Source organism: Chiloscyllium punctatum, chromosome 6 (genome assembly GCF_047496795.1).
Source record: "Chiloscyllium punctatum isolate Juve2018m chromosome 6, sChiPun1.3, whole genome shotgun sequence".
NCBI lineage: Eukaryota > Metazoa > Chordata > Chondrichthyes > Orectolobiformes > Hemiscylliidae > Chiloscyllium > Chiloscyllium punctatum.
In genome coordinates this window covers 103,257,771-103,401,949 of record NC_092744.1, presented here as the reverse complement: position 1 = coordinate 103,401,949, position 144,179 = coordinate 103,257,771, and positions in this window count along the sequence as shown.

Sequence of the window (144,179 nt, the reverse complement as noted above, 5' to 3'; positions counted from 1 at the left end):
ACACGTGTTCTCACACACACACACGTGTTCTCTCACACACACACGTTTTCTCACACACACACACGTGTTCTCACACACACACGTGTTCACACACACACACACCTGTTCACGCACACACACATGTTCACACACACACACCTGTTCACACACACACACGTGTTCACACACACACACGTTCACACACACACACGTGTTCACACACACACACGTGTTCACACACACACGTGTTCTCACACACACACGCGTGTTCTCACACGCACATGTTCTCACACACGTGTTCTCACACACACACACACGTGTTCTCTCACACACACACCTGTTCACACACACACACACCTGTTCACACACACACACCTGTTCACACACACACGTGTTCACACACACACACACGAGTTCACACACACACACCTGTTCACACACACACGCGTGTACTCACACACACACACCTGTTCACACACACACACCTGTTCACACACACACGTATTCACACACACACCTGTTCACACACACACGTTCACATACACACACGTGTTCACACACACACCTGTTCACACACACACGTTCACATACACACAGGTGTTCACACACACTCACGTGTTCACACACACACACACGTGTTCACACACACACACGTTCACACACACACACCTGTTCACACACACACACGTGTTCTCACACACACATGCGTGTTCACACACACACATGTTCTCACACACACACACGTGTTCACACACAGACACACACAACTGTTCACGCACACACACCTGTTCACACACACACACGTGTTCACACACACACGTGTTCACACACACACACGTTCTTACACACACACGCGTTCACACACACACATGTTCAAACAAACACACCTGTTCACACACACACACCTGTTCACACACAGACACACACACACATGTTCACACACACACACGTGTTCACACACAAACACATGTGTTCACACACACACACACGTGGTCTCACACACACACACACGTGTTCTCACACACACATGTGTTCACACACACACATGTGTTCACACACACACGTGTTCACACACACACACGTGTTCACACACACACACCTGTTCACACACACCTGTTCACACACACACGTTCACATACACACACGTGTTCACACACACACACACACGTTCACACACACACACGTTCACACACACACACCTGTTCACACACACACCTGTTCACACGCACACACACGGGTTCACACGCACACACGTGTTCACACACACACGTGTTCACACACGCACACACACGTGGTCTCACACACACACACACCTGTTCACACACACACGTGTTCTCACACGTGTTCTCACACACACACGTGTTCTCATACCCACGTGTTCACACACACACGTGTTCTCACACACACACATGTTTTCTCACACACACACACACGTGTTCTCACACACACATGTTCTCACACACACACACGTGTTGTCACACAGACACACACACCTGTTCACGCACACACACCTGTTCACACACACACATGTTCACCAACACACACGTGTTCACACACACACACGGGTTCACACACACACACGGGTTCACACACACACACGTGTTCACACACACACGTGTTCACACACGCACACACACGTGGTCTCACACACACACACACGTGTTCTCACACACACATGTTCTCACACACACACACGTGTTCACACACAGACACACACAACTGTTCACGCACACACACCTGTTCACACACACACACGTGTTCACACACACACGTGTTCACACACACACACGTTCTTACACACACACGCGTTCACACACACACATGTTCAAACAAACACACCTGTTCACACACACACACCTGTTCACACACAGACACACACACACATGTTCACACACACACACGTGTTCACACACAAACACATGTGTTCACACACACACACACGTGGTCTCACACACACACACACGTGTTCTCACACACACATGTGTTCACACACACACATGTGTTCACACACACACGTGTTCACACACACACACGTGTTCACACACACACACCTGTTCACACACACCTGTTCACACACACACGTTCACATACACACACGTGTTCACACACACACACACACGTTCACACACACACACGTTCACACACACACACCTGTTCACACACACACCAGTTCACACGCACACACAAGTGTTCACACACACACGTGTTCACACACACCTGTTCACACACACACATGTTCACACACACACCTGTTCACACACACACCTGTTCACACACACACACGTGTTCTGACACACACATGCGTGTTCTCACACACACACACACCTGTTCACACACACACACCTGTTCACACACACACACGTGTTCTCACACACACACGTGTTCACACACACATGTTCTCACACACACACGTGTTCACACACAGACACACACACCTGTTCACGCACACACACCTGTTCACACACACACACACATGTTCACCAACACACACGTGTTCACACACACACACGTGTTCTCACACACACACGTGGTCTCACACACACACACACGTGTTCTCACACACACGCACACCTGTTCACACACACACACAGCTGTTCACACACACACCTGTTCACACACACACGTGTTCTCACACACACGTGTTCTCACACACACGAGTTCTCACACACACACGTGTTCTCACACACACACACACGTTTTCTCACACACACACACATGTTCTCACACACACACACGTGTTCACACACACACACCTGTTCACACACACACACGTGTTCACACACACACACGCGTTCACACACACACACGTGTTCACACACACACGCGTTCACACACACACACGTGTTCACACACACACACACATGTTCACACACATACCTGTTCACACACACACACACACGTGTTCACACACACACACGCGTTCACACACACACACGTGTTCACACACACACACGTGTCCACACACACACGTGTTCTCACACACACACGTGTTCTCACACACACACGCGTGTTCTCACACACACATGTTCTCACACACACACGTGTTCTCACACACACACACACACACACGTGTTCACACACACACACACACGTGTTCTCACACACACACACGTGTTCACACACAGACACACACACCTGTTCACGCACACACACCTGTTCACACACAGACACGTGTTCACACACACACGTGTTCACATACACACACGTTCTCACACACACACACACGTTCACACACACACACGTGTTCAAACAAACACACCTGTTCACACACACACACCTGTTCACACACAGACACACACACACGTGTTTACACACACACGTGTTCACACACAAACACATGTGTTCACACACACACGTGTTCACACACACACACGTGTTCACACACACACACGTTTTCTCTCACACACACACGTGTTCTCACACACAGATGTGTTCTCACACACACACACGAGTTCTCACACACACGTGTTCTCACACACACACGTGTTCTCACACACACACGTTTTCTCACACACACACACGTGTTCTCACACACACACACGTGTTCACATACACACACATGTGTTCACACACAGACACACACACCTGTTCACGCACACACACCTGTTCACACACACTCACCTATTCACACACACACGTGTTCACACACACACACGTGTTCACACACACACACGTGTTCACACACACACACACGTGTTCACACACACACACACACGTGTTCACACACACACACACGTTCACACACACACACTTGTTCACGTACACACACACGTGTTCACACACACACCTGTTCACAATCAGACACACACACACCTGTTAACACACACACCTGTTCACACACACACACCTGTTCACACACACACACGTGTGTTCTCACACACACACGTGTTCACACACACACACCTGTTCACACACACACACGTTCACATTCACACACGTGTTCACACACACACGTTCACACACACACACACGTTCACACACACCCACACACACCTGTTCACACACACACCTGTTCACACACACACACCTGTTCACACACACACGTGTTCACACACACACACCTGTTCACACGCACACACACGCGTTCACACACACACACACGTGTTCACACACACACACGTGTTCGCACACACACCTGTTCACACACACACACGTGTTCACACACACACACCTGTTCACACACACACACCTGTTCACACACACACACGCGTGTTCTCACACACACATGTTCTCACACACACACGTTTTCTCACAAAGACACACACACCTGTTCACGCACACACACCTGTTCACACACACACACACATGTTCACCAACACACACATGTTCACACACACACACGTGTTCACACACACACGTGTTCAAATACACACACAAGTGTTCACACACACACACGTGTTCACACACACACGTTCACACACACACACGTGTTCACACACACACAACTGTTCACACACACACCTGTTCACACACACACCTGTTCACACACACACATGTTCACACACCCACCTGTTCACACACACACACCTGTTCACACACACTCACACCTGTTCACATACACACACGTGTTCTCACACACAAATGTGTTCACACACACACATGTGTTCACACACACACGTGTTCACACACACACACACGTGTTCACACACACCTGTTCACACACACACGTTCACATACACACACGTGTTCACACACACACATACGTTCACCAACACACACGTGTTCACACACACACACGGGTTCACACACACACACGTGTTCACACACACACACGTGTTTACACACGCACACACACGTGGTCTCACACACACACACGTGTTCACACACACACACACCTGTTCACACACACACACACCTGTTCACACACACACACACCTGTTCACACACACACACGTGTTCTCACACACACACGTGTTCTCACACACACGTGTTCTCGCACACACACACATGTTCTCACACACACACACACACGTTTTCTCACACACACACACGTGTTCTCACACACACACACGTGTTCACACACACACACCTGTTCATGCACACACACATGTTCACACACACACACCTGTTCACACACACCCGTGTTCACACACACACACACGTTCACACACACACACACGTGTTCACACACACACGCGCGCGTTCACACACACACGTGTTCTCACACACACACGCGTGTTCTCACACACACATGTTCTCACACACACACGTATTCTCACGCACACACACGTTTTCTGAAACACACACACATGTTCTCACACACACACACGTGTTCACACACAGACACACACACCTGTTCACGCACACACACCTGTTCAAACACACACACACGTGTTCACACACACACATGTGTTCACACACACACACACGTTCACACACACACACACGTTCACACACACACACACGTGATCACACAAACACACCAGTTCACACACACACCTGTTCACACACACACACACGTTCACACACACACGTGTTGACACACACACTCACGTGTTCACACACACACACCTGTTCATGCACACACACATGTTCACACACACACACCTGTTCACACACACACACACGTGTTCACACACACGCGTTCACACACACACACGTGTTCACACACACACACGTGTTCTCACACACGTGTTCTCACACACACACGCGTGTTCTCACACACACATGTTCTCACACACACACGTGTTCTCACACAGACACACACACCTGTTGACGCACACACACCTGTTCACACACACACACACGTGTTCACTAACACACACGTGTTCACACACACACATGTGTTCACACACACACACGTGTTCACACACACACACGTGTTCACACACACACACACGTTCACACACACACACGTTCACACACACCCACACACACCTGTTCACACACACACACCTGTTCACACACACACACCTGTTCACACACACACGTGTTCACACACACACACACACCTGTTCACACGCACACACACGTGTTCACACACACACAAGTGTTCACACACACAAACGTGTTCACACACACACCTGTTCACACACACGTGTTCACACACACACCTGTTCAATTACACACCTGTTCACACACACACACGTGTTCTCACACACACGCGCGTGTTCTCACACACACACCTGTTCACACACACACGTGTTTTCACACACACACGTGTTCTCACACACACATGTTCTCACACACACACGTGTTCTCACACAGACACACACACCTGTTTACGCACACACACCTGTTCACACGCACACACACACATGTTCACCAACACACACGTGTTCACACACACACACGGGTTCACACGCACACACGTGTTCACACACACACGTGTTCACACACGCACACACACGTGGTCTCACACACACACACACCTGTTCACACACACACGTGTTCACACACACCAGTTCACACACACAGCTGTTCGCACACACACACACACACCTGTTCACACACACACACCTGTTCACACACACACGTATTCACACACACACCTGTTCACACACACACGTTCACATACACACACGTGTTCACACACACACAAGTTCACACACACACACCTGTTCACACACACCCACACACACCTGTTCACACACACACGTGTTCACACACACACACACGTGTTAACACACATACACACACGTGTTAACACACATACACACACGTGTTCACACACACACACCTGTTCACACACACACACACATGTTCTCACACACACACACACGTGTTCACACACACACATGTTCACACACACACCTGTTCACACACACACACATGTTCACACACACGTGTTCACACACACACATGTTCACTCACACACACACGTGTTCACACACACACCCTTATTCACACACACACGTTCACACACACACACGTGTTCACACACACACATCTGTTCACACACACACCTGTTCACACACACACCTGTTCACACACACACACATGTTCACACACACACGTGTTCACACACACACGTGTTCACACACACACACCTGTTCACACACACTCACACCTGTTCACATACACACACACGTGTTCTCACACACACACAAACGTGTTCTCACACACACACCTGTTCACACACACACACACCTGTTCTCACACACACACCTGTTCACACACACACACGTGTTCTCACACACACACACGTGTTCTCACACACACGTGTTCTCACACACACACACGTGTTCTCACACACACGTGTTCTCGCACACACACACGTGTTCTCACACACACACACGTGTTCTCACACACGTGGTCTCACACACACACACATGTTCTCACACACACACACCTGTTTACACACACACACCTGTTCACACACATACACCTGTTCACACACACACACGTGTTCTCGCACGTGTTCTCACACACACACGTGTTCTTACACACACGTGTTCACACACACACACACGTGTTCTCACACACACACACGTTTTCTCACACACACACACACGTGTTCTCACACACACACGTGTTCACACACACACACCTGTTCACGCACACACACGTGTTCACACACACACGTGTTCACACACGCACACACACGTGTTCTCACACACACGCGTGTTCTCACACACACATGTTCTCACATACACGTGTTCTCACACAGACACACACACCTGTTCACGCACACACACCTGTTCACACACACACGTATTCACACACACACCTGTTCACACACACGTTCACATACACACACGTGTTCACACACACACACGTTCACACACACACCTGTTCACACACACCCACACACACCTGTTCACACACACACACGTGTTCACACACACACACACGTGTTAACACACATACACACACGTGTTCACACACACACACCTGTTCACACACACACACATGTTCTCACACACACACACACGTGTTCACACACACACACATGTTCACACACACACCTGTTCACACACACACACCTGTTCACGCACACACCTGTTCACATACACACACCTGTTCACACACACACGTATTCACACACACACCTGTTCACACACACGTTCACATACACACACGTGTTCACACACACACACGTTCACACACACAGACCTGTTCACACACACCCACACACACCTGTTCACACACACACACGTGTTCACACACACACACACGTGTTAACACACATACACACACGTGTTCACACACACACACCTGTTCACACACACACACATGTTCTCACACACACACACACGTGTTCACACACACACACATGTTCACACACACACCTGTTCACACACACACACACACGTGTTCACACACACACACCTGTTCACACACACACACCTGTTCACACACACACACGTGTTCTCACACACACACGCGTGTTCTCACACACACATGTTCTCACACAGACACACGTGTTCTCACACAGACACACACTTGTTCACGCACACACACCTGTTCACACACACACACATGTTCACACACACGTGTTCACACACACACATGTTCACTCACACACACACGTGTTCACACACACACCCTTATTCACACGCACACGTTCACACACACACACGTGTTCACACACACACACATCTGTTCACACACACACCTGTTCACACACACACCTGTTCACACACACACACACATGTTCACACACACACACCTGTTCACACACACACGTGTTCACACACAAACACGTGTTCTCACACACGTGGTCTCACACACGCACACATATTCTCACACACACACACATGTTTACACACACACACCTGTTCACACACACACCTGTTCACACACACACACGTGTTCTCACACGTGTTCTCACACACACACGAATTCTCACACACGTGTTCACACACACACACGTGTTCACACACACACACGTTTTCTGACACACACACACACGTGTTCTCACACACACGTGTTCACACACACACACCTGTTCACGCACACACACGTGTTCACACACACACGTGTTCACACACGCACACACACGTGTTCTCACACACACGCGTGTTCTCACACACACGTGTTCTCACACAGACACACACACCTGTTCACGCACACACACCTGTTCACACACACACACACGTGTTCACCAACACACACGTGTTCACACACACGCATGTGTTCACACACACACATGTGTTCACACACACAAGTGTTCACACACACACGTGTTCACACACACACCTGTTCACACACACACGTTCACATACACACACGTGTTCACACACACACACACACGTTCACACACACACACGTGTTCACACACACACACACTTGTTCACACACACACACGTTCACACACACACACTTGTTCACATGCACACACACGTGTTCACACACACACCTGTTCACATACAGACACACACACCTGTTCACACACACACACCTGTTCACACACACACACCTGTTCACACACACACACCTGTTCACATACAAAGACACCTGTCCACACACACACGAGTCCACACACACGTGTTCACACACACCAGTTCACACACACAGCTGTTCGCACACACACACACACGTGTTCACACACACACACACCTGTTCACACACACACACCTGTTCACACACACACGTATTCACACACACACCTGTTCACACACACACGTTCACATACACACACGTGTTCACACACACACACGTTCACACACACACACCTGTTCACACACACCCACACACACCTGTTCACACACACACGTGTTCACACACACACACACGTGTTAACACACATACACACACGTGTTAACACACATACACACACGTGTTCACACACACACACCTGTTCACACACACACACACATGTTCTCACACACACACACGTGTTCACACACACACATGTTCACACACACACCTGTTCACACACACACACATGTTCACACACACGTGTTCACACACACACATGTTCACTCACACACACACGTGTTCACACACACACCCTTATTCACACACACACGTTCACACACACACACGTGTTCACACACACACATCTGTTCACACACACACCTGTTCACACACACACACATGTTCACACACACACGTGTTCACACACACACGTGTTCACACACACACACCTGTTCACACACACTCACACCTGTTCACATACACACACACGTGTTCTCACACACACACACACGTGTTCTCACACACACACCTGTTCACACACACACACACCTGTTCTCACACACACACCTGTTCACACACACACACGTGTTCTCACACACACACACGTGTTCTCACACACACGTGTTCTCACACACACACACGTGTTCTCACACACACGTGTTCTCGCACACACACACGTGTTCTCACACACACACACGTGTTCTCACACACGTGGTCTCACACACACACACATGTTCTCACACACACACACCTGTTTACACACACACACCTGTTCACACACATACACCTGTTCACACACACACACGTGTTCTCGCACGTGTTCTCACACACACACGTGTTCTTACACACACGTGTTCACACACACACGTGTTCTCACACACACACACGTTTTCTCACACACACACACACGTGTTCTCACACACACACGTGTTCACACACACACACCTGTTCACGCACACACACGTGTTCACACACACACGTGTTCACACACGCACACACACGTGTTCTCACACACACGCGTGTTCTCACACACACATGTTCTCACATACACGTGTTCTCACACAGACACACACACCTGTTCACGCACACACACCTGTTCACACACACACGTGTTCACCAACACACACGTGTTCACACACACGCATGTGTTCACACACACACATGTGTTCACACACACAAGTGTTCACACACACACGTGTTCACACACACACCTGTTCACACACACACGTTCACATACACACACGTGTTCACACACACACACACGTTCACACACACACACACACACGTTCACACACACACGTGTTCACACACACCCACACACACCTGTTCACACACACACACCTGTTCACACACACACGTGTTCACACACACACACACCTGTTCACACGCACACACACGTGTTCACACACACACAAGTGTTCACACACACACATGTGTTCACACACACACCTGTTCACACACACACACCTGTTCACACACACACACCTGTTCACACACACACACACGTGTTCTCACACACACGCGCGTTTTCTCACACACACACACCTGTTCAGACACACACGTGTTCTCACACACACACACACGTGTTCTCACTCACATGTTCTCACACACACACGTGTTCTCACACAGACACACACACCTGTTCACGCACACACACCTGTTCACACACACACACATGTTTACCAACACACACGTGTTCACACACACACACGGGTTCACACACACACACACACGTGTTCATACACACACATGTTCACACACGCACACACACGTGGTCTCACACACACACACAAGTGTTCTCACACACACACACCTGTTCACACACACACACCTGTTCACACACACACGTGTTCTCACATGTGTTCTCACACACACACGTGTTCTCACGCACACGTGTTCTCACACACACACACGTGTTCTCTCACACACACACGTTTTCTCACACACACACACGTGTTCTCACACACACACGTGTTCACACACACACACACCTGTTCACGCACACACACATGTTCACACACACACACCTGTTCACACACACACACGTGTTCACACACACACACGTTCACACACACACACGTGTTCACACACACACACGTGTTCACACACACACGTGTTCTCACACACACACGCGTGTTCTCACACGCACATTTTCTCACACACGTGTTCTCACACACACACACACGTGTTCTCTCACACACACACCTGTTCACACACACACACACCTGTTCACACACACACACCTGTTCACACACACACGTGTTCACACACACACACACGAGTTCACACACACACACCTGTTCACACACACACGCGTGTACTCACACACACACACCTGTTCACACACACACACCTGTTCACACACACACGTATTCACACACACACCTGTTCACACACACACGTTCACATACACACACGTGTTCACACACACACCTGTTCACACACACACGTTCACATACACACAGGTGTTCACACACACTCACGTGTTCACACACACACACACACGTGTTCACACACACACACGTTCACACACACACACCTGTTCACACACACACACGTGTTCTCACACACACATGCGTGTTCACACACACACATGTTCTCACACACACACACGTGTTCTCACACACACACCTGTTCACACACACACACCTGTTCACGCACACACGTATTCACACACACACCTGTTCACACACACACGTTCACACACACACACGTTCACACACACACATCTGTTCACACACACCCACACACACCTGTTCACACACACACGTGTTCACACACACACACACACACGTGTTAACACACATACACACACGTGTTCACACACACACCTGTTCACACACACACACATGTTCTCACACACACACACACGTGTTCACACACACACATGTTCACACACACATACCTGTTCTCACACACACACACGTGTTCTCACACACACACGCGTGTTCTCACACACACATGTTCTCACACACACACGTGTTCTTACACAGGCACACACTTGTTCACGCACACACACCTGTTCACACACACACACATGTTCACACACACGTGTTCACACACACACATGTTCACTCACACACACACGTGTTCACACACACACCCTTATTCACACACACACGTTCACACACACACACGTGTTCACACACACACATCTGTTCACACACACACCTGTTCACACACACACCTGTTCACACACACACACATGTTCACACACACACACCTGTTCACACACACACGTGTTCACACACACACACACCTGTTCACACACACTCACACCTGCTCACATACACACACACGTGTTCTCACACACACATACACGTGTTCTCACACACACACCTGTTCACACACACACACACCTGTTCTCACACACACACCTGTTCACACACACTCACGTGTTCTCACACACACACACGTGTTCTCACACACACGCGTTCTCTCACACACACACGTGTTCTCACACACACGTGTTCTCACACACTCACACGTGTTCTCACACACGTGGTCACACACACACATGTTCTCACACACACACACCTGTTTACACACACACACCTGTTCACACACACACACCTGTTCACACACACTCGTGTTCTCGCACGTGTTCTCACACACACACGTGTTCTCACACACACGTGTTCACACACACACACGTGTTCTCACACACACACACGTTTTCTCACACACACACACACGTGTTCTCACACACACGTGTTCACACACACACACCTGTTCACGCACACACACGTGTTCACACACGCACACACACGTGTTCTCACACACACGCGTGTTCTCACACACACATGTTCTCACACACACGTGTTCTCACACAGACACACACACCTGTTCACGCACACACACCTGTTCACACACACACACGTGTTCACCAACACACACGTGTTCACACACACGCATGTGTTCACACACACACATGTGTTCACACACACAAGTGTTCACACACACACGTGTTCACACACACACCTGTTCACACACACACATTCACAAACACACACGTGTTCACACACACACACACGTTCACACACACACACACGTTCACACACACACGTGTTCACACACACCCACACACACCTGTTCACACACACACACCTGTTCACACACACACGTGTTCACACACACACACCTCTTCACACGCACACACACGTCTTCACACACACACAAGTGTTCACACACACACATGTGTTCACACACACACCTGTTCACACACACACACCTGTCCACACACACACGTGTTCACACACACACGTGTTCACACACACACCTGTTCACACACACACACGTGTTCACGCACACACACCTGTTCACACACACACGTGTTCACACATACACAGCTGTTCACGCACACGTGTTTACACACACACACCTGTTCACACACACACGTTCACATACACACACACGTGTTCACACACACACACACATGTGTGCACACAAAAACACACACACACGTTCACACACAAATGGTCACACACACGCACGCACACACGTGTTCACACACACGCACACACACACGTGTCAACACACACACACACGTGTTCACACACACACACACGGGTTCACACACAGACACACACACACGTGTCAACACACACACACACGTGTTCACACACACACACACACACGGGTTCACACACAGACACACACACCTGTTCTCACACACACACACGTGTTCACACAAACACATCTGTTCACACACAGACCTGTTCACACACAGAAACACACACACGTTCACACACACACACGTGTTCACACACACACGTGTTCACACACACCAGTTCACACACACAGCTGTTCGCACACACACACACACGTGTTCACACACACACACACCTGTTCACACACACACACCTGTTCACACACACACGTATTCACACACACACCTGTTCACACACACACGTTCACATACACACACGTGTTCACACACACACACGTTCACACACACACACCTGTTCACACACACCCACACACACGTGTTCACACACACACGTGTTCACACACACACACACGTGTTAACACACATACACACACGTGTTAAAACACATACACACACGTGTTCACACACACACACCTGTTCACACACACACACACATGTTCTCACACACACACACACGTGTTCACACACACACATGTTCACACACACACCTGTTCACACACACACACATGTTCACACACACGTGTTCACACACACACATGTTCACTCACACACACACGTGTTCACACACACACCCTTATTCACACACACACGTTCACACACACACACGTGTTCACACACACACATCTGTTCACACACACACCTGTTCACACACACACCTGTTCACACACACACACATGTTCACACACACACGTGTTCACACACACACGTGTTCACACACACACACCTGTTCACACACACTCACACCTGTTCACATACACACACACGTGTTCTCACACACACACACACGTGTTCTCACACACACACCTGTTCACACACACACACACCTGTTCTCACACACACACCTGTTCACACACACACACGTGTTCTCACACACACACACGTGTTCTCACACACACGTGTTCTCACACACACACACGTGTTCTCACACACACGTGTTCTCGCACACACACACGTGTTCTCACACACACACACGTGTTCTCACACACGTGGTCTCACACACACACACATGTTCTCACACACACACACCTGTTTACACACACACACCTGTTCACACACATACACCTGTTCACACACACACACGTGTTCTCGCACGTGTTCTCACACACACACGTGTTCTTACACACACGTGTTCACACACACACACACGTGTTCTCACACACACACACGTTTTCTCACACACACACACACGTGTTCTCACACACACACGTGTTCACACACACACACCTGTTCACGCACACACACGTGTTCACACACACACGTGTTCACACACGCACACACACGTGTTCTCACACACACGCGTGTTCTCACACACACATGTTCTCACATACACGTGTTCTCACACAGACACACACACCTGTTCACGCACACACACCTGTTCACACACACACGTGTTCACCAACACACACGTGTTCACACACACGCATGTGTTCACACACACACATGTGTTCACACACACAAGTGTTCACACACACACGTGTTCACACACACACCTGTTCACACACACACGTTCACATACACACACGTGTTCACACACACACACGTTCACACACACACACACACACGTTCACACACACACGTGTTCACACACACCCACACACACCTGTTCACACACACACACCTGTTCACACACACACGTGTTCACACACACACACACCTGTTCACACGCACACACACGTGTTCACACACACACAAGTGTTCACACACACACATGTGTTCACACACACACCTGTTCACACACACACACCTGTTCACACACACACACGTGTTCTCACACACACGCGCGTTTTCTCACACACACACACCTGTTCAGACACACACGTGTTCTCACACACACACACACGTGTTCTCACTCACATGTTCTCACACACACACGTGTTCTCACACAGACACACACACCTGTTCACGCACACACACCTGTTCACACACACACACATGTTTACCAACACACACGTGTTCACACACACACACGGGTTCACACACACACACACACGTGTTCATACACACACGTGTTCACACACGCACACACACGTGGTCTCACACACACACACACGTGTTCTCACACACACACACCTGTTCACACACACACACCTGTTCACACACACACGTGTTCTCACATGTGTTCTCACACACACACGTGTTCTCACGCACACGTGTTCTCACACACACACACGTGTTCTCTCACACACACACGTTTTCTCACACACACACACGTGTTCTCACACACACACGTGTTCACACACACACACACCTGTTCACGCACACACACATGTTCACACACACACACCTGTTCACACACACACACGTGTTCACACACACACACGTTCACACACACACACGTGTTCACACACACACACGTGTTCACACACACACGTGTTCTCACACACACACGCGTGTTCTCACACGCACATGTTCTCACACACGTGTTCTCACACACACACACACGTGTTCTCTCACACACACACCTGTTCACACACACACACACCTGTTCACACACACACACCTGTTCACACACACACGTGTTCACACACACACACACGAGTTCACACACACACACCTGTTCACACACACACGCGTGTACTCACACACACACACCTGTTCACACACACACACCTGTTCACACACACACGTATTCACACACACACCTGTTCACACACACACGTTCACATACACACACGTGTTCACACACACACACCTGTTCACACACACACGTTCACATACACACAGGTGTTCACACACACTCACGTGTTCACACACACACACACACACGTGTTCACACACACACACGTTCACACACACACACCTGTTCACACACACACACGTGTTCTCACACACACATGCGTGTTCACACACACACATGTTCTCACACACACACACGTGTTCTCACACACACACACCTGTTCACACACACACACCTGTTCACGCACACACGTATTCACACACACACCTGTTCACACACACACGTTCACATACACACACGTGTTCACACACACACACGTTCACACACACACATCTGTTCACACACACCCACACACACCTGTTCACACACACACGTGTTCACACACACACACACACACACGTGTTAACACACATACACACACGTGTTCACACACACACCTGTTCACACACACACACATGTTCTCACACACACACACACGTGTTCACACACACACATGTTCACACACACATACCTGTTCTCACACACACACACGTGTTCTCACACACACACGCGTGTTCTCACACACACATGTTCTCACACACACACGTGTTCTTACACAGGCACACACTTGTTCACGCACACACACCTGTTCACACACACACACATGTTCACACACACGTGTTCACACACACACATGTTCACTCACACACACACGTGTTCACACACACACCCTTATTCACACACACACGTTCACACACACACACGTGTTCACACACACACATCTGTTCACACACACACCTGTTCACACACACACCTGTTCACACACACACACATGTTCACACACACACACCTGTTCACACACACACGTGTTCACACACACACACACACCTGTTCACACACACTCACACCTGCTCACATACACACACACGTGTTCTCACACACACACACACGTGTTCTCACACACACACCTGTTCACACACACACACACCTGTTCTCACACACACACCTGTTCACACACACTCACGTGTTCTCACACACACACACGTGTTCTCACACACACGCGTTCTCTCACACACACACGTGTTCTCACACACACGTGTTCTCACACACACACGTGTTCTCACACACGTGGTCACACACACACACACACATGTTCTCACACACACACACCTGTTTACACACACACACCTGTTCACACACACACACCTGTTCACACACACTCGTGTTCTCGCACGTGTTCTCACACACACACGTGTTCTCACACACACGTGTTCACACACACACACGTGTTCTCACACACACACGTTTTCTCACACACACACACGTGTTCTCACACACACGTGTTCACACACACACACCTGTTCACGCACACACACGTGTTCACACACGCACACACACGTGTTCTCACACACACGCGTGTTCTCACACACACATGTTCTCACACACACGTGTTCTCACACAGACACACACACCTGTTCACGCACACACACCTGTTCACACACACACACACGTGTTCACCAACACACACGTGTTCACACACACGCATGTGTTCACACACACACATGTGTTCACACACACAAGTGTTCACACACACACGTGTTCACACACACACCTGTTCACACACACACATTCACAAACACACACGTGTTCACACACACACACGTTCACACACACACACACGTTCACACACACACGTGTTCACACACACCCACACACACCTGTTCACACACACACACCTGTTCACACACACACGTGTTCACACACACACACCTCTTCACACGCACACACACGTCTTCACACACACACAAGTGTTCACACACACACATGTGTTCACACACACACCTGTTCACACACACACACCTGTCCACACACACACGTGTTCACACACACACGTGTTCACACACACACCTGTTCACACACACACACACGTGTTCACGCACACACACCTGTTCACACACACACGTGTTCACACATACACAGCTGTTCACGCACACGTGTTTACACACACACACCTGTTCACACACACACGTTCACATACACACACACGTGTTCACACACACACACACATGTGTGCACACAAAAACACACACACACGTTCACACACACACATGTTCACACACACGCACGCACACACGTGTTCACACACACGCACACACACACGTGTCAACACACACACACACGTGTTCACACACACACACACGGGTTCACACACAGACACACACACACGTGTCAACACACACACACACGTGTTCACACACACACACACACACGGGTTCACACACAGACACACACACCTGTTCTCACACACACACACGTGTTCACACAAACACATCTGTTCACACACAGACCTGTTCACACACAGAAACACACACACGTTCACACACACACACGTGTTCACACACACACGTGTTCACACACACCAGTTCACACACACAGCTGTTCGCACACACACACACACGTGTTCACACACACACACACCTGTTCACACACACACACCTGTTCACACACACACGTATTCACACACACACCTGTTCACACACACACGTTCACATACACACACGTGTTCACACACACACACGTTCACACACACACACCTGTTCACACACACCCACACACACCTGTTCACACACACACGTGTTCACACACACACACACGTGTTAACACACATACACACACGTGTTAACACACATACACACACGTGTTCACACACACACACCTGTTCACACACACACACACATGTTCTCACACACACACACACGTGTTCACACACACACGTGTTCACACACACACATGTTCACTCACACACACACGTGTTCACACACACACCCTTATTCACACACACACGTTCACACACACACACGTGTTCACACACACACATCTGTTCACACACACACCTGTTCACACACACACCTGTTCACACACACACACATGTTCACACACACACGTGTTCACACACACACGTGTTCACACACACACACCTGTTCACACACACTCACACCTGTTCACATACACACACACGTGTTCTCACACACACACACACGTGTTCTCACACACACACCTGTTCACACACACACACCTGTTCTCACACACACACCTGTTCACACACACACACGTGTTCTCACACACACACACGTGTTCTCACACACACACACGTGTTCTCACACACACGTGTTCTCGCACACACACACGTGTTCTCACACACACACACGTGTTCTCACACACGTGGTCTCACACACACACACATGTTCTCACACACACACACCTGTTTACACACACACACCTGTTCACACACATACACCTGTTCACACACACACACGTGTTCTCGCACGTGTTCTCACACACACACGTGTTCTTACACACACGTGTTCACACACACACACACGTGTTCTCACACACACACACGTTTTCTCACACACACACACACGTGTTCTCACACACACACGTGTTCACACACACACACCTGTTCACGCACACACACGTGTTCACACACACACGTGTTCACACACGCACACACACGTGTTCTCACACACACGCGTGTTCTCACACACACATGTTCTCACATACACGTGTTCTCACACAGACACACACACCTGTTCACGCACACACACCTGTTCACACACACACGTGTTCACCAACACACACGTGTTCACACACACGCATGTGTTCACACACACACATGTGTTCACACACACAAGTGTTCACACACACACGTGTTCACACACACACCTGTTCACACACACACGTTCACATACACACACGTGTTCACACACACACACACGTTCACACACACACACACACGTTCACACACACACGTGTTCACACACACCCACACACACCTGTTCACACACACACACCTGTTCACACACACACGTGTTCACACACACACACACCTGTTCACACGCACACACACGTGTTCACACACACACAAGTGTTCACACACACACATGTGTTCACACACACACCTGTTCACACACACACACCTGTTCACACACACACACCTGTTCACACACACACACACGTGTTCTCACACACACGCGCGTTTTCTCACACACACACACCTGTTCAGACACACACGTGTTCTCACACACACACACACGTGTTCTCACTCACATGTTCTCACACACACACGTGTTCTCACACAGACACACACACCTGTTCACGCACACACACCTGTTCACACACACACACATGTTTACCAACACACACGTGTTCACACACACACACGGGTTCACACACACACACACACGTGTTCATACACACACGTGTTCACACACGCACACACGTGGTCTCACACACACACACACGTGTTCTCACACACACACACCTGTTCACACACACACACCTGTTCACACACACACGTGTTCTCACATGTGTTCTCACACACACACGTGTTCTCACGCACACGTGTTCTCACACACACACACGTGTTCTCTCACACACACACGTTTTCTCACACACACACACGTGTTCTCACACACACACGTGTTCACACACACACACACCTGTTCACGCACACACACATGTTCACACACACACACCTGTTCACACACACACACGTGTTCACACACACACACGTTCACACACACACACGTGTTCACACACACACACGTGTTCACACACACACGTGTTCTCACACACACACGCGTGTTCTCACACGCACATGTTCTCACACACGTGTTCTCACACACACACACACGTGTTCTCTCACACACACACCTGTTCACACACACACACACCTGTTCACACACACACACCTGTTCACACACACACGTGTTCACACACACACACACGAGTTCACACACACACACCTGTTCACACACACACGCGTGTACTCACACACACACACCTGTTCACACACACACACCTGTTCACACACACACGTATTCACACACACACCTGTTCACACACACACGTTCACATACACACACGTGTTCACACACACACCTGTTCACACACACACGTTCACATACACACAGGTGTTCACACACACTCACGTGTTCACACACACACACACACGTGTTCACACACACACACGTTCACACACACACACCTGTTCACACACACACGTGTTCTCACACACACATGCGTGTTCACACACACACATGTTCTCACACACACACGTGTTCTCACACACACACACCTGTTCACACACACACACCTGTTCACGCACACACGTATTCACACACACACCTGTTCACACACACACGTTCACATACACACACGTGTTCACACACACACACGTTCACACACACACATCTGTTCACACACACCCACACACACCTGTTCACACACACACGTGTTCACACACACACACACACACGTGTTAACACACATACACACACGTGTTCACACACACACCTGTTCACACACACACACATGTTCTCACACACACACACACGTGTTCACACACACACATGTTCACACACACATACCTGTTCTCACACACACACACGTGTTCTCACACACACACGCGTGTTCTCACACACACATGTTCTCACACACACACGTGTTCTTACACAGGCACACACTTGTTCACGCACACACACCTGTTCACACACACACACATGTTCACACACACGTGTTCACACACACACATGTTCACTCACACACACACGTGTTCACACACACACCCTTATTCACACACACACGTTCACACACACACACGTGTTCACACACACACATCTGTTCACACACACACCTGTTCACACACACACCTGTTCACACACACACACATGTTCACACACACACACCTGTTCACACACACACGTGTTCACACACACACACACCTGTTCACACACACTCACACCTGCTCACATACACACACACGTGTTCTCACACACACACACACGTGTTCTCACACACACACCTGTTCACACACACACACACCTGTTCTCACACACACACCTGTTCACACACACTCACGTGTTCTCACACACACACACGTGTTCTCACACACACGCGTTCTCTCACACACACACGTGTTCTCACACACACGTGTTCTCACACACACACACGTGTTCTCACACACGTGGTCACACACACACACACATGTTCTCACACACACACACCTGTTTACACACACACACCTGTTCACACACACACACCTGTTCACACACACTCGTGTTCTCGCACGTGTTCTCACACACACACGTGTTCTCACACACACGTGTTCACACACACACACGTGTTCTCACACACACACACGTTTTCTCACACACACACACGTGTTCTCACACACACGTGTTCACACACACACACCTGTTCACGCACACACACGTGTTCACACACGCACACACACGTGTTCTCACACACACGCGTGTTCTCACACACACATGTTCTCACACACACGTGTTCTCACACAGACACACACACCTGTTCACGCACACACACCTGTTCACACACACACACACGTGTTCACCAACACACACGTGTTCACACACACGCATGTGTTCACACACACACATGTGTTCACACACACAAGTGTTCACACACACACGTGTTCACACACACACCTGTTCACACACACACATTCACAAACACACACGTGTTCACACACACACACACGTTCACACACACACACACGTTCACACACACACGTGTTCACACACACCCACACACACCTGTTCACACACACACACCTGTTCACACACACACGTGTTCACACACACACACCTCTTCACACGCACACACACGTCTTCACACACACACAAGTGTTCACACACACACATGTGTTCACACACACACCTGTTCACACACACACACCTGTCCACACACACACGTGTTCACACACACACGTGTTCACACACACACCTGTTCACACACACACACACGTGTTCACGCACACACACCTGTTCACACACACACGTGTTCACACATACACAGCTGTTCACGCACACGTGTTTACACACACACACCTGTTCACACACACACGTTCACATACACACACACGTGTTCACACACACACACACATGTGTGCACACAAAAACACACACACACGTTCACACACACACATGTTCACACACACGCACGCACACACGTGTTCACACACACGCACACACACACGTGTCAACACACACACACACGTGTTCACACACACACACACGGGTTCACACACAGACACACACACACGTGTCAACACACACACACACGTGTTCACACACACACACACACGGGTTCACACACAGACACACACACCTGTTCTCACACACACACACGTGTTCACACAAACACATCTGTTCACACACAGACCTGTTCACACACAGAAACACACACACGTTCACACACACACACGTGTTCACACACACACGTGTTCACACACACACACGTTCACACACACACGTGTCTACACACACACACGTGTTCTCACACACACACACGTGTTCTCACACACGTGTTCTCACACACACAAGTGTTCACACACACACCTGTTCACACACACGTGTTCACACACACACACACCTGTTCACACACACACCTGTTCACACACCCACACGTGTTCTCACACACAGGCGCGTTTTCTCACACACACACACCTGTTCACACACACACACACGTGTTCTCACACACACACGCGTGTTGTCACACACATGTTCTCACACACACACACACGTGTTCTCACACAGACACACACACCTGTTCACGCACACAAACCTGTTCACACACACACACACATGTTCACCAACACACACGTGTTCACACACACACACGGGTTCACACACACACGTGTTCATACACACACGTGTTCACACACGCACACACACGTGGTCTCACACACACACACACGTTCACATACACATACGTGTTCACACACACACACACACACACACGTTCACACACACACACGTGTTCACACACACACACACTTGTTCACACACACACACGTTCACACACACACTTGTTCACATACACACACACGTGTTCACACACACACCTGTTCACACACACACACACACCTGTTCACACACACACACCTGTTCACACACACACGTGTTCACACACACACACACACGAGTTCACACACACACACGTGTTCACACACACACAGGCGTTCACACACAATCACGTGTTCACACACACACACACACGTGTACACACACACACACCTGTTCACACACACACACATGTTCTCACACACACACACGTGTTCACACACACATGTTCACACACACACACCTGTTCACACACACACACGTGTTCTCACACACACACGCGTGTTCTCACACACACATGTTCTCACACACACACGTGTTCTTACACAGGCACACACTTGTTCACGCACACACACCTGTTCACACACACACACATGTTCACACACACGTGTTCACACACACACATGTTCACTCACACACACACGTGTTCACACACACACACCTGTTCACACACACACACGTGTTCACACACACACACACGTTCACACACACACACGTGTTCACACACACACACGTGTTCACACACACACGTGTTCTCACACACACACGCGTGTTCTCACACACACATGTTATCACACACGTGTTCTCACACACACACACACGTGTTCTCTCACACACACACCTGTTCACACACACACACCAGTTCACACACACACACCTGTTCACACACACACGTGTTCACACACACACACACACGAGTTCACACACACACACGTGTTCACACACACACAGGCGTTCACACACACTCACGTGTTCACACACACACACACACGTGTTCACACACACACACGTTCACACACACACACCTGTTCACACACACACACGTGTTCTCACACACACATGCGTGTTCACACACACACATGTTCTCACACACACACACGTGTTCTCACACACACACACCTGTTCACACACACACACCTGTTCACGCACACACGTATTCACACACACACCTGTTCACACACACACGTTCACATACACACACGTGTTCACACACACACACGTTCACACACACACATCTGTTCACACACACCCACACACACCTGTTCACACACACACGTGTTCACACACACACACACACGTGTTAACACACATACACACACGTGTTCACACACACACCTGTTCACACACACACACATGTTCTCACACACACACACACGTGTTCACACACACACATGTTCACACACACATACCTGTTCACACACACACACACGTGTTCTCACACACACACGCGTGTTCTCACACACACATGTTCTCACACACACACGTGTTCTTACACAAGCACACACTTGTTCACGCACACACACCTGTTCACACACACACACATGTTCACACACACGTGTTCACACACACACATGTTCACTCACACACACACGTGTTCACACACACACACCCTTATTCACACACACACGTTCACACACACACACGTGTTCACACACACACATCTGTTCACACACACACCTGTTCACACACACACCTGTTCACACACACACACCTGTTCACACACACACACATGTTCTCACACACACACACGTGTTCACACACACACATGTTCACACAGACATACCTGTTCACACACACACACACGTGTTCTCACACACACACGCGTGTTCTCACACACACATGTTCTCACACACACACGTGTTCTTACACAAGCACACACTTGTTCACGCACACACACCTGTTCACACACACACATGTTCACACACACGTGTTCACACACACACATGTTCACTCACACACACACGTGTTCACATACACACACCCTTATTCACACACACACGTTCACACACACACACGTGTTCACACACACACATCTGTTCACACACACACCTGTTCACACACACACCTGTTCACACACACACACATGTTCACACACACACGTGTTCACACACACACGTGTTCACACACACACACCTGTTCACTCACACTCACACCTGTTCACATACACACACACGTGTTCTCACACACACACGCGTGTTCTCACACACACACCTGTTCACACACACACACACCTGCTCTCACACACACACCTGTTCACACACACACACGTGTTCTCACACACACACGTGTTCTCACACACACGTGTTCTCACACACACACACGTGTTCTCACACACACGTGTTCTCGCACACACACACGTGTTCTCACACACACACACGTGTTCTCACACACGTGGTCTCACACACACACACATGTTCTCACACACACACACCTGTTTACACACACACACCTGTTCACACACATACACCTGTTCACACACACACACGTGTTCTCGCACGTGTTCTCACACACACACGTGTTCTCACACACACGTGTTCACACACACACACACACGTGTTCTCACACACACACACGTTTTCTCACACACACACACGTGTTCTCACACACACACGTGTTCACACACACACACCTGTTCACACACACTCACACCTGTTCACATACACACACACGTGTTCTCACACACACACACGTGTTCTCACACACACACCTGTTCACACACACACCTGCTCTCACACACACACCTGTTCACACACACACACGTGTTCTCACACACACACGTGTTCTCACACACACGTGTTCTCACACACACACTCGTGTTCTCACACACACGTGTTCTCGCACACACACACGTGTTCTCACACACACACGTGTTCACACACACACACACCTGTTCACGCACACACACGTGTTCACACACACACGTGTTCACACACGCACACACACGTGTTCTCACACACACGCGTGTTCTCACACACACATGTTCTCACACACGCGTGTTCTCACACAGACACACACACCTGTTAACGCACACACACCTGTTCACACACACACACACACGTGTTCACCAACACACACGTGTTCACACACACGCATGTGTTCACACACACACATGTGTTCACACACACAAGTGTTCACACACACACGTGTTCACACACACACCTGTTCACACACACACGTTCACAAACACACACGTGTTCACACACACACACACGTTCACACACACACACACGTTCACACACACACGTGTTCACACACACCCACACACACCTGTTCACACACACACACACCTGTTCACACACACACGTGTTCACACACACACACCTCTTCACACGCACACACACGTCTTCACACACACACAAGTGTTCACACACACACATGTGTTCACACACACACCTGTTCACACACACACACCTGTCCACACACACACGTGTTCACACACACACGTGTTCACACACACACCTGTTCACACACACACACACGTGTTCACGCACACACACCTGTTCACACACACACGTGTTCACACATACACAGCTGTTCACGCACACGTGTTTACACACACACACACCTGTTCACACACACACGTTCACATACACACACACGTGTTCACACACACACACACATGTGTGCACACAAAAACACACACACACGTTCACACACACACACATGTTCACACACACGCATGCACACACGTGTTCACACACACGCACACACACACGTGTCAACACACACACACACGTGTTCACACACACACACACGGGTTCACACACAGACACACACACACGTGTCAACACACACACACACGTGTTCACACACACACACACGGGTTCACACACAGACACACACACCTGTTCTCACACACACACACGTGTTCACACAAACACATCTGTTCACACACAGACCTGTTCACACACAGAAACACACACACGTTCACACACACACACGTGTTCTCACACACACACACGTGTTCTCACACACACGTGTTCTCACACACGTGTTCTCACACACACACACGTGTTCTCTCACACACACACCTGTTCTCACACACACACACGTGTTCTCACACACGTGGTCTCACACACACACACATGTTCTCACACACACACACCTGTTTACACACACACACCTGTTCACACACATACACCTGTTCACACACACACACGTGTTCTCGCACGTGTTCTCACACACACACGTGTTCTTACACACACGTGTTCACACACACACACACGTGTTCTCACACACACACACGTTTTCTCACACACACACACACGTGTTCTCACACACACACGTGTTCACACACACACACCTGTTCACGCACACACACGTGTTCACACACACACGTGTTCACATACGCACACACACGTGTTCTCACACACACGCGTGTTCTCACACACACATGTTCTCACATACACGTGTTCTCACACAGACACACACACCTGTTCACGCACACACACCTGTTCACACACACACGTGTTCACCAACACACACGTGTTCACACACACGCATGTGTTCACACACACACATGTGTTCACACACACAAGTGTTCACACACACACGTGTTCACACACACACCTGTTCACACACACACGTTCACATACACACACGTGTTCACACACACACACACGTTCACACACACACACACACACGTTCACACACACACGTGTTCACACACACCCACACACACCTGTTCACACACACACACCTGTTCACACACACACGTGTTCACACACACACACACCTGTTCACACGCACACACACGTGTTCACACACACACAAGTGTTCACACACACACATGTGTTCACACACACACCTGTTCACACACACACACCTGTTCACACACACACACCTGTTCACACACACACACGTGTTCTCACACACACGCGCGTTTTCTCACACACACACACCTGTTCAGACACACACGTGTTCTCACACACACACACACGTGTTCTCACTCACATGTTCTCACACACACACGTGTTCTCACACAGACACACACACCTGTTCACGCACACACACCTGTTCACACACACACACATGTTTACCAACACACACGTGTTCACACACACACACGGGTTCACACACACACACACACGTGTTCATACACACACGTGTTCACACACGCACACACACGTGGTCTCACACACACACACACGTGTTCTCACACACACACACCTGTTCACACACACACACCTGTTCACACACACACGTGTTCTCACATGTGTTCTCACACACACACGTGTTCTCACGCACACGTGTTCTCACACACACACACGTGTTCTCTCACACACACACGTTTTCTCACACACACACACGTGTTCTCACACACACACGTGTTCACACACACACACACCTGTTCACGCACACACACATGTTCACACACACACACCTGTTCACACACACACACGTGTTCACACACACACACGTTCACACACACACACGTGTTCACACACACACACGTGTTCACACACACACGTGTTCTCACACACACACGCGTGTTCTCACACGCACATGTTCTCACACACGTGTTCTCACACACACACACACGTGTTCTCTCACACACACACCTGTTCACACACACACACACCTGTTCACACACACACACCTGTTCACACACACACGTGTTCACACACACACACACGAGTTCACACACACACACCTGTTCACACACACACGCGTGTACTCACACACACACACCTGTTCACACACACACACCTGTTCACACACACACGTATTCACACACACACCTGTTCACACACACACGTTCACATACACACACGTGTTCACACACACACCTGTTCACACACACACGTTCACATACACACAGGTGTTCACACACACTCACGTGTTCACACACACACACACACACGTGTTCACACACACACACGTTCACACACACACACCTGTTCACACACACACACGTGTTCTCACACACACATGCGTGTTCACACACACACATGTTCTCACACACACACACGTGTTCTCACACACACACACCTGTTCACACACACACACCTGTTCACGCACACACGTATTCACACACACACCTGTTCACACACACACGTTCACATACACACACGTGTTCACACACACACACGTTCACACACACACATCTGTTCACACACACCCACACACACCTGTTCACACACACACGTGTTCACACACACACACACACACACACACGTGTTAACACACATACACACACGTGTTCACACACACACCTGTTCACACACACACACATGTTCTCACACACACACACACACGTGTTCACACACACACATGTTCACACACACATACCTGTTCTCACACACACACACGTGTTCTCACACACACACGCGTGTTCTCACACACACATGTTCTCACACACACACGTGTTCTTACACAGGCACACACTTGTTCACGCACACACACCTGTTCACACACACACACATGTTCACACACACGTGTTCACACACACACATGTTCACTCACACACACACGTGTTCACACACACACCCTTATTCACACACACACGTTCACACACACACACGTGTTCACACACACACATCTGTTCACACACACACCTGTTCACACACACACCTCTTCACACGCACACACACGTCTTCACACACACACAAGTGTTCACACACACACATGTGTTCACACACACACCTGTTCACACACACACACCTGTCCACACACACACGTGTTCACACACACACGTGTTCACACACACACCTGTTCACACACACACACACGTGTTCACGCACACACACCTGTTCACACACACACGTGTTCACACATACACAGCTGTTCACGCACACGTGTTTACACACACACACCTGTTCACACACACACGTTCACATACACACACACGTGTTCACACACACACACACATGTGTGCACACAAAAACACACACACACGTTCACACACACACATGTTCACACACACGCACGCACACACGTGTTCACACACACGCACACACACACGTGTCAACACACACACACACGTGTTCACACACACACACACGGGTTCACACACAGACACACACACACGTGTCAACACACACACACACGTGTTCACACACACACACACACACGGGTTCACACACAGACACACACACCTGTTCTCACACACACACACGTGTTCACACAAACACATCTGTTCACACACAGACCTGTTCACACACAGAAACACACACACGTTCACACACACACACGTGTTCACACACACACGTGTTCACACACACACACGTTCACACACACACGTGTCTACACACACACACGTGTTCTCACACACACACACGTGTTCTCACACACGTGTTCTCACACACACAAGTGTTCACACACACACCTGTTCACACACACGTGTTCACACACACACACACCTGTTCACACACACACCTGTTCACACACCCACACGTGTTCTCACACACAGGCGCGTTTTCTCACACACACACACCTGTTCACACACACACACACGTGTTCTCACACACACACGCGTGTTGTCACACACATGTTCTCACACACACACACACGTGTTCTCACACAGACACACACACCTGTTCACACACACACACGTGTTCTCACACACACATGCGTGTTCACACACACACATGTTCACACACACACACGCGTGTTCTCACACACACACACCTGTTCACACACACACACCTGTTCACACACACACGTATTCACACACACACCTGTTCACACACACGTTCACATACACACACGTGTTCACACACACACACGTTCACACACACACATCTGTTCACACACACCCACACACACCTGTTCACACACACACGTGTTCACACACACACACACACGTGTTAACACACATACACACACGTGTTCACACACACACACCTGTTCACACACACACACATGTTCTCACACACACACACACGTGTTCACACACACACATGTTCACACACACACACCTGTTCACACACACACACGTGTTCTCACACACACACGCGTGTTCTCACACACACATGTTCTCACACACACATGTGTTCTTACACAGGCACACACTTGTTCACGCACACACACCTGTTCACACAAACACACGTGTTCTCAAACACACATGTTCACACACACACACATGTTCACACACACACACGTGTTCACACACACACACCTGTTCACACACACTCACACCTGCTCACATACACACACACGTGTTCTCACACACACACACACGTGTTCTCACACACACACCTGTTCACACACACACACACCTGTTCTCACACACACACCTGTTCACACACACTCACGTGTTCTCACACACACACACGTGTTCTCACACACACGCGTTCTCACACACACACACGTGTTCTCACACACACGTGTTCTCACACACACACACGTGTTCTCACACACACACACACGTGTTCTCACACACGTGGTCACACACACACACCTGTTCACACACACACACCTGTTCACACACACACGTATTCACACACACACCTGTTCACACACACACGTTCACATACACACACGTGTTCACACACACACACGTTCACACACACACATCTGTTCACACACACCCACACACACCTGTTCACACACACACGTGTTCACACACACACACACGTGTTAACACACATACACACACGTGTTCACACACACACACCTGTTCACACACACACACATGTTCTCACACACACACACACGTGTTCACACACACATGTTCACACACACACACCTGTTCACACACACACACGTGTTTCACACACACACACGTGTTCTCACACACACATGTTCTCACACACACACGTGTTCTTACACAGGCACACACTTGTTCACGCACACACACCTGTTCACACACACACATGTTCACACACACGTGTTCACACACACACATGTTCACTCACACACACACGTGTTCACACACACACCTGTTCACACACACACACGTGTTCACACACACACACACGTTCACACACACACACGTGTTCACACACACACACGTGTTCACACACACACGTGTTCTCACACACACACGCGTGTTCTCACACACACATGTTATCACACGTGTTCTCACACACACACACGTGTTCTCTCACACACACACCTGTTCACACACACACACCTGTTCACACACACACACCTGTTCACACACACACGTGTTCACACACACACACACACGAGTTCACACACACAGTGTTCACACACACACAGGCGTTCACACACACTCACGTGTTCACACACACACACACGTGTTCACACACACACACGTTCACACACACACACACCTGTTCACACACACACACGTGTTCTCACACACACATGCGTGTTCACACACACACACATGTTCTCACACACACACACGTGTTCTCACACACACACACCTGTTCACACACACACACCTGTTCACGCACACACGTATTCACACACACACCTGTTCACACACACACGTTCACATACACACACGTGTCACACACACACACGTTCACACACACACATCTGTTCACACACACCCACACACACCTGTTCACACACACACGTGTTCACACACACACACACGTGTTAACACACATACACACACGTGTTCACACACACACCTGTTCACACACACACATGTTCTCACACACACACACACGTGTTCACACACACACATGTTCACACACACATACCTGTTCACACACACACACACGTGTTCTCACACACACACGCGTGTTCTCACACACACATGTTCTCACACACACACGTGTTCTTACACAGGCACACACTTGTTCACGCACACACACCTGTTCACACACACACACATGTTCACACACACGTGTTCACACACACACATGTTCACTCACACACACACGTGTTCACACACACACACCCTTATTCACACACACACGTTCACACACACACACGTGTTCACACACACACATCTGTTCACACACACACCTGTTCACACACACACCTGTTCACACACACACACATGTTCACACACACACACCTGTTCACACACACACGTGTTCACACACACACACACCTGCTCACATACACACACACGTGTTCTCACACACACACACACGTGTTCTCACACACACACCTGTTCACACACACACACACCTGTTCTCACACACACACCTGTTCACACACACTCACGTGTTCTCACACACACACACGTGTTCTCACACACACGCGTTCTCACACACACACGTGTTCTCACACACACGTGTTCTCACACACACACACGTGTTCTCACACACGTGGTCACACACACACACATGTTCTCACACACACACACCTGTTTACACACACACACCTGTTCACACACACACACCTGTTCACACACACACGTGTTCTCGCACGTGTTCTCACACACACACGTGTTCTCACACACACATGTTCACACACACACACGTGTTCTCACACACTCACACGTTTTCTCACACACACCCACGTGTTCTCACACACACACGTGTTCACACACACACACCTGTTCACGCACACACACGTGTTCACACACACACGTGTTCACACACGCACACACACGTGTTCTCACACACACGCGTGTTCTCACACACACATGTTCTCACACACGCGTGTTCTCACACAGACACACACACCTGTTCACGCACACACACCTGTTCACACACACACACACGTGTTCACCAACACACACGTGTTCACACACACGCATGTGTTCACACACACACATGTGTTCACACACACAAGTGTTCACACACACACGTGTTCACACACACACCTGTTCACACACACACATTCACAAACACACACGTGTTCACACACACACACACGTTCACACACACACACACGTTCACACACACACGTGTTCACACACACCCACACACACCTGTTCACACACACACACACCTGTTCACACACACACGTGTTCACACACACACACCTCTTCACACGCACACACACGTCTTCACACACACACAAGTGTTCACACACACACATGTGTTCACACACACACCTGTTCACACACACACACCTGTCCACACACACACGTGTTCACACACACACGTGTTCACACACACACCTGTTCACACACACACACACGTGTTCACGCACACACACCTGTTCACACACACACGTGTTCACACATACACAGCTGTTCACGCACACGTGTTTACACACACACACACCTGTTCACACACACACGTTCACATACACACACACGTGTTCACACACACACACACATGTGTGCACACAAAAACACACACACACGTTCACACACACACACATGTTCACACACACGCATGCACACACGTGTTCACACACACGCACACACACACGTGTCAACACACACACACACGTGTTCACACACACACACACGGGTTCACACACAGACACACACACACGTGTCAACACACACACACACGTGTTCACACACACACACACGGGTTCACACACAGACACACACACCTGTTCTCACACACACACACGTGTTCACACAAACACATCTGTTCACACACAGACCTGTTCACACACAGAAACACACACACGTTCACACACACACACGTGTTCTCACACACACACACGTGTTCTCACACACACGTGTTCTCACACACGTGTTCTCACACACACACACACGTGTTCTCTCACACACACACCTGTTCTCACACACACACACGTGTTCTCACACACGTGGTCTCACACACACACACATGTTCTCACACACACACACCTGTTTACACACACACACCTGTTCACACACATACACCTGTTCACACACACACACGTGTTCTCGCACGTGTTCTCACACACACACGTGTTCTTACACACACGTGTTCACACACACACACACGTGTTCTCACACACACACACGTTTTCTCACACACACACACACGTGTTCTCACACACACACGTGTTCACACACACACACCTGTTCACGCACACACACGTGTTCACACACACACGTGTTCACACACGCACACACACGTGTTCTCACACACACGCGTGTTCTCACACACACATGTTCTCACATACACGTGTTCTCACACAGACACACACACCTGTTCACGCACACACACCTGTTCACACACACACGTGTTCACCAACACACACGTGTTCACACACACGCATGTGTTCACACACACACATGTGTTCACACACACAAGTGTTCACACACACACGTGTTCACACACACACCTGTTCACACACACACGTTCACATACACACACGTGTTCACACACACACACACGTTCACACACACACACACACACGTTCACACACACACGTGTTCACACACACCCACACACACCTGTTCACACACACACACCTGTTCACACACACACGTGTTCACACACACACACACCTGTTCACACGCACACACACGTGTTCACACACACACAAGTGTTCACACACACACATGTGTTCACACACACACCTGTTCACACACACACACCTGTTCACACACACACACCTGTTCACACACACACACGTGTTCTCACACACACGCGCGTTTTCTCACACACACACACCTGTTCAGACACACACGTGTTCTCACACACACACACACGTGTTCTCACTCACATGTTCTCACACACACACGTGTTCTCACACAGACACACACACCTGTTCACGCACACACACCTGTTCACACACACACACATGTTTACCAACACACACGTGTTCACACACACACACGGGTTCACACACACACACACACGTGTTCATACACACACGTGTTCACACACGCACACACACGTGGTCTCACACACACACACACGTGTTCTCACACACACACACCTGTTCACACACACACACCTGTTCACACACACACGTGTTCTCACATGTGTTCTCACACACACACGTGTTCTCACGCACACGTGTTCTCACACACACACACGTGTTCTCTCACACACACACGTTTTCTCACACACACACACGTGTTCTCACACACACACGTGTTCACACACACACACACCTGTTCACGCACACACACATGTTCACACACACACACCTGTTCACACACACACACGTGTTCACACACACACACGTTCACACACACACACGTGTTCACACACACACACGTGTTCACACACACACGTGTTCTCACACACACACGCGTGTTCTCACACGCACATGTTCTCACACACGTGTTCTCACACACACACACACGTGTTCTCTCACACACACACCTGTTCACACACACACACACCTGTTCACACACACACACCTGTTCACACACACACGTGTTCACACACACACACACGAGTTCACACACACACACCTGTTCACACACACACGCGTGTACTCACACACACACACCTGTTCACACACACACACCTGTTCACACACACACGTATTCACACACACACCTGTTCACACACACACGTTCACATACACACACGTGTTCACACACACACCTGTTCACACACACACGTTCACATACACACAGGTGTTCACACACACTCACGTGTTCACACACACACACACACACGTGTTCACACACACACACGTTCACACACACACACCTGTTCACACACACACACGTGTTCTCACACACACATGCGTGTTCACACACACACATGTTCTCACACACACACACGTGTTCTCACACACACACACCTGTTCACACACACACACCTGTTCACGCACACACGTATTCACACACACACCTGTTCACACACACACGTTCACATACACACACGTGTTCACACACACACACGTTCACACACACACATCTGTTCACACACACCCACACACACCTGTTCACACACACACGTGTTCACACACACACACACACACACGTGTTAACACACATACACACACGTGTTCACACACACACCTGTTCACACACACACACATGTTCTCACACACACACACACACGTGTTCACACACACACATGTTCACACACACATACCTGTTCTCACACACACACACGTGTTCTCACACACACACGCGTGTTCTCACACACACATGTTCTCACACACACACGTGTTCTTACACAGGCACACACTTGTTCACGCACACACACCTGTTCACACACACACACATGTTCACACACACGTGTTCACACTCACACATGTTCACTCACACACACACGTGTTCACACACACACCCTTATTCACACACACACGTTCACACACACACACGTGTTCACACACACACATCTGTTCACACACACACCTGTTCACACACACACCTCTTCACACGCACACACACGTCTTCACACACACACAAGTGTTCACACACACACATGTGTTCACACACACACCTGTTCACACACACACACCTGTCCACACACACACGTGTTCACACACACACGTGTTCACACACACACCTGTTCACACACACACACACGTGTTCACGCACACACACCTGTTCACACACACACGTGTTCACACATACACAGCTGTTCACGCACACGTGTTTACACACACACACCTGTTCACACACACACGTTCACATACACACACACGTGTTCACACACACACACACATGTGTGCACACAAAAACACACACACACGTTCACACACACACATGTTCACACACACGCACGCACACACGTGTTCACACACACGCACACACACACGTGTCAACACACACACACACGTGTTCACACACACACACACGGGTTCACACACAGACACACACACACGTGTCAACACACACACACACGTGTTCACACACACACACACACACGGGTTCACACACAGACACACACACCTGTTCTCACACACACACACGTGTTCACACAAACACATCTGTTCACACACAGACCTGTTCACACACAGAAACACACACACGTTCACACACACACACGTGTTCACACACACACGTGTTCACACACACACACGTTCACACACACACGTGTCTACACACACACACGTGTTCTCACACACACACACGTGTTCTCACACACGTGTTCTCACACACACAAGTGTTCACACACACACCTGTTCACACACACGTGTTCACACACACACACACCTGTTCACACACACACCTGTTCACACACCCACACGTGTTCTCACACACAGGCGCGTTTTCTCACACACACACACCTGTTCACACACACACACACGTGTTCTCACACACACACGCGTGTTGTCACACACATGTTCTCACACACACACACGTGTTCTCACACAGACACACACACCTGTTCACGCACACAAACCTGTTCACACACACACACACATGTTCACCAACACACACGTGTTCACACACACACACACGGGTTCACACACACACGTGTTCATACACACACGTGTTCACACACGCACACACACGTGGTCTCACACACACACACACGTTCACATACACATACGTGTTCACACACACACACACACACACACGTTCACACACACACACGTGTTCACACACACACACACTTGTTCACACACACACACGTTCACACACACACTTGTTCACATACACACACACGTGTTCACACACACACCTGTTCACACACACACACACACCTGTTCACACACACACACCTGTTCACACACACACGTGTTCACACACACACACACACGAGTTCACACACACACACGTGTTCACACACACACAGGCGTTCACACACAATCACGTGTTCACACACACACACACACGTGTACACACACACACCTGTTCACACACACACACATGTTCTCACACACACACACGTGTTCACACACACATGTTCACACACACACACCTGTTCACACACACACACGTGTTCTCACACACACACGCGTGTTCTCACACACACATGTTCTCACACACACACGTGTTCTTACACAGGCACACACTTGTTCACGCACACACACCTGTTCACACACACACACATGTTCACACACACGTGTTCACACACACACATGTTCACTCACACACACACGTGTTCACACACACACACCTGTTCACACACACACACGTGTTCACACACACACACACGTTCACACACACACACGTGTTCACACACACACACGTGTTCACACACACACGTGTTCTCACACACACACGCGTGTTCTCACACACACATGTTATCACACACGTGTTCTCACACACACACACACACACGTGTTCTCTCACACACACACCTGTTCACACACACGCACCTGTTCACACACACACACCTGTTCACACACACACGTGTTCACACACACACACACACGAGTTCACACACACACACGTGTTCACACACACACAGGCGTTCACACACACTCACGTGTTCACACACACACACACACGTGTTCACACACACACACGTTCACACACACACACCTGTTCACACACACACACGTGTTCTCACACACACATGCGTGTTCACACACACACATGTTCTCACACACACACACGTGTTCTCACACACACACACCTGTTCACACACACACACCTGTTCACGCACACACGTATTCACACACACACCTGTTCACACACACACGTTCACATACACACACGTGTTCACACACACACACGTTCACACACACACATCTGTTCACACACACCCACACACACCTGTTCACACACACACGTGTTCACACACACACACACACGTGTTAACACACATACACACACGTGTTCACACACACACCTGTTCACACACACACACATGTTCTCACACACACACACACGTGTTCACACACACACATGTTCACACACACATACCTGTTCACACACACACACACGTGTTCTCACACACACACGCGTGTTCTCACACACACATGTTCTCACACACACACGTGTTCTTACACAAGCACACACTTGTTCACGCACACACACCTGTTCACACACACACACATGTTCACACACACGTGTTCACACACACACATGTTCACTCACACACACACGTGTTCACACACACACACCCTTATTCACACACACACGTTCACACACACACACGTGTTCACACACACACATCTGTTCACACACACACCTGTTCACACACACACCTGTTCACACACACACACCTGTTCACACACACACACATGTTCTCACACACACACACGTGTTCACACACACACATGTTCACACACACATACCTGTTCACACACACACACACGTGTTCTCACACACACACGCGTGTTCTCACACACACATGTTCTCACACACACACGTGTTCTTACACAAGCACACACTTGTTCACGCACACACACCTGTTCACACACACACACATGTTCACACACACGTGTTCACACACACACATGTTCACTCACACACACACGTGTTCACATACACACACCCTTATTCACACACACACGTTCACACACACACACGTGTTCACACACACACATCTGTTCACACACACACCTGTTCACACACACACCTGTTCACACACACACACATGTTCACACACACACGTGTTCACACACACACGTGTTCACACACACACACCTGTTCACACACACTCACACCTGTTCACATACACACACACGTGTTCTCACACACACACGCGTGTTCTCACACACACACCTGTTCACACACACACACACCTGCTCTCACACACACACCTGTTCACACACACACACGTGTTCTCACACACACACGTGTTCTCACACACACGTGTTCTCACACACACACACGTGTTCTCACACACACGTGTTCTCGCACACACACACGTGTTCTCACACACACACACGTGTTCTCACACACGTGGTCTCACACACACACACATGTTCTCACACACACACACCTGTTTACACACACACACCTGTTCACACACATACACCTGTTCACACACACACACGTGTTCTCGCACGTGTTCTCACACACACACGTGTTCTCACACACACGTGTTCACACACACACACACGTGTTCTCACACACACACACGTTTTCTCACACACACACACACGTGTTCTCACACACACACGTGTTCACACACACACACCTGTTCACACACACTCACACCTGTTCACATACACACACACGTGTTCTCACACACACACACGTGTTCTCACACACACACCTGTTCACACACACACCTGTTCTCACACACACACCTGTTCACACACACACACGTGTTCTCACACACACACGTGTTCTCACACACACGTGTTCTCACACACACACTCGTGTTCTCACACACACGTGTTCTCGCACACACACACGTGTTCTCACACACACACGTGTTCTCACACACGTGGTCTCACACACACACACATGTTCTCACACACACACACCTGTTTACACACACACACCTGTTCACACACATACAACTGTTCACACACACACACGTGTTCTCGCACGTGTTCTCACACACACACGTGTTCTCACACACACGTGTTCACACACACACACACGTGTTCTCACACACACACACGTTTTCTCACACACACACACACGTGTTCTCACACACACACGTGTTCACACACACACACCTGTTCACGCACACACACGTGTTCACACACACACGTGTTCACACACGCACACACACGTGTTCTCACACACACGCATGTTCTCACACACACATGTTCTCACATACACGTGTTCTCACACAGACACACACACCTGTTCACGCACACACACCTGTTCACACACACACGTGTTCACCAACACACACGTGTTCACACACACGCATGTGTTCACACACACACATGTGTTCACACACACAAGTGTTCACACACACACGTGTTCACACACACACCTGTTCACACACACACGTTCACATACACACACGTGTTCACACACACACACACGTTCACACACACACACACACGTTCACACACACACGTGTTCACACACACCCACACACACCTGTTCACACACACACACCTGTTCACACACACACGTGTTCACACACACACACACCTGTTCACACGCACACACACGTGTTCACACACACACAAGTGTTCACACACACACATGTGTTCACACACACACCTGTTCACACACACACACCTGTTCACACACACACGTGTTCACACACACACACACACACGAGTTCACACACACACGTGTTCACACACACACAGGCGTTCACACACAATCACGTGTTCACACACACGTGTTCACACACACACACGTTCACACACACACACCTGTTCACACACACACACGTGTTCTCACACACACATGCGTGTTCACACACACACATGTTCTCACACACACACGCGTGTTCTCACACACACACACCTGTTCACACACACACACCTGTTCACACACACACGTATTCACACACACACCTGTTCACACACACGTTCACATACACACACGTGTTCACACACACACACGTTCACACACACACATCTGTTCACACACACCCACACACACCTGTTCACACACACACGTGTTCACACACACACACACACGTGTTAACACACATACACACACGTGTTCACACACACACACCTGTTCACACACACACACATGTTCTCACACACACACACACGTGTTCACACACACACATGTTCACACACACACACCTGTTCACACACACACACGTGTTCTCACACACACACGCGTGTTCTCACACACACATGTTCTCACACACACATGTGTTCTTACACAGGCACACACTTGTTCACGCACACACACCTGTTCACACAAACACACGTGTTCTCAAACACACATGTTCACACACACACACATGTTCACACACACACACGTGTTCACACACACACACCTGTTCACACACACTCACACCTGCTCACATACACACACACGTGTTCTCACACACACACACACGTGTTCTCACACACACACCTGTTCACACACACACACACCTGTTCTCACACACACACCTGTTCACACACACTCACGTGTTCTCACACACACACACGTGTTCTCACACACACGCGTTCTCACACACACACACGTGTTCTCACACACACGTGTTCTCACACACACACACGTGTTCTCACACACACACACACGTGTTCTCACACACGTGGTCACACACACACACATGTTCTCACACACACACACCTGTTTACACACACACACCTGTTCACACACACACACCTGTTCACACACACACACGTGTTCTCGCACGTGTTCTCACACACACACGTGTTCTCACACACACGTGTTCACACACACACACGTGTTCTCACACACACACACGTTTTCTCACACACACACACGTGTTCTCACACACACACGTGTTCACACACACACACACCTGTTCACGCACACACACGTGTTCACACACACACGTGTTCACACACGTGTTCTCACACACACGCGTGTTCTCACACACACATGTTCTCACACACACGTGTTCTCACACAGACACACACACCTGTTAACGCACACACACCTGTTCACACACACACACACACGTGTTCACCAACACACACGTGTTCACACACACGCATGTGTTCACACACACACATGTGTTCACACACACAAGTGTTCACACACACACGTGTTCACACACACACCTGTTCACACACACACGTTCACAAACACACACGTGTTCACACACACACACACGTTCACACACACACACACGTTCACACACACACGTGTTCACACACACCCACACACACCTGTTCACACACACACACCTGTTCACACACACACGTGTTCACACACACACACCTCTTCACACGCACACACACGTCTTCACACACACACAAGTGTTCACACACACACATGTGTTCACACACACACCTGTTCACACACACACACCTGTCCACACACACACGTGTTCACACACACACGTGTTCACACACACACCTGTTCACACACACACACACGTGTTCACGCACACACACCTGTTCACACACACACGTGTTCACACATACACAGCTGTTCACGCACACGTGTTTACACACACACACCTGTTCACACACACACCTGTTCACACACACACACACACGTGTTCTCACACACACGCGCGTTTTCTCACACACACACACCTGTTCTCACACACACACGTGTTCTCACACACACACACGTGTTCTCACTCACATGTTCTCACACACACACGTGTTCTCACACAGACACACACACCTGTTCACGCACACACACCTGTTCACACACACACACATGTTCACCAACACACACGTGTTCACACACACACACGGGTTCACACACACACACACACGTGTTCATACACACACGTGTTCACACACGCACACACACGTGGTCTCACACACACACACACGTGTTCTCACACACACACACCTGTTCACACACACACACCTGTTCACACACACACGTGTTCTCACATGTGTTCTCACACACTCACGTGTTCTCACGCACACGTGTTCTCACACACACACACGTGTTCTCTCACACACACACGTTTTCTCACACACACACACACGTGTTCTCACACACACACACGTGTTCACACACACACATACCTGTTAACGCACACACACATGTTCACACACACACACCTGTTCACACACACACGTGTTCACACACACACACGTTCACACACACACACGTGTTCACACACACACACACGTGTTCACACACACACGTGTTCTCACACACACACACACGTGTTCTCTCACACACACACCTGTTCACACACACACACACCTGTTCACACACACACACCTGTTCACACACACACGTGTTCACACACACACACACGAGTTCACACACACACACGTGTTCACACACACACAGGCGTTCACACACAATCACGTGTTCACACACACACACACGTGTTCACACACACACACGTTCACACACACCTGTTCACACACACACACGTGTTCTCACACACACATGCGTGTTCACACACACATGTTCTCACACACACACGCGTGTTCTCACACACACACACCTGTTCACACACACACACCTGTTCACACACACACGTATTCACACACACACCTGTTCACACACACACGTTCACATACACACACGTGTTCACACACACACACGTTCACACACACACATCTGTTCACACACACCCACACACACCTGTTCACACACACACGTGTTCACACACACACACACACGTGTTAACACACATACACACACGTGTTCACACACACACACCTGTTCACACACACACACATGTTCTCACACACACACACACGTGTTCACACACACATGTTCACACACACACACCTGTTCACACACACACACGTGTTTCACACACACACGCGTGTTCTCACACACACATGTTCTCACACACACACGTGTTCTTACACAGGCACACACTTGTTCACGCACACACACCTGTTCACACACACACATGTTCACACACACGTGTTCACACACACACATGTTCACTCACACACACACGTGTTCACACACACACCTGTTCACACACACACACGTGTTCACACACACACACACGTTCACACACACACACGTGTTCACACACACACACGTGTTCACACACACACGTGTTCTCACACACACACGCGTGTTCTCACACACACATGTTATCACACACGTGTTCTCACACACACACACGTGTTCTCTCACACACACACCTGTTCACACACACACACCTGTTCACACACACACACCTGTTCACACACACACGTGTTCACACACACACACACACGAGTTCACACACACAGTGTTCACACACACACAGGCGTTCACACACACTCACGTGTTCACACACACACACACACGTGTTCACACACACACACGTTCACACACACACACCTGTTCACACACACACACGTGTTCTCACACACACATGCGTGTTCACACACACACACATGTTCTCACACACACACACGTGTTCTCACACACACACACCTGTTCACACACACACACCTGTTCACGCACACACGTATTCACACACACACCTGTTCACACACACACGTTCACATACACACACGTGTCACACACACACACGTTCACACACACACATCTGTTCACACACACCCACACACACCTGTTCACACACACACGTGTTCACACACACACACACACGTGTTAACACACATACACACACGTGTTCACACACACACCTGTTCACACACACACATGTTCTCACACACACACACACGTGTTCACACACACACATGTTCACACACACATACCTGTTCACACACACACACACGTGTTCTCACACACACACGCGTGTTCTCACACACACATGTTCTCACACACACACGTGTTCTTACACAGGCACACACTTGTTCACGCACACACACCTGTTCACACACACACACATGTTCACACACACGTGTTCACACACACACATGTTCACTCACACACACACGTGTTCACACACACACACCCTTATTCACACACACACGTTCACACACACACACGTGTTCACACACACACATCTGTTCACACACACACCTGTTCACACACACACCTGTTCACACACACACACATGTTCACACACACACACCTGTTCACACACACACGTGTTCACACACACACACCTGCTCACATACACACACACGTGTTCTCACACACACACACACGTGTTCTCACACACACACCTGTTCACACACACACACACCTGTTCTCACACACACACCTGTTCACACACACTCACGTGTTCTCACACACACACACGTGTTCTCACACACACGCGTTCTCACACACACACGTGTTCTCACACACACGTGTTCTCACACACACACACGTGTTCTCACACACGTGGTCACACACACACACATGTTCTCACACACACACACCTGTTTACACACACACACCTGTTCACACACACACACCTGTTCACACACACACGTGTTCTCGCACGTGTTCTCACACACACACGTGTTCTCACACACACATGTTCACACACACACACGTGTTCTCACACACTCACACGTTTTCTCACACACACACACGTGTTCTCACACACACACGTGTTCACACACACACACCTGTTCACGCACACACACGTGTTCACACACACACGTGTTCACACACGCACACACACGTGTTCTCACACACACGCGTGTTCTCACACACACATGTTCTCACACACGCGTGTTCTCACACAGACACACACACCTGTTCACGCACACACACCTGTTCACACACACACACACGTGTTCACCAACACACACGTGTTCACACACACGCATGTGTTCACACACACACATGTGTTCACACACACAAGTGTTCACACACACACGTGTTCACACACACACCTGTTCACACACACACATTCACAAACACACACGTGTTCACACACACACACACGTTCACACACACACACACGTTCACACACACACGTGTTCACACACACCCACACACACCTGTTCACACACACACACACCTGTTCACACACACACGTGTTCACACACACACACCTCTTCACACGCACACACACGTCTTCACACACACACAAGTGTTCACACACACACATGTGTTCACACACACACCTGTTCACACACACACACCTGTCCACACACACACGTGTTCACACACACACGTGTTCACACACACACCTGTTCACACACACACACACGTGTTCACGCACACACACCGGTTCACACACACACGTGTTCACACATACACAGCTGTTCACGCACACGTGTTTACACACACACACACCTGTTCACACACACACGTTCACATACACACACACGTGTTCACACACACACACACATGTGTGCACACAAAAACACACACACACGTTCACACACACACACATGTTCACACACACGCATGCACACACGTGTTCACACACACGCACACACACACGTGTCAACACACACACACACGTGTTCACACACACACACACGGGTTCACACACAGACACACACACACGTGTCAACACACACACACACGTGTTCACACACACACACACGGGTTCACACACAGACACACACACCTGTTCTCACACACACACACGTGTTCACACAAACACATCTGTTCACACACAGACCTGTTCACACACAGAAACACACACACGTTCACACACACACACGTGTTCTCACACACACACACGTGTTCTCACACACACGTGTTCTCACACACGTGTTCTCACACACACACACACGTGTTCTCTCACACACACACCTGTTCTCACACACACACACGTGTTCTCACACACGTGGTCTCACACACACACACATGTTCTCACACACACACACCTGTTTACACACACACACCTGTTCACACACATACACCTGTTCACACACACACACGTGTTCTCGCACGTGTTCTCACACACACACGTGTTCTTACACACACGTGTTCACACACACACACACGTGTTCTCACACACACACACGTTTTCTCACACACACACACACGTGTTCTCACACACACACGTGTTCACACACACACACCTGTTCACGCACACACACGTGTTCACACACACACGTGTTCACACACGCACACACACGTGTTCTCACACACACGCGTGTTCTCACACACACATGTTCTCACATACACGTGTTCTCACACAGACACACACACCTGTTCACGCACACACACCTGTTCACACACACACGTGTTCACCAACACACACGTGTTCACACACACGCATGTGTTCACACACACACATGTGTTCACACACACAAGTGTTCACACACACACGTGTTCACACACACACCTGTTCACACACACACGTTCACATACACACACGTGTTCACACACACACACACGTTCACACACACACACACACACGTTCACACACACACGTGTTCACACACACCCACACACACCTGTTCACACACACACACCTGTTCACACACACACGTGTTCACACACACACACACCTGTTCACACGCACACACACGTGTTCACACACACACAAGTGTTCACACACACACATGTGTTCACACACACACCTGTTCACACACACACACCTGTTCACACACACACACCTGTTCACACACACACACGTGTTCTCACACACACGCGCGTTTTCTCACACACACACACCTGTTCAGACACACACGTGTTCTCACACACACACACACGTGTTCTCACTCACATGTTCTCACACACACACGTGTTCTCACACAGACACACACACCTGTTCACGCACACACACCTGTTCACACACACACACATGTTTACCAACACACACGTGTTCACACACACACACGGGTTCACACACACACACACACGTGTTCATACACACACGTGTTCACACACGCACACACACGTGGTCTCACACACACACACACGTGTTCTCACACACACACACCTGTTCACACACACACACCTGTTCACACACACACGTGTTCTCACATGTGTTCTCACACACACACGTGTTCTCACGCACACGTGTTCTCACACACACACACGTGTTCTCTCACACACACACGTTTTCTCACACACACACACGTGTTCTCACACACACACGTGTTCACACACACACACACCTGTTCACGCACACACACATGTTCACACACACACACCTGTTCACACACACACACGTGTTCACACACACACACGTTCACACACACACACGTGTTCACACACACACACGTGTTCACACACACACGTGTTCTCACACACACACGCGTGTTCTCACACGCACATGTTCTCACACACGTGTTCTCACACACACACACACGTGTTCTCTCACACACACACCTGTTCACACACACACACACCTGTTCACACACACACACCTGTTCACACACACACGTGTTCACACACACACACACGAGTTCACACACACACACCTGTTCACACACACACGCGTGTACTCACACACACACACCTGTTCACACACACACACCTGTTCACACACACACGTATTCACACACACACCTGTTCACACACACACGTTCACATACACACACGTGTTCACACACACACCTGTTCACACACACACGTTCACATACACACAGGTGTTCACACACACTCACGTGTTCACACACACACACACACACGTGTTCACACACACACACGTTCACACACACACACCTGTTCACACACACACACGTGTTCTCACACACACATGCGTGTTCACACACACACATGTTCTCACACACACACACGTGTTCTCACACACACACACCTGTTCACACACACACACCTGTTCACGCACACACGTATTCACACACACACCTGTTCACACACACACGTTCACATACACACACGTGTTCACACACACACACGTTCACACACACACATCTGTTCACACACACCCACACACACCTGTTCACACACACACGTGTTCACACACACACACACACACACACGTGTTAACACACATACACACACGTGTTCACACACACACCTGTTCACACACACACACATGTTCTCACACACACACACACGTGTTCACACACACACATGTTCACACACACATACCTGTTCTCACACACACACACGTGTTCTCACACACACACGCGTGTTCTCACACACACATGTTCTCACACACACACGTGTTCTTACACAGGCACACACTTGTTCACGCACACACACCTGTTCACACACACACACATGTTCACACACGCGTGTTCACACACACACATGTTCACTCACACACACACGTGTTCACACACACACCCTTATTCACACACACACGTTCACACACACACACGTGTTCACACACACACATCTGTTCACACACACACCTGTTCACACACACACCTGTTCACACACACACACATGTTCACACACACACACCTGTTCACACACACACGTGTTCACACACACACACACCTGTTCACACACACTCACACCTGCTCACATACACACACACGTGTTCTCACACACACACACACGTGTTCTCACACACACACCTGTTCACACACACACACACCTGTTCTCACACACACACCTGTTCACACACACTCACGTGTTCTCACACACACACACGTGTTCTCACACACACGCGTTCTCTCACACACACACGTCTTCTCACACACACGTGTTCTCACACACACACACGTGTTCTCACACACGTGGTCACACACACACACACATGTTCTAACACACACACACCTGTTTACACACACACACCTGTTCACACACACACACCTGTTCACACACACTCGTGTTCTCGCACGTGTTCTCACACACACACGTGTTCTCACACACACGTGTTCACACACACACACGTGTTCTCACACACACACACGTTTTCTCACACACACACACGTGTTCTCACACACACGTGTTCACACACACACACCTGTTCACGCACACACACGTGTTCACACACGCACACACACGTGTTCTCACACACACGCGTGTTCTCACACACACATGTTCTCACACACACGTGTTCTCACACAGACACACACACCTGTTCACGCACACACACCTGTTCACACACACACACACGTGTTCACCAACACACACGTGTTCACACACACGCATGTGTTCACACACACACATGTGTTCACACACACAAGTGTTCACACACACACGTGTTCACACACACACCTGTTCACACACACACATTCACAAACACACACGTGTTCACACACACACACACGTTCACACACACACACACGTTCACACACACACGTGTTCACACACACCCACACACACCTGTTCACACACACACACCTGTTCACACACACACGTGTCCACACACACACACCTCTTCACACGCACACACACGTCTTCACACACACACAAGTGTTCACACACACACATGTGTTCACACACACACCTGTTCACACACACACACCTGTCCACACACACACGTGTTCACACACACACGTGTTCACACACACACCTGTTCACACACACACACACGTGTTCACGCACACACACCTGTTCACACACACACGTGTTCACACATACACAGCTGTTCACGCACACGTGTTTACACACACACACCTGTTCACACACACACGTTCACATACACACACACGTGTTCACACACACACACACATGTGTGCACACAAAAACACACACACACGTTCACACACACACATGTTCACACACACGCACGCACACACGTGTTCACACACACGCACACACACACGTGTCAACACACACACACACGTGTTCACACACACACACACGGGTTCACACACAGACACACACACACGTGTCAACACACACACACACGTGTTCACACACACACACACACGGGTTCACACACAGACACACACACCTGTTCTCACACACACACACGTGTTCACACAAACACATCTGTTCACACACAGACCTGTTCACACACAGAAACACACACACGTTCACACACACACACGTGTTCACACACACACGTGTTCACACACACACGTGTTCACACACACACACGTTCACACACACACGTGTCTACACACACACGTGTTCTCACACACACACACGTGTTCTCACACACGTGTTCTCACACACACAAGTGTTCACACACACACCTGTTCACACACACGTGTTCACACACACACACACCTGTTCACACACACACCTGTTCACACACCCACACGTGTTCTCACACACAGGCGCGTTTTCTCACACACACACACCTGTTCACACACACACACACGTGTTCTCACACACACACGCGTGTTGTCACACACATGTTCTCACACACACACACGTGTTCTCACACAGACACACACACCTGTTCACGCACACAAACCTGTTCACACACACACACACATGTTCACCAACACACACGTGTTCACACACACACACGGGTTCACACACACACGTGTTCATACACACACGTGTTCACACACGCACACACACGTGGTCTCACACACACACACACGTTCACATACACATACGTGTTCACACACACACACACACACACGTTCACACACACACACGTGTTCACACACACACACACACTTGTTCACACACACACACGTTCACACACACACTTGTTCACATACACACACACGTGTTCACACACACACCTGTTCACACACACACACACACCTGTTCACACACACACACCTGTTCACACACACACGTGTTCACACACACACACACACGAGTTCACACACACACACGTGTTCACACACACACAGGCGTTCACACACAATCACGTGTTCACACACACACACACACGTGTTCACACACACACACCTGTTCACACACACACACATGTTCTCACACACACACACACGTGTTCACACACACATGTTCACACACACACACCTGTTCACACACACACACACGTGTTCTCACACACACACGCGTGTTCACACACACACATGTTCTCACACACACACGTGTTCTTACACAGGCACACACTTGTTCACGCACACACACCTGTTCACACACACACACATGTTCACACACACGTGTTCACACACACACATGTTCACTCACACACACACGTGTTCACACACACACACCTGTTCACACACACACACGTGTTCACACACACACACACGTTCACACACACACACGTGTTCACACACACACACGTGTTCACACACACACGTGTTCTCACACACACACACGTGTTCTCACACACACATGTTATCACACACGTGTTCTCACACACACACACACGTGTTCTCTCACACACACACCTGTTCACACACACACACCTGTTCACACACACACACCTGTTCACACACACACGTGTTCACACACACACACACACGAGTTCACACACACACACGTGTTCACACACACACAGGCGTTCACACACACTCACGTGTTCACACACACACACACACACGTGTTCACACACACACACGTTCACACACACACACCTGTTCACACACACACACGTGTTCTCACACACACATGCGTGTTCACACACACACATGTTCTCACACACACACACGTGTTCTCACACACACACACCTGTTCACACACACACACCTGTTCACGCACACACGTATTCACACACACACCTGTTCACACACACACGTTCACATACACACACGTGTTCACACACACACACGTTCACACACACACATCTGTTCACACACACCCACACACACCTGTTCACACACACACGTGTTCACACACACACACACACGTGTTAACACACATACACACACGTGTTCACACACACACCTGTTCACACACACACACATGTTCTCACACACACACACACGTGTTCACACACACACATGTTCACACACACATACCTGTTCACACACACACACACGTGTTCTCACACACACACGCGTGTTCTCACACACACATGTTCTCACACACACACGTGTTCTTACACAAACACACACGTGTTCACACACACACACACGTTCACACACACACACACGTTCACACACACACGTGTTCACACACACCCACACACACCTGTTCACACACACACACCTGTTCACACACACACGTGTCCACACACACCTCTTCACACGCACACACACGTCTTCACACACACACAAGTGTTCACTCACACACATGTGTTCACACACACACCTGTTCACACACACACACCTGTCCACACACACACGTGTTCACACACACACGTGTTCACACACACACGTGTTCACACACACACACGTTCACACACACACACCTGTTCACACACACACACGTGTTCACACATACACAGCTGTTCACGCACACGTGTTTACACACACACACCTGTTCACACACACACGTTCACATACACACACACGTGTTCACACACACACACACATGTGTGCACACAAAAACACACACACACGTTCACACACACACATGTTCACACACACGCACGCACACACGTGTTCACACACACGCACACACACACGTGTCAACACACACACACACGTGTTCACACACACACACACGGGTTCACACACAGACACACACACACGTGTCAACACACACACACACGTGTTCACACACACACACACACGGGTTCACACACAGACACACACACCTGTTCTCACACACACACACGTGTTCACACAAACATATCTGTTCACACACAGACCTGTTCACACACAGAAACACACACACGTTCACACACACACACGTGTTCACACACACACGTGTTCACACACACACGTGTTCACACACACACACGTTCACACACACACGTGTCTACACACACACACGTGTTCTCACACACACACACGTGTTCTCACACACGTGTTCTCACACACACAAGTGTTCACACACACACCTGTTCACACACACGTGTTCACACACACACACACCTGTTCACACACACACCTGTTCACACACCCACACGTGTTCTCACACACAGGCGCGTTTTCTCACACACACACACCTGTTCACACACACACACACGTGTTCTCACACACACACGCGTGTTGTCACACACATGTTCTCACACACACACACACGTGTTCTCACACAGACACACACACCTGTTCACGCACACAAACCTGTTCACACACACACACACATGTTCACCAACACACACGTGTTCACACACACACACGGGTTCACACACACACGTGTTCATACACACACGTGTTCACACACGCACACACACGTGGTCTCACACACACACACACGTTCACATACACATACGTGTTCACACACACACACACACACACGTTCACACACACACACGTGTTCACACACACACACACTTGTTCACACACACACACGTTCACACACACACTTGTTCACATACACACACACGTGTTCACACACACACCTGTTCACACACACACACACACCTGTTCACACACACACACCTGTTCACACACACACGTGTTCACACACACACACACAGGAGTTCACACACACACACGTGTTCACACACACACAGGCGTTCACACACAATCACGTGTTCACACACACACACACACGTGTTCACACACACACCTGTTCACACACACACACATGTTCTCACACACACACACACGTGTTCACACACACATGTTCACACACACACACCTGTTCACACACACACACACGTGTTCTCACACACACACGCGTGTTCTCACACACACATGTTCTCACACACACACGTGTTCTTACACAGGCACACACTTGTTCACGCACACACACCTGTTCACACACACACACATGTTCACACACACGTGTTCACACACACACATGTTCACTCACACACACACGTGTTCACACACACACACCTGTTCACACACACACACGTGTTCACACACACACACACGTTCACACACACACACGTGTTCACACACACACACGTGTTCACACACACACGTGTTCTCACACACACACGCGTGTTCTCACACACACATGTTATCACACACGTGTTCTCACACACACACACACGTGTTCTCTCACACACACACCTGTTCACACACACACACCTGTTCACACACACACACCTGTTCACACACACACGTGTTCACACACACACACACACGAGTTCACACACACACACGTGTTCACACACACACAGGCGTTCACACACACTCACGTGTTCACACACACACACACACGTGTTCACACACACACACGTTCACACACACACACCTGTTCACACACACACACGTGTTCTCACACACACATGCGTGTTCACACACACACATGTTCTCACACACACACACGTGTTCTCACACACACACACCTGTTCACACACACACCTGTTCACGCACACACGTATTCACACACACACCTGTTCACACACACACGTTCACATACACACACGTGTTCACACACACACACGTTCACACACACACATCTGTTCACACACACCCACACACACCTGTTCACACACACACGTGTTCACACACACACACACACACGTGTTAACACACATACACACACGTGTTCACACACACACCTGTTCACACACACACACATGTTCTCACACACACACACACGTGTTCACACACACACATGTTCACACACACATACCTGTTCACACACACACACACGTGTTCTCACACACACACGCGTGTTCTCACACACACATGTTCTCACACACACACGTGTTCTTACACAAGCACACACTTGTTCACGCACACACACCTGTTCACACACACACACATGTTCACACACACGTGTTCACACACACACATGTTCACTCACACACACACGTGTTCACACACACACACCCTTATTCACACACACACGTTCACACACACACACGTGTTCACACACACACATCTGTTCACACACACACCTGTTCACACACACACCTGTTCACACACACACACATGTTCACACACACACCTGTTCACACACACACGTGTTCACACACACACACACCTGTTCACACACACTCACACCTGCTCACATACACACACACGTGTTCTCACACACACACACGTGTTCTCACACACACACCTGTTCACACACACACACACCTGTTCTCACACACACACCTGTTCACACACACTCACGTGTTCTCACACACACACACGTGTTCTCACACACACGCGTTCTCTCACACACACAAGTGTTCTCACACACACGTGTTCTCACACACACACACGTGTTCTCACACACGTGGTCACACACACACACATGTTCTCACACACACACACCTGTTTACACACACACACCTGTTCACACACACACACCTGTTCACACACACACGTGTTCTCGCACGTGTTCTCACACACACACGTGTTCTCACACACACGTGTTCACACTCACACACGTGTTCTCACACACACACACGTTTTCTCACACACACACACGTGTTCTCACACACACACGTGTTCACACACACACACCTGTTCACGCACACACACGTGTTCACACACACACGTGTTCACACACGCACACACACGTGTTCTCACACACACGCGTGTTCTCACACACACATGTTCTCACACACACGTGTTCTCACACAGACACACACACCTGTTCACGCACACACACCTGTTCTCACACACACACACGTGTTCACCAACACACACGTGTTCACACACACGCATGTGTTCACACACACACGTGTTCACACACACAAGTGTTCACACACACACGTGTTCACACACACACCTGTTCACACACACACATTCACAAACACACACGTGTTCACACACACTCACACGTTCACACACACACACACGTTCACACACACACGTGTTCACACACACCCACACACACCTGTTCACACACACACACCTGTTCACACACACACGTGTTCACACACACACACCTCTTCACACGCACACACACGTCTTCACACACACACAAGTGTTCACACACACACATGTGTTCACACACACACCTGTTCACACACACACACCTGTCCACACACACACGTGTTCACACACACACGTGTTCACACACACACCTGTTCACACACACACACACGTGTTCACGCACACACACCTGTTCACACACACACGTGTTCACACATACACAGCTGTTCACGCACACGTGTTTACACACACACACACCTGTTCACACACACACGTTCACATACACACACACGTGTTCACACACACACACACATGTGTGCACACAAAAACACACACACACGTTCACACACACACACATGTTCACACACACGCATGCACACACGTGTTCACACACACGCACACACACACGTGTCAACACACACACACACGTGTTCACACACACACACACGGGTTCACACACAGACACACACACACGTGTCAACACACACACACACGTGTTCACACACACACACACGGGTTCACACACAGACACACACACCTGTTCTCACACACACACACGTGTTCACACAAACACATCTGTTCACACACAGACCTGTTCACACACAGAAACACACACACGTTCACACACACACACGTGTTCACACACACACGTGTTCACACACACACGTGTTCACACACACACACGTTCACACACACACGTGTCTACACACACACACGTGTTCTCACACACACACACGTGTTCTCACACACGTGTTCTCACACACACAAGTGTTCACACACACACACGTGTTCACACACACACCTGTTCACACACACGTGTTCACACACACACACACCTGTTCACACACACACCTGTTCACACACCCACACGTGTTCTCACACACAGGCGCGTTTTCTCACACACACACACCTGTTCACACACACACACACGTGTTCTCACACACACACGCGTGTTCTCACACACATGTTCTCACACACACACACGTGTTCTCACACAGACACACACACCTGTTCACGCACACACACCTGTTCACACACACACACATGTTCACCAACACACACGTGTTCACACACACACACGGGTTCACACACACACGTGTTCATACACACACGTGTTCACACACGCACACACACGTGGTCTCACACACACACACACGTTCACATACATACACGTGTTCACACACACACACACACGTTCACACACACACACGTGTTCACACACACACACACTTGATCACACACACACACGTTCACACACACACACTTGTTCACATACACACACACGTGTTCACACACACACCTGTTCACATACAGACACACACACCTGTTCAGACACACACACCTGTTCACACACACACACCTGTTCACACACACACCTGTTCACATACAAAGACACCTGTCCACACACACACGAGTCCACACACACGTGTTCACACACACCAGTTCACACACACACAGCTGTTCGCACACACACACACACGTGTTCACACACACACCTGTTCACACACACACACCTGTTCACACACACACGTATTCACACACACACCTGTTCACACACACACGTTCACATACACACACGTGTTCACACACACACACGTTCACACACACACACCTGTTCACACACACCCACACACACCTGTTCACACACACACGTGTTCACACACACACACACGTGTTAACACACATACACACACGTGTTCACACACACACACCTGTTCACACACACACACACATGTTCTCACACACACACACGTGTTCACACACACACATGTTCACACACACACCTGTTCACACACACACACATGTTCACACACACGTGTTCACACACACACGTGTTCACACACACACATGTTCACTCACACACACACGTGTTCACACACACACCCTTATTCACACACACACGTTCACACACACACGTGTTCACACACACACATCTGTTCACACACACACCTGTTCACACACACACCTGTTCACACACACACACATGTTCACACACACACGTGTTCACACACACACGTGTTCACACACACACACCTGTTCACACACACTCACACCTGTTCACATACACACACACGTGTTCTCACACACACACACACGTGTTCTCACACACACACCTGTTCACACACACACACACCTGTTCTCACACACACACCTGTTCACACACACACACGTGTTCTCACACACACACGTGTTCTCACACACACGTGTTCTCACACACACACACGTGTTCTCACACACACGTGTTCTCGCACACACACACGTGTTCTCACACACACACACGTGTTCTCACACACGTGGTCTCACACACACACACATGTTCTCACACACACACACCTGTTTACACACACACACCTGTTCACACACATACACCTGTTCACACACACACACGTGTTCTCGCACGTGTTCTCACACACACACGTGTTCTCACACACACGTGTTCACACACACACACACGTGTTCTCACACACACACACGTTTTCTCACACACACACACACGTGTTCTCACACACACACGTGTTCACACACACACACCTGTTCACGCACACACACGTGTTCACACACACACGTGTTCACACACGCACACACACGTGTTCTCACACACACGCATGTTCTCACACACACATGTTCTCACATACACGTGTTCTCACACAGACACACACACCTGTTCACGCACACACACCTGTTCACACACACACGTGTTCACCAACACACACGTGTTCACACACACGCATGTGTGCACACACACACATGTGTTCACACACACAAGTGTTCACACAAACACGTGTTCACACACACACCTGTTCACACACACACGTTCACATACACACACGTGTTCACACACACACACACGTTCACACACACACACACACACGTTCACACACACACGTGTTCACACACACCCACACACACCTGTTCACACACACACACCTGTTCACACACACACGTGTTCACACACACACACACCTGTTCACACGCACACACACGTGTTCACACACACACAAGTGTTCACACACACACATGTGTTCACACACACACCTGTTCACACACACACACCTGTTCACACACACACCTGTTCACACACACACACACGTGTTCTCACACACACGCGCGTTTTCTCACACACACACCTGTTCACACACACACACGTGTTCTCACACACACACACGTGTTCTCACTCACATGTTCTCACACACACACGTGTTCTCACACAGACACACACACCTGTTCACGCACACACACCTGTTCACACACACACACATGTTCACCAACACACACGTGTTCACACACACACACGGGTTCACACACACACACACGTGTTCATACACACACGTGTTCACACACGCACACACACGTGGTCTCACACACACACACACGTGTTCTCACACACACACACCTGTTCTCACACACACACCTGTTCACACACACTCACGTGTTCTCACACACACACACGTGTTCTCACACACACGCGTTCTCACACACACACACGTGTTCTCACACACACGTGTTCTCACACACACACACGTGTTCTCACACACACACACACGTGTTCTCACACACGTGGTCACACACACACACATGTTCTCACACACACACACCTGTTTACACACACACACCTGTTCACACACACACACCTGTTCACACACACACACGTGTTCTCGCACGTGTTCTCACACACACACGTGTTCTCACACACACGTGTTCACACACACACACGTGTTCTCACACACACACACGTTTTCTCACACACACACACGTGTTCACACACACACACCTGTTCACGCACACACACGTGTTCACACACACACGTGTTCACACACGCACACACACGTGTTCTCACACACACGCGTGTTCTCACACACACATGTTCTCACACACACGTGTTCTCACACAGACACACACACCTGTTCACGCACACACACCTGTTCACACACACACACACGTGTTCACGCACACACACCTGTTCACACACACACGTGTTCACACATACACAGCTGTTCACGCACACGTGTTTACACACACACACCTGTTGACACACACACGTTCACATACACACACACGTGTTCACACACACACACACGTGTGCACACAAAAACACACACACACGTTCACACACACACATGTTCACACACACGCATGCACACACGTGTTCACACACACGCACACACACATGTGTCAACACACACACACACGTGTTCACACACACACACACGGGTTCACACACAGACACACACACCTGTTCTCACACACACACACGTGTTCACACAAACACATCTGTTCACACACAGACCTGTTCACACACAGACCTGTTCACACACAGAAACACACACACGTTCACACACACACACGTGTTCACACACACACGTGTTCACACACACACGTGTTCACACACACACACGTTCACACACACACGTGTCTACACACACACACGTGTTCTCACACACACACACGTGTTCTCACACACGTGTTCTCACACACACAAGTGTTCACACACACACACGTGTTCACACACACACCTGTTCACACACACGTGTTCACACACACACACACCTGTTCACACACACACCTGTTCACACACCCACACGTGTTCTCACACACAGGCGCGTTTTCTCACACACACACACCTGTTCACACACACACACACGTGTTCTCACACACACACGCGTGTTCTCAGACACATGTTCTCACACACACACACGAGTTCTCACACAGACACACACACCTGTTCACGCACACACACCTGTTCACACACACACACACATGTTCACCAACACACACGTGTTCACACACACACACGGGTTCACACACACACGTGTTCATACACACACGTGTTCACACACGCACACACACGTGGTCTCACACACACACACGTGTTCGCACACACACACGTGTTCACACACACACACGTGTTCACACACACACACGTGTTCACACACACTCGTGTTCACACACACACACCTGTTCACACACACACCTGTTCACACACAGACAAACACACACCTGTTCACACACACACACATGTTCACACACAGACACCTGTACACACACACACACCTCTTCACACACACACACACACCTGTCCACACACACACCCCTGTCCACACACACACGTGTTCACACACACGCGTGTTCACACACACACACCTGTTCACACACACACACGTGTTCACGCACACACACCTGTTCACACACACACGTGTTTACACACACACACCTGTTCACACACACACGTTCACATACACACACACGTTCACACACACACACGTGTTCACACACACACATGTGTGCACACAAAAACACACACACACGTTCACACACACACATGTTCACACACACGCATGCACACACGTGTTCACACACACGCACACACACACGTGTCAACACACACACACACGTGTTCACACACACACACACGGGTTCACACACAGACACACACACACGTGTCAACACACACACACGTGTTCACACACACACACGGGTTCACACACAGACACACACACCTGTTCTCACACACACACACGTGTTCACACAAACACATCTGTTCACACACAGACCTGTTCACACGCAGAAACACACACACGTTCACACACACACACGTGTTCACACACCACGTGTTCACACACACACGTTCACACACACACGTGTCTACACACACACACGTGTTCTCACACACACACATGTGTTCTCACACACGTGTTCTCACACACACATTTGTTCACACACACACACGTGTTCACACACACACCTGTTCACACACACGTGTTCACACACACACACACCTGTTCACACACACACCTGTTCACACACACCCACACGTGTTCTCACACACAGGCGCGTTTTCTCACGCACACACACCTGTTCACACACACACACACATGTTCACCAACACACACGTGTTCACACACACACACGGGTTCACACACACACACGTGTTCATACACACACGTGTTCACACACGCACACACACGTGGTCTCACACACACACACACGTGTTCGCACACACACACACCTGTTCACACACACACACACCTGTTCACACACACACACCTGTTCACACACACACACACGAGTTCACACACACACACGTGTTCACACACACACGCGCGTTCACACACACACACGTGTTCACACACACACACGTGTTCACACACACACACGTTCACACACACACACTTGTTCACATACACACACACGTTTTCTCACACACACACACGTGTTCTCACACACACACACGTGTTCACACACAGACACACACACCTGTTCACGCACACACACCTGTTCACACACAGAAACACACACACGTTCACACACACGTGTTCACACACACACATGTGTTCAGACACACACGTGTTCACACACACACGTGTTCACACACACACACGTCCACACACAAACGTGTTCTCACACACACACGTGTTCTCACACACACACACGTGTTCTCACACACATGTCTTCTCACACACACAAGTATTCTCACACACACACACACGTTTTCTCACACACACACACGTGTTCTCACACACACACACACGTGTTCACATACACACACACAGTGTTCACACACAGACACACACACCTGTTCACGCACACACACCTGTTCACACACACACACCTGTTCACACACACACGTGTTCACACACACACACACGAGTTCACACACACACACGTGTTCACACACACACACGCGTTCACACACACACCTGTTCACACACACACACCTGTTCACATACACAGACACCTGTCCACACACACACGTGTCCACACACACGTGTTCACACACACCAGTTCACACACACACACCTGTTCGCACACACACACGTGTTCACACACACACACACACCTGTTCACACACACACGTGTTCACACACACACACACACACCAGTTCACACACACACACCTGTTCACACACACACGTTCACATACACACACGTGTTCACACACACACACGTTCACACACACACCTGTTCACACACATCCACACACACCTGTTCACACACACACGTGTTCACACACACACACCTGTTCACACACACACACCTGTTCACACTCACACACGTGTTCACACACACACACCTGTTCACACACACACGTGTTCTCACACACACATGCGTATTCTCACACACACATGTTCTCACACACACGTGTTCTCACACAGACACACACACCTGTTCACGCACACACACCTGTTCACACACACACGTGTTCACACACACACACGAGTTCACACACACACACGTGTTCACACACACACACGCGTTCACACACACACATGTTCACACACACACACACACGTGTTCACACACACACGTTCACACACACACACTTGTTCACATACACACACACGTGTTCACACACACACCTGTTCACATACAGACACACACACACACCTGTTCAGACACACACACCTGTTCACACACACACACCTGTTCACACACACACACCTGTTCACATACACAGACACCTGTCCACACACACACGTGTCCACACACACGTGTTCACACACACCAGTTCACACACACACACCTGTTCGCACACACACACGTGTTCACACACACACACACACCTGTTCACACACACACGTGTTCACACACACACACACACCAGTTCACACACACACACCTGTTCACACACACACGTATTCACACACACACACCTGTTCACACACACACGTTCACATACACACACGTGTTCACACACACACACGTTCACACACACACACCTGTTCACACACACCCACACACACCTGTTCACACACACACGTGTTCACACACACACACCTGTTCACACACACACACCTGTTCACACTCACACACACACCTGTTCACACACACACACGTGTTCACACACACACACCTGTTCACACACACACACGTGTTCTCACACACACATGCGTGTTCTCACACACACATGTTCTCACACACACACGTGTTCTCACACAGACACACACCTGTTCACGCACACACACCTGTTCACACACACACATGTTCACCAACACACACGTGTTAACACACACACACGTGTTCACACACACATGTGTTCACTCACACACACACGTGTTCACACACACACACCCTTATTCACACACACACGTTCACACACACACACGTGTTCACACACACATCGGTTCACACACACACACACCTGTTCACACACACACCTGTTCACACACACACACATGTTCACACACACACACGTGTTCACACACACACACCTGTTCACACACACTCACACCTGTTCACATACACACACACGTGTTCTCACACACAAACACACGTGTTCTCACACACACACCTGTTCACACACACACACACCTGTTCTCTCACACACACACGTGTTCTCACACACACGTTTTCTCACACACACACACACGTTTTTTCATGCACACACACGTGTTCACATACACACACACGTTTTCACACACAGACACACACACCTGTTCACGCAAACGCACCTGTTCACACACACACACGTTTTCACACACACACACGTGTTCACACACACACACACGTGTTCACACATACACACACGTGTTCACACACACACCTGTTCACACTCACACCTGTTCACACACACACACAAGTGATCACACACTCACCTGTACACTCACACACACACACGTGTTCCCACACACAGACCTGTTCACACACACACACGTGTTGTCACACACACACGTGTTCTCACACACACACACGTGTTCTCACACACACACACGTTTTCTCACACAAACACGTGTTCTCATGCACACACACACGTGTTCACATACACACACACGTTTTCACGCACAGACACACACACCTGTTCACGCAAACGCACCTGTTCACACACACACACGTGTTCACACACACACACGTGTTCACACACACACACACGTGTTCACACACACACATCTGTTCACACACACACCTGTTCACACACACACACAAGTGTTCACGCACACACCTGTTCACTCACACACACACACGTGTTCACACACACAGAACTGTTCACACACACACACACACACGTGTTCACACACACACGTGTTCACACACACACACATTTTCACACACAAACACACACACTTGTTCACACACACACACACACGTGTTCACACACACGCACACACACACGTGTTCACACACACACACACGTTGACACACACACACACGTTCACACACACACACCTGTTCACACACACACACGTGTTCACACACACAGACACACCTGTTCTCACACACACACACACACGTGTTCACACACACACACGTGTTCACACACAGACACACACAACTGTTCACGCACACACACCTGTTCACACACACACACACGTGTTCACACACACACACACGTGATCACACACACACACGTGATCACACACAATCACACACACGTGTTCACACACACACACGTGTTCACACTCACGCACACACACGTGTTCACACACACACACCTGTTCACACACACACACCTGTTCTCTCACACACACACACACGTGTTCACACACACACGTGTTCACACACACACACACCTGTTGTCACGCACACACACCTGTTCACCCACACACACGTGTTCACACACACACACACCTGTTCACACACATACCTGTACAAACACACGTGTTCACACATACACACCTGTTCACACACACACACATGTTCACCAACACACACGTGTTCACACACACACACGGGTTCACACACACACGTGTTCATACACACACGTGTTCACACACGCACACACACGTGGTCTCACACACACACACACACACGTGTTCGCACACACACACGTGTTCACACACACACGTGTTCACACACACACACGTGTTCACACACACTCGTGTTCACACACACACACCTGTTCACACACACACCTGTTCACACACAGACAAACACACACCTGTTCACACACACACATGTTCACACACAGACACCTGTACACACACACACACCTCTTCAGACACACACACACACCTGTCCACACACACACCCCTGTCCACACACACACGTGTTCACACACACACGTGTTCACACACACACACACCTGTTCACACACACACACGTGTTCACGCACACACACCTGTTCACACACACACGTGTTCACACACACACAGCTGTTCACGCACACGTGTTTACACACACACACCTGTTCACACACACACGTTCACATACACACACACGTTCACACACACACACGTGTTCACACACACACACATGTGTGCACACAAAAACACACACACACGTTCACACACACACATGTTCACACACACGCATGCATACACGTGTTCACACACACGCACACACACACGTGTCAACACACACACACACGTGTTCACACACACACACACGGGTTCACACACAGACACACACACACGTGTCAACACACACACACACGTGTTCACACACACACACACGGGTTCACACACAGACACACACACCTGTTCTCACACACACACACGTGTTCACACAAACACATCTGTTCACACACAGACCTGTTCACACACAGAAACACACACACGTTCACACACACACACGTGTTCACACACACACGTGTTCACACACACACGTGTTCACACACACACACGTTCACACACACACGTGTATACACACACACACGTGTTCTCACACACACACACGTGTTCTCACACACGTGTTCTCACACACACAAGTGTTCACACACACACACGTGTTCACACACACACCTGTTCACACACACGTGTTCACACACACACACACCTGTTCACACACGCACCTGTTCACACACACCCACACGTGTTCTCACACACAGGCGCGTTTTCTCACGCACACACACCTGTTCACACACACACACATGTTCACCAACACACACGTGTTCACACACACACACGGGTTCACACACACACACGTGTTCATACACACACGTGTTCACACACGCACACACACGTGGTCTCACACACACACACACGTGTTCGCACACACACACACCTGTTCACACACACACACACCTGTTCACACACACACACCTGTTCACACACACACGTGTTCACACACACACACGAGTTCACACACACACACGTGTTCACACACACACGCGCGTTCACACACACACACACGTGTTCACACACACACACGTTCACACACACACACTTGTTCACATACACACACACGTTTTCTCACACACACACGTGTTCTCACACACACACACGTGTTCACACACAGACACACACACCTGTTCACGCACACACACCTGTTCACACACACACACACCTGTTCACACACACACGTGTTCACACACACACACACGAGTTCACACACACACACACGTGTTCACACACACACACACGCGTTCACACACACACATGTTCACACACACACACACACGTGTTCACACACACACGTTCACACACACACACTTGTTCACATACACACACACGTGTTCACACACACACCTGTTCACATACAGACACACACACACCTGTTCAGACACACACACCTGTTCACACACACACACCTGTTCACACACACACACCTGTTCACATACACAGACACCTGTCCACACACACACGTGTCCACACACACGTGTTCACACACACCAGTTCACACACACACACCTGTTCGCACACACATACGTGTTCACACACACACACACACCTGTTCACACACACACGTGTTCACACACACACACACACCAGTTCACACACACACACCTGTTCACACACACACGTATTCACACACACACCTGTTCACACACACACGTTCACATACACACACGTGTTCACACACACACACGTTCACACACACACACCTGTTCACACACACACGTGTTCACACACACACACCTGTTCACACACACACCTGTTCACACACACACACCTGTTCACACACACACACACCTGTTCACACTCACACACGTGTTCACACACACACACCTGTTCACACACACACACGTGTTCTCACACACACATGCGTATTCTCACACACACATGTTCTCACACACACACGTGTTCTCACACAGACACACGTGTTCACATACACACACAGTGTTCACACACAGACACACACACCTGTTCACACACACACGTGTTCACACACACACACGAGTTCACACACACACACGTGTTCACACACACACACACGCGTTCACACACACACATGTTCACACACACACACACACACGTGTTCACACACACACGTTCACACACACACACTTGTTCACATACACACACACGTGTTCACACACACACCTGTTCACATACAGACACACACACACCTGTTCAGACACACACACCTGTTCACACACACACACCTGTTCACACACACACACAAGTTCACATACACAGACACCTGTCCACACACACACCTGTCCACACACACGTGTTCACACACACCAGTTCACACACACACACCTGTTCGCACACACACACGTGTTCACACACACACACACCTGTTCACACACACACGTGTTCACACACACACACACACACACACCAGTTCACACACACACACCTGTTCACACACACACGTATTCACACACACACACCTGTTCACACACACACGTTCACATACACACACGTGTTCACACAAACACACGTTCACACACACACACCTGTTCACACACACCCACACACACCTGTTCACACACACACGTGTTCACACACACACACCTGTTCACACACACACACACACCTGTTCACACTCACACACACACACCTGTTCACACACACACACGTGTTCACACACACACACCTGTTCACACACACACACGTGTTCTCACACACACATGCGTGTTCTCACACACACATGTTCTCACACACACACGTGTTCTCACCCAGACACACACCTGTTCACGCACACACACCTGTTCACACACACACATGTTCACCAACACACACGTGTTAACACACACACACGTGTTCACACACACATGTGTTCACTCACACACACACACGTGTTCACACACACACACCCTTATTCACACACACACGTTCACACACACACACGTGTTCACACACACACATCGGTTCACACACACACACCTGTTCACACACACACCCGTTCACACACACACACATGTTCACACACACACACGTGTTCACACACACACACCTGTTCACACACACTCACACCTGTTCACATACACACACACGTGTTCTCACACACAAACACACGTGTTCTCACACACACACCTGTTCACACACACACACACCTGTTCTCTCACACACACACACGTGTTCTCACACACACGTTTTCTCACACACACACACGTGTTTTCATGCACACACACGTGTTCACATACACACACACGTTTTCACACACAGACACACACACCTGTTCACGCAAACGCACCTGTTCACACACACACACGTTTTCACACACACACACGTGTTCACACACACACACATGTTCACACATACACACACGTATTCACACACACACCTGTTCACACTCACACCTGTTCACACACACACACAAGTGATCACACACTCACCTGTACACTCACACACACACACGTGTTCCCACACACAGACCTGTTCACACACACACACGTGTTGTCACACACACACGTGTTCTCACACACACACACGTGTTCTCACACACACACACGTTTTCTCACACAAACACGTGTTCTTATGCACACACACACGTGTTCACATACACACACACGTTTTCACGCACAGACACACACACCTGTTCACGCAAACGCACCTGTTCACACACACACACACGTGTTCACACAAACACACGTGTTCACACACACACACACGTGTTCACACACACACATCTGTTCACACACACACCTGTTCACACACACACACAAGTGTTCACACACACACCTGTACACTCACACACACACACGTGTTCACACACACAGACCTGTTCACACACACACACACACGTGTTCACACACACACACATTTTCACACACAAACACACACACTTGTTCACACACACACACACACGTGTTCACACACACGCACACACACACGTGTTCACACACACACACACGTTGACACACACACACACGTTCACACACACACATCTGTTCACACACACACACATGTTCACACACACACACACATCTGTTCTCACACACACACACACGTGTTCACACACACACGTGTTCACACACAGACACACACAACTGTTCACGCACACACACCTGTTCACACACACACACACGTGTTCACACACACACACGTGATCACACACACACACGTGATCACACACAAACACACACACGTGTTCACACACACACACGTGTTCACACTCACGCACACACACGTGTTCACACACACACACCTGTTCACACACACACACCTGTTCTCTCACACACACACACACGTGTTCACACACACACGTGTTCACACACACACACACCTGTTGTCACGCACACACACCTGTTCACCCACACACACCTGTTCACACACACACACACCTGTTCACACACATACCTGTACAAACACACGGGTTCACACATACACACCTGTTCACACACACACACCTGTTCACACACACACCTGTTCACACACACACACACGTGTTCTCACACACACACACATGTTCTCACACACACACCTGTTCTCACACACACACCTGTTCACACACACACACACCTGTTCACACACACACACGTGTTCTCACACACACATGTGTTCTCACACACACATGTTCTCACACACACACGTGTTCTCTCACACACACACACGTTTTCTCACACACACACGTGTTCTCACACAGACACACACACCTGTTCACACACACACACGTGTCCAAACACACACACACGTTCACACACACACACGTTCACACACACACACACGTGTTCACACACACACCTGTTCACACACAGACACACACACACGTTCACACACACACATGTGTTCACACACACACACACGTGTTCACACACACACATGTGTTCTCACACACACACGTTCAAACACACACTCGTTCACACACACACGTATTCACACAAACACCTCTGTTCACACACACACCTGTTCACACACAGAAACACACACACGTTCACACAAACACACACGTGTTCACACACACACATGTGTTCACACACACGTGTTCACACACACACACGTGTTCACACACACACACATTCACAAACACACGTGTTCTCACACACACACGTGTTCTCACACACACACGTGTTCTCACACACGTGTTCTCACACACACACACGTTTTCTCACACACACACGTGTTCTCACACACACACACACGTGTTCACATACACACACACGTGTTCACACACAGACACACACCTGTTCGCGCACACACACCTGTTCACACACACACACCTGTTCACACACACACGTGTTCATACACACACACACACACACGTGTTCACACACACACACGTGTTCACACACACACACGCGTTCACACACACACGTGTTCACACACAGACACACACACCTGTTCACGCACACACACCTGTTCACACACACACACACACACGTGTTCACACACACACATGTGTTCTCACACACACACATGTTCAAACACACACACGTTCACACACACACACACGTGTTCACACAAACACACCTGTTGACACACACACCTGTTCACACACAGAAACACACACACGTTCACACACACGTGTTCACACACACACATGTGTTCAGACACACACGTGTTCACACGCACACACGTGTTCACACACACACACGTTCACACACACACGTGTTCTCACACACACACGTGTTCTCACACACACACACGTGTTCTCACACACATGTGTTCTCACACACACAAGTATTCTCACACACACACACACGTTTTCTCACACACACACACACGTGTTCTCACACACACACACGTGTTCACATACACACACACAGTGTTCACACACAGACACACACACCTGTTCACGCACACACACCTGTTCACACACACACACACCTGTTCATACACACACGTGTTCACACACACACACACGAGTTCACACACACACACGTGTTCACACACACACACGCGTTCACACACACACATGTTCACACACACACACACGTGTTCACACACACACGTTCACACACACACACTTGTTCACATACACACACACGTGTTCACACACACACCTGTTCACATACAGACACACACACACCTGTTCAGACACACACACCTGTTCACACACACACACCTGTTCACACACACACACCTGTTCACATACACAGACACCTGTCCACACACACACGTGTCCACACACACGTGTTCACACACACCAGTTCACACACACACACCTGTTCGCACACACACACGTGTTCACACACACACACACACCTGTTCACACACACACGTGTTCACACACACACACACACCAGTTCACACACACACACCTGTTCACACACACACGTATTCACACACACACCTGTTCACACACACACGTTCACATACACACACGTGTTCACACACACACACGTTCACACACACACACCTGTTCACACACACCCACACACACCTGTTCACACACACACGTGTTCACACACACACCTGTTCACACACACACACCTGTTCACACACACATAACACACCTGTTCACACACACACACGTGTTCACACACACACACCTATTCACACATACACACGTGTTCTCACACACACATGCGTGTTCTCACACACACATGTTCTCACACACACACGTGTTCACACACAGACACACACACCTGTTCACGCACACACACCTGTTCACACACACACACACCTGTTCACACACACACGTGTTCACACACACACACACGAGTTCACACACACACACGTGTTCACACACACACGCGTTCACACACACACATGTTCACACACACACACACACGTGTTCACACACACACGTTCACACACACACAATTGTTAACATACACACACACGTGTTCACACACACACCTGTTCACATACAGACACACACACACACCTGTTCAGACACACACACCTGTTCACACACACACACCTGTTCACACACACACACCTGTTCACATACACAGACACCTGTCCACACACACACGTGTCCACACACACGTGTTCACACACACCAGTTCACACACACACACCTGTTCGCACACACACACGTGTTCAAACACACACACACACCTGTTCACACACACACGTGTTCACACACACACACACACACACACCAGTTCACACACACACACCTGTTCACACACACACGTATTCACACACACACACCTGTTCACACACACACGTTCACACACACACGTGTTCACACACACTCCTGTTCACACACACACCTGTTCACACACAGACAAACACACACCTGTTCACACACACACACATGTTCACACACAGACACCTGTACACACACACACACCTCTTCACACACACACACACACCTGTCCACACACACACCCCTGTCCACACACACACGTGTTCACACACACGCGTGTTCACACACACACACCTGTTCACACACACACACGTGTTCACGCACACACACCTGTTCACACACACACGTGTTTACACACACACACCTGTTCACACACACACGTTCACATACACACACACGTTCACACACACACACGTGTTCACACACACACATGTGTGCACACAAAAACACACACACACGTTCACACACACACATGTTCACACACACGCATGCACACACGTGTTCACACACACGCACACACACACGTGTCAACACACACACACACGTGTTCACACACACACACACGGGTTCACACACAGACACACACACACGTGTCAACACACACACACGTGTTCACACACACACACGGGTTCACACACAGACACACACACCTGTTCTCACACACACACACGTGTTCACACAAACACATCTGTTCACACACAGACCTGTTCACACGCAGAAACACACACACGTTCACACACACACACGTGTTCACACACCACGTGTTCACACACACACGTTCACACACACACGTGTCTACACACACACACGTGTTCTCACACACACACATGTGTTCTCACACACGTGTTCTCACACACACATTTGTTCACACACACACACGTGTTCACACACACACCTGTTCACACACACGTGTTCACACACACACACACCTGTTCACACACACACCTGTTCACACACACCCACACGTGTTCTCACACACAGGCGCGTTTTCTCACGCACACACACCTGTTCACACACACACACACATGTTCACCAACACACACGTGTTCACACACACACACGGGTTCACACACACACACGTGTTCATACACACACGTGTTCACACACGCACACACACGTGGTCTCACACACACACACACGTGTTCGCACACACACACACCTGTTCACACACACACACACCTGTTCACACACACACACCTGTTCACACACACACACACGAGTTCACACACACACACGTGTTCACACACACACGCGCGTTCACACACACACACGTGTTCACACACACACACGTGTTCACACACACACACGTTCACACACACACACTTGTTCACATACACACACACGTTTTCTCACACACACACACGTGTTCTCACACACACACACGTGTTCACACACAGACACACACACCTGTTCACGCACACACACCTGTTCACACACAGAAACACACACACGTTCACACACACGTGTTCACACACACACATGTGTTCAGACACACACGTGTTCACACACACACGTGTTCACACACACACACGTCCACACACAAACGTGTTCTCACACACACACGTGTTCTCACACACACACACGTGTTCTCACACACATGTCTTCTCACACACACAAGTATTCTCACACACACACACACGTTTTCTCACACACACACACGTGTTCTCACACACACACACACGTGTTCACATACACACACACAGTGTTCACACACAGACACACACACCTGTTCACGCACACACACCTGTTCACACACACACACCTGTTCACACACACACGTGTTCACACACACACACACGAGTTCACACACACACACGTGTTCTCACACACACATGTTCTCACACACACGTGTTCTCACACAGACACACACACCTGTTCACGCACACACACCTGTTCACACACACACACACGTGTTCACCAACACACACGTGTTCACACACACGCATGTGTTCACACACACACATGTGTTCACACACACAAGTGTTCACACACACACGTGTTCACACACACACCTGTTCACACACACACATTCACAAACACACACGTGTTCACACACACACACACGTTCACACACACACACACGTTCACACACACACGTGTTCACACACACCCACACACACCTGTTCACACACACACACCTGTTCACACACACACGTGTCCACACACACACACCTCTTCACACGCACACACACGTCTTCACACACACACAAGTGTTCACACACACACATGTGTTCACACACACACCTGTTCACACACACACACCTGTCCACACACACACGTGTTCACACACACACGTGTTCACACACACACCTGTTCACACACACACACACGTGTTCACGCACACACACCTGTTCACACACACACGTGTTCACACATACACAGCTGTTCACGCACACGTGTTTACACACACACACCTGTTCACACACACACGTTCACATACACACACACGTGTTCACACACACACACACATGTGTGCACACAAAAACACACACACACGTTCACACACACACATGTTCACACACACGCACGCACACACGTGTTCACACACACGCACACACACACGTGTCAACACACACACACACGTGTTCACACACACACACACGGGTTCACACACAGACACACACACACGTGTCAACACACACACACACGTGTTCACACACACACACACACGGGTTCACACACAGACACACACACCTGTTCTCACACACACACACGTGTTCACACAAACACATCTGTTCACACACAGACCTGTTCACACACAGAAACACACACACGTTCACACACACACACGTGTTCACACACACACGTGTTCACACACACACGTGTTCACACACACACACGTTCACACACACACGTGTCTACACACACACGTGTTCTCACACACACACACGTGTTCTCACACACGTGTTCTCACACACACAAGTGTTCACACACACACCTGTTCACACACACGTGTTCACACACACACACACCTGTTCACACACACACCTGTTCACACACCCACACGTGTTCTCACACACAGGCGCGTTTTCTCACACACACACACCTGTTCACACACACACACACGTGTTCTCACACACACACGCGTGTTGTCACACACATGTTCTCACACACACACACGTGTTCTCACACAGACACACACACCTGTTCACGCACACAAACCTGTTCACACACACACACACATGTTCACCAACACACACGTGTTCACACACACACACGGGTTCACACACACACGTGTTCATACACACACGTGTTCACACACGCACACACACGTGGTCTCACACACACACACACGTTCACATACACATACGTGTTCACACACACACACACACACACGTTCACACACACACACGTGTTCACACACACACACACACTTGTTCACACACACACACGTTCACACACACACTTGTTCACATACACACACACGTGTTCACACACACACCTGTTCACACACACACACACACCTGTTCACACACACACACCTGTTCACACACACACGTGTTCACACACACACACACACGAGTTCACACACACACACGTGTTCACACACACACAGGCGTTCACACACAATCACGTGTTCACACACACACACACACGTGTTCACACACACACACCTGTTCACACACACACACATGTTCTCACACACACACACACGTGTTCACACACACATGTTCACACACACACACCTGTTCACACACACACACACGTGTTCTCACACACACACGCGTGTTCACACACACACATGTTCTCACACACACACGTGTTCTTACACAGGCACACACTTGTTCACGCACACACACCTGTTCACACACACACACATGTTCACACACACGTGTTCACACACACACATGTTCACTCACACACACACGTGTTCACACACACACACCTGTTCACACACACACACGTGTTCACACACACACACACGTTCACACACACACACGTGTTCACACACACACACGTGTTCACACACACACGTGTTCTCACACACACACGCGTGTTCTCACACACACATGTTATCACACACGTGTTCTCACACACACACACACGTGTTCTCTCACACACACACCTGTTCACACACACACACCTGTTCACACACACACACCTGTTCACACACACACGTGTTCACACACACACACACACGAGTTCACACACACACACGTGTTCACACACACACAGGCGTTCACACACACTCACGTGTTCACACACACACACACACACGTGTTCACACACACACACGTTCACACACACACACCTGTTCACACACACACACGTGTTCTCACACACACATGCGTGTTCACACACACACATGTTCTCACACACACACACGTGTTCTCACACACACACACCTGTTCACACACACACACCTGTTCACGCACACACGTATTCACACACACACCTGTTCACACACACACGTTCACATACACACACGTGTTCACACACACACACGTTCACACACACACATCTGTTCACACACACCCACACACACCTGTTCACACACACACGTGTTCACACACACACACACACGTGTTAACACACATACACACACGTGTTCACACACACACCTGTTCACACACACACACATGTTCTCACACACACACACACGTGTTCACACACACACATGTTCACACACACATACCTGTTCACACACACACACACGTGTTCTCACACACACACGCGTGTTCTCACACACACATGTTCTCACACACACACGTGTTCTTACACAAACACACACGTGTTCACACACACACACACGTTCACACACACACACACGTTCACACACACACGTGTTCACACACACCCACACACACCTGTTCACACACACACACCTGTTCACACACACACGTGTCCACACACACACACCTCTTCACACGCACACACACGTCTTCACACACACACAAGTGTTCACTCACACACATGTGTTCACACACACACCTGTTCACACACACACACCTGTCCACACACACACGTGTTCACACACACACGTGTTCACACACACACCTGTTCACACACACACACACGTGTTCACGCACACACACCTGTTCACACACACACGTGTTCACACATACACAGCTGTTCACGCACACGTGTTTACACACACACACCTGTTCACACACACACGTTCACATACACACACACGTGTTCACACACACACACACATGTGTGCACACAAAAACACACACACACGTTCACACACACACATGTTCACACACACGCACGCACACACGTGTTCACACACACGCACACACACACGTGTCAACACACACACACACGTGTTCACACACACACACACGGGTTCACACACAGACACACACACACGTGTCAACACACACACACACGTGTTCACACACACACACACACGGGTTCACACACAGACACACACACCTGTTCTCACACACACACACGTGTTCACACAAACACATCTGTTCACACACAGACCTGTTCACACACAGAAACACACACACGTTCACACACACACACGTGTTCACACACACACGTGTTCACACACACACGTGTTCACACACACACACGTTCACACACACACGTGTCTACACACACACACGTGTTCTCACACACACACACGTGTTCTCACACACGTGTTCTCACACACACAAGTGTTCACACACACACCTGTTCACACACACGTGTTCACACACACACACACCTGTTCACACACACACCTGTTCACACACCCACACGTGTTCTCACACACAGGCGCGTTTTCTCACACACACACACCTGTTCACACACACACACACGTGTTCTCACACACACACGCGTGTTGTCACACACATGTTCTCACACACACACACACGTGTTCTCACACAGACACACACACCTGTTCACGCACACAAACCTGTTCACACACACACACACATGTTCACCAACACACACGTGTTCACACACACACACGGGTTCACACACACACGTGTTCATACACACACGTGTTCACACACGCACACACACGTGGTCTCACACACACACACACGTTCACATACACATACGTGTTCACACACACACACACACACGTTCACACACACACACGTGTTCACACACACACACACTTGTTCACACACACACACGTTCACACACACACTTGTTCACATACACACACACGTGTTCACACACACACCTGTTCACACACACACACACACCTGTTCACACACACACACCTGTTCACACACACACGTGTTCACACACACACACACAGGAGTTCACACACACACACGTGTTCACACACACACAGGCGTTCACACACAATCACGTGTTCACACACACACACACACGTGTTCACACACACACCTGTTCACACACACACACATGTTCTCACACACACACACACGTGTTCACACACACATGTTCACACACACACACCTGTTCACACACACACACACGTGTTCTCACACACACACGCGTGTTCTCACACACACATGTTCTCACACACACACGTGTTCTTACACAGGCACACACTTGTTCACGCACACACACCTGTTCACACACACACACATGTTCACACACACGTGTTCACACACACACATGTTCACTCACACACACACACGTGTTCACACACACACACCTGTTCACACACACACACGTGTTCACACACACACACACGTTCACACACACACACGTGTTCACACACACACACGTGTTCACACACACACGTGTTCTCACACACACACGCGTGTTCTCACACACACATGTTATCACACACGTGTTCTCACACACACACACACGTGTTCTCTCACACACACACCTGTTCACACACACACACCTGTTCACACACACACACCTGTTCACACACACACGTGTTCACACACACACACACACGAGTTCACACACACACACGTGTTCACACACACACAGGCGTTCACACACACTCACGTGTTCACACACACACACACACGTGTTCACACACACACACGTTCACACACACACACCTGTTCACACACACACACGTGTTCTCACACACACATGCGTGTTCACACACACACATGTTCTCACACACACACACGTGTTCTCACACACACACACCTGTTCACACACACACACCTGTTCACGCACACACGTATTCACACACACACCTGTTCACACACACACGTTCACATACACACACGTGTTCACACACACACACGTTCACACACACACATCTGTTCACACACACCCACACACACCTGTTCACACACACACGTGTTCACACACACACACACGTGTTAACACACATACACACACGTGTTCACACACACACCTGTTCACACACACACACATGTTCTCACACACACACACACGTGTTCACACACACACATGTTCACACACACATACCTGTTCACACACACACACGTGTTCTCACACACACACGCGTGTTCTCACACACACATGTTCTCACACACACACGTGTTCTTACACAAGCACACACTTGTTCACGCACACACACCTGTTCACACACACACACATGTTCACACACACGTGTTCACACACACACATGTTCACTCACACACACACGTGTTCACACACACACACCCTTATTCACACACACACGTTCACACACACACACGTGTTCACACACACACATCTGTTCACACACACACCTGTTCACACACACACCTGTTCACACACACACACATGTTCACACACACACCTGTTCACACACACACGTGTTCACACACACACACACCTGTTCACACACACTCACACCTGCTCACATACACACACACGTGTTCTCACACACACACACGTGTTCTCACACACACACCTGTTCACACACACACACACCTGTTCTCACACACACACCTGTTCACACACACTCACGTGTTCTCACACACACACACGTGTTCTCACACACACGCGTTCTCTCACACACACAAGTGTTCTCACACACACGTGTTCTCACACACACACACGTGTTCTCACACACGTGGTCACACACACACACATGTTCTCACACACACACACCTGTTTACACACACACACCTGTTCACACACACACACCTGTTCACACACACACGTGTTCTCGCACGTGTTCTCACACACACACGTGTTCTCACACACACGTGTTCACACTCACACACGTGTTCTCACACACACACACGTTTTCTCACACACACACACGTGTTCTCACACACACACGTGTTCACACACACACACCTGTTCACGCACACACACGTGTTCACACACACACGTGTTCACACACGCACACACACGTGTTCTCACACACACGCGTGTTCTCACACACACATGTTCTCACACACACGTGTTCTCACACAGACACACACACCTGTTCACGCACACACACCTGTTCTCACACACACACACGTGTTCACCAACACACACGTGTTCACACACACGCATGTGTTCACACACACACGTGTTCACACACACAAGTGTTCACACACACACGTGTTCACACACACACCTGTTCACACACACACATTCACAAACACACACGTGTTCACACACACTCACACGTTCACACACACACACACGTTCACACACACACGTGTTCACACACACCCACACACACCTGTTCACACACACACACCTGTTCACACACACACGTGTTCACACACACACACCTCTTCACACGCACACACACGTCTTCACACACACACAAGTGTTCACACACACACATGTGTTCACACACACACCTGTTCACACACACACACCTGTCCACACACACACGTGTTCACACACACACGTGTTCACACACACACCTGTTCACACACACACACACGTGTTCACGCACACACACCTGTTCACACACACACGTGTTCACACATACACAGCTGTTCACGCACACGTGTTTACACACACACACACCTGTTCACACACACACGTTCACATACACACACACGTGTTCACACACACACACACATGTGTGCACACAAAAACACACACACACGTTCACACACATACACATGTTCACACACACGCATGCACACACGTGTTCACACACACGCACACACACACGTGTCAACACACACACACACGTGTTCACACACACACACACGGGTTCACACACAGACACACACACACGTGTCAACACACACACACACGTGTTCACACACACACACACGGGTTCACACACAGACACACACACCTGTTCTCACACACACACACGTGTTCACACAAACACATCTGTTCACACACAGACCTGTTCACACACAGAAACACACACACGTTCACACACACACACGTGTTCACACACACACGTGTTCACACACACACGTGTTCACACACACACACGTTCACACACACACGTGTCTACACACACACACGTGTTCTCACACACACACACGTGTTCTCACACACGTGTTCTCACACACACAAGTGTTCACACACACACACGTGTTCACACACACACCTGTTCACACACACGTGTTCACACACACACACACCTGTTCACACACACACCTGTTCACACACCCACACGTGTTCTCACACACAGGCGCGTTTTCTCACACACACACACCTGTTCACACACACACACACGTGTTCTCACACACACACGCGTGTTCTCACACACATGTTCTCACACACACACACGTGTTCTCACACAGACACACACACCTGTTCACGCACACACACCTGTTCACACACACACACATGTTCACCAACACACACGTGTTCACACACACACACGGGTTCACACACACACGTGTTCATACACACACGTGTTCACACACGCACACACACGTGGTCTCACACACACACACACGTTCACATACATACACGTGTTCACACACACACACACACGTTCACACACACACACGTGTTCACACACACACACACTTGATCACACACACACACGTTCACACACACACACTTGTTCACATACACACACACGTGTTCACACACACACCTGTTCACATACAGACACACACACCTGTTCAGACACACACACCTGTTCACACACACACACCTGTTCACACACACACCTGTTCACATACAAAGACACCTGTCCACACACACACGAGTCCACACACACGTGTTCACACACACCAGTTCACACACACACAGCTGTTCGCACACACACACACACGTGTTCACACACACACCTGTTCACACACACACACCTGTTCACACACACACGTATTCACACACACACCTGTTCACACACACACGTTCACATACACACACGTGTTCACACACACACACGTTCACACACACACACCTGTTCACACACACCCACACACACCTGTTCACACACACACGTGTTCACACACACACACACGTGTTAACACACATACACACACGTGTTCACACACACACACCTGTTCACACACACACACACATGTTCTCACACACACACACGTGTTCACACACACACATGTTCACACACACACCTGTTCACACACACACACATGTTCACACACACGTGTTCACACACACACGTGTTCACACACACACATGTTCACTCACACACACACGTGTTCACACACACACCCTTATTCACACACACACGTTCACACACACACGTGTTCACACACACACATCTGTTCACACACACACCTGTTCACACACACACCTGTTCACACACACACACATGTTCACACACACACGTGTTCACACACACACGTGTTCACACACACACACCTGTTCACACACACTCACACCTGTTCACATACACACACACGTGTTCTCACACACACACACACGTGTTCTCACACACACACCTGTTCACACACACACACACCTGTTCTCACACACACACCTGTTCACACACACACACGTGTTCTCACACACACACGTGTTCTCACACACACGTGTTCTCACACACACACACGTGTTCTCACACACACGTGTTCTCGCACACACACACGTGTTCTCACACACACACACGTGTTCTCACACACGTGGTCTCACACACACACACATGTTCTCACACACACACACCTGTTTACACACACACACCTGTTCACACACATACACCTGTTCACACACACACACGTGTTCTCGCACGTGTTCTCACACACACACGTGTTCTCACACACACGTGTTCACACACACACACACGTGTTCTCACACACACACACGTTTTCTCACACACACACACACGTGTTCTCACACACACACGTGTTCACACACACACACCTGTTCACGCACACACACGTGTTCACACACACACGTGTTCACACACGCACACACACGTGTTCTCACACACACGCATGTTCTCACACACACATGTTCTCACATACACGTGTTCTCACACAGACACACACACCTGTTCACGCACACACACCTGTTCACACACACACGTGTTCACCAACACACACGTGTTCACACACACGCATGTGTGCACACACACACATGTGTTCACACACAAGTGTTCACACAAACACGTGTTCACACACACACCTGTTCACACACACACGTTCACATACACACACGTGTTCACACACACACACACGTTCACACACACACACACACACGTTCACACACACACGTGTTCACACACACCCACACACACCTGTTCACACACACACACCTGTTCACACACACACGTGTTCACACACACACACACCTGTTCACACGCACACACACGTGTTCACACACACACAAGTGTTCACACACACACATGTGTTCACACACACACCTGTTCACACACACACACCTGTTCACACACACACCTGTTCACACACACACACACGTGTTCTCACACACACGCGCGTTTTCTCACACACACACCTGTTCACACACACACACGTGTTCTCACACACACACACGTGTTCTCACTCACATGTTCTCACACACACACGTGTTCTCACACAGACACACACACCTGTTCACGCACACACACCTGTTCACACACACACACATGTTCACCAACACACACGTGTTCACACACACACACGGGTTCACACACACACACACGTGTTCATACACACACGTGTTCACACACGCACACACACGTGGTCTCACACACACACACACGTGTTCTCACACACACACACCTGTTCTCACACACACACCTGTTCACACACACTCACGTGTTCTCACACACACACACGTGTTCTCACACACACGCGTTCTCACACACACACACGTGTTCTCACACACACGTGTTCTCACACACACACACGTGTTCTCACACACACACACACGTGTTCTCACACACGTGGTCACACACACACACATGTTCTCACACACACACACCTGTTTACACACACACACCTGTTCACACACACACACCTGTTCACACACACACACGTGTTCTCGCACGTGTTCTCACACACACACGTGTTCTCACACACACGTGTTCACACACACACACGTGTTCTCACACACACACACGTTTTCTCACACACACACACGTGTTCACACACACACACCTGTTCACGCACACACACGTGTTCACACACACACGTGTTCACACACGCACACACACGTGTTCTCACACACACGCGTGTTCTCACACACACATGTTCTCACACACACGTGTTCTCACACAGACACACACACCTGTTCACGCACACACACCTGTTCACACACACACACACGTGTTCACGCACACACACCTGTTCACACACACACGTGTTCACACATACACAGCTGTTCACGCACACGTGTTTACACACACACACCTGTTGACACACACACGTTCACATACACACACACGTGTTCACACACACACACACGTGTGCACACAAAAACACACACACACGTTCACACACACACATGTTCACACACACGCATGCACACACGTGTTCACACACACGCACACACACATGTGTCAACACACACACACACGTGTTCACACACACACACACGGGTTCACACACAGACACACACACCTGTTCTCACACACACACACGTGTTCACACAAACACATCTGTTCACACACAGACCTGTTCACACACAGACCTGTTCACACACAGAAACACACACACGTTCACACACACACACGTGTTCACACACACACGTGTTCACACACACACGTGTTCACACACACACACGTTCACACACACACGTGTCTACACACACACACGTGTTCTCACACACACACACGTGTTCTCACACACGTGTTCTCACACACACAAGTGTTCACACACACACACGTGTTCACACACACACCTGTTCACACACACGTGTTCACACACACACACACCTGTTCACACACACACCTGTTCACACACCCACACGTGTTCTCACACACAGGCGCGTTTTCTCACACACACACACCTGTTCACACACACACACACGTGTTCTCACACACACACGCGTGTTCTCAGACACATGTTCTCACACACACACACGAGTTCTCACACAGACACACACACCTGTTCACGCACACACACCTGTTCACACACACACACACATGTTCACCAACACACACGTGTTCACACACACACACGGGTTCACACACACACGTGTTCATACACACACGTGTTCACACACGCACACACACGTGGTCTCACACACACACACGTGTTCGCACACACACACGTGTTCACACACACACACGTGTTCACACACACACACGTGTTCACACACACTCGTGTTCACACACACACACCTGTTCACACACACACCTGTTCACACACAGACAAACACACACCTGTTCACACACACACACATGTTCACACACAGACACCTGTACACACACACACACCTCTTCACACACACACACACACCTGTCCACACACACACCCCTGTCCACACACACACGTGTTCACACACACGCGTGTTCACACACACACACCTGTTCACACACACACACGTGTTCACGCACACACACCTGTTCACACACACACGTGTTTACACACACACACCTGTTCACACACACACGTTCACATACACACACACGTTCACACACACACACGTGTTCACACACACACATGTGTGCACACAAAAACACACACACACGTTCACACACACACATGTTCACACACACGCATGCACACACGTGTTCACACACACGCACACACACACGTGTCAACACACACACACACGTGTTCACACACACACACACGGGTTCACACACAGACACACACACACGTGTCAACACACACACACGTGTTCACACACACACACGGGTTCACACACAGACACACACACCTGTTCTCACACACACACACGTGTTCACACAAACACATCTGTTCACACACAGACCTGTTCACACGCAGAAACACACACACGTTCACACACACACACGTGTTCACACACCACGTGTTCACACACACACGTTCACACACACACGTGTCTACACACACACACGTGTTCTCACACACACACATGTGTTCTCACACACGTGTTCTCACACACACATTTGTTCACACACACACACGTGTTCACACACACACCTGTTCACACACACGTGTTCACACACACACACACCTGTTCACACACACACCTGTTCACACACACCCACACGTGTTCTCACACACAGGCGCGTTTTCTCACGCACACACACCTGTTCACACACACACACACATGTTCACCAACACACACGTGTTCACACACACACACGGGTTCACACACACACACGTGTTCATACACACACGTGTTCACACACGCACACACACGTGGTCTCACACACACACACACGTGTTCGCACACACACACACCTGTTCACACACACACACACCTGTTCACACACACACACCTGTTCACACACACACACACGAGTTCACACACACACACGTGTTCACACACACACGCGCGTTCACACACACACACGTGTTCACACACACACACGTGTTCACACACACACACGTTCACACACACACACTTGTTCACATACACACACACGTTTTCTCACACACACACACGTGTTCTCACACACACACACGTGTTCACACACAGACACACACACCTGTTCACGCACACACACCTGTTCACACACAGAAACACACACACGTTCACACACACGTGTTCACACACACACATGTGTTCAGACACACACGTGTTCACACACACACGTGTTCACACACACACACGTCCACACACAAACGTGTTCTCACACACACACGTGTTCTCACACACACACACGTGTTCTCACACACATGTCTTCTCACACACACAAGTATTCTCACACACACACACACGTTTTCTCACACACACACACGTGTTCTCACACACACACACACGTGTTCACATACACACACACAGTGTTCACACACAGACACACACACCTGTTCACGCACACACACCTGTTCACACACACACACCTGTTCACACACACACGTGTTCACACACACACACACGAGTTCACACACACACACGTGTTCACACACACACACGCGTTCACACACACACCTGTTCACACACACACACCTGTTCACATACACAGACACCTGTCCACACACACACGTGTCCACACACACGTGTTCACACACACCAGTTCACACACACACACCTGTTCGCACACACACACGTGTTCACACACACACACACACCTGTTCACACACACACGTGTTCACACACACACACACACACCAGTTCACACACACACACCTGTTCACACACACACGTTCACATACACACACGTGTTCACACACACACACGTTCACACACACACCTGTTCACACACATCCACACACACCTGTTCACACACACACGTGTTCACACACACACACCTGTTCACACACACACACCTGTTCACACTCACACACGTGTTCACACACACACACCTGTTCACACACACACGTGTTCTCACACACACATGCGTATTCTCACACACACATGTTCTCACACACACGTGTTCTCACACAGACACACACACCTGTTCACGCACACACACCTGTTCACACACACACGTGTTCACACACACACACGAGTTCACACACACACACGTGTTCACACACACACACGCGTTCACACACACACATGTTCACACACACACACACACGTGTTCACACACACACGTTCACACACACACACTTGTTCACATACACACACACGTGTTCACACACACACCTGTTCACATACAGACACACACACACACCTGTTCAGACACACACACCTGTTCACACACACACACCTGTTCACACACACACACCTGTTCACATACACAGACACCTGTCCACACACACACGTGTCCACACACACGTGTTCACACACACCAGTTCACACACACACACCTGTTCGCACACACACACGTGTTCACACACACACACACACCTGTTCACACACACACGTGTTCACACACACACACACACCAGTTCACACACACACACCTGTTCACACACACACGTATTCACACACACACACCTGTTCACACACACACGTTCACATACACACACGTGTTCACACACACACACGTTCACACACACACACCTGTTCACACACACCCACACACACCTGTTCACACACACACGTGTTCACACACACACACCTGTTCACACACACACACCTGTTCACACTCACACACACACCTGTTCACACACACACACGTGTTCACACACACACACCTGTTCACACACACACACGTGTTCTCACACACACATGCGTGTTCTCACACACACATGTTCTCACACACACACGTGTTCTCACACAGACACACACCTGTTCACGCACACACACCTGTTCACACACACACATGTTCACCAACACACACGTGTTAACACACACACACGTGTTCACACACACATGTGTTCACTCACACACACACGTGTTCACACACACACACCCTTATTCACACACACACGTTCACACACACACACGTGTTCACACACACATCGGTTCACACACACACACACCTGTTCACACACACACCTGTTCACACACACACACATGTTCACACACACACACGTGTTCACACACACACACCTGTTCACACACACTCACACCTGTTCACATACACACACACGTGTTCTCACACACAAACACACGTGTTCTCACACACACACCTGTTCACACACACACACACCTGTTCTCTCACACACACACGTGTTCTCACACACACGTTTTCTCACACACACACACACGTTTTTTCATGCACACACACGTGTTCACATACACACACACGTTTTCACACACAGACACACACACCTGTTCACGCAAACGCACCTGTTCACACACACACACGTTTTCACACACACACACGTGTTCACACACACACACACGTGTTCACACATACACACACGTGTTCACACACACACCTGTTCACACTCACACCTGTTCACACACACACACAAGTGATCACACACTCACCTGTACACTCACACACACACACGTGTTCCCACACACAGACCTGTTCACACACACACACGTGTTGTCACACACACACGTGTTCTCACACACACACACGTGTTCTCACACACACACACGTTTTCTCACACAAACACGTGTTCTCATGCACACACACACGTGTTCACATACACACACACGTTTTCACGCACAGACACACACACCTGTTCACGCAAACGCACCTGTTCACACACACACACGTGTTCACACACACACACGTGTTCACACACACACACACGTGTTCACACACACACATCTGTTCACACACACACCTGTTCACACACACACACAAGTGTTCACGCACACACCTGTACACTCACACACACACACGTGTTCACACACACAGAACTGTTCACACACACACACACACGTGTTCACACACACACGTGTTCACACACACACACATTTTCACACACAAACACACACACTTGTTCACACACACACACACACGTGTTCACACACACGCACACACACACGTGTTCACACACACACACACGTTGACACACACACACACGTTCACACACACACACCTGTTCACACACACACACGTGTTCACACACACAGACACACCTGTTCTCACACACACACACACACGTGTTCACACACACACACGTGTTCACACACAGACACACACAACTGTTCACGCACACACACCTGTTCACACACACACACACGTGTTCACACACACACACACGTGATCACACACACACACGTGATCACACACAATCACACACACGTGTTCACACACACACACGTGTTCACACTCACGCACACACACGTGTTCACACACACACACCTGTTCACACACACACACCTGTTCTCTCACACACACACACACGTGTTCACACACACACGTGTTCACACACACACACACCTGTTGTCACGCACACACACCTGTTCACCCACACACACGTGTTCACACACACACACACCTGTTCACACACATACCTGTACAAACACACGTGTTCACACATACACACCTGTTCACACACACACACATGTTCACCAACACACACGTGTTCACACACACACACGGGTTCACACACACACGTGTTCATACACACACGTGTTCACACACGCACACACACGTGGTCTCACACACACACACACACACGTGTTCGCACACACACACGTGTTCACACACACACGTGTTCACACACACACACGTGTTCACACACACTCGTGTTCACACACACACACCTGTTCACACACACACCTGTTCACACACAGACAAACACACACCTGTTCACACACACACATGTTCACACACAGACACCTGTACACACACACACACCTCTTCAGACACACACACACACCTGTCCACACACACACCCCTGTCCACACACACACGTGTTCACACACACACGTGTTCACACACACACACACCTGTTCACACACACACACGTGTTCACGCACACACACCTGTTCACACACACACGTGTTCACACACACACAGCTGTTCACGCACACGTGTTTACACACACACACCTGTTCACACACACACGTTCACATACACACACACGTTCACACACACACACGTGTTCACACACACACACATGTGTGCACACAAAAACACACACACACGTTCACACACACACATGTTCACACACACGCATGCATACACGTGTTCACACACACGCACACACACACGTGTCAACACACACACACACGTGTTCACACACACACACACGGGTTCACACACAGACACACACACACGTGTCAACACACACACACACGTGTTCACACACACACACACGGGTTCACACACAGACACACACACCTGTTCTCACACACACACACGTGTTCACACAAACACATCTGTTCACACACAGACCTGTTCACACACAGAAACACACACACGTTCACACACACACACGTGTTCACACACACACGTGTTCACACACACACGTGTTCACACACACACACGTTCACACACACACACGTTCACACACACACGTGTATACACACACACACGTGTTCTCACACACACACACGTGTTCTCACACACGTGTTCTCACACACACAAGTGTTCACACACACACACGTGTTCACACACACACCTGTTCACACACACGTGTTCACACACACACACACCTGTTCACACACGCACCTGTTCACACACACCCACACGTGTTCTCACACACAGGCGCGTTTTCTCACGCACACACACCTGTTCACACACACACACATGTTCACCAACACACACGTGTTCACACACACACACGGGTTCACACACACACACGTGTTCATACACACACGTGTTCACACACGCACACACACGTGGTCTCACACACACACACACGTGTTCGCACACACACACACCTGTTCACACACACACACACCTGTTCACACACACACACCTGTTCACACACACACGTGTTCACACACACACACGAGTTCACACACACACACGTGTTCACACACACACGCGCGTTCACACACACACACACGTGTTCACACACACACACGTTCACACACACACACTTGTTCACATACACACACACGTTTTCTCACACACACACGTGTTCTCACACACACACACGTGTTCACACACAGACACACACACCTGTTCACGCACACACACCTGTTCACACACACACACACCTGTTCACACACACACGTGTTCACACACACACACACGAGTTCACACACACACACGTGTTCACACACACACACACGCGTTCACACACACACATGTTCACACACACACACACACGTGTTCACACACACACGTTCACACACACACACTTGTTCACATACACACACACGTGTTCACACACACACCTGTTCACATACAGACACACACACACCTGTTCAGACACACACACCTGTTCACACACACACACCTGTTCACACACACACACCTGTTCACATACACAGACACCTGTCCACACACACACGTGTCCACACACACGTGTTCACACACACCAGTTCACACACACACACCTGTTCGCACACACATACGTGTTCACACACACACACACACCTGTTCACACACACACGTGTTCACACACACACACACACCAGTTCACACACACACACCTGTTCACACACACACGTATTCACACACACACCTGTTCACACACACACGTTCACATACACACACGTGTTCACACACACACACGTTCACACACACACACCTGTTCACACACACACGTGTTCACACACACACACCTGTTCACACACACACCTGTTCACACACACACACCTGTTCACACACACACACACCTGTTCACACTCACACACGTGTTCACACACACACACCTGTTCACACACACACACGTGTTCTCACACACACATGCGTATTCTCACACACACATGTTCTCACACACACACGTGTTCTCACACAGACACACGTGTTCACATACACACACAGTGTTCACACACAGACACACACACCTGTTCACACACACACGTGTTCACACACACACACGAGTTCACACACACACACGTGTTCACACACACACACACGCGTTCACACACACACATGTTCACACACACACACACACACGTGTTCACACACACACGTTCACACACACACACTTGTTCACATACACACACACGTGTTCACACACACACCTGTTCACATACAGACACACACACACCTGTTCAGACACACACACCTGTTCACACACACACACCTGTTCACACACACACACAAGTTCACATACACAGACACCTGTCCACACACACACCTGTCCACACACACGTGTTCACACACACCAGTTCACACACACACACCTGTTCGCACACACACACGTGTTCACACACACACACACCTGTTCACACACACACGTGTTCACACACACACACACACACACCAGTTCACACACACACACCTGTTCACACACACACGTATTCACACACACACACCTGTTCACACACACACGTTCACATACACACACGTGTTCACACAAACACACGTTCACACACACACACCTGTTCACACACACCCACACACACCTGTTCACACACACACGTGTTCACACACACACACCTGTTCACACACACACACACACCTGTTCACACTCACACACACACACCTGTTCACACACACACACGTGTTCACACACACACACCTGTTCACACACACACACGTGTTCTCACACACACATGCGTGTTCTCACACACACATGTTCTCACACACACACGTGTTCTCACCCAGACACACACCTGTTCACGCACACACACCTGTTCACACACACACATGTTCACCAACACACACGTGTTAACACACACACACGTGTTCACACACACATGTGTTCACTCACACACACACACGTGTTCACACACACACACCCTTATTCACACACACACGTTCACACACACACACGTGTTCACACACACACATCGGTTCACACACACACACCTGTTCACACACACACCCGTTCACACACACACACATGTTCACACACACACACGTGTTCACACACACACACCTGTTCACACACACTCACACCTGTTCACATACACACACACGTGTTCTCACACACAAACACACGTGTTCTCACACACACACCTGTTCACACACACACACACCTGTTCTCTCACACACACACACGTGTTCTCACACACACGTTTTCTCACACACACACACGTGTTTTCATGCACACACACGTGTTCACATACACACACACGTTTTCACACACAGACACACACACCTGTTCACGCAAACGCACCTGTTCACACACACACACGTTTTCACACACACACACGTGTTCACACACACACACATGTTCACACATACACACACGTATTCACACACACACCTGTTCACACTCACACCTGTTCACACACACACACAAGTGATCACACACTCACCTGTACACTCACACACACACACGTGTTCCCACACACAGACCTGTTCACACACACACACGTGTTGTCACACACACACGTGTTCTCACACACACACACGTGTTCTCACACACACACACGTTTTCTCACACAAACACGTGTTCTTATGCACACACACACGTGTTCACATACACACACACGTTTTCACGCACAGACACACACACCTGTTCACGCAAACGCACCTGTTCACACACACACACACGTGTTCACACAAACACACGTGTTCACACACACACACACGTGTTCACACACACACATCTGTTCACACACACACCTGTTCACACACACACACAAGTGTTCACACACACACCTGTACACTCACACACACACACGTGTTCACACACACAGACCTGTTCACACACACACACACACGTGTTCACACACACACACATTTTCACACACAAACACACACACTTGTTCACACACACACACACACGTGTTCACACACACGCACACACACACGTGTTCACACACACACACACGTTGACACACACACACACGTTCACACACACACATCTGTTCACACACACACACATGTTCACACACACACACACATCTGTTCTCACACACACACACACGTGTTCACACACACACGTGTTCACACACAGACACACACAACTGTTCACGCACACACACCTGTTCACACACACACACACGTGTTCACACACACACACGTGATCACACACACACACGTGATCACACACAAACACACACACGTGTTCACACACACACACGTGTTCACACTCACGCACACACACGTGTTCACACACACACACCTGTTCACACACACACACCTGTTCTCTCACACACACACACACGTGTTCACACACACACGTGTTCACACACACACACACCTGTTGTCACGCACACACACCTGTTCACCCACACACACCTGTTCACACACACACACACCTGTTCACACACATACCTGTACAAACACACGGGTTCACACATACACACCTGTTCACACACACACACCTGTTCACACACACACCTGTTCACACACACACACACGTGTTCTCACACACACACACATGTTCTCACACACACACCTGTTCTCACACACACACCTGTTCACACACACACACACCTGTTCACACACACACACGTGTTCTCACACACACATGTGTTCTCACACACACATGTTCTCACACACACACGTGTTCTCTCACACACACACACGTTTTCTCACACACACACGTGTTCTCACACAGACACACACACCTGTTCACACACACACACGTGTCCAAACACACACACACGTTCACACACACACACGTTCACACACACACACACGTGTTCACACACACACCTGTTCACACACAGACACACACACACGTTCACACACACACATGTGTTCACACACACACACACGTGTTCACACACACACATGTGTTCTCACACACACACGTTCAAACACACACTCGTTCACACACACACGTATTCACACAAACACCTCTGTTCACACACACACCTGTTCACACACAGAAACACACACACGTTCACACAAACACACACGTGTTCACACACACACATGTGTTCACACACACGTGTTCACACACACACACGTGTTCACACACACACACATTCACAAACACACGTGTTCTCACACACACACGTGTTCTCACACACACACGTGTTCTCACACACGTGTTCTCACACACACACACGTTTTCTCACACACACACGTGTTCTCACACACACACACACGTGTTCACATACACACACACGTGTTCACACACAGACACACACCTGTTCGCGCACACACACCTGTTCACACACACACACCTGTTCACACACACACGTGTTCATACACACACACACACACGTGTTCACACACACACACGTGTTCACACACACACACGCGTTCACACACACACGTGTTCACACACAGACACACACACCTGTTCACGCACACACACCTGTTCACACACACACACACACACGTGTTCACACACACACATGTGTTCTCACACACACACATGTTCAAACACACACACGTTCACACACACACACACGTGTTCACACAAACACACCTGTTGACACACACACCTGTTCACACACAGAAACACACACACGTTCACACACACGTGTTCACACACACACATGTGTTCAGACACACACGTGTTCACACGCACACACGTGTTCACACACACACACGTTCACACACACACGTGTTCTCACACACACACGTGTTCTCACACACACACACGTGTTCTCACACACATGTGTTCTCACACACACAAGTATTCTCACACACACACACACGTTTTCTCACACACACACACACGTGTTCTCACACACACACACGTGTTCACATACACACACACAGTGTTCACACACAGACACACACACCTGTTCACGCACACACACCTGTTCACACACACACACACCTGTTCATACACACACGTGTTCACACACACACACACGAGTTCACACACACACACGTGTTCACACACACACACGCGTTCACACACACACATGTTCACACACACACACACGTGTTCACACACACACGTTCACACACACACACTTGTTCACATACACACACACGTGTTCACACACACACCTGTTCACATACAGACACACACACACCTGTTCAGACACACACACCTGTTCACACACACACACCTGTTCACACACACACACCTGTTCACATACACAGACACCTGTCCACACACACACGTGTCCACACACACGTGTTCACACACACCAGTTCACACACACACACCTGTTCGCACACACACACGTGTTCACACACACACACACACCTGTTCACACACACACGTGTTCACACACACACACACACCAGTTCACACACACACACCTGTTCACACACACACGTATTCACACACACACCTGTTCACACACACACGTTCACATACACACACGTGTTCACACACACACACGTTCACACACACACACCTGTTCACACACACCCACACACACCTGTTCACACACACACGTGTTCACACACACACCTGTTCACACACACACACCTGTTCACACACACATAACACACCTGTTCACACACACACACGTGTTCACACACACACACCTATTCACACATACACACGTGTTCTCACACACACATGCGTGTTCTCACACACACATGTTCTCACACACACACGTGTTCACACACAGACACACACACCTGTTCACGCACACACACCTGTTCACACACACACACACCTGTTCACACACACACGTGTTCACACACACACACACGAGTTCACACACACACACGTGTTCACACACACACGCGTTCACACACACACATGTTCACACACACACACACACGTGTTCACACACACACGTTCACACACACACAATTGTTAACATACACACACACGTGTTCACACACACACCTGTTCACATACAGACACACACACACACCTGTTCAGACACACACACCTGTTCACACACACACACCTGTTCACACACACACACCTGTTCACATACACAGACACCTGTCCACACACACACGTGTCCACACACACGTGTTCACACACACCAGTTCACACACACACACCTGTTCGCACACACACACGTGTTCAAACACACACACACACCTGTTCACACACACACGTGTTCACACACACACACACACACACACACCAGTTCACACACACACACCTGTTCACACACACACGTATTCACACACACACACCTGTTCACACACACACGTTCACACACACACGTGTTCACACACACTCCTGTTCACACACACACCTGTTCACACACAGACAAACACACACCTGTTCACACACACACACATGTTCACACACAGACACCTGTACACACACACACACCTCTTCACACACACACACACACCTGTCCACACACACACCCCTGTCCACACACACACGTGTTCACACACACGCGTGTTCACACACACACACCTGTTCACACACACACACGTGTTCACGCACACACACCTGTTCACACACACACGTGTTTACACACACACACCTGTTCACACACACACGTTCACATACACACACACGTTCACACACACACACGTGTTCACACACACACATGTGTGCACACAAAAACACACACACACGTTCACACACACACATGTTCACACACACGCATGCACACACGTGTTCACACACACGCACACACACACGTGTCAACACACACACACACGTGTTCACACACACACACACGGGTTCACACACAGACACACACACACGTGTCAACACACACACACGTGTTCACACACACACACGGGTTCACACACAGACACACACACCTGTTCTCACACACACACACGTGTTCACACAAACACATCTGTTCACACACAGACCTGTTCACACGCAGAAACACACACACGTTCACACACACACACGTGTTCACACACCACGTGTTCACACACACACGTTCACACACACACGTGTCTACACACACACACGTGTTCTCACACACACACATGTGTTCTCACACACGTGTTCTCACACACACATTTGTTCACACACACACACGTGTTCACACACACACCTGTTCACACACACGTGTTCACACACACACACACCTGTTCACACACACACCTGTTCACACACACCCACACGTGTTCTCACACACAGGCGCGTTTTCTCACGCACACACACCTGTTCACACACACACACACATGTTCACCAACACACACGTGTTCACACACACACACGGGTTCACACACACACACGTGTTCATACACACACGTGTTCACACACGCACACACACGTGGTCTCACACACACACACACGTGTTCGCACACACACACACCTGTTCACACACACACACACCTGTTCACACACACACACCTGTTCACACACACACACACGAGTTCACACACACACACGTGTTCACACACACACGCGCGTTCACACACACACACGTGTTCACACACACACACGTGTTCACACACACACACGTTCACACACACACACTTGTTCACATACACACACACGTTTTCTCACACACACACACGTGTTCTCACACACACACACGTGTTCACACACAGACACACACACCTGTTCACGCACACACACCTGTTCACACACAGAAACACACACACGTTCACACACACGTGTTCACACACACACATGTGTTCAGACACACACGTGTTCACACACACACGTGTTCACACACACACACGTCCACACACAAACGTGTTCTCACACACACACGTGTTCTCACACACACACACGTGTTCTCACACACATGTCTTCTCACACACACAAGTATTCTCACACACACACACACGTTTTCTCACACACACACACGTGTTCTCACACACACACACACGTGTTCACATACACACACACAGTGTTCACACACAGACACACACACCTGTTCACGCACACACACCTGTTCACACACACACACCTGTTCACACACACACGTGTTCACACACACACACACGAGTTCACACACACACACGTGTTCACACACACACACGCGTTCACACACACACCTGTTCACACACACACACCTGTTCACATACACAGACACCTGTCCACACACACACGTGTCCACACACACGTGTTCACACACACCAGTTCACACACACACACCTGTTCGCACACACACACGTGTTCACACACACACACACACCTGTTCACACACACACGTGTTCACACACACACACACACACCAGTTCACACACACACACCTGTTCACACACACACGTTCACATACACACACGTGTTCACACACACACACGTTCACACACACACCTGTTCACACACATCCACACACACCTGTTCACACACACACGTGTTCACACACACACACCTGTTCACACACACACACCTGTTCACACTCACACACGTGTTCACACACACACACCTGTTCACACACACACGTGTTCTCACACACACATGCGTATTCTCACACACACATGTTCTCACACACACGTGTTCTCACACAGACACACACACCTGTTCACGCACACACACCTGTTCACACACACACGTGTTCACACACACACACGAGTTCACACACACACACGTGTTCACACACACACACGCGTTCACACACACACATGTTCACACACACACACACACGTGTTCACACACACACGTTCACACACACACACTTGTTCACATACACACACACGTGTTCACACACACACCTGTTCACATACAGACACACACACACACCTGTTCAGACACACACACCTGTTCACACACACACACCTGTTCACACACACACACCTGTTCACATACACAGACACCTGTCCACACACACACGTGTCCACACACACGTGTTCACACACACCAGTTCACACACACACACCTGTTCGCACACACACACGTGTTCACACACACACACACACCTGTTCACACACACACGTGTTCACACACACACACACACCAGTTCACACACACACACCTGTTCACACACACACGTATTCACACACACACACCTGTTCACACACACACGTTCACATACACACACGTGTTCACACACACACACGTTCACACACACACACCTGTTCACACACACCCACACACACCTGTTCACACACACACGTGTTCACACACACACACCTGTTCACACACACACACCTGTTCACACTCACACACACACCTGTTCACACACACACACGTGTTCACACACACACACCTGTTCACACACACACACGTGTTCTCACACACACATGCGTGTTCTCACACACACATGTTCTCACACACACACGTGTTCTCACACAGACACACACCTGTTCACGCACACACACCTGTTCACACACACACATGTTCACCAACACACACGTGTTAACACACACACACGTGTTCACACACACATGTGTTCACTCACACACACACGTGTTCACACACACACACCCTTATTCACACACACACGTTCACACACACACACGTGTTCACACACACATCGGTTCACACACACACACACCTGTTCACACACACACCTGTTCACACACACACACATGTTCACACACACACACGTGTTCACACACACACACCTGTTCACACACACTCACACCTGTTCACATACACACACACGTGTTCTCACACACAAACACACGTGTTCTCACACACACACCTGTTCACACACACACACACCTGTTCTCTCACACACACACGTGTTCTCACACACACGTTTTCTCACACACACACACACGTTTTTTCATGCACACACACGTGTTCACATACACACACACGTTTTCACACACAGACACACACACCTGTTCACGCAAACGCACCTGTTCACACACACACACGTTTTCACACACACACACGTGTTCACACACACACACACGTGTTCACACATACACACACGTGTTCACACACACACCTGTTCACACTCACACCTGTTCACACACACACACAAGTGATCACACACTCACCTGTACACTCACACACACACACGTGTTCCCACACACAGACCTGTTCACACACACACACGTGTTGTCACACACACACGTGTTCTCACACACACACACGTGTTCTCACACACACACACGTTTTCTCACACAAACACGTGTTCTCATGCACACACACACGTGTTCACATACACACACACGTTTTCACGCACAGACACACACACCTGTTCACGCAAACGCACCTGTTCACACACACACACGTGTTCACACACACACACGTGTTCACACACACACACACGTGTTCACACACACACATCTGTTCACACACACACCTGTTCACACACACACACAAGTGTTCACGCACACACCTGTACACTCACACACACACACGTGTTCACACACACAGAACTGTTCACACACACACACACACGTGTTCACACACACACGTGTTCACACACACACACATTTTCACACACAAACACACACACTTGTTCACACACACACACACACGTGTTCACACACACGCACACACACACGTGTTCACACACACACACACGTTGACACACACACACACGTTCACACACACACACCTGTTCACACACACACACGTGTTCACACACACAGACACACCTGTTCTCACACACACACACACACGTGTTCACACACACACACGTGTTCACACACAGACACACACAACTGTTCACGCACACACACCTGTTCACACACACACACACGTGTTCACACACACACACACGTGATCACACACACACACGTGATCACACACAATCACACACACGTGTTCACACACACACACGTGTTCACACTCACGCACACACACGTGTTCACACACACACACCTGTTCACACACACACACCTGTTCTCTCACACACACACACACGTGTTCACACACACACGTGTTCACACACACACACACCTGTTGTCACGCACACACACCTGTTCACCCACACACACGTGTTCACACACACACACACCTGTTCACACACATACCTGTACAAACACACGTGTTCACACATACACACCTGTTCACACACACACACATGTTCACCAACACACACGTGTTCACACACACACACGGGTTCACACACACACGTGTTCATACACACACGTGTTCACACACGCACACACACGTGGTCTCACACACACACACACACACGTGTTCGCACACACACACGTGTTCACACACACACGTGTTCACACACACACACGTGTTCACACACACTCGTGTTCACACACACACACCTGTTCACACACACACCTGTTCACACACAGACAAACACACACCTGTTCACACACACACATGTTCACACACAGACACCTGTACACACACACACACCTCTTCAGACACACACACACACCTGTCCACACACACACCCCTGTCCACACACACACGTGTTCACACACACACGTGTTCACACACACACACACCTGTTCACACACACACACGTGTTCACGCACACACACCTGTTCACACACACACGTGTTCACACACACACAGCTGTTCACGCACACGTGTTTACACACACACACCTGTTCACACACACACGTTCACATACACACACACGTTCACACACACACACGTGTTCACACACACACACATGTGTGCACACAAAAACACACACACACGTTCACACACACACATGTTCACACACACGCATGCATACACGTGTTCACACACACGCACACACACACGTGTCAACACACACACACACGTGTTCACACACACACACACGGGTTCACACACAGACACACACACACGTGTCAACACACACACACACGTGTTCACACACACACACACGGGTTCACACACAGACACACACACCTGTTCTCACACACACACACGTGTTCACACAAACACATCTGTTCACACACAGACCTGTTCACACACAGAAACACACACACGTTCACACACACACACGTGTTCACACACACACGTGTTCACACACACACGTGTTCACACACACACACGTTCACACACACACGTGTATACACACACACACGTGTTCTCACACACACACACGTGTTCTCACACACGTGTTCTCACACACACAAGTGTTCACACACACACACGTGTTCACACACACACCTGTTCACACACACGTGTTCACACACACACACACCTGTTCACACACGCACCTGTTCACACACACCCACACGTGTTCTCACACACAGGCGCGTTTTCTCACGCACACACACCTGTTCACACACACACACATGTTCACCAACACACACGTGTTCACACACACACACGGGTTCACACACACACACGTGTTCATACACACACGTGTTCACACACGCACACACACGTGGTCTCACACACACACACACGTGTTCGCACACACACACACCTGTTCACACACACACACACCTGTTCACACACACACACCTGTTCACACACACACGTGTTCACACACACACACGAGTTCACACACACACACGTGTTCACACACACACGCGCGTTCACACACACACACACGTGTTCACACACACACACGTTCACACACACACACTTGTTCACATACACACACACGTTTTCTCACACACACACGTGTTCTCACACACACACACGTGTTCACACACAGACACACACACCTGTTCACGCACACACACCTGTTCACACACACACACACCTGTTCACACACACACGTGTTCACACACACACACACGAGTTCACACACACACACGTGTTCACACACACACACACGCGTTCACACACACACATGTTCACACACACACACACACGTGTTCACACACACACGTTCACACACACACACTTGTTCACATACACACACACGTGTTCACACACACACCTGTTCACATACAGACACACACACACCTGTTCAGACACACACACCTGTTCACACACACACACCTGTTCACACACACACACCTGTTCACATACACAGACACCTGTCCACACACACACGTGTCCACACACACGTGTTCACACACACCAGTTCACACACACACACCTGTTCGCACACACATACGTGTTCACACACACACACACACCTGTTCACACACACACGTGTTCACACACACACACACACCAGTTCACACACACACACCTGTTCACACACACACGTATTCACACACACACCTGTTCACACACACACGTTCACATACACACACGTGTTCACACACACACACGTTCACACACACACACCTGTTCACACACACACGTGTTCACACACACACACCTGTTCACACACACACCTGTTCACACACACACACCTGTTCACACACACACACACCTGTTCACACTCACACACGTGTTCACACACACACACCTGTTCACACACACACACGTGTTCTCACACACACATGCGTATTCTCACACACACATGTTCTCACACACACACGTGTTCTCACACAGACACACGTGTTCACATACACACACAGTGTTCACACACAGACACACACACCTGTTCACACACACACGTGTTCACACACACACACGAGTTCACACACACACACGTGTTCACACACACACACACGCGTTCACACACACACATGTTCACACACACACACACACACGTGTTCACACACACACGTTCACACACACACACTTGTTCACATACACACACACGTGTTCACACACACACCTGTTCACATACAGACACACACACACCTGTTCAGACACACACACCTGTTCACACACACACACCTGTTCACACACACACACAAGTTCACATACACAGACACCTGTCCACACACACACCTGTCCACACACACGTGTTCACACACACCAGTTCACACACACACACCTGTTCGCACACACACACGTGTTCACACACACACACACCTGTTCACACACACACGTGTTCACACACACACACACACACACACCAGTTCACACACACACACCTGTTCACACACACACGTATTCACACACACACACCTGTTCACACACACACGTTCACATACACACACGTGTTCACACAAACACACGTTCACACACACACACCTGTTCACACACACCCACACACACCTGTTCACACACACACGTGTTCACACACACACACCTGTTCACACACACACACACACACCTGTTCACACTCACACACACACACCTGTTCACACACACACACGTGTTCACACACACACACCTGTTCACACACACACACGTGTTCTCACACACACATGCGTGTTCTCACACACACATGTTCTCACACACACACGTGTTCTCACCCAGACACACACCTGTTCACGCACACACACCTGTTCACACACACACATGTTCACCAACACACACGTGTTAACACACACACACGTGTTCACACACACACACACACACACACCAGTTCACACACACACACCTGTTCACACACACACGTATTCACACACACACACCTGTTCACACACACACGTTCACATACACACACGTGTTCACACAAACACACGTTCACACACACACACCTGTTCACACACACCCACACACACCTGTTCACACACACACGTGTTCACACACACACACCTGTTCACACACACACACACACCTGTTCACACTCACACACACACACCTGTTCACACACACACACGTGTTCACACACACACACCTGTTCACACACACACACGTGTTCTCACACACACATGCGTGTTCTCACACACACATGTTCTCACACACACACGTGTTCTCACCCAGACACACACCTGTTCACGCACACACACCTGTTCACACACACACATGTTCACCAACACACACGTGTTAACACACACACACGTGTTCACACACACATGTGTTCACTCACACACACACACGTGTTCACACACACACACCCTTATTCACACACACACGTTCACACACACACACGTGTTCACACACACACATCGGTTCACACACACACACCTGTTCACACACACACCCGTTCACACACACACACATGTTCACACACACACACGTGTTCACACACACACACCTGTTCACACACACTCACACCTGTTCACATACACACACACGTGTTCTCACACACAAACACACGTGTTCTCACACACACACCTGTTCACACACACACACACCTGTTCTCTCACACACACACACGTGTTCTCACACACACGTTTTCTCACACACACACACGTGTTTTCATGCACACACACGTGTTCACATACACACACACGTTTTCACACACAGACACACACACCTGTTCACGCAAACGCACCTGTTCACACACACACACGTTTTCACACACACACACGTGTTCACACACACACACATGTTCACACATACACACACGTATTCACACACACACCTGTTCACACTCACACCTGTTCACACACACACACAAGTGATCACACACTCACCTGTACACTCACACACACACACGTGTTCCCACACACAGACCTGTTCACACACACACACGTGTTGTCACACACACACGTGTTCTCACACACACACACGTGTTCTCACACACACACACGTTTTCTCACACAAACACGTGTTCTTATGCACACACACACGTGTTCACATACACACACACGTTTTCACGCACAGACACACACACCTGTTCACGCAAACGCACCTGTTCACACACACACACACGTGTTCACACAAACACACGTGTTCACACACACACACACACGTGTTCACACACACACATCTGTTCACACACACACCTGTTCACACACACACACAAGTGTTCACACACACACCTGTACACTCACACACACACACGTGTTCACACACACAGACCTGTTCACACACACACACACACGTGTTCACACACACACACATTTTCACACACAAACACACACACTTGTTCACACACACACACACGTGTTCACACACACGCACACACACACGTGTTCACACACACACACACGTTGACACACACACACACGTTCACACACACACATCTGTTCACACACACACACATGTTCACACACACACACACATCTGTTCTCACACACACACACACGTGTTCACACACACACGTGTTCACACACAGACACACACAACTGTTCACGCACACACACCTGTTCACACACACACACACGTGTTCACACACACACACGTGATCACACACACACACGTGATCACACACAAACACACACACGTGTTCACACACACACACGTGTTCACACTCACGCACACACACGTGTTCACACACACACACCTGTTCACACACACACACCTGTTCTCTCACACACACACACACGTGTTCACACACACACGTGTTCACACACACACACACCTGTTGTCACGCACACACACCTGTTCACCCACACACACCTGTTCACACACACACACACCTGTTCACACACATACCTGTACAAACACACGGGTTCACACATACACACCTGTTCACACACACACACCTGTTCACACACACACCTGTTCACACACACACACACGTGTTCTCACACACACACACATGTTCTCACACACACACCTGTTCTCACACACACACCTGTTCACACACACACACACCTGTTCACACACACACACGTGTTCTCACACACACATGTGTTCTCACACACACATGTTCTCACACACACACGTGTTCTCTCACACACACACACGTTTTCTCACACACACACGTGTTCTCACACAGACACACACACCTGTTCACACACACACACGTGTCCAAACACACACACACGTTCACACACACACACGTTCACACACACACACACGTGTTCACACACACACCTGTTCACACACAGACACACACACACGTTCACACACACACATGTGTTCACACACACACACACGTGTTCACACACACACATGTGTTCTCACACACACACGTTCAAACACACACTCGTTCACACACACACGTATTCACACAAACACCTCTGTTCACACACACACCTGTTCACACACAGAAACACACACACGTTCACACAAACACACACGTGTTCACACACACACATGTGTTCACACACACGTGTTCACACACACACACGTGTTCACACACACACACATTCACAAACACACGTGTTCTCACACACACACGTGTTCTCACACACACACGTGTTCTCACACACGTGTTCTCACACACACACACGTTTTCTCACACACACACGTGTTCTCACACACACACACACGTGTTCACATACACACACACGTGTTCACACACAGACACACACCTGTTCGCGCACACACACCTGTTCACACACACACACCTGTTCACACACACACGTGTTCATACACACACACACACACGTGTTCACACACACACACGTGTTCACACACACACACGCGTTCACACACACACGTGTTCACACACAGACACACACACCTGTTCACGCACACACACCTGTTCACACACACACACACACACGTGTTCACACACACACATGTGTTCTCACACACACACATGTTCAAACACACACACGTTCACACACACACACACGTGTTCACACAAACACACCTGTTGACACACACACCTGTTCACACACAGAAACACACACACGTTCACACACACGTGTTCACACACACACATGTGTTCAGACACACACGTGTTCACACGCACACACGTGTTCACACACACACACGTTCACACACACACGTGTTCTCACACACACACGTGTTCTCACACACACACACGTGTTCTCACACACATGTGTTCTCACACACACAAGTATTCTCACACACACACACACGTTTTCTCACACACACACACACGTGTTCTCACACACACACACGTGTTCACATACACACACACAGTGTTCACACACAGACACACACACCTGTTCACGCACACACACCTGTTCACACACACACACACCTGTTCATACACACACGTGTTCACACACACACACACGAGTTCACACACACACACGTGTTCACACACACACACGCGTTCACACACACACATGTTCACACACACACACACGTGTTCACACACACACGTTCACACACACACACTTGTTCACATACACACACACGTGTTCACACACACACCTGTTCACATACAGACACACACACACCTGTTCAGACACACACACCTGTTCACACACACACACCTGTTCACACACACACACCTGTTCACATACACAGACACCTGTCCACACACACACGTGTCCACACACACGTGTTCACACACACCAGTTCACACACACACACCTGTTCGCACACACACACGTGTTCACACACACACACACACCTGTTCACACACACACGTGTTCACACACACACACACACCAGTTCACACACACACACCTGTTCACACACACACGTATTCACACACACACCTGTTCACACACACACGTTCACATACACACACGTGTTCACACACACACACGTTCACACACACACACCTGTTCACACACACCCACACACACCTGTTCACACACACACGTGTTCACACACACACCTGTTCACACACACACACCTGTTCACACACACATAACACACCTGTTCACACACACACACGTGTTCACACACACACACCTATTCACACATACACACGTGTTCTCACACACACATGCGTGTTCTCACACACACATGTTCTCACACACACACGTGTTCACACACAGACACACACACCTGTTCACGCACACACACCTGTTCACACACACACACACCTGTTCACACACACACGTGTTCACACACACACACACGAGTTCACACACACACACGTGTTCACACACACACGCGTTCACACACACACATGTTCACACACACACACACACGTGTTCACACACACACGTTCACACACACACAATTGTTAACATACACACACACGTGTTCACACACACACCTGTTCACATACAGACACACACACACACCTGTTCAGACACACACACCTGTTCACACACACACACCTGTTCACACACACACACCTGTTCACATACACAGACACCTGTCCACACACACACGTGTCCACACACACGTGTTCACACACACCAGTTCACACACACACACCTGTTCGCACACACACACGTGTTCAAACACACACACACACCTGTTCACACACACACGTGTTCACACACACACACACACACACACCAGTTCACACACACACACCTGTTCACACACACACGTATTCACACACACACACCTGTTCACACACACACGTTCACATACACACACGTGTTCACACACACACGTTCACACACACACACCTGTTCACACACACCCACACACACCTGTTCACACACACACGTGTTCACACACACACACCTGTTCACACACACACACACCTGTTCACACTCACACACACACACCTGTTCACACACACACACGTGTTCACACACACACACCTGTTCACACACACACACGTGTTCTCACACACACATGCGTGTTCTCACACACACATGTTCTCACACACACACGTGTTCTCACACAGACACACACACCTGTTCACGCACACACACCTGTTCACACACACACCTGTTCACACACACACACATGTTCACACACACACACGTGTTCACACACACACACCTGTTCACACACACTCACACCTGTTCACATACACACACACGTGTTCTCACACACAAACACACGTGTTCTCACACACACACCTGTTCACACACACACACACCTGTTCTCTCACACACACACACGTGTTCTCACACACACGTTTTCTCACACACACACACGTGTTTTCATGCACACACACGTGTTCACATACACACACACGTTTTCACACACACACACACCTGTTCACCCACACACACCTGTTCACACACACACGTGTTCACACACACACACACGTGTTAACACACATACACACACGTGTTCACACACACACACCTATTCACACACACACACACACATGTTCTCACACACACACACGTGTTCACACACACACATGTTCACACACACACCTGTTCACACACACACACATGTTCACACACACGTGTTCACACACACACATGTTCACTCACACACACACGTGTTCACACACACACCCTTATTCACACACACACGTTCACACACACACACGTGTTCACACACACACATCTGTTCACACACACACCTGTTCACACACACACCTGTTCACACACACACACATGTTCACACACACACGTGTTCACACACACACGTGTTCACACACACACACCTGTTCACACACACTCACACCTGTTCACATACACACACACGTGTTCTCACACACACACACACACCTGTTCACGCACACACACCTGTTCTCACACACACACACGTGTTCACCAACACACACGTGTTCACACACACGCATGTGTTCACACACACACATGTGTTCACACACACAAGTGTTCACACACACACGTGTTCACACACACACCTGTTCACACACACACATTCACAAACACACACGTGTTCACACACACTCACACGTTCACACACACACACACGTTCACACACACACGTGTTCACACACACCCACACACACCTGTTCACACACACACACCTGTTCACACACACACGTGTTCACACACACACACCTCTTCACACGCACACACACGTCTTCACACACACACAAGTGTTCACATACACACATGTGTTCACACACACACCTGTTCACACACACACACCTGTCCACACACACACGTGTTCACACACACACGTGTTCACACACACACCTGTTCACACACACACAGACGTGTTCACGCACACACACCTGTTCACACACACACGTGTTCACACATACACAGCTGTTCACGCACACGTGTTTACACACACACACCTGTTCACACACACACGTTCACATACACACACACGTGTTCACACACACACACACATGTGTGCACACAAAAACACACACACGTTCACACACACACATGTTCACACACACGCATGCACACACGTGTTCACACACACGCACACACACACGTGTCAACACACACACGTGCTCACACACACACACACGGGTTCACACACAGACACACACACACGTGTCAACACACACACACACGTGTTCACACACACACACACGGGTTCACACACAGACACACACACCTGTTCTCACACACACACACGTGTTCACACAAACACATCTGTTCACACACAGACCTGTTCACACACAGAAACACACACACGTTCACACACACACACGTGTTCACACACACACGTGTTCACACACACACGTGTTCACACACACACACGTTCACACACACACGTGTCTACACACACACACGTGTTCTCACACACACACACGTGTTCTCACACGCGTGTTCTCACACACACAAGTGTTCACACACACACACGTGTTCACACACACACCTGTTCACACACACGTGTTCACACACACACACACCTGTTCACACACACACCTGTTCACACACACACCTGTTCACACACCCACACGTGTTCTCACACACAGGCGCGTTTTCTCACACACACACACCTGTTCACACACACACACACGTGTTCTCACACACACACGCGTGTTGTCACACACATGTTCTCACACACACACACGTGTTCTCACACAGACACACACACCTGTTCACGCACACAAACCTGTTCACACACACACACACATGTTCACCAACACACACGTGTTCACACACACACACGGGTTCACACACACACGTGTTCATACACACACGTGTTCACACACGCACACACACGTGGTCTCACACACACACACACGTTCACATACACACACGTGTTCACACACACACACACGTTCACACACACACACGTGTTCACACACACACACACTTGTTCACACACACACACGTTCACACACACACACTTGTTCACATACACACACACGTGTTCACACACACACCTGTTCACATACAGACACACACACCTGTTCAGACACACACACCTGTTCACACACACACACCTGTTCACACACACACACCTGTTCACATACAAAGACACCTGTCCACACACACACGAGTCCACACACACGTGTTCACACACACCAGTTCACACACACACAGCTGTTCGCACACACACACACACGTGTTCACACACACACACACCTGTTCACACACACACACCTGTTCACACACACACGTATTCACACACACACCTGTTCACACACACACGTTCACATACACACACGTGTTCACACACACACACGTTCACACACACACACCTGTTCACACACACCCACACACACCTGTTCACACACACACGTGTTCACACACACACACACGTGTTAACACACATACACACACGTGTTCACACACACACACCTATTCACACACACACACACACACATGTTCTCACACACACACACACGTGTTCACACACACACATGTTCACACACACACCTGTTCACACACACACACATGTTCACACACACGTGTTCACACACACACATGTTCACTCACACACACACGTGTTCACACACACACCCTTATTCACACACACACGTTCACACACACACACGTGTTCACACACACACATCTGTTCACACACACACCTGTTCACACACACACCTGTTCACACACACACACATGTTCACACACACACGTGTTCACACACACACGTGTTCACACACACACACCTGTTCACACACACTCACACCTGTTCACATACACACACACGTGTTCTCACACACACACGCGTGTTCTCACACACACACCTGTTCACACACACACACCTGCTCTCACACACACACCTGTTCACACACACACACGTGTTCTCACACACACACGTGTTCTCACACACACGTGTTCTCACACACACACACGTGTTCTCACACACACGTGTTCTCGCACACACACACGTGTTCTCACACACACACACGTGTTCTCACACACGTGGTCTCACACACACACACATGTTCACACACACACACACCTGTTTACACACACACACCTGTTCACACACATACACCTGTTCACACACACACGTGTTCTCGCACGTGTTCTCACACACACACGTGTTCTCACACACACGTGTTCACACACACACACACGTGTTCTCACACACACACACGTTTTCTCACACACACACACACGTGTTCTCACACACACACGTGTTCACACACACACACCTGTTCACACACACTCACACCTGTTCACATACACACACACGTGTTCTCACACACACACACGTTTTCTCACACACACACCTGTTCACACACACACCTGTTCTCACACACACACCTGTTCACACACACACACGTGTTCTCACACACACACGTGTTCTCACACACACGTGTTCTCACACACACACACGTGTTCTCACACACACGTGTTCTCGCACACACACACGTGTTCTCACACACACACACGTGTTCTCACACACGTGGTCTCACACACACACACATGTTCTCACACACACACACCTGTTTACACACACACACCTGTTCACACACATACAACTGTTCACACACACACACGTGTTCTCGCACGTGTTCTCACACACACACGTGTTCTCACACACACGTGTTCACACACACACACACGTGTTCTCACACACACACACGTTTTCTCACACACACACACACGTGTTCTCACACACACACGTGTTCACACACACACACCTGTTCACGCACACACACGTGTTCACACACACACGTGTTCACACACGCACACACACGTGTTCTCACACACACGCGTGTTCTCACACACACATGTTCTCACATACACGTGTTCTCACACAGACACACACACCTGTTCACGCACACACACCTGTTCACACACACACGTGTTCACCAACACACACGTGTTCACACACACATGTGTTCACACACACAAGTGTTCACACACACACGTGTTCACACACACACCTGTTCACACACACACGTTCACATACACACACGTGTTCACACACACACACACGTTCACACACACACACACACACGTTCACACACACACGTGTTCACACACACCCACACACACCTGTTCACACACACACACCTGTTCACACACACACGTGTTCACACACACACACACCTGTTCACACGCACACACACGTGTTCACACACACACAAGTGTTCACACACACACATGTGTTCACACACACACCTGTTCACACACACACACCTGTTCACACACACACCTGTTCACACACACACACACACGTGTTCTCACACACACGCGCGTTTTCTCACACACACACACCTGTTCACACACACACACGTGTTCTCACACACACACACGTGTTCTCACTCACATGTTCTCACACACACACGTGTTCTCACACAGACACACACACCTGTTCACGCACACACACCTGTTCACACACACACACATGTTCACCAACACACACGTGTTCACACACACACACGGGTTCACACACACACACACACGTGTTCATACACACACGTGGTCACACACGCACACACACGTGGTCTCACACACACACACACGTGTTCTCACACACACACACCTGTTCACACACACACACCTGTTCACACACACACGTGTTCTCACATGTGTTCTCACACACACACGTGTTCTCACGCACAAGTGTTCTCACACACACACGTGTTCTCTCACACAATCGTTTTCTCACACACACACACACGTGTTCTCACACACACACACGTGTTCACACACACACACACCTGTTCACGCACACACACATGTTCACACACACACACCTGTTCACACACACACACGTGTTCACACACACACGTTCACACACACACACGTGTTCACACACACACACGTGTTCACACACACACGTGTTCTCACACACACACGTGTGTTCTCACACACACATGTTCTCACACACGTGTTCTCACACACACACACACGTGTTCTCTCACACACACACCTGTTCACACACACACACACCTGTTCACACACACACACCTGTTCACACACACACGTTTTCACACACACACACACACACGAGTTCACACACACACGTGTTCACACACACACAGGCGTTCACACACAATCACGTGTTCACACACACGTGTTCACACACACACACGTTCACACACACACACCTGTTCACACACACACACGTGTTCTCACACACACATGCGTGTTCACACACACACATGTTCTCACACACACACGCGTGTTCTCACACACACACACCTGTTCACACACACACACCTGTTCACACACACACGTATTCACACACACACCTGTTCACACACACGTTCACATACACACACGTGTTCACACACACACACGTTCACACACACACATCTGTTCACACACACCCACACACACCTGTTCACACACACACGAGTTCACACACACACACACACGTGTTAACACACATACACACACGTGTTCACACACACACACCTGTTCACACACACACACATGTTCTCACACACACACACACGTGTTCACACACACACATGTTCACACACACACACCTGTTCACACACACACACGTGTTCTCACACACACACGCGTGTTCTCACACACACATGTTCTCACACACACATGTGTTCTTACACAGGCACACACTTGTTCACGCACACACACCTGTTCACACAAACACACGTGTTCTCAAACACACATGTTCACACACACACACATGTTCACACACACACACGTGTTCACACACACACACCTGTTCACACACACTCACACCTGCTCACATACACACACACACGTGTTCTCACACACACACACGTGTTCTCACACACACACCTGTTCACACACACACACACCTGTTCTCACACACACACCTGTTCACACACACTCACGTGTTCTCACACACACACACGTGTTCTCACACACACGCGTTCTCACACACACACACGTGTTCTCACACACACGTGTTCTCACACACACACACGTGTTCTCACACACACACACACGTGTTCTCACACACGTGGTCACACACACACACATGTTCTCACACACACACACCTGTTTACACACACACACCTGTTCACACACACACACCTGTTCACACACACACACGTGTTCTCGCACGTGTTCTCACACACACACGTGTTCTCACACACACGTGTTCACACACACACACGTGTTCTCACACACACACACGTTTTCTCACACACACACACGTGTTCTCACACACACACGTGTTCACACACACACACACCTGTTCACCCACACACACCTGTTCACACACACACGTGTTCACACACACACACACGTGTTAACACACATACACACACGTGTTCACACACACACACCTATTCACACACACACACACACATGTTCTCACACACACACACACACGTGTTCACACACACACATGTTCACACACACACCTGTTCACACACACACACATGTTCACACACACGTGTTCACACACACACATGTTCACTCACACACACACGTGTTCACACACACACCCTTATTCACACACACACGTTCACACACACACACGTGTTCACACACACACATCTGTTCACACACACACCTGTTCACACACACACCTGTTCACACACACACACATGTTCACACACACACGTGTTCACACACACACGTGTTCACACACACACACCTGTTCACACACACTCACACCTGTTCACATACACACACACGTGTTCTCACACACACACACACACCTGTTCACGCACACACACCTGTTCTCACACACACACACGTGTTCACCAACACACACGTGTTCACACACACGCATGTGTTCACACACACACATGTGTTCACACACACAAGTGTTCACACACACACGTGTTCACACACACACCTGTTCACACACACACATTCACAAACACACACGTGTTCACACACACTCACACGTTCACACACACACACACGTTCACACACACACGTGTTCACACACACCCACACACACCTGTTCACACACACACACCTGTTCACACACACACGTGTTCACACACACACACCTCTTCACACGCACACACACGTCTTCACACACACAAGTGTTCACATACACACATGTGTTCACACACACACCTGTTCACACACACACACCTGTCCACACACACACGTGTTCACACACACACGTGTTCACACACACACCTGTTCACACACACACACACGTGTTCACGCACACACACCTGTTCACACACACACGTGTTCACACATACACAGCTGTTCACGCACATGTGTTTACACACACACACCTGTTCACACACACACGTTCACATACACACACACGTGTTCACACACACACACACATGTGTGCACACAAAAACACACACACGTTCACACACACATGTTCACACACACGCATGCACACACGTGTTCACACACACGCACACACACACGTGTCAACACACACACGTGCTCACACACACACACACACGGGTTCACACACAGACACACACACACGTGTCAACACACACACACACGTGTTCACACACACACACACGGGTTCACACACAGACACACACACCTGTTCTCACACACACACACGTGTTCACACAAACACATCTGTTCACACACAGACCTGTTCACACACAGAAACACACACACGTTCACACACACACACGTGTTCACACACACACGTGTTCACACACACACGTGTTCACACACACACACGTTCACACACACACGTGTCTACACACACACACGTGTTCTCACACACACACACGTGTTCTCACACGCGTGTTCTCACACACACAAGTGTTCACACACACACACGTGTTCACACACACACCTGTTCACACACACGTGTTCACACACACACACACCTGTTCACACACACACCTGTTCACACACACACCTGTTCACACACCCACACGTGTTCTCACACACAGGCGCGTTTTCTCACACACACACACCTGTTCACACACACACACACGTGTTCTCACACACACACGCGTGTTGTCACACACATGTTCTCACACACACACACACGTGTTCTCACACAGACACACACACCTGTTCACGCACACAAACCTGTTCACACACACACACACATGTTCACCAACACACACGTGTTCACACACACACACGGGTTCACACACACACGTGTTCATACACACACGTGTTCACACACGCACACACACGTGGTCTCACACACACACACACGTTCACATACACACACGTGTTCACACACACACACACGTTCACACACACACACGTGTTCACACACACACACACTTGTTCACACACACACACGTTCACACACACACACTTGTTCACATACACACACACGTGTTCACACACACACCTGTTCACATACAGACACACACACCTGTTCAGACACACACACCTGTTCACACACACACACCTGTTCACACACACACACCTGTTCACATACAAAGACACCTGTCCACACACACACGAGTCCACACACACGTGTTCACACACACCAGTTCACACACACACAGCTGTTCGCACACACACACACACGTGTTCACACACACACACACCTGTTCACACACACACACCTGTTCACACACACACGTATTCACACACACACCTGTTCACACACACACGTTCACATACACACACGTGTTCACACACACACACGTTCACACACACACACCTGTTCACACACACCCACACACACCTGTTCACACACACACGTGTTCACACACACACACACGTGTTAACACACATACACACACGTGTTCACACACACACACCTATTCACACACACACACACACATGTTCTCTCACACACACACACGTGTTCACACACACACATGTTCACACACACACCTGTTCACACACACACACATGTTCACACACACGTGTTCACACACACACATGTTCACTCACACACACACGTGTTCACACACACACCCTTATTCACACACACACGTTCACACACACACACGTGTTCACACACACACATCTGTTCACACACACACCTGTTCACACACACACCTGTTCACACACACACACATGTTCACACACACACGTGTTCACACACACACGTGTTCACACACACACACCTGTTCACACACACTCACACCTGTTCACATACACACACACGTGTTCTCACACACACACGCGTGTTCTCACACACACACCTGTTCACACACACACACACCTGCTCTCACACACACACCTGTTCACACACACACACGTGTTCTCACACACACACGTGTTCTCACACACACGTGTTCTCACACACACACACGTGTTCTCACACACACGTGTTCTCGCACACACACACGTGTTCTCACACACACACACGTGTTCTCACACACGTGGTCTCACACACACACACATGTTCTCACACACACACACCTGTTTACACACACACACCTGTTCATACACATACACCTGTTCACACACACACGTGTTCTCGCACGTGTTCTCACACACACACGTGTTCTCACACACACGTGTTCACACACACACACACGTGTTCTCACACACACACACGTTTTCTCACACACACACACACGTGTTCTCACACACACACGTGTTCACACACACACACCTGTTCACACACACTCACACCTGTTCACATACACACACACGTGTTCTCACACACACACACGTTTTCTCACACACACACCTGTTCACACACACACCTGTTCTCACACACACACCTGTTCACACACACACACGTGTTCTCACACACACACGTGTTCTCACACACACGTGTTCTCACACACACACACGTGTTCTCACACACACGTGTTCTCGCACACACACACGTGTTCTCACACACACACACGTGTTCTCACACACGTGGTCTCACACACACACACATGTTCTCACACACACACACCTGTTTACACACACACACCTGTTCACACACATACAACTGTTCACGCACACACACGTGTTCTCGCACGTGTTCTCACACACACACGTGTTCTCTCACACACGTGTTCACACACACACACACGTGTTCTCACACACACACACGTTTTCTCACACACACACACACGTGTTCTCACACACACACGTGTTCACACACACACCTGTTCACGCACACACACGTGTTCACACACACACGTGTTCACACACGCACACACACGTGTTCTCACACACACGCGTGTTCTCACACACACATGTTCTCACATACACGTGTTCTCACACAGACACACACACCTGTTCACGCACACACACCTGTTCACACACACACGTGTTCACCAACACACACGTGTTCACACACACGCATGTGTTCACACACACACATGTGTTCACACACACAAGTGTTCACACACACACGTGTTCACACACACACCTGTTCACACACACACGTTCACATACACACACGTGTTCACACACACACACACGTTCACACACACACACACACACGTTCACACACACACGTGTTCACACACACCCACACACACCTGTTCACACACACACACCTGTTCACACACACACGTGTTCACACACACACACACCTGTTCACACGCACACACACGTGTTCACACACACACAAGTGTTCACACACACACATGTGTTCACACACACACCTGTTCACACACACACACCTGTTCACACACACACCTGTTCACACACACACACACACGTGTTCTCACACACACGCGCGTTTTCTCACACACACACACCTGTTCACACACACACACCTGTTCACACACACACGTTTTCACACACACACACACACACGAGTTCACACACACACGTGTTCACACACACACAGGCGTTCACACACAATCACGTGTTCACACACACGTGTTCACACACACACACGTTCACACACACACACCTGTTCACACACACACACGTGTTCTCACACACACATGCGTGTTCACACACACACATGTTCTCACACACACACGCGTGTTCTCACACACACACACCTGTTCACACACACACACCTGTTCACACACACACGTATTCACACACACACCTGTTCACACACACGTTCACATACACACACGTGTTCACACACACACACGTTCACACACACACATCTGTTCACACACACCCACACACACCTGTTCACACACACACGTGTTCACACACACACACACACGTGTTAACACACATACACACACGTGTTCACACACACACACCTGTTCACACACACACACATGTTCTCACACACACACACGTGTTCACACACACACATGTTCACACACACACACCTGTTCACACACACACACGTGTTCTCACACACACACGCGTGTTCTCACACACACATGTTCTCACACACACATGTGTTCTTACACAGGCACACACTTGTTCACGCACACACACCTGTTCACACAAACACACGTGTTCTCAAACACACATGTTCACACACACACACATGTTCACACACACACACGTGTTCACACACACACACCTGTTCACACACACTCACACCTGCTCACATACACACACACACGTGTTCTCACACACACACACACGTGTTCTCACACACACACCTGTTCACACACACACACACCTGTTCTCACACACACACCTGTTCACACACACTCACGTGTTCTCACACACACACACGTGTTCTCACACACACGCGTTCTCACACACACACACGTGTTCTCACACACACGTGTTCTCACACACACACACGTGTTCTCACACACACACACACGTGTTCTCACACACGTGGTCACACACACACACATGTTCTCACACACACACACCTGTTTACACACACACACCTGTTCACACACACACACCTGTTCACACACACACACGTGTTCTCGCACGTGTTCTCACACACACACGTGTTCTCACACACACGTGTTCTCACACACACACACGTGTTCTCACACACACACACGTTTTCTCACACACACACACGTGTTCTCACACACACACGTGTTCACACACACACACACCTGTTCACCCACACACACCTGTTCACACACACACGTGTTCACACACACACACACGTGTTAACACACATACACACACGTGTTCACACACACACACCTATTCACACACACACACACACATGTTCTCACACACACACACACACGTGTTCACAAACACACATGTTCACACACACACCTGTTCACACACACACACATGTTCACACACACGTGTTCACACACACACATGTTCACTCACACACACACGTGTTCACACACACACCCTTATTCACACACACACGTTCACACACACACACGTGTTCACACACACACATCTGTTCACACACACACCTGTTCACACACACACCTGTTCACACACACACACATGTTCACACACACACGTGTTCACACACACACGTGTTCACACACACACACCTGTTCACACACACTCACACCTGTTCACATACACACACACGTGTTCTCACACACACACGCGTGTTCTCACACACACACCTGTTCACACACACACACCTGCTCTCACACACACACCTGTTCACACACACACACGTGTTCTTACACACACACGTGTTCTCACACACACGTGTTCTCACACACACACACGTGTTCTCACACACACGTGTTCTCGCACACACACACGTGTTCTCACACACACACACGTGTTCTCACACACGTGGTCTCACACACACACACATGTTCTCACACACACACACCTGTTTACACACACACACCTGTTCACACACATACACCTGTTCACACACACACACGTGTTCTCGCACGTGTTCTCACACACACACGTGTTCTCACACACACGTGTTCACACACACACACACGTGTTCTCACACACACACACGTTTTCTCACACACACACACACGTGTTCTCACACACACACGTGTTCACACACACACACCTGTTCACACACACTCACACCTGTTCACATACACACACACGTGTTCTCACACACACACACGTTTTCTCACACACACACCTGTTCACACACACACCTGTTCTCACACACACACCTGTTCACACACACACACGTGTTCTCACACACACACGTGTTCTCACACACACGTGTTCTCACACACACACACGTGTTCTCACACACACGTGTTCTCGCACACACACACGTGTTCTCACACACACACACGTGTTCTCACACACGTGGTCTCACACACACACACATGTTCTCACACACACACACCTGTTTACACACACACACCTGTTCACACACATACAACTGTTCACACACACACACGTGTTCTCGCACGTGTTCTCACACACACACGTGTTCTCACACACACGTGTTCACACACACACACACGTGTTCTCACACACACACACGTTTTCTCACACACACACACACGTGTTCTCACACACACACGTGTTCACACACACACACCTGTTCACGCACACACACGTGTTCACACACACACGTGTTCACACACGCACACACACGTGTTCTCACACACACGCGTGTTCTCACACACACATGTTCTCACATACACGTGTTCTCACACAGACACACACACCTGTTCACGCACACACACCTGTTCACACACACACGTGTTCACCAACACACACGTGTTCACACACACGCATGTGTTCACACACACACATGTGTTCACACACACAAGTGTTCACACACACACGTGTTCACACACACACCTGTTCACACACACACGTTCACATACACACACGTGTTCACACACACACACACGTTCACACACACACACACACACGTTCACACACACACGTGTTCACACACACCCACACACACCTGTTCACACACACACACCTGTTCACACACACACGTGTTCACACACACACACACCTGTTCACACGCACACACACGTGTTCACACACACACAAGTGTTCACACACACACATGTGTTCACACACACACCTGTACACACACACACACCTGTTCACACACACACCTGTTCACACACACACACACACACACGTGTTCTCACACACACGCGCGTTTTCTCACACACACACACCTGTTCACACACACACACGTGTTCTCACACACACACACGTGTTCTCACTCACATGTTCTCACACACACACGTGTTCTCACACAGACACACACACCTGTTCACGCACACACACCTGTTCACACACACACACATGTTCACCAACACACACGTGTTCACACACACACACGGGTTCACACACACACACACACGTGTTCATACACACACGTGGTCACACACGCACACACACGTGGTCTCACACACACACACGTGTTCTCACACACACACACCTGTTCACACACACACACCTGTTCACACACACACGTGTTCTCACATGTGTTCTCACACACACACGTGTTCTCACGCACACGTGTTCTCACACACACACGTGTTCTCTCACACACTCGTTTTCTCACACACACACACACGTGTTCTCACACACACGTGTTCTCGCACACACACACGTGTTCTCACACACACACACGTGTTCTCACACACGTGGTCTCACACACACACACATGTTCTCACACACACACACCTGTTTACACACACACACCTGTTCACACACATACACCTGTTCACACACACACACGTGTTCTCGCACGTGTTCTCACACACACACGTGTTCTCACACACACGTGTTCACACACACACACACGTGTTCTCACACACACACACGTTTTCTCACACACACACACACGTGTTCTCACACACACACGTGTTCACACACACACACCTGTTCACACACACTCACACCTGTTCACATACACACACACGTGTTCTCACACACACACACGTTTTCTCACACACACACCTGTTCACACACACACCTGTTCTCACACACACACCTGTTCACACACACACACGTGTTCTCACACACACACGTGTTCTCACACACACGTGTTCTCACACACACACACGTGTTCTCACACACACGTGTTCTCGCACACACACACGTGTTCTCACACACACACACGTGTTCTCACACACGTGGTCTCACACACACACACATGTTCTCACACACACACACCTGTTTACACACACACACCTGTTCACACACATACAACTGTTCACACACACACACGTGTTCTCGCACGTGTTCTCACACACACACGTGTTCTCACACACACGTGTTCACACACACACACACGTGTTCTCACACACACACACGTTTTCTCACACACACACACACGTGTTCTCACACACACACGTGTTCACACACACACACCTGTTCACGCACACACACGTGTTCACACACACACGTGTTCACACACGCACACACACGTGTTCTCACACACACGCGTGTTCTCACACACACATGTTCTCACATACACGTGTTCTCACACAGACACACACACCTGTTCACGCACACACACCTGTTCACACACACACGTGTTCACCAACACACACGTGTTCACACACACGCATGTGTTCACACACACACATGTGTTCACACACACAAGTGTTCACACACACACGTGTTCACACACACACCTGTTCACACACACACGTTCACATACACACACGTGTTCACACACACACACACGTTCACACACACACACACACACGTTCACACACACACGTGTTCACACACACCCACACACACCTGTTCACACACACACACCTGTTCACACACACACGTGTTCACACACACACACACCTGTTCACACGCACACACACGTGTTCACACACACACAAGTGTTCACACACACACATGTGTTCACACACACACCTGTTCACACACACACACCTGTTCACACACACACCTGTTCACACACACACACACACGTGTTCTCACACACACGCGCGTTTTCTCACACACACACACCTGTTCACACACACACACCTGTTCACACACACACGTTTTCACACACACACACACACACGAGTTCACACACACACGTGTTCACACACACACAGGCGTTCACACACAATCACGTGTTCACACACACGTGTTCACACACACACACGTTCACACACACACACCTGTTCACACACACACACGTGTTCTCACACACACATGCGTGTTCACACACACACATGTTCTCACACACACACGCGTGTTCTCACACACACACACCTGTTCACACACACACACCTGTTCACACACACACGTATTCACACACACACCTGTTCACACACACGTTCACATACACACACGTGTTCACACACACACACGTTCACACACACACATCTGTTCACACACACCCACACACACCTGTTCACACACACACGTGTTCACACACACACACACACGTGTTAACACACATACACACACGTGTTCACACACACACACCTGTTCACACACACACACATGTTCTCACACACACACACGTGTTCACACACACACATGTTCACACACACACACCTGTTCACACACACACACGTGTTCTCACACACACACGCGTGTTCTCACACACACATGTTCTCACACACACATGTGTTCTTACACAGGCACACACTTGTTCACGCACACACACCTGTTCACACAAACACACGTGTTCTCAAACACACATGTTCACACACACACACATGTTCACACACACACACGTGTTCACACACACACACCTGTTCACACACACTCACACCTGCTCACATACACACACACACACGTGTTCTCACACACACACACACGTGTTCTCACACACACACCTGTTCACACACACACACACCTGTTCTCACACACACACCTGTTCACACACACTCACGTGTTCTCACACACACACACGTGTTCTCACACACACGCGTTCTCACACACACACGTGTTCTCACACACACGTGTTCTCACACACACACACGTGTTCTCACACACACACACACGTGTTCTCACACACGTGGTCACACACACACACATGTTCTCACACACACACACCTGTTTACACACACACACCTGTTCACACACACACACCTGTTCACACACACACACGTGTTCTCGCACGTGTTCTCACACACACACGTGTTCTCACACACACGTGTTCTCACACACACACACGTGTTCTCACACACACACACGTTTTCTCACACACACACACGTGTTCTCACACACACACGTGTTCACACACACACACACCTGTTCACCCACACACACCTGTTCACACACACACGTGTTCACACACACACACACGTGTTAACACACATACACACACGTGTTCACACACACACACCTATTCACACACACACACACACATGTTCTCACACACACACACACACGTGTTCACAAACACACATGTTCACACACACACCTGTTCACACACACACACATGTTCACACACACGTGTTCACACACACACATGTTCACTCACACACACACGTGTTCACACACACACCCTTATTCACACACACACGTTCACACACACACACGTGTTCACACACACACATCTGTTCACACACACACCTGTTCACACACACACCTGTTCACACACACACACATGTTCACACACACACGTGTTCACACACACACGTGTTCACACACACACACCTGTTCACACACACTCACACCTGTTCACATACACACACACGTGTTCTCACACACACACGCGTGTTCTCACACACACACCTGTTCACACACACACACCTGCTCTCACACACACACCTGTTCACACACACACACGTGTTCTTACACACACACGTGTTCTCACACACACGTGTTCTCACACACACACACGTGTTCTCACACACACGTGTTCTCGCACACACACACGTGTTCTCACACACACACACGTGTTCTCACACACGTGGTCTCACACACACACACATGTTCTCACACACACACACCTGTTTACACACACACACCTGTTCACACACATACACCTGTTCACACACACACACGTGTTCTCGCACGTGTTCTCACACACACACGTGTTCTCACACACACGTGTTCACACACACACACACGTGTTCTCACACACACACACGTTTTCTCACACACACACACACGTGTTCTCACACACACACGTGTTCACACACACACACCTGTTCACACACACTCACACCTGTTCACATACACACACACGTGTTCTCACACACACACACGTTTTCTCACACACACACCTGTTCACACACACACCTGTTCTCACACACACACCTGTTCACACACACACACGTGTTCTCACACACACACGTGTTCTCACACACACGTGTTCTCACACACACACACGTGTTCTCACACACACGTGTTCTCGCACACACACACGTGTTCTCACACACACACACGTGTTCTCACACACGTGGTCTCACACACACACACATGTTCTCACACACACACACCTGTTTACACACACACACCTGTTCACACACATACAACTGTTCACACACACACACGTGTTCTCGCACGTGTTCTCACACACACACGTGTTCTCACACACACGTGTTCACACACACACACACGTGTTCTCACACACACACACGTTTTCTCACACACACACACACGTGTTCTCACACACACACGTGTTCACACACACACACCTGTTCACGCACACACACGTGTTCACACACACACGTGTTCACACACGCACACACACGTGTTCTCACACACACGCGTGTTCTCACACACACATGTTCTCACATACACGTGTTCTCACACAGACACACACACCTGTTCACGCACACACACCTGTTCACACACACACGTGTTCACCAACACACACGTGTTCACACACACGCATGTGTTCACACACACACATGTGTTCACACACACAAGTGTTCACACACACACGTGTTCACACACACACCTGTTCACACACACACGTTCACATACACACACGTGTTCACACACACACACACGTTCACACACACACACACACACGTTCACACACACACGTGTTCACACACACCCACACACACCTGTTCACACACACACACCTGTTCACACACACACGTGTTCACACACACACACACCTGTTCACACGCACACACACGTGTTCACACACACACAAGTGTTCACACACACACATGTGTTCACACACACACCTGTACACACACACACACCTGTTCACACACACACCTGTTCACACACACACACACACACACGTGTTCTCACACACACGCGCGTTTTCTCACACACACACACCTGTTCACACACACACACGTGTTCTCACACACACACACGTGTTCTCACTCACATGTTCTCACACACACACGTGTTCTCACACAGACACACACACCTGTTCACGCACACACACCTGTTCACACACACACACATGTTCACCAACACACACGTGTTCACACACACACACGGGTTCACACACACACACACACGTGTTCATACACACACGTGGTCACACACGCACACACACGTGGTCTCACACACACACACGTGTTCTCACACACACACACCTGTTCACACACACACACCTGTTCACACACACACGTGTTCTCACATGTGTTCTCACACACACACGTGTTCTCACGCACACGTGTTCTCACACACACACGTGTTCTCTCACACACTCGTTTTCTCACACACACACACACGTGTTCTCACACACACGTGTTCTCGCACACACACACGTGTTCTCACACACACACACGTGTTCTCACACACGTGGTCTCACACACACACATGTTCTCACACACACACACCTGTTTACACACACACACCTGTTCACACACATACACCTGTTCACACACACACACGTGTTCTCGCACGTGTTCTCACACACACACGTGTTCTCACACACACGTGTTCACACACACACACACGTGTTCTCACACACACACACGTTTTCTCACACACACACACACGTGTTCTCACACACACACGTGTTCACACACACACACCTGTTCACACACACTCACACCTGTTCACATACACACACACGTGTTCTCACACACACACACGTTTTCTCACACACACACCTGTTCACACACACACCTGTTCTCACACACACACCTGTTCACACACACACACGTGTTCTCACACACACACGTGTTCTCACACACACGTGTTCTCACACACACACACGTGTTCTCACACACACGTGTTCTCGCACACACACACGTGTTCTCACACACACACACGTGTTCTCACACACGTGGTCTCACACACACACACATGTTCTCACACACACACACCTGTTTACACACACACACCTGTTCACACACATACAACTGTTCACACACACACACGTGTTCTCGCACGTGTTCTCACACACACACGTGTTCTCACACACACGTGTTCACACACACACACACGTGTTCTCACACACACACACGTTTTCTCACACACACACACACGTGTTCTCACACACACACGTGTTCACACACACACACCTGTTCACGCACACACACGTGTTCACACACACACGTGTTCACACACGCACACACACGTGTTCTCACACACACGCGTGTTCTCACACACACATGTTCTCACATACACGTGTTCTCACACAGACACACACACCTGTTCACGCACACACACCTGTTCACACACACACGTGTTCACCAACACACACGTGTTCACACACACGCATGTGTTCACACACACACATGTGTTCACACACACAAGTGTTCACACACACACGTGTTCACACACACACCTGTTCACACACACACGTTCACATACACACACGTGTTCACACACACACACACGTTCACACACACACACACACACGTTCACACACACACGTGTTCACACACACCCACACACACCTGTTCACACACACACACCTGTTCACACACACACGTGTTCACACACACACACACCTGTTCACACGCACACACACGTGTTCACACACACACAAGTGTTCACACACACACATGTGTTCACACACACACCTGTTCACACACACACACCTGTTCACACACACACCTGTTCACACACACACACACACACACGTGTTCTCACACACACGCGCGTTTTCTCACACACACACACCTGTTCACACACACACACGTGTTCTCACACACACACACGTGTTCTCACTCACATGTTCTCACACACACACGTGTTCTCACACAGACACACACACCTGTTCACGCACACACACCTGTTCACACACACACACATGTTCACCAACACACACGTGTTCACACACACACACGGGTTCACACACACACACACACGTGTTCATACACACACGTGGTCACACACGCACACACACGTGGTCTCACACACACACACACGTGTTCTCACACACACACACCTGTTCACACACACACACCTGTTCACACACACACGTGTTCTCACATGTGTTCTCACACACACACGTGTTCTCACGCACACGTGTTCTCACACACACACGTGTTCTCTCACACACTCGTTTTCTCACACACACACACACGTGTTCTCACACACACACACGTGTTCACACACACACACACCTGTTCACGCACACACACATGTTCACACACACACACCTGTTCACACACACACGTGTTCACACACACACACGTTCACACACACACACGTGTTCACACACACACACGTGTTCACACACACACGTGTTCTCACACACACACGTGTGTTCTCACACACACATGTTCTCACACACGTGTTCTCACACACACACACACGTGTTCTCTCACACACACACCTGTTCACACACACACACACACCTGTTCACACACACACACCTGTTCACACACACACGTTTTCACACACACACACACACACGAGTTCACACACACACGTGTTCACACACACACAGGCGTTCACACGCAATCACGTGTTCACACACACGTGTTCACACACACACACGTTCACACACACACACCTGTTCACACACACACACGTGTTCTCACACACACATGCGTGTTCACACACACACATGTTCTCACACACACACGCGTGTTCTCACACACACACACCTGTTCACACACACACACCTGTTCACACACACACATATTCACACACACATCTGTTCACACACACCCACACACACCTGTTCACACACACACGTGTTCACACACACACACACACGTGTTAACACACATACACACACGTGTTCACACACACACACCTGTTCACACACACACACATGTTCTCACACACACACACACGTGTTCACACACACACATGTTCACACACACACACCTGTTCACACACACACACGTGTTCTCACACACACACGCGTGTTCTCACACACACATGTTCTCACACACACATGTGTTCTTACACAGGCACACACTTGTTCACGCACACACACCTGTTCACACAAACACACGTGTTCTCAAACACACATGTTCACACACACACACATGTTCACACACACACACGTGTTCACACACACACACCTGTTCACACACACTCACACCTGCTCACATACACACACACACGTGTTCTCACACACACACACACGTGTTCTCACACACACACCTGTTCACACACACACACACCTGTTCTCACACACACACCTGTTCACACACACTCATGTGTTCTCACACACACACACGTGTTCTCACACACACGCGTTCTCACACACACACACGTGTTCTCACACACACGTGTTCTCACACACACACACGTGTTCTCACACACACACACACGTGTTCTCACACACGTGGTCACACACACACACATGTTCTCACACACACACACCTGTTTACACACACACACCTGTTCACACACACACACCTGTTCACACACACACACGTGTTCTCGCACGTGTTCTCACACACACACGTGTTCTCACACACACGTGTTCACACACACACACGTGTTCTCACACACACACACGTTTTCTCACACACACACACGTGTTCTCACACACACACGTGTTCACACACACACACACCTTTTCACGCACACACACGTGTTCACACACACACGTGTTCACACACGCACACACACGTGTTCTCACACACACGCGTGTTCTCACACACACATGTTCTCACACACACGTGTTCTCACACAGACACACACACCTGTTCACGCACACACACCTGTTCACACACACACACACACGTGTTCACCAACACACACGTGTTCACACACACGCATGTGTTCACACACACACATGTGTTCACACACACAAGTGTTCACACACACACGTGTTCACACACACACCTGTTCACACACACACGTTCACAAACACACACGTGTTCACACACACACACACGTTCACACACACACACACGTTCACACACACACGTGTTCACACACACCCACACACACCTGTTCACACACACACACCTGTTCACACACACACGTGTTCACACACACACACCTCTTCACACGCACACACACGTCTTCACACACACACAAGTGTTCACACACACACATGTGTTCACACACACACCTGTTCACACACACACACCTGTCCACACACACACGTGTTCACACACACACGTGTTCACACACACACCTGTTCACACACACACACACGTGTTCACGCACACACACCTGTTCACACACACACGTGTTCACACATACACAGCTGTTCACGCACACGTGTTTACACACACACACCTGTTCACACACACACCTGTTCACACACACACACACACGTGTTCTCACACACACGCGCGTTTTCTCACACACACACACCTGTTCTCACACACACACGTGTTCTCACACACACACACGTGTTCTCACTCACATGTTCTCACACACACACGTGTTCTCACACAGACACACACACCTGTTCACGCACACACACCTGTTCACACACACACACATGTTCACCAACACACACGTGTTCACACACACACACGGGTTCACACACACACACACACGTGTTCATACACACACGTGTTCACACACGCACACACACGTGGTCTCACACACACACACACGTGTTCTCACACACACACACCTGTTCACACACACACACCTGTTCACACACACACGTGTTCTCACATGTGTTCTCACACACTCACGTGTTCTCACGCACACGTGTTCTCACACACACACACGTGTTCTCTCACACACACACGTTTTCTCACACACACACACACGTGTTCTCACACACACACACGTGTTCACACACACACACACCTGTTCACGCACACACACATGTTCACACACACACACCTGTTCACACACACACACGTGTTCACACACACACACGTTCACACACACACACGTGTTCACACACACACACACGTGTTCACACACACACGTGTTCTCACACACACACGCGTGTTCTCACACACACGTTCTCACACACGTGTTCTCACACACACACACACGTGTTCTCTCACACACACACCTGTTCACACACACACACACCTGTTCACACACACACACCTGTTCACACACACACGTGTTCACACACACACACACACGAGTTCACACACACACACGTGTTCACACACACACAGGCGTTCACACACAATCACGTGTTCACACACACACACACACGTGTTCACACACACACACGTTCACACACACCTGTTCACACACACACACGTGTTCTCACACACACATGCGTGTTCACACACACATGTTCTCACACACACACGCGTGTTCTCACACACACACACCTGTTCACACACACACACACCTGTTCACACACACACGTATTCACACACACACCTGTTCACACACACACGTTCACATACACACACGTGTTCACACACACACACGTTCACACACACATCTGTTCACACACACCCACACACACCTGTTCACACACACACGTGTTCACACACACACACACGTGTTAACACACATACACACACGTGTTCACACACACACACCTGTTCACACACACACACATGTTCTCACACACACACACACGTGTTCACACACACACATGTTCACACACACACACCTGTTCACACACACACACGTGTTTCACACACACACGCGTGTTCTCACACACACATGTTCTCACACACACACGTGTTCTTACACAGGCACACACTTGTTCACGCACACACACCTGTTCACACACACACATGTTCACACACACGTGTTCACACACACATGTTCACTCACACACACACGTGTTCACACACACACCTGTTCACACACACTCACGTGTTCACACACACACACACGTTCACACACACACACGTGTTCACACACACACACGTGTTCACACACACACGTGTTCTCACACACACACGCGTGTTCTCACACACACATGTTATCACACACGTGTTCTCACACACACACACGTGTTCTCTCACACACACACCTGTTCACACACACACACCTGTTCACACACACACACCTGTTCACACACACACGTGTTCACACACACACACACACGAGTTCACACACACAGTGTTCACACACACACAGGCGTTCACACACACTCACGTGTTCACACACACACACACACACGTGTTCACACACACACACGTTCACACACACACACCTGTTCACACACACACACGTGTTCTCACACACACATGCGTGTTCACACACACACACATGTTCTCACACACACACACGTGTTCTCACACACACACACCTGTTCACACACACACACCTGTTCACGCACACACGTATTCACACACACACCTGTTCACACACACACGTTCACATACACACACGTGTTCACACACACACACGTTCACACACACACATCTGTTCACACACACCCACACACACCTGTTCACACACACACGTGTTCACACACACACACACGTGTTAACACACATACACACACGTGTTCACACACACACCTGTTCACACACACACACATGTTCTCACACACACACACACGTGTTCACACACACACATGTTCACACACACATACCTGTTCACACACACCCACACGTGTTCTCACACACACACGCGTGTTCTCACACACACATGTTCTCACACACACACGTGTTCTTACACAGGCACACACTTGTTCACGCACACACACCTGTTCACACACACACACATGTTCACACACACGTGTTCACACACACACATGTTCACTCACACACACACGTGTTCACACACACACACCCTTATTCACACACACACGTTCACACACACACACGTGTTCACACACACACATCTGTTCACACACACACCTGTTCACACACACACCTGTTCACACACACACACATGTTCACACACACACACCTGTTCACACACACACGTGTTCACACACACACACACCTGTTCACACACACTCACACCTGCTCACATACACACACACGTGTTCTCACACACACACCTGTTCACACACACACACACGCGTTCTCACACACACACGTGTTCTCACACACACGTGTTCTCACACACACACACGTGTTCTCACACACGTGGTCACACACACACACATGTTCTCACACACACACACCTGTTTACACACACACACCTGTTCACACACACACACCTGTTCACACACACACGTGTTCTCGCACGTGTTCTCACACACACACGTGTTCTCACACACACGTGTTCACACACACACACGTGTTCTCACACACTCACACGTTTTCTCACACACACACACGTGTTCTCACACACACACGTGTTCACACACACACACCTGTTCACGCACACACACGTGTTCACACACACACGTGTTCACACACGCACACACACGTGTTCTCACACACACGCGTGTTCTCACACACACATGTTCTCACACACGCGTGTTCTCACACAGACACACACACCTGTTCACGCACACACACCTGTTCACACACACACACACGTGTTCACCAACACACACGTGTTCACACACACGCATGTGTTCACACACACACATGTGTTCACACACACAAGTGTTCACACACACACGTGTTCACACACACACCTGTTCACACACACACATTCACAAACACACACGTGTTCACACACACACACACGTTCACACACACACACACGTTCACACACACACGTGTTCACACACACCCACACACACCTGTTCACACACACACACCTGTTCACACACACACGTGTTCACACACACACACCTCTTCACACGCACACACACGTCTTCACACACACACAAGTGTTCACACACACACATGTGTTCACACACACACCTGTTCACACACACACACCTGTCCACACACACACGTGTTCACACACACACGTGTTCACACACACACCTGTTCACACACACACACACGTGTTCACGCACACACACCTGTTCACACACACACGTGTTCACACATACACAGCTGTTCACGCACACGTGTTTACACACACACACACCTGTTCACACACACACGTTCACATACACACACACGTGTTCACACACACACACACATGTGTGCACACAAAAACACACACACACGTTCACACACACACACATGTTCACACACACGCATGCACACACGTGTTCACACACACGCACACACACACGTGTCAACACACACACACACGTGTTCACACACACACACACACGGGTTCACACACAGACACACACACACGTGTCAACACACACACACACGTGTTCACACACACACACACGTTCACACACACACACACGTTCACACACACACGTGTTCACACACACCCACACACACCTGTTCACACACACACACCTGTTCACACACACACGTGTTCACACACACACACCTCTTCACACGCACACACACGTCTTCACACACACACAAGTGTTCACACACACACATGTGTTCACACACACACCTGTTCACACACACACACCTGTCCACACACACACGTGTTCACACACACACGTGTTCACACACACACCTGTTCACACACACACACACGTGTTCACGCACACACACCTGTTCACACACACACGTGTTCACACATACACAGCTGTTCACGCACACGTGTTTACACACACACACCTGTTCACACACACACCTGTTCACACACACACACACACGTGTTCTCACACACACGCGCGTTTTCTCACACACACACACCTGTTCTCACACACACACGTGTTCTCACACACACACACGTGTTCTCACTCACATGTTCTCACACACACACGTGTTCTCACACAGACACACACACCTGTTCACGCACACACACCTGTTCACACACACACACATGTTCACCAACACACACGTGTTCACACACACACACGGGTTCACACACACACACACACGTGTTCATACACACACGTGTTCACACACGCACACACACGTGGTCTCACACACACACACACGTGTTCTCACACACACACACCTGTTCACACACACACACCTGTTCACACACACACGTGTTCTCACATGTGTTCTCACACACTCACGTGTTCTCACGCACACGTGTTCTCACACACACACACGTGTTCTCTCACACACACACGTTTTCTCACACACACACACACGTGTTCTCACACACACACACGTGTTCACACACACACACACCTGTTCACGCACACACACATGTTCACACACACACACACCTGTTCACACACACACGTGTTCACACACACACACGTTCACACACACACACGTGTTCACACACACACACACACGTGTTCACACACACACGTGTTCTCACACACACACGCGTGTTCTCACACACACATGTTCTCACACACGTGTTCTCACACACACACACACGTGTTCTCTCACACACACACCTGTTCACACACACACACACCTGTTCACACACACACACCTGTTCACACACACACGTGTTCACACACACACACACACGAGTTCACACACACACACGTGTTCACACACACACAGGCGTTCACACACAATCACGTGTTCACACACACACACACACGTGTTCACACACACACACGTTCACACACACCTGTTCACACACACACACGTGTTCTCACACACACATGCGTGTTCACACACACATGTTCTCACACACACACGCGTGTTCTCACACACACACACCTGTTCACACACACACACACCTGTTCACACACACACGTATTCACACACACACCTGTTCACACACACACGTTCACATACACACACGTGTTCATACACACACACGTTCACACACACATCTGTTCACACACACCCACACACACCTGTTCACACACACACGTGTTCACACACACACACACGTGTTAACACACATACACACACGTGTTCACACACACACACCTGTTCACACACACACACATGTTCTCACACACACACACACGTGTTC